The 135626-nt window shown below is 40.8% G+C and overlaps 1 protein-coding gene across 1 annotated transcript; it reads right to left on the bottom strand.

Annotated features, from left to right (window-relative positions):
• Window positions 1-33768: 33768 nt before the first annotated feature.
• Window positions 33769-121711, bottom strand: vapal (VAMP (vesicle-associated membrane protein)-associated protein A, like). Its single transcript, XM_060824482.1, has 6 exons — window positions 121552-121711; window positions 80951-81103; window positions 59819-59922; window positions 51572-51652; window positions 43712-43891; window positions 33769-34534 (listed from the first exon to the last, which is right to left on the bottom strand). Exons 1-6 carry the CDS (start codon window positions 121607-121609, stop codon window positions 34373-34375), a joined length of 738 nt encoding a protein of 245 aa, XP_060680465.1. The 5' UTR covers window positions 121610-121711; the 3' UTR covers window positions 33769-34372.
• Between the last annotated feature and the right edge of the window lie 13915 nt (window positions 121712-135626).

Below are 135626 nucleotides of genomic sequence, written 5' to 3'. Positions count from 1 at the left end.
TTGAGTACAGGCCTAACCTACTCAACCTTTCATCGGAAGACAGTTCCTCTCTACCTGGTATCAGCCTCATGAACCTCCCTCAGACTGCCTCCAATGCCAGCATATCTCACCTGAGGTAAGGGGGCTCCGAACTGTTCACAGTATTCTCGGTATGGCCTGACCAGCGCCTTGTATAGTCTGAGCAAAACTTCCCAACTTTTCCATTTCATTCCCTTTGAATTGGAAGCCAACATTCCAATTGCTTTCCCTATTACCCTCTGAATTTGGATACTAGCTTTTTGTGATTCAGGTACAACAAGGCTACTCAAATCCGCCTGTTCCATAACTTTCTGGAATCTATCTCAATTTAAATAATATTTAGCTTCTCTATAATTCCTGCTGAAATACGTAACTTCACATTCCCCATGTTACTTTGAGATTGCGTTACTATCCATTGTGATCATATCTTGTCTTACCCTACAGCTTCCTGCAATATCCTAAATCCCCATTCACTCAATCTCAAAACGTCTTCATATTTTCAATGACAAAATATGATAGAAATTCACAGTTGTCATTTTAAAACTAAATGGCCAACTCTTTATTCCAAGATTATGATCCTTGATTCTTGACGCCGGAGTGAGGGAATCATCCTCTCAGAATTTACCCTGCCAAGCTCCTTAAGAATTTTGTGTGTCTTAATTTTTTTGATCCCTATTCCGCAGAAGGCAATCCCCTCAATGTCCTCATCCATTTCTCTAGTAAAGCCTTACTTTACCTCAAATCCCTGGAGGGTTATCCCCAGCACTGCCTTGACAAACTCCTGAAAATCCTATGGCACCAGTACAAGCATTCTCTTCCCCAGGCCGATATCCCCAATACTGAAGTACTAGTCATATATAACTAACGACAGTGGGCAGACCACATTGTCCATGTGTCCAATAAGCAAGGCTCCCTAAGCAAGTGGCCAACTCAGAGCTCCACAGAAGTAAGTGATTTCTTGGAGAGATGAGAAAATGCTACAAGGACACCCTGAAAACCTCCCTAAGCAAGATGACATCCCCATCAATCTAGACATAGAATCCCTACATTGTGGGAGCAGGCTATTCAGTCAATCAAATTCACACCATCCTCTGAAAAGCATTTCATCCAGAACCCCTTCATCTCCCATCGCTAATTTAGCTAGCCTGCACATCCCTGAACATTATGGGTAATTTAGCATGGCCAATCCACCTAAGCTGCACATCTTTGGATTGTGGGAGGAAATCGGAGAACCCAGCAGAAACCCACGCAGACACGGGGAGAACGTGCAAACTCCACACAGACAGGCCCCTCGAGGCTAGATTTGAAACGGGGTACCTGACGCTGAGGCAGCAGTGCTAACCACTGAGCCACCGTGCGGCCACACATGGGAATTGCTTGCTGTACAACACACAAATTGAAGAAGCATCAGCAAAGATACCAACCACTTGAGCTTCACTGAGTGGAGTACGTGAAGGCCAAATGCAAGTGACAGAAAGAGCGCGCACAATCCAAGGCATCCTACACAGCCACCTCAAACACTACCTTTCCCAGAGGTGGCAGAGTCTGTTACTCCAGGATTACACTGTTCAGCCACCACAGAACCAAGCTCCTGAATTTGAATTGAATTTGAATTCGAATTAGCCTTTATTGTTACATATACCAGAAAGTTTGTATTGTCGCCACTTTGGCGCCATCTTAGGTACAGGGTACCTAGGTACAGAATACTTAAGTATGTGTTGCAGACTTGAATGAATTACTAATAAAAGTTCAGCATAAGAATAAAGAATAAAAAAGTTCTCTTTTTATAAAGGACTCAATTTTTAATCTTTTCACTAAGTCCATGCCAGCCTTCAGACCACCGGGGCCAAGTCTATAAACCACGCTGCCTTCAAACCCTCTAGGCCTCACTTCCAGTCCCCAAGAGCCTGGCCTCTGGACTTTGCTGCCTCCATGCTGGCCTGGCCTGGGATTCGCTTGGACTTGCCAACCCAAATGCTAGAAGTAGAAGCACATCACCATCACTAAGGGACTGCCGAAGAAGACTTAAGATACTGCAAATCATTTGAAAATCTTTTTTTAAAATCTTTTCAGTACAAAATTACAACACAACATGTTTGATTAATTCTTGCATCAGCTTTCAATATTTGAATGTAATTGCCAACTTGCGAAGCTGCATTAACGGTTTCAGCATTATCCCATCATAGTACCAACTCATCCATCAAAAGCCGAAAATGCTGAAAACACTCAGCAGGTCTGGCAGCCTTTGTGAAGGGAGACTCAGGGTTAATGTTTCAGTTCAAGGAGACATTAGAGATGTGTGATAGGTTTTAATCGAGTGGAAGAAGGTGAAGGATGTTGCCGGGACTCAAGGGACTGAGTTATAGGGAGAGGTTGAACAAACTGAGACTTTTCTCTTTAAAGCATAGGAGACTGAGGGGGGATCTTACAGAGTCTCAGCCAGTCACAGAGCTTCTGTTTTACCCTCACTTTTAGCACAGACACAAAGCCAGGAAGCTTGTCTTGGTTGTTAGAAGATGAACATGTTGATGTACAGCACAGCGTTGTGGTTATCTCAGCCTCAGCACCATGTGCCAGCAGTCTATGTAACAACAGCCTTTGTATATGCTTCAACCACACGGCCAGCTCACAAAAACAAAAGTGAGCAGAGCGTGATCAAGTCAAGATACCCTTCAGTTTGAGGCTGTCAGATCAGCAGAGGTAACCTGGATGTGAGGTACTGGAGAAATATTGGTGACAATTACCCTGACAGTGCCGGAAAGGTGATTGACCCCCTTCCTATAGTGCTGGGCGTTCCTCCAGATGGCTGAGACCACACCAGGGTGGTAACCTCAGGCAAGCTCCTGTGCTGGCCCTGGGAAGAACGGTAACCACCTTCTGGACCACCCAGGTCCCTGTCTGTAAAGTGGCGTGCCAGTTTTCCCTTCTCCACATGCCTAGGGCAAATATCAGGAACCGTGTCGGTAAGCTGTGGACGGGCAGTGATTGACCAGGTGCACAAAGACCTTTTAAAGATGGTGCCAATGCCAAGGAGCTGGCCCATCCCAGCTGTGCAAGTGGGAGAATCCAGCTGGATTCAGAGAGAGCCAGGTTGGTAGTCAATGAGGTCAGTGTGACGTGAGAAAACTCATCAGGTCTGACCTTTCCTGACAGCCTTTCTTAAGTAACGGCGCCACATTAACCAACCTCCAGTCTTCTGGCACCTCACCCATGGCTGTCATGGCAAAATGCAGGAATTGGCAAGTCATATTGCAGCTTTATAGAATTTTACTTGGGCTACATTTGGCATTGTGTGTACAGTTCTGGTGATCACACTACCAGAAGGATGTGGAGGCTTTGGGGAGGGTACAGAAATGGTTTACCAAGATGTTTTCAGGTCTGGAAGGCATTAGATATGAAGAGAGATTGGACAAATATGGTTTATTTTCACTTGAACGCCAGAGGCTGAGAGGCTACTTATTGGAAGTTTACAAAACAATGAGAGGCATGGATAGAATGGATAGTCAGAGTCTTTATCCCAGGGTAGAAATGTCGATTACTTAGGGACATAGGTTTAAGGTAAAAGGGAAAAGGTTTAAAGGAGATATGAGAGCAAGTTCTTTTTTACACAGAGGCTGGTAAGTGCCTGGAATGCACTGCCAACAGTGGTGATGAAAGTGGATACAATAACAACACTTAAGAAGCATCTTTAGTGGTGTACGAACAGGCAGGGAATAGAGGGATACAGACTGTGCAGAGGCAGAAGGCTTTTAGTTTCGCAAAGCATCATGAGTCAGCACAGCCTTGATGGGCCGAAGGGCCTGTTCCTTTGCTGTACTGTTCTTTGTTTTTTATTCTAAAATTACGAGGGGCATGGATTGGGTAAATAGTCATTTGACGGTGAAAATGTCAAATACAAGCAGAATAGGTCGAAAGGAAATGTGCAAGGCAAGTTTATTTTGACGCAGAGGGTGGTAAGTGCTTGGGGGTTGGTAGAAGCAGAAACAACAGCAAAGTTTGACTGAATTCACACAGACACACGAACAGGCAGAGATTAAAGGTTTGCATACATGTTCTTATGCTGCTCCATTCTATCTTACAGAAACTTGTGCAAATCCAGGGAATTTCGGAAAATTCAAACATAAACTCAACCATCTCACTTTTTAAAGCCACTTTGTGAAGTCCTGAGGATGAAATCCATTAGAACCTTGGATCTTGACAGTCTACAGTGCCAATGATTTGTTCAGTATTAGTCTCAGAACCTACACACCCTCCCTTTCCTTCACTCTAGCTGGATGTAAAATTTAATCATTTTATGATCACTGATACCGAGGGTACCTTTGCTATGTAGTCATTAATGAAACCCTACTGCAAGGGAAGTAATCCAGAAGCGAAGGCTAGTGTTTTCTGGATCTGGGTTTGAATCCCACAATAGTAGACTGTGAAATTGGAATTTACTAGAAATCTGGAATAGAAAGATGTAATCCTTACCTGGTCTGGCTTCCATGTGACTTCAGGCCCACAGCAATATGGTTGACTCTTGACTATCGTCTGGGCAGTTAGTGATGGTCAGTAAATCCTCGCCTAACCCAGATCTAGTCTTTTTTTCAGAATGCACCTCCAGAAACTGTTCTAAAAACATTTGCTAAACTCTTTATTTGGACTCTCTTTGCCCTTCATGTTTTTTCCCAGGTAAGGAAGACTGCACTTTCCAAATAAATGCAACCGAGACCAAAAATCTGAGGAATGAAATATAGCCCTTACAGGAAGCAGAATCTGAGGAGTGTCATCAAGGTACAAAGAACAAAGACCAAAGAAAATTTACAGCCCAGGAACAGGCTCTTTGGCCCTCCAAGCCTGAGCCAATCCAAATCCACTGTCTAAACATGTCACCCAATTCCTAAGCATCTATATCCCTCTGCTCCTCACCTACTCATGCATCTGTCCAGACCCATCTTAACTGAATCTACTGTGCCTGCCTCTGTTGACAATACATTCTAGGCATCTACTACCCTTTCTGTAAAGTACTTTCCACATGTACCTCCCTTAAACTTTTCACCTCTCACCTTGAACATGCAACCTCTTGTTACTGAATCCCTCACCCTGGGAAAAAGCTTGTCTCTATCTACCCTATCTTTACCCTTCATGATTTTGTAAACCTCAATCAGGTTCCCCCTCAATCTCCTTTTTTCTAATGAAAACAATCCTAACCTACTCAACCTCTCATCATAGATAGCAGACTTATGGCGAAGATTAATTGATTGCTTATACCTCATCCACCACCACCATCCCTCCCCACCCACCCCAAAAAAAATAGTGACAGAAAAGTCAAGGAATACTTTGGAAGAACTGGAGATACATTCTGTGAAGTCAAGAAGTTTGAAAGGAAAATCCATGATATTGTCCAGCTCACAATGAGAGTAGGAAAAGGCAGTAATACAGATGAAGAGATGAGGGAGGGAACTTGGACTCTATCTTTTTTTCTTTCCTTCAGGCTTTTGTTTAAATCAACCTGTGCAGAGATATTATTACACACCTCGGGAGCAGGTGGGAAATGAAACTAGGCCTCCCAGTTCTGGGGTACGGACACTACATTGCATCACAAGAAAGCCCTTCCTTGCATCTTATTCAAGGAAAGAATATCCAGGGCCTAGGTGCTACCCAATATGGCGATACCTTTTCTTTGGGAGAAGACATATACTTTCCCCTCAGCTTTCTCAGTCTTTAGAAATAACACAAGCTGATATAGCTTCCTTTGAGTTACCCTGAATGAATCTGACTTTGTAAGATCACAGCCTGCCTTCATGCTGAAGTGAAGGGAAAACAATCATGTGGTTGAAATGCTGTTAAGATAATAGAATTCCTTTTCTTTGGACTAAAACAAAACAAACAAACTCTGATTACAGTACGGAATTTATGTTTAGAATAAAGCAAAGTACAGATGATGAAGCCTAAGACTATTGTTAAAAATCACACAACACCAGGTTATAGTCCAACAGGTTTATTTGGAAGCACTAGCATTTGGAGCGCTGCTCCTTCATCAGATGGTTCATCACAACTACCTGGTGAAGGAGCAGCGCTCCAAATGCTAGTGCTTCCAAATAAACCTGTTGGACTATAACCTGGTGTTGTGTGATTTTTATAGTCCAACAGGTTTATTTGGAAGCACTAGCATTTGGAGCGCTGCTCCTTCATCAGATGGTTCATCACAACTACCTGGTGAAGGAGCAGCGCTCCAAATGCTAGTGCTTCCAAATAAACCTGTTGGACTATAACCTGGTGTTGTGCGATTTTTAAACTGTGTACACCGCAGTCCAAAACCAGCACCTCCAAATTAAGACTATTGTGGTCTTGGCCCTGTTAACACCGAGGACTGCTACCCTGGAATACAGTTAACAGAACTAAACAATGTTAACTTAATGTTTGGCATTTTATGATCAATTACCTTTATGAAGCAAAAGAAACAACATTGCCTTTCTTCTTGGAATATTGTTTGGAAGCATTGCATAGTATCAGATCTTGTGGGTGGGAGAGCATTTTGGAGATAGTGACCACAACTGCCTCACATTCTTCATAGCTATGGAGAAGGAGAGGATTAGGCAAAATGGGAGGATATTTAATTGGAGAAGAGGAAACTATGATGCGATTAGACATGAGTTAGGAAGCAGGGATTGGGAGCAATTGTTCCATGGCAAAGGCACTATAGATATGTGGAGACTGTTTAAGGAACAGTTGTTGCAAGTGATGAATAAATATGTCCCTCTGAGACAAGCAAAAAGTGGTTAGATAAAGGAACCTTGGATGACGAGAGCGGTGGAACTTTTCGTCAAAAGGAAAAAGGTAGCGTACATAAGGTGGAGGAAGCTAGGGTCAAGCTCAGGTCTGGAGGATTACAGGCAGGCGAGGAAGGAGCTCAAAATGGTCTGAGGAGAGCCAGGAGGGGGCACGAGAAAGGCTTGGCAGAACGGATTAGGGAGAACACAAAGGCATTTTACACTTATGTGAGGAATAAGAGAATGGTCAAAGAAAGAGTAGGGCTGATCAGGGATAGCAGAGGGAATTTGTGTGTGGAGTCTGAGGAGGTAGAGGAAGCCCTAGATGAGGTTTTTGCTTCTGTCTTTACGAAAAAAAACAAACTTTGTAGTGAATGAAACCTTTGAAGAGTAGGTGTGCATGCTGGAATGGATAGAGATAGAGGAAGCTGATGTGCTGAAAATTTTGTCAAACATTAAGATTGACAAGTCGCCAGGCCCGGACCAGATTTGTCCTCGGCTACTTTGGGAAACGAGAAACGCAATTGCTTCGCCACTTGCAAATATCTTTGCATCCTTGCTCTCCACTGGAGTCGTACCGGAGGACCAGAGAGAGGCAAATATAATTCCTCTCTTAAAGAAAGGAAATAGGGAAATCCCCGGCAATTACAGACCAGTAAGTCTCACGCCTGTCGTCTGCAAGGTGTTAGAAAGGATCCTGAGGGATAGGATTTATGACCATCTGGAAGAGCATGGCTTGATTAAATGCAGTCAACACGGCTTTGTGAGGGACAGGTTATGCCTCACAAACCTTATCGAGTTCTTTGAGGATGTGACTAGAAAAGTTGATGAGGGTCCAGCTGTGGATGTGGTGTATATGGACTTCAGCAAGGCATTTGATAAGGTTCAAGGAAAAAGTTAGGTCTGCAGATGCTGGAGATCAGAGCTGAAAATGTGTTGCTGGAAAAGCACAGCAGGTCAGGCAGCATCCAAGGAACAGGAAATTCGACGTTTCGGGCATAAGCCCTTCATCAGGAATGAGGAAAGTGTGTCCATCAGGCTAAGATAAAAGGTAGGGAGGAGGGACTTGGGAGAGGGGCGATGGAGATGTGATAGGTGGAAGGAGGTCAAGGTGAGGGTGATAGGCTGGAGTGGGGTGGGGGCGGAGAGGTCAGGAAGAAGATTGCAGGTTAGGAGGGCAGTGCTGAGTTCGAGGGAATCGACTACATGCAGGTCCTTGGACTCCTCCATCGCCAGAACATAACAACACGATGGTTGGAGGAAGAGCGCCTCATCTTCCGCCTGGGAACCCTCCAACCAAAAGGGATGAACTCAGATTTCTCCAGTTTCCTCATTTCCCCTCCCCCCACCTTGTCTCAGTCGATTCCCTCGAACTCAGCACTGCCCTCCTAACCTGCAATCTTCTTCCTGACCTCTCCGCCCCACCCCACTCTGGCCTATCACCCTCACCTTGACCTCCTTCCACCTATCACATCTCCATCGCCCCTCCCCCAAGTCCCTCCTCCCTACCTTTTATCTTAGCCTGATGGACACACTTTCCTCATTCCTGATGAAGGGCTTATGCCTGAAACGTCGAATTTCCGGTTCCTTGGATGCTGCCTGACCTGCTGAGCTTTTCCAGCAACACATTTGATAAGGTTCCCCATGGTAGGCTCATTCAGAAGGTCAGGAGGAATGGGAGTCGGGGAACATAGCTGTCTGGATCCAGAATTGGCTGGCAAACAGAAGACAGCGAGTGGTAGTGGAAGGAAAATATTCTGCCTGGAAGTCTGTGGTGAGTGGTGTTCCTTGGGCCTCTACTGTTTGTAATTTTTATTAATGACTTGGATGAGGGGATTGAAGGGTGGGTCAGCAAGTATGCAGACGACACAAAGGTTGGAGGTGTCGTTGACAATATAGAGGGCTGTTGTAGGCTGCAGCAGGACATTGACAGGATGCAGAGATGGGCTGAGAGGTGGCAGATGGAGTTCAACCTGGATAAATGCGAGGCGATGCATTTTGGAAGGTCGAATTTGAAAGCTGAGTACAGGATTAAGGATAGGATTCTTGGCAGTGTGGTGGAACAGAGGGATCTCGGTGTGCAGGTACATAGATCCTTTAAAATGGCCACCCAAGTGAACAGGGTTGTTAATGAAAGCCAAAACACCATGTGCTTTCTTAACAGGGGGATTGAGTTTAAGAGTCGTGAACATCTTGTTGCAGCTCTATAAAACTTTGGTTAGACTGCACTTGGAATACTGCGTCCAGTTCTGGTCGCCCTATTATAGAAAAGATGTGGATGTTTTGGAGAGGGTTCAGAGGAGGTTTACCAGGATGCTGCCTGGACTGGAGGGCTTATCTTATGAAGAGTGGTTGACTGAGCTCGGACTCTTTTTATTGGAGAAAAGGAGGAGGAGAGGGGACCTAATTGAGGTATACAAGATAATGAGAGGCATAGATAGAGTCGATAGCCAGAGACTATTTCCCAGGGCAGAAATGACTAACACGAGGGGTCATAGTTTTAAGCTGGTTGGACGCAAGTATAGAGGGGATGTCAGAGGCGGGTTCTTTACACAGAGTTGTGAGAGCATGGAATGTATTGCCAGCAGCGGTTGTGGAAGCAGGGTCATTGACGATATTTAAGAGACGACTGGACATGCATATGGTCACAGAAATTTGAGGATCAGTGGTCAGCAACATCATGGGATGACGGGCCTGTTCTGTGCTGTACTGTTCTATGTTCTAGTGGTTTGAAGAAAACTGGGACAGTGGAAAAGATAAATATTTACAAAAAATATCATGTATGTCCATGTAAACTGCCCCACCCCACACATACGGTGGATTGACCAATATATCCTAGTTAATTTTCACCATCTGCACAAAACAGGGGGGGGGTAACTTTGTGAGGTAGTGTAAAATAGGGGAAACAAATATACTTGACATCTGTCCTGACTTTTATTTCTGTTAACTATAATGCAAATAAAAGTTGGAAACATATAGCAAGTCTAGCTGGTCACTATTGTCCATTTTTCACAAGCTCATCAGAGGAGCATCAAGCAGACAGGGGGCTAACTGATCTGTGATGAGCAAACTCAATCCCATCCCCACTTTGTGTCCATACAGGATATCTTTACATTTGTATTAATAGTCAGATTAATAATTCTGATAGAAACTGCTAATGTAATGTCAGATCACATCCTCCTGTGCAGTTCAGAAGACAAGGAACAATCCAATTAAAAACAAAGAACTTTTAATTATATAACACCTTTTATGACTGAGAAAATCTCAAAGCACTTTGAAGATGGTGAATTACTTTTGCAGTGCAGTCACTGTTATAGTAAAATTAGTTAGCAAATTGTAAGCAGCAAACTGCTCTGGTCAGATAATCTATGATGATATTGTTGGTGGAATCGTAAATATTGACCAAGAAACAAGGAGACCAAGACACTCTTGTTCCAAAACAATGCTACAGAACCTTTACAACCATCCAAGAGGGAAGGTGAAACTTTGGTTTTCAGTCGTAATTGACAGGCAGCACCTCTGTCAGTGCAATACTCCCCTCGAACTGCAGTGAGGTGATCAAGTACAGGAAGCGGGGCTTGACTCAGGTGAAAGTCTCACTTTTGAACAAAAACTGATAAAGTCAATCTTCTTAGGCTGTGTTTAAGTTAACAGTCTCCACTTCAAATCAGGTCACAGGAGTTTATACTGGAAAAATGTAACAAGAGATGTACATAGAGCTAAGATTGATTAATTAAAGTAATCACAATCACCTACAGCATGGATCAAGAGCAAGTGCAGTCTCTGGGTTTCAGAGGCCAGAGAACACTTAGACTAGACACAATCCAGCTCCTATTTTAAAGTCATTCATTTGCACTTACCTTTACATTTTCATTGTAAATTCTTCGCGTGAAGATTTTTAATGGAAAAATGCCCATGAAAACATATTACACTGTAATTATACTTGTCTGGCAGTTTAATTGCATCATTTAGCTACATTTTAGAATTATTCGTTAGTGGTTTGAGGGGGACTAAGGAAAAGCATTGAGCAAAGGCAGTAACAGATGGGGAATAAATGAGCAGGATATCAAAGCAGGGTGGTGCTGTAAACTTGCTGGTTTTCTGACAGTTCCATGATGGATCAAACAGGTTAGTCCGGAAAGCTCTAAGACAAGGTACGTTGGGATACAAAATCAGACTGAAAGTTCAAATAATCACATCTATTAAAAAATCATGATGCCCCCACCCCCACCAATTGCTTCCAATAAGAATTTCATTTCTGACAGAATGAGACAGGAATGATTTCAATTTTAACTAATTTCAAAATAAGTAACATTAGCCTTACAGCCTTTCATAATACAAGTCAAACAAATTACTTATTTTAAAAACTTCTCTAGGGTATACATCATCAGTAGAGGCACAGTGAGTCACATTATAAAGTTGTAGCAGTCAACATAATAAAGTATAATGCAGTTAGGTAGACATCCATGCATCACCAAGAAAAATTACAAACAAACTAACTTGCAATATGAACATTCTTGAATTGCTATTTATTTTCAACTGGAACAATCCACTCTCAGTATAAACCTGCTAAAGTATATCAGACTGAGAACCAGAGCCCACATGGGTAACAAAACTCGCCTGCAATTTGTCTTGTGTAGCGAGCATCTGTTAAAAATGTTCACCCATTCCCAGGTCTCCCACTCTCCTGACTTGGTAATTTATCACCGTTCATTCATTGTCACTGGATCAAACACCTGGAGCTCTGTCCCTAATGTCATTGTGGGCCTGCCCATAGCACAGGACCTGCAGAAATTCAAGATGATTGCTCACCACCACTTTCACAAGAGGAACTCAGGATAGCCAATAAATGCTGCTCTAAGCAGGGGGGAAGATTCCTTTTGCCATTTAAAAATTCAGTAGACAGCACTGATCAATCACCTTTCACACAAGATTTGTTTCCTTATTTGAGCTAATTTTGCAGTAAATCCACAATTAAAACAGTCACTGGAATGGCAATCACTGATTATCCAGCCAGTGACACCCACATCCCATGAGTGGATTTAAAAAAAAGGTCAGAGGTCAATGATGCTCCTGGAACCCAATAACCAGCTGGAATGTAAATTAGAATCTAGACTTCAGCCTATTAGCTTCTCCCTGTCTACACACCAAAAAGGGTAGAGGAGGGGATGATGGTGGTGTAGGGGTAATATCACTGAGATAGTAATCCAGAAACCTAGGTTAATCTTCTGGGGAATGAGGTTCAAGTCCCACCATGACAGCTACTGGAACACAAATATAATTAATAAAATTGTGTATTAGGCTTATCTCATTAATGGTCTAACATCAATTGCCATAAAGGGAAAACCTACGTGTTTCATTCAAGTCCTTTAGGGAAAGAAATCCAGTCTGGCCTGCATGTGACTCCAGGTGCACAATAGTGATTAACTCTGAACTAACTTCTGAAATGACTTTAAAAGCCTTTCAGTTCAGGGGCAATTAGAGATGGGAAGAAAATGCTGGCTTTGCCAGGAAACCCATATCCCATGAAGGTTTAAGACAAAAATAACCTGGTTCTTTGAAAAGAATCACATTCTTCATTTATTTTAAATATCCCCTTCCTCTGCCCTCCATCCCAAATCCTTCATTTCCCTACCCTTCTCCTGATGTCCTGGGGCCCTTAAACTCAGTACCAGAATAAAGCTTCGCATGGGAGGTAGCCATTTGACATCCACTGCCTGTGGTAGCTCACTAGTAGACCTATCCAATTAAACTCTGGTCCTTCCCCATCACCCTGTTCTGTTAACAAACAAAACGGGTATTGTCTTCTGGAAATATTTTTCAGACCCTCTGACCCCTTCTACCTGAAGAGATCAAAATTCAACACAATATTCTCGACACTGTCAAAACAAAGCCTAACACAATGAGGAAATGTACTTTCAGTTTTACCTAATTCTCCCGTTCCACACCTCATTCACTGCAGTGTCATGACAGCTGGTTATGAAATGCTAGTGGCTTATGAGCAAGCACTTGAGTTCTTTTGGCCACTCGGAAGACTGACACCACAAACTGTGGACATCTAGAATGGGTTCAACCCAGTTCCATGTTTTCTGTAAGGCTTCTTTTACTGAACTGGCTACAAGATGGCAGTCACCCAATCATAGAGTCATACAGCACGGAAACAGACCCTTCAGTTTAGGATACCTGATTTACACAGACGAATTGGACTGATCTAGTCCCAATGGCTATCATTTAGCCCATATCCGTCTAAACCCTTCTTACTCATATACTCATTCAGATAGCTTTTTTAAATGTTATGATGTACAGGTGCTGGTGTTGGAGTAGGGTGTACACAGTTAAAAATCACACAACACCAGGTTGTAGTCCAACAGGTTTATTTGGAAGTACTAGCTCTTGGATCGCTGCTCCTTCAATAGGTGGTTGATGAAGAACCACCTGATGAGGGAGCAGCGATCCAAAAGCTAGTGATTCCAAATAAACCTGTTGGACAATAACCTGGTGTTGTGAGATTTTAACTTTTAAATGTTGTAATTGTACCAGTCTCCATCATTTCCTTTGGTAACTCTTTCCATACACACACCACCATCTGTGTGATAAAATTGTCCCTCAGGTCCTTTTTAAACCTTTCCCCTCTCGCCTTAAACCTATGCCCTCTAGTTTTGGACTCCCCCACCCTGAGAAAAAGATCTTGCCTATTTACCTTATTTGTGCATCTCATGATTTTATAAACCTCTGAAAAGGTCACCCCCTCAGCTTCTGATGCCCTGGGGAAGAAAAAGTCCCAGCTTAATCTGACCTCCCTATACCTCAAACCCTCCAATCAAAGTAGACGGCCTGTGTGTGTTGATGCTGCTCCTTTAACAAGGTTATGTTGTCCTTGCTTTTTTTTTCAGGAGAGCGTAAAAACACAGGTTCCATGAAGTCTTGGGTTGGATGGGTTTTACTTTGATTACTTACTTAGTGTGGAAACAGGCCGTTCGGCCCAACAAGTCCACACCGACCCTCCGAAGAGCAACCCACCCATACCCATTCCCCTACATTTACCCCTTTACCTAACACTATGGGCAATTTAGCATGGCCAATTCACCTAATTTGCACATTTTTTGCACTGTGGGAGGAAACCCATGCAGATACGGGGAGAATGTGCAGACTCCACATGGACAGTTGCCTGAGGCAGGAATTGAACCCAGGTGTCTGGCTCCGTGAGGCAGCAGTGCCACCCACTGTTTTAGGGCCAGTTGGATTATAGCTAACAAATGCTGCCTCAGACAATAGGCTTTCAAGTTTAAAAAAATTTGTTCAATGAAAGGAGAGAGGTGAGCACCCCAGCTCAACTTTTCTCTTGTTTGGTTTGTTTTTTGACAATCTGGCCGTTCACTGAAAGTAGTCAAGCAGTTTTGAGGCTGCTGATCAAAGAAACAGCTACATGGAAGAGGATAGTCCATGCTGCCTTCTCTCTCCTGTAAAACCCTATGTTTGAGTTTATCTTTTTTTGCCAAGGGGTGCTAATGGGGGGGTTGGTGCAGGAATTTGGCTCAGCATCATTAGGTTGGGATAATCTGTTGGGTTTTTGGATAGTTTGTTATTCGGTATTCTGTTCTCTTTTGTCCGTGTTTCATTCGTTAATCTTGTAAGTAAATTCTGTTTTGTTTGAAACTAAGTGGTTTGACCAGCTGTATCTCTCCTAGAATATCCACCTAATGCCTGCTTAAAACAACTAGCAAAATTAGACTCTGGGCTACTTTATTGAAATGTTTTGAGGGGGTCTGGCCTGGTCCAAATCACGTGACTATGCCAAGCCTCCAACATGGCAGACAGGTTGCCATGGTTTCCCAGTCAGGAAATTAGTCACCTTTCTCAGCCACCAGTTAATAGGGAGTTGCTGAGTTAAGGCCCTCAAATGACCATTAATGGACTACGATAGGGTCTTCCTGCTGACAAGTCCGCAACGTACCTATTCCCCCATTAGCACTTACGTGCTGGGCTGGTGAGGAGAACAGTTTCACTCCCCCCATTATTACCCCTTCTCACCATCTCCAGGATAGGACAAATCATGCCCACAAAGCAGTTCATTGTACACATTGCTGGTGAGGCACTGTATAAACAGTTAGCTAGTTTTCAAGCTCACTGCTGAGTCACTCTCACAACAAACCATTGAGTTGGAAAAACAATCAATAAGTAATTTAACCATGAATAATTAATAGTGTAACCATTTTTTTTAAATTTTTAATGCCATAAAAACTAAGTAAGATACAACTTCAAAAAATTTTAATTTGAACTTTAATTTTTCAGAATTTTATTTGATGTTTTCAGAGGTCAGTGCATACATTTGATTTCTCGTCTTCACTGTTTTACTCTTAGTTATTCACTTCGAATTGTTTGAGGAATGTTAGGTAAATTACCACGTCTCATTTCAAGTTTTAGGAATCCATTATTTTATGTGTGTGTCTCTCTCTCCTCCTACTGCCTCCCTCTACAATCAGCAATCTAACCGAGGCAGATCCTATTAGACTAATAGAAGATTACAGCCACTTTCATGTGAAAGTCCAAGTAGATACTGTCAAATAAATCCAGGCCTCTGAGCTACAGAGATCTGTAATTCTTATCTTAATTAAATCATTCTCATCATCTTCATTTCTGCTGTTAATAGTATTTCAAGCTTGGACCATGGGTTATTAAATGGCAATGGTTTAAAAAAAAGAGAGAGCTGGATTCCTTAGTGATGAAGTCATGGTGCAGATTCGGAAAATTGCTATAGTTATCAGCTAAGACAGTTATAGAGCAGTGTTGGTAATCTGTAATGAATATAAAACTGACTCGGATGGTCGAGATTTGTTACTTTTGTGCAAATGGCTATTGCCATTAGGTCAATTTATTTATTTTGGTCACATGTACCAAGATACAGTGAAAAATGTTGTTTTGCATACTCTACAGACAGATCGCACCATGCAAGGTGCGTCAGAATAACAGAACACAATACAGCATTACAGCTACAGAGAAGATGCGGAGACAGAGAGAAATGAGAGTTAGCATTTGAGAGGTCCATTCTAAAGTCTGATAACAGCAGGGATGAGGCAAGTCTGGAATCTGTTCATATGCGTATTCAAATTTTTATATCTTCTGCCCAACAGAAGAGGATGGAAAAGAGTATAAGCAGGGTGGGAGGGGTCTTTGATTATGTTGGCTATTTTCCCAAGGCAGTGGGAAGTATAGATGGAGTCAATGGATGGAAGACTGGGTTGCGTTATGGACTGGGCTGTGTTCATGACTCTGTAGTTTCTTGCTGTCTTTGGCAGAGCAGTTGCCATACCACGCTGTGATGCATCCCAATAGGATGTTTTCTAGGGTAGCTGTAAAAATTCCTAAGAGTCCTTATGGATGTGCTAAATTTCCTTAGCCTGCTGCAGACGTAGAGCTGCAGAGTGAAGTTGTCCTTTCTTGACCATCGCATCGATGTGTGTGGACCATGACAAATTGTTGGTGATCATCACTCCCAGGAACTTGACACTCTAGACCATCTCCAGCTCAGCCCGAGTGATGCAGACAGGGGTATGGCCTCCACTCCACTTCCTGAAGTTAATGACCAGCTCCTTCGATTTGCTGAGGTCAAGAGAAAGATTTTTGTCTTTACACCATGCTGCTAAGTACTCAATCTCTTTCCTGTATTCTATCTCATCATTGAGATCTGCCCTACAGTGGCAGTGCCATCAGCAAATCTGTAACTGGAGTTGGGATGGAATTTGGCCACGCATTTATGAGTGTATAAGGAGTGTAGTGGGAGGCTGAGTACACAGGCTTATGAGGCACCGGTGCTGAAAATGTGTTGCTGGTTAAAGCACAGCAGGTTAAGCAGCATCCAAGGAACAGGAAATTTGACGTTTCGGGCCAGAGCCCTTCATCTGGTGAATTAAGGTAATGGGAGATATTGTTACTTATTCTTACTGAGTCTATGAGTCAGCAGGTCAGGGATCCAGTTACAGAGGGGGAGCTGAAACCTGGATATGAGTTTAGCGATAAGTATTGAAGGCAGAATGTCGTCAATAACATGGAAGAACTGAAACCAACATGGTCATTCTAAAAGACAAGACACTTAACAAATAATCCAGGTCTTTTTCAATATATAAATTTCAGTTACATCACACTGTAAACTTTTGCTATAAATTCTGTGTCTTACGATCTTATACTCCATAACCACCTGATGAAGGAGCAGTGCTCCAAAAGCTAGTGCTTCCAAATAAACCTGTTGGACTATAACCTGGCGGTGTGTGCTTTTTAACTTTGTAGTCAATAAGCAGGAGTCTGCCATGGTATCCTTATTATCCAGATGTTCCAAGGAGGAGTGTAATGCCAGAGAGATAGCATCTACTGTGGACCTGGTGCACTGTTTGGCGAATTGCAAAGGATCAACACAATTTGGGAGACTGGAGTTAATGTGAGCCATGACTAACATCTCGAGTATACTTCCAAATAAACCTGTTGGACTATAATCTGGTATTGTGAGATTTTTAACTAACTTCTCAAAGGTCAAGGAACATTAGGTCAGAGTCACTAGTGGTAGTCACTGAAGCAGGGTACATGATTTTCTTTGGTACTAGGATGATGGTAGTTTTCTTAAAGCAGGTGGGACTTCAGATCTTCGTAGAGAGGTTAAAGATGTGAGTGAATACTCCCACCAGCTGATCCACACAGGATCTGAGTGCACAGCTGGGGTCTCCATCCGGGCTGGTCACTTTCTCAAGAAGCTAATCTGACACTGCAGCAGTAACCGTGAGTACAGGTGCAACCGAGGCTGTTGGGATAGGTGACATCATTTCACTGACCTTCTGCTCAAAGTGAGTGTAGAATACATTCAGCTCATTGGGTCAAGATGTCCTGTTGCCCGCAATTCAGGTTGACTTAGCTTTGTCGCTCATTATTTTGTGTAAGACTTGCCACAAACAAAAGGTGTCTGTGTGGTTGGTCTGAGTCTCAAGCTTAGTTTGGTATTGCGTCTTGGCATCTCTGATGGCATTTTAAAGATCATACCTGGATTTCCTGTATAGGTCAGGGTTAACTGACTTGTACGTCTCAGACCTGGACACCAGTAGGAAGTGGATCTCCCCGTTCATCCATGGGTAATTTTAATTGCTAATTTTAAGCCTGACATTGCTGGATTTTTGTTAACCAAACAGGTGAAATAATAAGACCACAGATCAAACATCTTCAGGAAAGTCTTGAGGGGCTAAATTGCATTAATTAATATACCCATTCTTTGCTGTCAATGTTTTTAGATCAGCCAATACCCAATTTTACCCCTCATTGTCACCAATTCTTTAGATTTAGAAATGTTAATTTGTTAATTGCTTCAGCTAAATGATGAATATTTGGAAGATTTTATCATTTTAACCGAGGGAGCCAAATCAATGTTTAGGAAAACTACAATACTGTGTTGTCATGCATAAACAATTGGGAAATATTCATGAGAAGCAAGGAACTTATCAGTGCATCAAAAGATCGCTCAGAAAAGACCAGAACCAGTAAGACAACCTTTATACTTTTCATGTCACGTCACTTCAGGTCAGCTCTGACGAAGTCATTTAGACTCAAAACATTTGCTTGTTCTCTCTCCGTGGTTGCTGCCTGACCTACTGACATTTCCAGCATTTGTTGTTTTCAGCACAGATTCCAGCATTGGTAGTAATTGGCTCCTAAACCTTTGTACTCACAGTTTGTGCCATTTTGCTTCCCATGACCACACATTGGAATTTCTTTCTTGAATATAAAAGTATCAACTGAATAATATATTACTCAGGAATGTGTAATTCCTAACTACAAACATTTAGTCATTTAAGAAAAACATGTGATTAACTATTGAAAATTTTTCAAGTATGCCAAAGTATTTACTTTAATTAAAAAATGGCAAAACTAGTCTCACTAGTTCACCAACAATGAATCAAACACCATTTAATTTAGTCTTAAGCATATAATGTGCTGAATTAAGCATAATTTTGGTGCAAAGGATTAGCTGTTTACAGTTTATTATTACACTCAATAATTTTGGACAGGAAAGATAAATTATTTGTGTTAATCTTCTCAATAATTTGCCATCACTGTAAACCAATGAGATAGGAAATAAAGCAAAGAGCTGCAAATGCTAGAAATCTGGGCAAAAAAAAATCAGAAATTGTTAGAGAAACTCTAGGTCAGGTAGCATCTATGGAGAGAAAGCAGAGTTAACATCAAGTTCAGAGATTCTTCATCAGACAAAAAAAGACAGAAAGAGCATGTCACGCGGTTTCTGAACTGGCCACAAGATGGCACCTAAGAGCAAATCAGCTTGTGACTGGGACTTCCCTGTCTCTGAGCAGCACCTTTAGATATGTTTGAACCTCTAGCTTGGTGCAAGAACTAAAACTGCTGCAGTTTGCTACGTACACATCAGCATCTCAGATTTGAAATTATGTCTTAGCGCAGAGTGAAAATTGCTGTTGTAAATCTTTTCATGCACCTAAGTAATCTCACAAGATCACCAAGGCTGAGTACAGGAGAGTAGTTATTCACCGTAACTATCATTATGGCAATTGGCAAACCTAAATTCTTTGAACATATAAAAATTGGGACTAAAAAGGTTGTTCCCATACAAAAGAATCGGATTGTTCGGAAAACTCACTTTGTTCACAGAAGTCCTTTAGCTGCAGAAACCTACTGACCCGATTTTCCAGTCCAGCCTTGACTGTTCCTGAAATGACTTGAGTCTGTGGTACTGGAAAAGCACAGCAGGTCAGGCAATATCCGAGGAGCAGGAGAATCGATGGTTCGGGCATAAGCTCTTCATCAGGAATGAAGCCCTGAAATGACCCAGTTCTATCAAATTACAACCCAGCCAACAGGCAGTTGTTTGTAATCTTCGTTTTCTTAGGAGCAACTAGGGATGGGTGATAAATAATAACTTTGACTGTACCTCCAACATCTTGAGAATGACAGCAAAGATATGGGTTGGAGATTGTTGGAAGTGAGCATGATCCTAACAGGTACAATCAGAGCAGACTGGGTTGTCAATAGATTAATCTTGCAATATTATATACTCTCCCAAATTTAAACTGCTGCTCTCCAATTCAGATACATAAGTTTGAGACCGAGTAAATCTTCCTACCATCTGGAAAACAATTCAACAATTTTCTGGGAAGACCAAATGTCATCAGTAAATAGCTTGTGGATGCAGATGTTATTCAACTGTGTTGTTATAGGCAAATTTGAAAAAGAAAACACAGAAGAATTACTACCTGCAAATTGCAACCCAATTCATACCTTCATAGCATTGCAAATAAATGTGGAGTGGGGTCTTACTGGGGTATGTGGGTAATCTGGTTTGTTTATTCTATTTTGGAAGTACATTTCAAAGAGTCTTATATCTAGATGCTTTCTCCAGGTCCTGCAAGATTTTGGTCTTTTTAATCACCTTAACATTTTTAGACAAATTCTACAGGACTGAAGCAAGGAAACATAAGACGGTTACCTCAAACATACTAATTGTAAGTTCACATTTTTAATCCATCAAGAGCTTTCCCAAATTATGTAACATAGAACTTTGGCACCAATCAGGCCATTCAGCCCGATCCACCACTCATGATGATCATGGCTGCTCTACTTGTCACATTTTCTTTTCCACCTATCCACTCCACCACCCCCTCCCCTCTGACCTATCACCTTCATCCCCTCCCCCACTCACCTATTGCACTTTCTTCCCACCCCCACCCTCCTCTCATTTATCTCTCCACTCTTCAGGCTCTCTGCCTGTATTCTTGATGAAGGGCATTTGCCTGAAACATTCACTTCCCTGCTCCTCGGATGCTGCCTGAACTGCTGTGCTTTTCCAGCACCACTCTAATCCAGAATCTGGTTTCCAGCATCTGCAGTCATTGTTTTCACGTAGCTCTTCTTGTGACGTCAAGTCCACTTTCCCATCTTTCGCCATGGCTCTCAACTCACTTGTCAACCAAAAATCTAACTCAGCCTTGAACAGATACAAAGACCCTGCTTCTATATAATTCCACATACTGAAAAACCACTCACAAAAGACAAACTCCGGAGACGTCTTGTTGAGAAACAGTGTCCCACCAGAGGAAACACCTTCCCAATGTCTGCCTGATTAAGTTCCCTCAGGATCCTTTAAATTTCAATAAAATCAATTCTCATTCTTCTCAGTTGAAACTCGTATACCTATAATTTGTTCAACTTTGCTTCAGAAAATAAACCCTTCATGGATAGCACTGTGGCTCAGTGGTTAGCACTGCTGCCTCTCAGCCCCAGGGACCTGGATTCAATTCCTGCCTCGGGCAACTATCTGTGGAGTTTGCATATTCTCCCCGTGACTGCATGGGTTTCCTCCCACAACCCAAAGATATGCAGGTCAGGTGAATTGGCCATGCTAAATTGTCCCATAGGTGCTAGGTGCATTAGTCAGGGGTAAGTGTAGGTTAAGGGAATGGGTCTAGGTGGGTTACTCTTCGGAGGGTCAGTGTGGACCTGATGAGCCAAAGGGCCTGCTCACATACTGTATGTAATTCCAGGAATGAATTGAGTGACCCTCACTCTGAACTGTTCCCAATTAGAATCAGAAACTGTTTTTGATTCCTGATGAAGGGTTCCTGCCCAAAATGTTGATTTTCCTGCTCCTCGGATGCTGCCTGACCTGCTATGCTTTTCCAGCACCACTCTAATCTTGACTGTTTCTAATTATTGTCTGCCTTACTAGCCAGATTCCAGTGAATTGTGGTCACTTGCCTGGGAGGCAGAACCTTTATTTTTCAGTAGGAATGATGATGATTCCAGAGTTACCAATAAAAACCACCCAGCACAAAGGATTTTAATGTGTTGTGGCAGTAACAATACCATTTTATTTACAATATAGTCAAGAATGGCAGCCTCAATTTCAGCTGAATGGCATCTCCTCACCTTCTAAAACATCCAGCTACCTCTAAATACAGCAATTAGGTAAGAGGTTAGTAAGGCAATTCTAGACTTATACTCTCATGAAATGGTTATGATCACTCCTGTACATATTTTGTCTATTCCTGGATTTTATTAAACCTATGCGTTATATTCAGTTCAGAATTATGAGAATTTGATAAAAGCCATATTATGAAAAATAATAAATGACCTGTGTAATTGAGTAAAAAAAAATCAAAATTTCAATCATATAAAGGCCATGTCAATAATATGCAATCAGGCTACACTGAAGAGTAAGAGATTTGTAACATTTAATCTGCAAATAATCCAAAAATTGCCACTGAAATAGCTCAGATGACTCTTGAAAATAGGGTTTGAATAGTTGAGAGATTATTTTTGACTGGCACAGACTCGATGGGCCGACTGGCCTTTTAACCACTCTATGACTATTGTCTTACTAGAAAAAAATAGACAAACATGCTCCATTCATTTGCTAAAATGGACAACATTGTTATGACCCTCCCTAAAGTTGGCACATTTTATCCACATCTTACCACATCCTTGCTGAGGATGAGGGCAGTATCATGTCCAAATGCAGTGGCAAAGAAAAAGGTGATGCGAGCACATTGACTAGTAACCAGTTGTGGAGGATATGTTTCCAGGAGCTCAACAGTAGACCAACTGAAGAGATATTACCAGAACACTCCACTCCCTGAGGAAACTTAATTGAATAAAGTCCTTGCAGAATAAAAAAAATCAATACGATGTGCATTTATATTTGAACTTACAACCTTTTTTAAGTTTGAGAGAAAAAAAATGTTTTTGCACTGTTCAGTAACTTGTTATACGGTAGACCCTGAGGTGAATGCTGCAATGATTGTGGAACAATCAAACTCCAATATTTCTGGCTACAACACTAGAGCTTTGGTTCTCAATTTCTATGGACCATATATCAATTACAGGAGCATCTGTTGCCTCATTTACTGCTGCTATTTTTTCCACACTGATTGGGCTCGAAGCCAAGATTTGTGCCTCTACACTGATAAGGTTTACACTGCATTAACAATAAAACACTGCAATGCTCTCTTTTAATCTAAAGAAGCATTCCGTTAAGACTATTCAAAATTTATTGGTAATTTAATATAAAAATGGTATTCAGTGCAATATTACAAATTGATGAGGATCAAATGCAAGGTATTTATATATTCTCTTAGAATTTGGACTTTCATGCCACTTGATATGATAACTTGACAGAGTAGACGATGAAAGGATATTTCCTCTTGGGAGAGAGAGACACGAAATGGGGGGAGAGAGTTTTTTTTAAAAAGGGGCCATTTAAGATGGAGATAGATATTTGTTCTCTCTCAGAAGGGTTGTGTGTTTGTGGAACTCTTCATCCAAGAGCAATGGAAGGTAAGTCATTGAATACTTTATAAGTCCAAGGTAGATAGACTCCCTTGTTCACTAAGAAGCTAAGGTTATCAGTGCGAGGTGGGAGTATGAAGTTGGGGCCACAGTCAGATCAGCCACTGAATGGTGGAGCAAGCTCAAGCAGCTAAATTGCTGCTCCTGCTCTTCATTTGTATGTTCATGCTTAAGCTCATGTAAAACAGCCAATAATAATTGTGTAAGTCTGCAAAGAGGTATCTAAAAACTAGAACAATTATTTTAAAAACACATACAATACAATTTTTGCTTTTCTTAACAAAAAAGGAAACTCAGTCTCCACAACTATATGGTTGAAAATGTGTTGCTGGTTAAAGCACAGCAGGTTAGGCAGCATCCAAGGAATAGGAAATTCGACGTTTCGGGCATAAGCCCTTCATCAGGAATGAGGAGAGTGTGCCAAGCAGGCTGAGATAAATGGTAGGGAGGAGGGACTTGGGGGAGGGGCAATGGAGATGTGATAGGTGGAAGGAGGTCAAGGTGAGGGTGATAGGCTGGAGTGGGGTGGGGGCGGAGAGGTCAGGAAGAAGATTGCAGAGAACACCTCAGGGACGCCCGGACCAACCAACCCAACCACACCGTGGCTCAACACTTTAACTCTCCCTCCCACTCCACCGAGGACATGCAGGTCCTTGGACTCCTCCACCGGCAAAACATAACAACACGATGGTTGGAGGAAGAACGCCTCATCTTCCGCCTGGGAACCCTCCAACCACAAGGGATGAACTCAGATTTCTCCAGTTTCCTCATTTCCCCTCCCCCCACCTTGTCTCAGTCGGTTCCCTCAACTCAGCACCGCCCTCCTAACCTGCAATCTTCTTCCTGACCTCTCCGCCCCCACCCCACTCCAGCCTATCACCCTCACCTTGACCTCCTTCCACCTATCACATCTCCATCGCCCCTCCCCCAAGTCCCTCCTCCCTACCATTTATCTTAGCCTGCTTGGCACACTCTCCTCATTCCTGATGAAGGGCTTATGCCCGAAACGTCGAATTTCCTATTCCTTGGATGCTGCCTAACCTGCTGTGCTTTAACCAGCAACACATTTTCAACTGTGATCTCCAGCATCTGCAGACCTCACTTTTTACTCCACAACTATATATATTGCCTTCACTTCTGTGGTCACTGCATCTTTAAGAAACTTTGTGGACGAACATATAAATTAGCTCCTAAAGTCTACTCCAACATTCAAATAAAATGATGGCTGATCAGATGGCTGCACAGTCCCACTTACAGCTTTAACCTCCTTGCTTCTCAAGTATCTATCTACAACCTACTTAAAAATAGTCAAAAACCCTTCTCCAACAATCTTTGAAGACGTGACTTTTCTGATGCAATTAGATGTCTTTTCCTTTACAATTTACAAACCAGAATCAAAGAACAGCTAAAACACAGGAGGAAGCCATTCAGCTCATTGTAACTACAATTGTCCCTTGTTGGAGTGACATGCACTCACTAACCCTTTCTTTGTAACTCTGCACCCATCTGGTCCTTCCAATGTAAGGTGGTGAAGTAACAAGGCTACATACAGGAATTTGTCTGGGCCCATCTGCTCCCATCTACTTTCCTCCTTTGTTTCACTTTTGCTTCTACTCTTCCCTTTTGCTTCATTTTCCTTTCCTTTTGGCCTTTTTTTTCTTCTTTTCTGTGGTGGGTTGGTTGGCAGCACAGGGGCAGCAGCAACAGCAGCCACATGCAGAGTGACTGATGTAGTTTTTCCCACCGATAGGAGGCCAGCAGCAGTGAGGTCACTCTCCCACCATTCGGGGCCTTTGGCAGTGAGGTCACTCTCCCAGCATTCAGCGCCATTAGCAGTGAGGTCATTCTCCCGGGTTAGGGTTAGAAACTGAACTGGACTTATCATAAATATTGTGGCTACAAAAGCAGGTTGAGAGACTGGGAATTCTGTGGCAAGTAACTCACCTTCCATCTTTCCAAAACAGTCTTCATCTGCAAAGTCAGAGTTGTAATGGAATACTCCTCACTCGCCTGGATAGATGCAGTTCCAACCACACAAGCAGCTTGACACCATCCACAGCAATGTGGTTGACTCTTAACTGTTTTCTGAAAAGGACTAACATATCATTGAATTCAAGGGCAGTTAGGGGTGGAAAACATAGGACCATAAAGATACAGGAGCAGAACTAGGCCATTCAGTCCATCACATCTGTTCCACCATCTGATCATGGCTGATATGTTTCTCAATCCCATTCTCTGGCCTCCTCCCTCCAGCCTTTTCCTCCCCCTACCAATCAAGAACCATCCACCTCTGTCTTCAATCCAGACAACAATTTGTCCTCCGCAGTTTTCTTTGGCAATGAGTTCAATAGCTTCACCATCCTCTGACTAGCAATGCCCACATCCCACAAAACAATTCTTTAAAAAAAAAAGCCCAACGAGCCTACAACTTCCAAATGTGCTTTTTTTAAAAATATATATATTTGAGTAATTCCAAAGCAGGTTAAGAAACCTTGCTTCTTTAATATACCGAATCACAAAGTACAGAAGCCGAGAGTGCTCTCTAGTTCACCAGACTGATTGAAGACATTCATCAGAATGGATTTCCTATTGTAACCTCACTTGGCCCAGGTATCTTCCTGCCATACATAGGAAATGTCCAGAGAGAGTATTTTGAATAGTGTTCGAACTGCCTCAGGAACCAATTTATCTTTCAGCAGTGCTTCCCAACATATCTTTCAATACGACCCCAGTCTAAAACTTGAAAATTAATGCAAATCCATAGCAACAAAAACAAATAAAGCAACACTGTAACATTCAGCATATAATTAGAATTTACATATTATAGATCAACATATACCTCAAATCTGAAAATCCCAGGCTCCAAGAAAGCTTTGACATACTGACAAAGCTTCATTACACCAAAACACACCTGATCAGAGTCACCACAGCCAAAGTGTATAACAGTGGGATTCCTTGTCACCTGTCTCACAGAGTACCCAGACCATGGCAATACTAGGGGGCAGGAGAGTAAAAGGATTTCATTTTTTGTTCAACCCACAGTTGGGAACAGCTCCCTTACAAATATCTGACACACGGCTGCAATAGATACTTTGCTACTACCTTTGTGGAACATTACAATCAGTAATTATTCTCCAACGATATCTACATATTCAAGCACACACAAGAAAAGGAAACCCATCAGTTTCCCACCAAGAAACAGGTTAAAATTGAAGGTGATTGCATTCAGATGGTCATTCATCAGTAAGACACCTGGTCAGAGCTAAACTGCACCTCCATGGTTCCTGTGGGTTAAAAATCATCATGAGAGTCCATACACACGAGACTACCTCCTGCTTGCATTGAGGATCAGCTGTCATCCTCTCTCTTCTCTGCACTTCCCATTGTACCCATACAGTTTAAAATCACTCTCCATTATGGACTCTTTCTTGGCCTAGATACGCAGTCAACTTTGTCCTTCAGCTAGCTGCTTTCATTTACGAAAATTTCCTAAAATGAATATTTATGGGCAAGGGGAAGAAAGCTGAAGAAACGTCACAATTTATGTGTTTGTAACTATAGGAGACATTCAGAAACGGGTATACCCTTGACAAAAAATTAGTTTTACAAAGAATCAAATTTAAATGATTAAATTCACTCTTTAATGAGATGTGAGCACTGCAATCCCTAGATTGTCCTTTAACAGAACACCTTGCTAGACCATTTCAGAGGGCAGTTAAAAGTCAAACTTACGACTGTGAATGTGGAGTCACACAGGCCAGACCAGGTAAGGATGGCAGATTTCCTGCACTAAATGGTGACTGAACAATTATTTTGTTTTAAAATGATAAGTGGCAATAGCTTCATCGCCTCGAGATAAGCTTTCAAATCCAGAATTTATTTTTTAATTGAAAGGAAGGAGGCAGAGTGACAATGTCACAGGACTAGCTATCCAGTTGTCCAGGCTAATGCACTGGGACAATGGAAAGAACTGTGGATGCTGTAAATCAGAAACAAAAGCAGAAATTGTCGGAAATGCTCCGCAGGTCTGGCAGCATCTGTGAACAGAAATCAAGAGTTAATGTTTCCAGTCCGGTGACCCCTCCTCAGAACTCAGAGGTGTTCTGAGAAAGGGTCACTGGACCCTAAACATTAACTCTGATTTCTCTTCATAGATGCTGCTGATCTTTTCCAGCAATTTCTGTTTTTATTTCTAATACTCTGGGAACATGGGTTCAAATCCCTCCACAGCAAGTGGTGAAATTTGAATTAAAATCAATGAAACTGGAATATAAACCAGATTGTAATGCACACTACTAATCTGTAACTATGGCTTAGCAGTATTTTCTGTTACCAACATACAAGTAAATGAATGGGTTTTCATTTAAATTAAAATTAATTAATTTGATTGCAGTTGGCTATAAGGGTACTAAAAAACACAAAATCCTACCTAATTTTATAAATTGTTGACTACAAAACTAATAAAACTCTAATGATACATGGAGATTACTTGGTTTTAAATCTTATCTCCGGCTTCAATAGCTTGAGATTTAAAACTCAAAACTAGAGTAATATGATATTACCAGCAAATGCAATATTAATTGCCCATCTCTCATCAGAAATTGTCATAATTTCACATTCATGGCATAAATGCCACTTGTCAATTCAAACATGGATGCCATCTGGGCGTGAGCAGCTATGCACTGCTTACATGTCTCAGGAGATTCAAAAGGAACTGAACATTTTGCAATCACTACCAAAATCCCCACTCCTCATTTATTGTGGAGGGATAGTCATTGATGATGCAGCTGAAGATGGCAGGACAAGGGTAGCGCCCTGAGAAAGGTGAGAGAGTAAAGATTTAAAAGGGACCTTACAGCAACTTTTTTTCACAGAGGGTGGAGTGCATTTGGAACAAGCTGCCAGAGGAAGAAGAGGAGGTCGGTACAATCACAACGTTTAAAAGACATTGACAAGTACATGGATAGGAAAGGTTTAGAGTATTATGGGCCAAACGTAGAAAAATGAGATTAATTCAGTTTAGGAAACCTGGTCAGCATGGACACATTGGGCTGAAGTGTCTGTTTCTGTGCTGTACAAATTTAAAGTACTACATTTAAGCCCTAGGTCTGAGATGATGGACTTCCATCAACAAGCAACCATATTTATTCATTTAAAAATCACACAACACCAGGTTAGAGTCCAACAGGTTTAATTGGAAGCAGTAGCTTTCGGAGCGACGCTTCCAATGACTTCAGTCTTAAAAGGATTCTGGGATGCCACAATCCGCCAAGTGTTAATTTGATATCAACAACAATAATGACAGAGACGACCATAGCAAAACAGAAGTAATTTCAAAACTAGAAAGGGAATTTCTGCAAATAAAACAGGAGCCAGTGTTCAACTAAAGTTCAGTTGCAATGCCAGCTCTCTGCCACATGATATATATGGCTACACCGAAAATTTTAAATAGCAAACACTAAAGTCTCAGTGATAACATATACAGGGTAGTTAACATACTGGAATGTCAAAAGACTGTCATGAATCTGTAAAAAGCCTGGATACAATATAGCTCTGCTATTGGAAATTATGTCAACCAACACATTTCACAGACTACCACAAATTTATAAGAACAGGAACAGAATTTTTCATGCTTCTGGTGGGCGAAGTTCTTTTAAAGCTCAATACAAATGGGTTGGTTTATAAAATTCTTCATGCAAACAATTGAATATTTTCTAGTGTTAAATAGGGTGGCAACATTCTGAAGAATTGGTTGTATACAGATTCAAATATGGTCATTTTTGCTTAAATACAAGGGAAAATTGATATTAAAGTACCAAATTGAGAAAAATCTATCATGTAAATACACATCAAGAAATTGTTTTGTGCACTTTTTGCAAGCATCTCCTTGAATGCTGGTTTACACACACTGTAGCTTGAATATAGTAAATTTCTTCTGAACAAATTATGACACATTGAAATTTAAACCATTGCGCATGATCTAAATTAGTGTTCAATAATATTGAACAGAAGCTGTCAAAATATCTTTCAGATTACAGGCAGTAATCAATATTCCCCATCTCGCACTGTATGGCATAAAACTGTATGCTTGTATCACTCACGTATTAGAATGTCACCTAACACCAAATACTCGAATAAACTGCTTGCTTTCTGCAAATGGATACAATGTATAAACGTTAGAATGAAAAAATGCTGAATTTGGGTCATGTTGACTTTTTATTGGTGTCTTTAAAGTCAAACTTAAACCACAAACCTTTTAAAATAATTAACTACTTCTGAATGTGTAGTACATGTAATTGCCTGCAACTGGACAGCAGCTGGTTACTGCTGGAGGTTACATAGTAATAACAAGAAACTAATACATAACAAGTTTACTATACTTACATGGGCAAAATTTAATGAAACACAAAGCAACTACAATTTTGTGTCTTAAATGTACAGAGGCCGAAACAGAATAAATCAAATTTATGGGACATTTTATAGTATATCACTCAAACACATCAATTATTGCACATGAAAAGTTGATTTAGCAACACGAAAATCAAAGTTATTACTGTCTTACAACAAAGTAAAAACAGTACCACACAATATACTGTATGCATTGGAACTTAAAAATAGCATTTAGTTGGTTCCAAGCACATTTTGAATTATTCAGTAACTGAGTTTTACTTTAGAAGCTAGCAAAACATTCAAGACGTGATTGATTATAGAATAGGAACTAGACTACCCAAAGTTGAAGTAGTTACTGTTAGATGATGTTATATTCCACATAATATATATATAATAGTTTATGAAACATAGAACATTCAACATCATGTTATCACCTACCATTTCTAGATCACTTTCTGGAAGTAAATCTAATCCAATGTCATTTCCTCTTAAAAGTCAGCAAAACTGTGCAAAGGTCTGATCACTGAGGCTGAAGCACAGCTTTCAACTTTCTTTTCAAATAAGTTTTCACTTCTTCCGTCGTTGATCTCCATGCAGTTGACTACAGTCTGACAATATCTGATCTTCACCAGTGTGAGCGCCCAAGTGTGTGTGTGGGGGGGCTTAAACTTCCAATTATTGAATATGTGAACTTGTAAAGCACTGCTCTAAAGATCACTACTATTCAAGAGAATGACTAGTCCTTACCTACAGCAAATCAAATTCAAATCATCACTCAAATTTCTTCACTTTAGATGGTCTCTGAAGTGACTGATTAGGTAATCATCTTGATTGCCAGTTAGGGAGTCAATAACAACCACTTCATTTTGTTTCAGAAAAGTAATGCTCTCAAGAGGTTTTCATCTTCATTTTTAATAAGGTAATGAAGGGTTATGGAGAAGACAGGAAAATGGAGTTAATGATAATCATATCATCCATGATTTCATTGAATGGTAGAGCAGACTTGATGGGCTGAATGACCTACTTCTGCTCCTTAGCCTGACACTTAATAACCCCTCCTGAACATTTTTCTAAGAATTACACTTCTACATATTTATTCAAAAACCATCAATAGAGAGAAAAAAACATTAGAAAGGGACTATCTGACTCTGTCCTCATCTGATTCAACTCTTGATAACAGGCATATAAAGATAGCTAGAACCCTGCTGGACTTTTCAGTCTGAAGGAGAGGTTTATCAGTCTCCTACTGTTGCCTTGCCCACCAGCTATATAGACAAAAGATCAAATGTCAAATGGCTTTTATGTGGATGATGCAAGCGGTAAGATGATAAACCGTTAGCCATTTAATGATGTATTGTGTCATACAAATTAAAAGTTAGTACAGTCCACTTCTGACGTGCATTGAGTTTGCTGAGCTGTAACTGCAGTTGGTACAATTAGCCCCAATGTGAGCACGATGGGGAAAAAGGGGAAGAGAGAGAAAACATAAGCCAAAATTTCTGCTCCCAATTAGTGTCCAGTAGTCTCCGTGGTAAAGTGTATGTGCAACCAAAGAACAGGACTGGACTCAACTGCGACGCCAGTTAAATACCATGCTAAGCCTATATCTGAACTCTCAAAATTGTTACTTGCTCCAGGTAGCAAAGGGATACTGGCAGCCAGAGTACCAAGGATAGAATTGGAAAGGAGAGAGAGAAGTTTTGAACAAGAAAAGCAAACACATTTATGGCAGCTCTACCAGTGATCCATAAATTATCTCTGTAACTGCACAGTTAGGATATATGCCCAGAGCCGATAGTGAATTCAATCGAAAGGGAGAGAAGAATCTCTTACTTCTGCACCCAAAATTAGTTGGACTATCAGTCACGTTGTCGGAGACTATTCAAGTAAATGAAACCAGAGAATGTCCAAACTCCCAAATGCTTATGTAGTCATACTAGTCACAACATGACAGAAATCATCCTAGAATCATACAGGACAGACTTCAGGCTTTTGAATCCACTGAGTCAATTGAACCCACCGTGCAATGTATGGATTTCCTCCAGGTGCTCTGGTTTACTCCTCAAGATGTACAGGTTATGTGAATTGGCTACGCTAAATTGCCTATACTGTCCAGGGATTTGTAGGTTAGGTGCATTAGTCAGGGGTAGGGGGCAATGGGTCAGGATAGGTTACTCTTCTGAGAGTTGGTTCTACTTGTTGGGCCAAAGGGCTTGTGGGGATTTTATAATTCAGGAGAGATTCTAAATTATAGCTAAACTTTAGGAATAAATGTGACTGTCATTTCAGAAAAGCAGCATCAGACACAGCAGTAATAATGTACCTGAGCAGCCAGGATAATATAGCTGGAATAGATACAACAAAATGCAAAAGTTTCAATATTAAATGGCTGCTAAAATTGCATAGCAAAAGGTTAAAAACTTGTCCAGAAATCACCAGAAACTGAGTTTGTAACCTTAATTTCTCAATGACATGTTTATGTTAATTTTTACATTTGTGAATCTTGCAAGGCATGGCACAGTTTCTTCAATTTATGTTCAAAGTACAGAATTTTTAAAAATATGGTAAGAAAGAGAGCCAGATTAGATACCTGGCTATTAAATGTTTGCAAAAGATCTTGTGGCTCAGTATCATAAATAAAATTTAACCAAATGGTCTTGGGAGTATAATAGTGGGGTGAGGGTGGCACAGTGGCTCAGTGGTTAGCACTGCTGCCTCTCAGCACCGGGGTCCCAGGTTCAATTCCAGCCTCGGCTGACTGTCTGTGTGGAGTTTGCACATTCTCCTGGTGTCTGCATGGGTTTCCTCTGGTTTCCTACATCCATGTATCACCTTCCAAGGAAATTTCCCCCACCCTCACCCCACTATTCATGTGGGTGGCACAGTGGTTAGCACTGCTGCCTCACAGCGCCCGAGACCCGGGTTCAACTCCCGCCTCAGGCGATCGACTGTGTGGAGTTTGCACGTTCTCCCCGTGTCTGCGTGGGTTTCCTCCGGGTGCTCCGGTTTCCTCCCACAGTCACAAAGATGTGCGGGTCAGATGAATTGGCTATGCTAAATTGCCCGTAGTGTTAGGTAAGGGGTAAATGTAGGGGTATGGGTGGGTTGCGCTTCGGCGGGGTGGACTTGTTAGGCTGAAGGGCCTGTTTCCACACTAAGTAATCTAATCTAATCTAATCTAAACAAAATGAAAATATAACCTTCAGCAGTCCTGGGAGATTTCAGAGTTGAATGGGCAGGGAAGAAATATCACTATGGTCTCAGTGCTGAAACATGATTATGGACGATAGGAAAGCGTTCAGTAGTGCAGGAAGAGAGGGACACAGAAACAGAAATGAGGTGAAGACCTGGATTTGGTGTAACTGGCTCATAGATTTGAGGATGTGAGACTGTTGCAAAGGGCAATGATTGCACACAGTATATCAGCATGGGGAGTTTCCAAATCAACAGGATGGTGTCAAACAGCAGTGTGGGAGTCAGGCAGCAAATCATAATTGTTTTCGTTATGCCAGCAACATCCTTCACAAATGCCAGCAATATCCCTTCACAATTTGCCACAGCTGTATTCTTAGTACCCTTCCTTCACGTTGTTCGACATATTATACCACAACTCTTGCTTGTTCAAGGGCAATAGGCACTTTATTGAGTGCATTCTGTTTGCTATATAGTAACTGTACATGAATAGGAGATGTACCACAATGGTTATCCAAATTTAACATGACAGATGATGATGAAAATATAAAACTTAATTTACAGACAAGTAGAATTATCAAATAATAATTCTACAATCTACATCATAAAACATAATTATTTCAAAAAAAGAAAACCACTGTCTTATACATTATAAGTCAGTACCAGACTTTGTGAACACAAGTGTTTGAAAGGATGGCAATGGCCTTAATTTGGATTATGTCATGTGGTACAACACAGACTCTTCCCAATACAGTGGAACATAATTTCTCTGGGAGAGACAAAGAAATATAACTACAGGGCAAGTCAACTCATGCCACTTGGGCCAGCTGATCAAACAGCAGCACCAGTAGCAGGTCACCTTTTACTAGGAATAGTTTACGGAATAAAGACTTGCCAGGGAGTGGAGAGAGAGCGAGCGAGCGAGCGAGAACGAGAGAGAGAGAGCGAGAATAACAACAAAGCAACATCTTAAAGTATTTAAATCCATAAATTCCACATACTCAATGACAAGAAACTGAGGTACACTTGCCGAAATAAGAGAGACAGAAAAAATACACAATAGTTTAACGTGTTAAAGATTTTATTTTTGTTAAATACCATGGGACAGGATTGGTAAGAATGGAGATCTTTCAATCAACATTTGCCTCACAGGGGGGATGTTTCTGTAGCTAGGGATAAACTTTGCATTTTTAAACTCGTCAGCCTTCAGCAGCAAGGAATGGAGGGGGGGAGGGGCATTGTAATTTACAAGGAGGCACCTTTTCTTCAGCACATCTTTCATCACTGGTAAACAAGTGGCATGAGCAACCTGACTATAAAATGAATTTCAAGAGGTAATCCAGCAACAGGTAACAAAATTTAAAAGGATTAAAATAACATTTACAAGACACTTAACATTTCATTCAACTCTTATTAAACCACAGAGAGAACAACTCATTATTTCCAAGGACCTTTATGTAAAACTTTGAGACAGCTGCTATTGATGTATTTGACAATGTACAACTCCAATTATCCAAGAACTGAAAGTAATTTGTGTTCTAACCGTGAGATCATTAAAGGCAAGGCCTGTAAGATGCTGTACACAAACATGGTCACTGTGAGCCATACTACCAATGATATGGCAGATCAACAGAACATTTCAGGCCTCAATAACTCGCATGCTTCCTCTACAAGACGAATTTTCCTAGAAAGAATCCAATGAAAATGGCTGCAATTACAACAAGGAGGGAGGGAAGAGCAGTGGAACCGTTGTCTCTGAGTGTAACACTAGATGTGGAAGACACTGGGTTGCCTGACTGAGCTGCCTTCCTCAGCCTCAGTCCATCATCCTAAAGAGAACAAAATAAGAGAATTACAATAGAAAAATCACAGCAATAATCAGCACTTCAAACTGTTATAATTAGTGCAATTATTGATAATTTAATTTTACCTTAATAGCCATTTAGATGTTAGCACTAAGTTGTGGCCCACTAATTTACAACTGCAAAAGTACAGTAAACCTTATTTTTATTCTTTTAAAATAAGTGTTATACATTTCATTAAAGCCATCCTCCAAGCTGGTCAACTACAAACATTAATTGGAAGCTGTGTACTTCTCTATGTAAGAGGCTATCACTGACCTGTCTGTGCACCAAGTAACCAGGTCTTAAGTACATTTGACAATTAAAAAAATCAGATGTGCTTTTGGCCATGGAATGACACATGATTTCAAAAGGCCAGGCAGTAGAGATTAAGACTACAGTCCAAAAAAATTAAGCACACGCATATTAGGACAAAGATTTGAATTGTCTAATTATAAAGGCTGATGAGTCATTTATTGGTCAAATCCTTTCCAATATTTTCATTCCTTAAGTTTGAGCAGCAGTGGGGTAACCAAAGATGTCTAAGTGTAAGCTCAGGGAAAGCACACTCCAATGATACGATTCAGTCCCCTTTTAATCATTAGTTCAACTGGAACACAAACTGAACAAGTAGGGATCAGTTAATCTTTGAGGAGTTCCCAAGTTAAAGTTTTCCCATAATGAAAAGGGAAAACTATCATAATTGAATATTCTAGTTAAAAAAACCTTTTTGACCATGCTATGCATCCAACAAATACAAAACAATGCAACATGAACATGTAAGGCTTAGCCTAAGTGCGAGCTACTTTGAATTCTTCGGTAGTAACTAATTTTAAAAACAACTCATGGAATGACAAAATTTATTATTTCATTTAAACCTAGATGTGGAAACGGAAAACAATGATTCAAATTAGAAAATTTTGTGTTTCAGCTGAGAACAGTAACAAATGAAAGAACAGATCTTAATATGAAGGAAACACCACTCTATTAGTTCATGCAAGGAATATTTATTTCATCCTAAGAGATCTGGATCCATCAGACAGATTTTAGTTGTTGATAAACAGAAGGTAACATTTGCTGAACTGCAAAGTAGGTAATGTTAACAAAAATTATGAACTTGAACTGAAAAACCATTAGGCCACAACTACTCACCTCTTACAATGACCAGTCAATATGAAACCAAACAAAGCGTTAATTCAGGATATTTGAATAATTGAGCACTGAATGGAGATACAATTGTAATGTACTATTTTTATAAACTAAGCTGTATTTTATTTTCTGTATTTCAGAAAATTACAAAAATTACACAAAACACAGAAGCACAACTTTAACTAAATAGGCAAACATGCAAATTTAAACAAAAAAATTTTGATAAGAAACTTGGTAATTTGGAAGTCAAAATAAAGCCCAAATAACAAAAACATAGACTGTCTTCGTACTAACAAAGGACAGGAAAGAGAAAAGCATAAATCTAATCTTTAGATTAGAAGGGATGAGAACAATTATACCAGAGCTCCACACAGTAGAAAATATATTGGTCCATGCTTTCAGGAAAAAAAACTGAAGTATTTTCAAGGTCAGTTTTCAAATCAAGATTAACAGCTGTTGACTTTTGTTTTGGCACAGGTTAGAGAAAATTGATGACTAGATTTAAATTCTAATCACAATGCGCTACATCATGCCAACAAAACCAAACAGGAATTCTCGATAACTTTCAGTAAAAAGAATACCGTTGACAATGACATTTAAGGTATAAAAAAAGGACAAAGCTTTCGAATTTTCATGGTAAACAGCAGGGATACGATTAAATCAAGTCATCCATTAATCCAGATTCTGTTGGTTCAGTAAGGTTTGTTTGAAATCAAAACTTGGAGACAGTGAGATCTGCAGATGCTGGAGATCAGAACTGAGAGTGTGTTGCTGGAAAAGCATAGCAGGTCAGGCAACATCAGAGGAGCAGGAAAATTGATGTTTTGGGCCAGAGCCCCTCATCAAGAATCCTGATGAAAGGCTCTGGCCTGAAACGTTGATTTTCCTGCTCCTCGGATGCTGCCTGACCTGCTGGGCTTTTCCAGCAACACACACAATGAAACCAAAGCTTGTTGAGTGCGGCCTTGGACCTGATGGACATATGAACCCCCAAAAGAAAATCGAAACTAGGAATTAGGAGATGGAAGGAAACATCTCTATTAATTCGTAGGGCACCATAGAATACACTGCCACAGAAGATTACGAAAATTGGGTCACTGAATATATTCAAGTAAAAGACTGATAAATTGAGATATTATTTGTACCAAAGGGTATGGCGAGAAAGCCGGAATATGGCACTGGGAGAGGATCAGACTGAATGGCACAGACTCAAAGGGCCAAACATCCAATTCCTGCCTCTAATTTCTGTATTTTTAACAAATATTTTGACATTCAGATTTAAGCAAAGAACTTGTGACTTATATGAAAAAACATTTTGAATGCAAGATCATTCCAAGTCAAAAGCAATTAAAAGTTTAAGAACATAAAGTTTAAAGTTTGTGAGAATATTTGTAGCTCAGGTTGTTGTGGTTCTGTTCGCCGAGCTGGGAGTTTTTGTTGCATACGTTTCATTCCCTTTCCAGGTGACATCTTCAGTGCTTCGGAGCCTCCTGTGAAGCGCTTATGTACTCATTCCTCCAGCATTTATAGTGGTTTGTCTCTGCCGCTTCTGGTTGTCAGTTGCCGTCCGCTGCAGTGGCCTATTGGGTCTAGGTCGATGTGTTTGTTGATCGAATTTGTGGATGAGTGCCATGCCTCTAGGAATTCCCTGGCTGTTCTCTGTTTGGCTTGCCCTATAATAGTGGTGTTGTCCCAATCGAATTCATGTTGTTTGTCATCTGAGTGTGTGGCTACTAAGGATAGCTGGTCGTGTTGTTTCATGGCTAGTTAGTGTTCATGGATGCGGGTTGTTAGCTGTCTTCCTGTTTGTCCTATGTAGTGTTTTGTGCAGCCCTTGCATGGGATTTTGTACATTACGTTGGTTTTGCTCATGCTGGGTATTGGGTCCTTTGTCCTGGTGAGTTGTTGTCTGAGCGTGGCTGTTGGTTTGTGTGCTGTTATGAGTCCTAGTGGTCGCAGTAGTCTGGCTGTCAGTTCAGAAATGCTCCTGATGTATGGGAGTGTGGCCAGTCCTTTGGGTTGCGGCATGTCCTCGTTCCGTTGTCTTTCCCTTAGACATCCGTTGATGAAATTGCGCGGGTATCAGTTTTAGGTGAATACGTTGTGGAAGTGTTCTTCTTCCTCTTTTTGTAGTTCTGGTATGCTGCAGTGCATTGTGGCCCTTTTGAATAATGTCCTGATGTAACTTCGTTTGTGTGTGTTGGGGTGGTTGTTTTCATAGTTCAGGACTTGGTCTGTGTGTGTGTGTGGCTTTCCTGTATACCTTCATGTTGAATTCTCCGTTCAGGGTTCTCTGTACCATCACGTCTAGGAATGGGAGCTGGTTGTCCTTTTCTTCCTCTCTTGTGAATCGGATTCCTGTGAGTGTGGCGTTGATGCTCGGTGTGTGTTCTCTATTTGTGTTTTTAATGATTACAAAGGTGTCGTCCACGTATCTGACCCAGAGTTTGGGTTGTATTTGCGGTAAGACTGTTTGTTCTAACCTTTGCATTACTGCTTCCACTATGAGTCCAGAGATCGGTGAGCCCATGGGTGTTCCGTTGGTTTGTTCATATATCTGGTTGTTGAATGTGAAGTGTGTTGTGAGGCACAGGTCCAGTACTTTAAGTATGCCGTCTTTGTTAATAGGTTCAACGTCCTGTTGTCTGTTATGTATGTCCAGCAGGTTGGATATTGTTTCTCTGGCTAGGGTTTTGTCAATAGAATTCCTGTCAATTCACAGGAATACGACACGACCAGCTAACCTTAGTAGCCACACATTCAGATGACAAACAACATGAATTCAATTGGGGCAACACACTGTTATAGGGCAAGTCAAACAGAGAACAGCCAGGGAATTTGCGTGGCACTCATCCACAGATTCTGTCAACAAACACATCGACCTAGACCCAATATACTAGCCACTGCAGCGGACAGCAACTGACAACCGGAAGCGGCAGACACACCACTATTAATGCCGGAGGAATCAGCACAGAAGCGCTTCACAGGAGGCTCCCAAGCACTGAGGATGTCACCTAGAAAGGGGACGAAACGTTTGCAACAAAAACTCCCAGCTCGGCGAACAGAACCACAACAACATAAAGTTTAAATTACAAAGAAAATTGCAATCATTCTGGCATTATGCAACATTGTTACTTAACAATTTGCATCGTACAAACATGCCACTCAGCCCAACATACATAACATGAATTAGGTGAAGTAGGTCCTCCTACCCTTTCAGCCAGCTCTGCCATTCCAAATCACAGTTAAAAAGCACACAACACCAGGTTATAGTCCAACAGGTTTATTTGGAAGCACCAGCTTTCACAGCACTGCTCCAAATCATAGCTAACCTGTTTGTATTTTGAATTCCACATTCCCTTCTATCCCAATAAACCTCAATCTCCTTGCTGTCAAGAATACATCACCATCTTAAAAAAAATTAAATGATCCCACTTCTACCATCATGAGGCAGAATTCCAAAATTGCACAACTCTCAAACAAAAACTCTTGTTGGTCCTAAAGGGAGGTCTCTAATTTTTGAACAGTACCCCCAAGTTCCAACCAATCTCAAGAATATTTACACTCCGCTCAACATTTCTCACATTATTTCCCCACTTAAATCTAAAGGTGAACAATCTTCTGCCTTGTATATTGGCTAGCTCCTCTTCAATGAGTTTCTTATTCATTGCTTCAACCATCCCAGTGATGGGTTTCACATCATCACCACTTTTTGCGTAAAGAAAAAATATTTTGGACTCCTTATTAGATTTCTTACATTGACTGCCTTTGGTTATGCTCTTTTGCATGAGTGCAGCTCCGCATCTATTCAAGCAAAATCTTCTGTAATTTACCAAACTTTTATTTAGTCACCCCCTGCCTTTTTCAAAAGATTCTAGCCTCTCAAAGCGTTACCTATGTGCATGTTTACACATTTTTGGTACCATCTTTATAAATCTACTCTACATCTGCACGTGTACACTTTTCTTCCCAAAATATGACAATGAAAAACGAACCAAGGTTTTGTTAACTTACCTACTTTTCAATTCTAATCCTCTAAGTAAAGCCTACTGCATGACCTTACCAACTTCTGACATAACCTTTAGTGATCGACATATTTAAACTCAAACATTCTTTGTTCTCTATTCCACCTGGACTAGCACCCTCCAAGTAACAGACAACCTCCCTGTTCTTCCGACCAAAATGCACGAACAACATTTATCAATGCTGAGCTTCATTTCAATTACTTGACCATTCTGCAAGTTTATTAATGAACTTCTGTTATTTGTTGTAGCCCTTGCTCAAAACTGGCAATGACCACCCATTTCCCAACCTCAATTTACAGACAGATGCAAATTTAAACTTTGCTGCTTTGTTTCCAATATCATTTGAACAGAAATCATCCCAGCACCGATCCTTAAGAATTACCACTTCCCATCCACCTATCACTCTGAATAACATTTTTTTATTCACATTTGCCACTCGGTCTTGAAGTCAGCTAGCAATATATTCTTAGAAGTTTAAACAAGATTCATACTGGGTTCAAAACACGAACTCTGTTTTTCCTCTCTCCACAAATGATCCACGGGGTTTCTCCAACATTTTATGTTTGCTTCAGATTTTCAGCTTCTGTCATAATTTGCTTTTATCATAGCACTATATTCTGTCACTAATTCTCTGACCTTATTCATCAATCTATTATGCAGTGCTGGAAAAGCACAGCAGGTCAGACAGCATCCAAGGAGCAGGAGAATCGACATATCAGGCATAGGCCTGATGAAAGGTTCATGCCTAAACGTTGATTTGCCTGCTCCTCAGATGCTGCCTGACCTGCTGTTATTTTCCAGCACTGCACTCTTCGACTCTGATCTCCAGCATCTGCAGTCCTCACTTTCTCCTATTATACTGTATCTATTTTAGATTATCAAAAACCTTTGTAAATCTGGACAAATCACATCTACTGCATCACAACAGTCTCCTTTCCCTGTTATCTCCAAAAAATTCAATAAGGCACTTTAAGCAAGATGCAGAATAAAAAGGAATCATAATTTGTCAGATAAGGCTTGCAAACTGGTCAGTAGCATGTATCTCGCAATTGTTAAGTTCAGTGTCAAATAAATTTCAAAAAATATATTTCAGAAAACATCACACTGTCAGATCAATATAAAGTATTACTGCATCAAAGCAATATTCCACTAGAAGGTTTACTTGCAAATAGTTTCACTCCAGATAGAGATTGAAGGTGCATTTCCTACTGTAAAATTGATGATAAAGGTCATGTGTAGAAATGGTACATTTTCAATCACATGTATTCTCATCCTCTTCACACTGCGAGCAATTTGATGGTGGAGTAGCAGATAGCGAATGGGGCTTTGAGAGAATATAGATAAATTGGAAAGCTGGGTGGAGAAATGGCAGATAGATTTCAATCTAGACAAATGCGAGCTGATGCATTTTGGAAGATCCAATTCAAGAGTGAACTATACAAGAAATGGAAAAGCCCTGGGGAAAATTGATATACAAAGAGATCTGGGTGTTCAGGTCCATTGTTCCCTGAAGGTAGCAACACAGGTCAGTAAAGTGGTCAAGGAGGCATGCTTTCCTTCAATGGACAGGGTATTGAGTACAAGAGTTGGCAGGTCATGTTACAGATGCATTTGGAATGATGCGCACAGTTCTGGTTGCCACAAAAGGATGCTGTGGAGAGGATGCAGATGAGGTTCACTAGGATGGTGCCTGGTATGGAGGGTGCTAGCTATGAGGAGAGTTTCAGTATATTTGGACTATTTTCATTGGAAAGACAGAGCTTGATGGGAGACCTGATTGAGGGCTACAAAATCATGACGGGTGTAGACAGGGTGGATAGCAAAAGCAACCCCCCCACCACCGCCAACCACCAAAGAATGGAGGACTAAATTACTAGGAGTCACGAGTTCAAAGTGAGAGGGGAAAAGTTTAGGGGATATATGCATAGAAAGTTTTTCATGCAGAGGCTGGTGGGTGCCTGGACCACATTGCCAGAGGAGGTGGGAGGGGTGAGAACGATAGAGTCATTTAAGATTTATTTAGACAGATACATAAATGGGCAGAGAGCAAAGGAATACAGAACCTTAGAAAATAGGCAGCAGGTTTAGATAGAGGATCTGGATCGGTGCAGGCTTGGAGAGCCGAAGGGCCTGTTCCTGTGCTGGAATTTTCTTTGTTCTTTGTTGTTTTCAAGCTCATTAAATCAGAGGGGCTTTACCTCTGCTTTGTTTTAAAAGTGAACAGAATCCCATGTCACAGCTTAGCATTGATATTCATATCAAGCTAAGCTCTGCTCTAATGACATCAAATAGCTTCATTCACTTACTTTGTGAAAACAATGGTTTGTTCCTTGATTTATAGCATTATACTGCTTTGATTTGAATATAAATGTCTTTTACATTATTTTTCACTGAATGGATTTCAAATGTTTGTTAAAATGCTCGTATTGATTAACACATGACTCCCTCCTTCTCCAGTGTCAATTATAAACATATGAATGAAATACTGCAAAAGAAAACTTGCAAAGAAAGCACGTCAAAGTACTTGGTTTCGCACAAATGAATTGACAGATCAATTTTTTTCTTCCCCAAATTGCAGTGCCTGATCCAACACAAATCTTCGTTTCTCACCCTGCTGCATGGCAAAGGCGCTTTTAGATGCACAGATACAAGCACATTTCCAAGAAAACATAAGCAGTTAAATCTGCTATGTATATCTAAGGGGACCCAATTAACACTAGTGAAAATTTTATCATTTATTGACTATCACAATGCTTCATGTTACCAGCTTTAATCTCTAAGACCATTTTCCTACAATAGTATACACAGCTCAATGACTAACTTTCTGCATTGCAAGTCTAAATTAAATCAATTAAAGCAAGTGCATGTTCTTAATCCTATGCTTACAGAATATCAAAATAATCAGGTAAACTCTGCTAAACCGGATCATAAAAATGTAAAATATAGCAGTTGAATTTGTTGACTGACATTAGGTTGTAACAAAAATGTTAACCATTGGCAGTGCAAATGAAAAGGAAACAGCAAGAATATCTGCTCCTGGCATTACTCAATAACTTCTGAAAGTGCACGCGTGGACCTAAATTGACAAAAAAAATTTGAGCTCAGCTGAAAGGAATCCCATTCTAATAAACCTGCAGGCACTCAACCAAGGTCATGAATATTTGTTTCACTGAAGTGCTGGAGCATGACCATAAAGTCAAAGCCATGACAAGGAGAATGCACAGCATCTTAGAAAAAAAGCAAAGCTCATTATTAAGCAGAATTAGAACAACCCTCTAACGTTAACCCAATTCTGTATTATAATGCATATTGTGTATAGTCTTCACTAAATAATATTTCTATACTTTGTCTGAGGGTATAGTCATGATGAATCAACAAATTAACATGCTGGTGCAGTGTGACAGTAGAAGACAAGCTCACACTTGTAATTGCGTGGCATACTACGTTGGTATATCAACTTACTCAACCGGCTTTGTACACGTCCTAATAATATACCCAAGTTCCATAATCACCCAGATCAGCCGATTACACGGATTCTTGGGTTAGGAGAGGAAAATGCATGCATTACAATCATGCACCCTTCAGCTAATGAATTTTGTGCAGCAATGGAAGCAAGTGATCTATTTGTCAGACGAATATGCACTGGAAATGTAAAACACAACAGGAAACAAAAGCAAGGGACGAAACTGAATTTTTAAAGAAAACATTACTCCACAATATGCTTGATGACATCAGTCCATTCTGTATATAGAGAAGAAGCCACTCTTTGATCAGTCTGAAATGGGGTACATTAGCACGATGCAGAAGGAATCCTTTCCCTTTCAACCTCCGATCACCTCATACATTGCATCAGCCGTTTAAATGGTTCCAGTATTTGGTGTTAACTGCTCAGATTAAGAGCAACATCCTTCTGCCAACATATCTTGACATACCTTCAAGAATGAATGTGTTATACCGTGCAAAGCTTTTTGTATGGTTCATAAAAACTTACTTTCAGTTGTCGATTCTCATCTGTCATTTTTGCCAACTCAACTTGAAGCCTCTTGCATTCTTCAACTAGTTTCCGCACTTCAGTGTCATCCATTGAAATACTGGCAGATTTTGGCATTGCCGGTCCATCAGATTTAGGTGCATTCGTTACTGTAGCAGCTTTATTCACTTCAATATCATTCTGCAAACATTTTTAAAAGGGGGTATTATTCATACTTAAAAGTATTTTTAAAAACTTGTTTAGACATAAATGAAGTACAGCAGTGTAAAGCATAACAAATATCTTAGAACATAGAACATAGAACAATACAGCACAGAACAGGCCCTTCGGCCCACGATGTTGTGCCGAACATCTATCCTAGATTAAGCACCCATCCACGTACCTATCCAATTGCCGCTTAAAGGTCACCAATGATTCTGACTCTACCACTGCCACGGGCAGCGCATTCCATGCCCCCACCACTCTCTGGGTAAAGAACCCACCCCTGACATCTCCCCTATACCTTCCACCCTTCACCTTAAATTTATGTCCCCTTGTAATACTCTGTTGTACCCGGGGAAAAAGTTTCTGACTGTCTACTCTATCTATTCCTCTGATCATCTTATAAACCTCTATCAAGTCACCCCTCATCCTTCGCCATTCCAACGAGAAAAGGCCGAGAACTCTCAACCTGTCCGCGTACAACCTATTCTCTATTCCAGGCAACATCCTGGTAAATCTTCTCTGCACCCTCTCCAAAGCTTCCACATCTTTCCTAAAGTGAGGTGACCAGAACTGCACACAGTACTCCAAATGTGGCCTAACCAAAGTCCTGTACAGCTGCAACATCACTTCACGACTCTTGAATTCAATCCCTCTGCTAATGAACGCTAATACACCATAGGCCTTCTTACAAGCTCTATCCACCTGAGTGGCAACTTTCAAAGATCTATGTACATAGACCCCAAGATCCCTCTGTTCCTCCACCTGACTAAGAACTCTACCGTTAACCCTGTATTCTGCATTCTTATTTGTTCTTCCAAAATGGACAACCTCACACTTGGCAGGGTTGAACTCCATCTGCCACTCCTCAGCCCAGCTCTGCATCATATCCAAGTCCCTTTGCAGCCGACAACAGCCCTCCTCACTGTCCACAACTCCACCAATCTTCGTATCATCTTCAAATTTACTGACCCACCCTTCGACTCCCTCATCCAAGTCATTAATAAAAATTACAAACAGCAGAGGACCCAGAACTGATCCCTGCGGAACTCCACTTGTAACTGGGCTCCAGGCTGAATATAATACAATACTCCAGACATTTACAAGAGAGAACATGGGCGTAGGCTGATCGACCCTTTCAGCTGCTCTGTCATTCAATATGATCACAGCTGATCAGCCAACTCAATATCCTCTTCCCGCTTTCTCCTCATAATCTTGGATATCTATTGCCCTACGCACTATATTTAACCTCTTATTGAAACCATTCAGTGTTTCAGCCTCACTTGCCTTTGCAGCAGAGAATTCCACGGGCTGTCCTCATCTCAGTCCTAAGTGGCGTACTCCTTTATCCTTAAACTCTGACCCTGATTTTTGGACCCCTGGTCATCAGGAACATCCTTCCTACATTCATCTTGTTTAGTCCTGTTACAATTTTATACATTTCTAAGATATTCTACCCCTGACATCTTCTAAACTCTACTGTAAATAGCCCTAACCAATCTAGTCTCTCTTCATTTGCCAGTCCTCCTGTACCAAGAATCATCCTGACCCCTTAAATAAGGAAACCAAAACTGCACACAGTACTCAAGGTGCGGTCTCACCAAGGTCCTGTACAATTGCAACAAGATATACCTACATCTATACTCCAATAATCTTGCTATAAAGGCCAACATATTATTTGTTTTGTTCAAGAGGCACTACACTCACATGTTTACTTTCAATAACTAATGTACAAGGATACCCAGGAGAAAGTGAGGACTGCAGATGCTGGAGATCAGAGTCAAAAAGTGTGGCAGTGGAACAGCACAGCCAGTCAGGCAGCATCTGAGGAGCAGGACAGTGGACATTTTGAGCATAAGTTCTTCATACAACAATACCCAATCTCGTAGCACCTCTCCTTTTCCAATCTATCGTAATTTAGATGACCCATGTTCATGTTTTTGCAAAAATGGATAACCTTACATTTATTCATATTACATTTCATTTGCCATGCATTTGCCCACTTACCCAACTTGTCCAGATCACATCGAAGTATCTTTGCATCCTCCTCATAGTTCACCCTCCTACCCAGCTTTGTGTTGGCTACAAACTGCCTCAGCTAAATCATTAACATATATTGCAAATATCAGGGTCTGGAACTGATCCCTGCAGTACCATACTAGTCACTGCTTCCCATTTGAAAATGACTACCTGCCGATCAGTTCTCTATCCATGTCAGTCGAGAAACCCCAGTCCCATGCACTTTAATTTTACATGTTAATCTATTTTAGACCTTACTGAAGGCCTTCAGAAAGTCCAAATAAACCACATCCGCTGTCTCCCCCTTACCAACTCTACTACCAACACCTTTAAAAAAGTTCGAGTGGATTTGTCAAATATGTCTTCCCTTTCATAAACCTTTGTCGACTATCTGATCCTGTCACTGTTTTCTCAGTGCTTTATTACTAAACATTTTATCATGGACTGCAGCATTTTCCCCACAACCAATGTCAAGCTATTCAGTCTATAATTTCCTGTTTTCTCTACACCTTTTTATTTCCAGTAGTATCAGAGTCATACAGCATGGAAACAGACCCTTCGGTCCAACCAGTCCATGCAGAATACAATCCCAAAGTAAACTAATCCAACCTGCCTATTCTTTGCCCATATCCCTCCAAACCCTTCTTATTCATGTATCTATCCAAATGTCTTTTAAATGTTGTAATCATACCCGCATGCAGCACTTCCTCAGGAAGTTCATTCCACAAGCGAACCACCCTTTGTATCTTTTTTAAAATCCCTCTTCTCTGACTAAAAATATGCCTACTAGTCTTGAAATCTTCCTTCCTAGAGTTAATGGTAGGTGTCTTTTCCCTTATCTATACCTCTCATTATTTTATGAACTTCTATAAGGTTGCCTCTAAACCTCCTATGCTCCACTGAAAAAAGTCCTAGCTTATCCTGCCTTTCTTTATAACTCAAACCTTCCATATCCAGCAACATCTTAGTAAATCTCTTCTGAACTCTCTCCAGCTTGATAATATGCAACCTAAAACTGGACGACCAGAAGTGCACACAATATTCCAGAACAGGCCTCACCAATGTCCCTTACAACCTCAACCTGACATCCTAACTCCTATGCTCTAAGGACTGAGCAATAAAAGCAAACATGTCATACACCCTTTTAACCACCCTGTCTATATGTGACACCAACTTCAAAGAATTACGTACCTGCACCCCAAGTTCCCTCCGTTCCATAACACTATAGCTTTTTTTGTTGATAAATACTTTGCATTTATCCTTATTGAACGCCATCTGCCATTCTTCAGCCCATTGACCCATTTAATCAAGATCCCTTTGTAATATTAGAAGACCTTCTTCACTGTCTACTATGCCACCAATATCCACAAACTTACTAACCTTACCTTCGCTATTCTCATCCAAATCATTTATATAAATGACAAACAATAGAGAACCCAGAACCAAACACACTAGTCACAGGTCTCGAGACCAAAAAGCAACCCTCCACCATTACTGTCTCATGTCGTTAAGCCAATTATGCATCCAGGAGCAAGCTCACCCTGAATTCCATGTGGCCTAACTTTACTAACTGAGTAAAAACAAGGACTGCAGATGCTGGAAACCAGAGTCTAGATTAGAGGGGTGCTGGAAAAGCACAGGTCAGGCAGCATCCGAGGAGCAGGAAAATCAACGTTTCAGGCAAAAGCCCTTCATCGGAAATCTTTATTCCTGATGAAGGGCTTTTGCCCGAAACATCGATTTTCCTGCTCCTCGGATGCTGCCTGACCTGCTGTGTTTTTCCAGCACCACTCTAACCCTAACTTTACTAATTGGTCCACCACATGGAACCTTGTCAAAGGCTTGAGATTAGATTGCCTACCCTCCAATTCACACAAACTGTTCTAGAGTCCAAATAATTTTGAACGATAGCCATTGCGTCAAACTATTTCTAGGGTCACTTCATTAACTACTCTAAGATGACTCAGGATTATGCATATTTAATTTAGTCCCATCAATCTCTCAATCGCTATTTCCCCACTAATACTGGTTTTCTTCTGTTTCTTCCTCTCATTAGACCCTGTATTTCTCATTAAAGATTGTTTGTATCCTCATTTGTGAAGACAGAACTAAAGTATGTACTTAATTTGTCTGCCATCTCTTTGCTCCCCATTGTTACTTACCCTGTTTCTGGTTGTAAGGAACCTACAACTGTCTTCAGTAACCTTCTCTTCATATATGCACAATAGTTTTTACAATCAATTTTTATGCTCCCCTCTAACCTGCTCAAGTACTCTATTTTCCTCCTCTTAGTCAATCCCTGCGTCTTCCTTTGCTGAAACCTAAAAATTGTTCCAATGCTCAGATTTTTTTTGTGGCTAATATCCCTCGTTTGGATCTAAGCCTCTCTCTAATTTCTCTTGTTGGTAATTCTAAGGCCAATTTTCCCATTTTATTTTGTGCCAGACATCAATGAACAATTGGTGCAGTTCCTCCACGCACTCTAAATGTTTATCATTGCCTATCCACCCATCATCCCTTGAACTAACATTCCTCAATCATAACCAACTCAACCCTCACACCATTTTGGTTTCCATTATTTAGATTCAGGACCCTAGTCTAAGAAACAACATTGTCATCCTCCATCTTAGTGAAGAATTCATTACTTCACTGCACTGTTACAAGATACTCTCCCTAGAACCTTTAGATCAGCTATTTTAACATGACTCCCAGGGTACAGAGTAGGCACTTTAAATATTTTGACTATTTTGGCTCACACATTACAACTTAAAGAAAAACCTATTCCCAAAGATCAATATTGTATTTACAGTTCATACACATGCTCTCCCATATCAAATTGACTTAGCTATAGTTATTTAATTAACTTTGAATTTTTTTCATCACTGCAATATTTAAATAGTGATTAAAATAAATTGACTGCTACATCTTTCTCAGCTAGCATACTATGAATTATTTTAGTTTTTTATTAAGAGAAATATAGCAATGTTTGGAAATACCAAATAATTGTTAAATATTTGGATTATAAATATTCCCTTGTTATTACTTAAAACCGTAAGAGTAGAATTGTCCAACAAGACATTGCACCTCTAAATGCTGTTTAACATTTTCTGCTGAACACTGTTCAACTGTAAATGTGCAGGTTCAAACGATAAAATAGAAACTTCACATTAAATATATATTATTTAATTTTATTTAACCATTAATACATACCTACAGGCCTATGATTCAGAATTTGTAAAACCCTATCACCTTCTGCAAAAATGTCAAAAATATATGCAAACAGAAGAACAGTGGACTCCTCTTATTGTCTTTGCCAATTTTCAAAATGGTCAATTCAATGTTTGTCACACCAGTCAGATGAGTGCTCACTGCTCCCTTAAAATGGGAGAAGAAAATAATATGCCTTTTGTACTGCAGCAGCAGCCATCTGAGAAAAGGCCGTCTCATTTTAATTAGATTGCAGATTGATTAAACTCGAACTGTTTCCTCCAAAGAAACTACATACAGAGCGAGCATCATTTTATCCTCATTAGTCGCAAACGTGACAACAGGAATCCACTGTACGATTCTTGCTGCAATACTTGCATTAATCCTAAACTGAACTAGTTGCTAACTAGAACAGACCTGGACCTTTTGTACTCTGGTGTCACTGGCTGGGGCAGATACAAATCCCTGCAGGTCACTTCTATGGCTACCACTGATTGGAGTCTGACGAATGCCACCACGGATTGGAGTGTGAAACCTGAGACCATTTCCTGATGTGGGTACAGCACGTGGAGGCAGTCGGCCACTGTCATAATAGTGCACAAAGCTATGCAGATCCATCTTTGCTGTACCTAACGGGGTGTCTAAACCACTGTCTAATGGGTCGCATTCTACAATCTCGTTCTGCTATATAGAAAACAAAAACTTCAGGTAGATACATGCAATAATAACTAACTTCTCTTATGACTCTTATAAGCAGAGCTTGCATTTCTTTCTTTGTGAGGCCTTTTAATATTTTATTTTATGAGATGAATTGCACACTCCTCTGCTGGTCTTGATTAAAATAATCCAATAAGTTGACATAAGTTTTGTCCACTGTTACCAATGGCATATTTACAGAAGGGGAGGGAAAAGATTTTAAACAAATATAAACAATCACATTTGCCCAATATAATAAAATGCATGCCCTCCTTATAAGCCAAGTTATTCATTAATCTTGAAAGCTTCATATCTGCACTCGTTGAATCAATTATATAAAAGTTTTTGTTTTAGTAATGTGATCAGGATTTCAATAAAGCACAATGGTGATCAAATGAAAGTTTAATACAGTGCCCATTTAAAGTGGTATAAAATCAAAAGGTACCACAATTATCTTTTCGCTCTCCCACATTTGGGATTCCAACTTGCACTAAGATAAACCGAGAAACAGTACTGGATTAATGAGGTATATGAGGTAATAGACTCAATCTTCAATGTAGTATGCTTGCATGCGCTAGCAGCAATTCTGTTAAATAAATCATAGGAAATACCTGCTTTACCTCAAAGTAATCTGAAAAAGCTAGTACTAGTACGTAAGACATGAGTATATCAGCTAATTTAGGATAGCACAGGAAATAATGAAATTAATAATGATTGGAAAATGTGGTCCTTCGCTGTTTGAGATCTATTCTTTATCAACAAAAGTCTGGTGCAAAAATGGTGAAGTCTGCAAAATTTGTATTACTAATTATTTCTGAATCAAATATTTTAAGGGTATATAATAACAACAGTAATTCAAAGCTATACACATCAAAAAGTGAACACTTTGAAAAACTGAATATTTCTTTAAAGTAGTTGACTGGACACATTATTAACTGGTAGAACAGTAGAAAATAACTCAAGAATGATTTCAATCACATTTGAATGTTTTATCAATTCAAAGAAATAAAGGAGTTGGAAGTCCTAACGCTGAATAGTCACTTCAGCTTCAAACCAGGCAATAGAAATGTGCAGGATATTCCCAACCAGACATTTTGGAACCAATGCTACTTTAATACGAAAAAAATACAAGAACAGGAAATGCAACAGTTGAAAAATTAACTAGTTTTTAAAATACACTATGCACATGCAACTACTTGAAAGAAATATGCACATTCAATAATTGACCAATTTCTCAAAAGCAACATTTTCAGATTATTCAGGGAGCAAAAGCAAAACATGATCTGGAGTTATTTACATTTGTGTTAAACAAAATACTAGAGGGCATAGGTTTAAATTGAAAGAGGGGAAGTTTAAAGGAAATGTGCAAGGGAACGTTGTTTTACACAGATGTTGTCAGGTGCCTGGAACAGGTTGCCAGGGGAGGTGGTAGAATCAAATACAATAGCAATGTCAAAGAGACTGTTACATAGAAACATGAACAGGCAGGGAATGGAGGGATATGGACCACGTGTAGACACAAGGATTTAGTTCAGAATAGTATAGACCACGGTGGGCAGATGGAACTAGCTCCTGTGCGACACTGTTTGACGTTCTTTGTAAAGCAACTAGAACTCGACAGTCACATGTTTTGTGCTGTGCACAAAAGTTTACATCAATTCAACATGGAAAATAAATGAAAAGTAATCTTGCAAAATCAAGTTGAAAATAGGTTTTGACTCTCAAATTTCTTCTTACCGATTTCTCATTCTCTGCAGGCAACTCAAAGACACATCTGAGTTTAGAATCCATAAGATCTTCAGGTTTTGCATCTTTCCACTAAAGAAAACAAATAAGTCTATGTAAATAATACTTGGGCACAGGCATCATTATGTGAAATGTATTACCACAGATTGTATTACTGAAAGTGAGGGTCTCTGACCAAACTATTTAACTGTGCACTCCCAAGACCACTTGGCGTATATCTTAATGGTGTTTCAATAGTGTATTGCATGAGCTTTTAATTTAAAAAAAAGCAACTCTAAAGTTAATGTGGAAATTTGCCAAAGATCTGAAGAACCTCACCCCAAAAGTACTACATTGAATGTAAAATGGCAGACTTACCGGTGAATTAAAAGTTTTAAGTTTTTAATTAAAAGATAAAAGCTGCCTCATCAGTCACATTCTTTCTATTTCAACTTCAGAAGTAGAGCGTTTTGCTGATGACTGCCCAATATTTAGTACCATTCATGACTGACTCCTTTCCTAATGAAGCAGTCCATTTCCAAATGCAGCAAAGCTTGAACAACAATCAGGATAGACTGATGGTAAGTAACATGTACCTCAGACAAGCACGAGGAAGTGACCATCCCCAACAAGGGAAATGTTCTAACAGTAAAACCACAATAAAATGCCCCACCATCAACAACCTGGGGTTTACCACTGACCAGAAACAAGTGCAGCTACAGGGGAAAGTTAGAGGCTGAGAATACTGCAGGAAGTAACTCATTACCAGACTCACCAAAGTCTGACAATTATCAACATAGCACAAGTCAAGAGCGTGATAGAGTACTTGGCGGGATGAGTGCAGCTCCAATAACACAAACAGCTCAACATCATCCAGGAGTAAAAGCACCCCATTCACCATCTTAAAATGTTCACTCCTTCCATCTACTATAATAGTATCAACAAAATGCACTGCAGTGATGTACAAAGATTGCTTTGACAGCAGTTTCCAAATCAGTGACCTCTACTGTCTGAAAAAACAAGGGCAGTTGGCACATGAAAGCACCACCACTTCCAAGTAACTCTCAAACTTTGATCATCCTGTTCTGGAAATGTATCAGTCCTTCACTGTTGCTCATAAAAATCCTTAACCACCTTATGTTGTGGAGTTGATTTTGGACACTAGGTTACAATCCAACAGTTTTATTTGAAATCACAAGCTTTCAGAGTTCCGCCTCTTCACCAAGTGAAGAATTCAAAATCTCATGATTTTAAAGAAACCTGTTGGACAATAATCCTCCTTATCTAACAGTACAGTTGATGAGCCTAAACTGCAAAGATTACAGCAGGTCAAGGTGACTCACCAACACCCTCAAGAGCAATTAAGGAATGAACAATAAATGCTGGTATAGGCCGCGCTCACATCTCATAAATGAGTCAACTAAGGCCTGCTGTGTTTTTATTCACTGTTATAGAGTCATAGAGACATACAGCACGGAAACACACCCTTCGGCCCAACCCGTTATCCCAACCCATTCTGGTCCCACCTGCCAGCACTTCACCCATATCCCTCCAAACCCTTCCTATTCATATACCCATCCAAATGCCTCTTAAATGTTGCAATTGTACCAGCCTCCACCACTTCCTCTGGCAGCTCATTCCATACACATACTACCCCCTGTGTGAAAAAGTTGCCCCTTAGGCCCTTTTTACATCTTTGCCCTCTTACCCTAAGCCTATACCCACTAGTTCTGGATTCCCCGATCCCAGGGAAAAGACTTTGTCTATTTATCCTATCCATGCCCCTCATAATTTTGTAAACCTCTACAAGGTCACCCCTCAGCCTTCAACGCTGCAGGGAAAACAGCCCCAGCCTGTTCAGCCTCTCCCTATAGCTCAAAACCGCCAACCCTGGCAACATCCTTGTATATCTTTTCTGAACCCATTCAAGTTTCACAACATCTTTCTGATAGGAAGACGACCAGAACTGCATGCAATATTCCACAGTGGCCTAACCAATATCTTGTACAGCCGCAACATGACATCCTAACTCCTGTACTCAATACTCTGACCAATAAAGGAAAGCATACCAAACGCCTTCTTCACTATCCTATCTACCTGCGACTCCACTTTCAAGGAGCTATGAACCTGATCTCCAAGGTTTCTTTGTTCAGTAACACTTCCTAGAACCTTACTGCTAAGATTTGCTTTCCCAAAATGCAGCACATCACATTTATCTGAATTAAACTCCATCTGTCACTTCTCAGCCCATTGACCCATCTGATAAAGATCCTGTTGTAATCTGAGGTAACCTTCTTCGCTGTCCACTACACCTCCACTTTTGGTGTCTACTGCAAACTTACTAACGCTACCTCTTACGCTCACCTCCAAATCATTTATATAAATGATGAAAAGTAGAGGACCCAGCACCGATCCTTGTGGCACTCCACTGGTCACAGGCCTCCAGTCTGAAAAAAACAACCCTCCACCACCACCCTTGGTCTTCTACATTTGAGCTAGTTCTGTATCCAATTGCCTAGTTCTCCCTGTATTCCATGAGATTTAACCTTGCTAACCCATGGGGAACCTTGTCAAATGTCTTACTGAAGACCTTTGTTACTTCTTCAGAAAATTCAATCAAGTTTGAGAGACATAATTTCCCACACACAAAGCCAGGTTGGCTATCCCTAATCAGTCCTTGCCTTTCTAAATACATGTACATCCTGTCCCTCAGGATTTCCTCCAACAATGTGCTCACCACCGACATCAGGCTCACTGGTCTATAGTTCCCTGGCTTGTCCTTACCACCCTTCTTAAACAGTGGCACCACGTTAGCCAATCTCCAGTCTTCTGGCACCTCATCTGTGACTATAAATGATACAAATATCTCAGCAAGAGACCCAGCAATCACTTCCCGAGCTTCCCACAGAGTTCGAGGGTACACTTGATCAGGTCCTGGGGATTTATCCACCAATATCCGTTTGAGACATCCAGCACTTCCTCCTCTGTAATATGGACATTTTTCAAGGTGTCACCATCTATTTCCTTACATTCTACATCTTCAATATACTTTTCCCCACAGTAAATACTGATGCAAAATACTCGTTTAGTATCTCTCCCATCTTCTGCGGTTCCATACAAAGGCCGCCTTGCTAATCTTTGAGGGGCCCTATTCTCTCCCTGGTTATCCTTTTGTCCTTAATATATTTGTAAAAATCCTTTGGCTTCTCCTTAATTGTATCTGCCAAAGCTATCTCACGTCTCCTTTTTGCCCTCCTGATTTCCCTCTTAAGTATACTCCTACTGCCTTTATTCTGTTCTCAGGATTCACTTGATCTATCCTGTCTTTACCTGACATATGCTTCCTTCTTTTTATTAAACAAACCCTCAATTTCTTTAGTCATCCAGCATTGCCTATACCTACCAGCCTTTCCTTTCACACTCAGAGGAATATACTTTCTCTGGATTCTCGTTATTTCATTTCTGAAGGCTTCCCATTTTCTAGCCGTCCCTTTACCTCCAAACAGCTGCCTCCAATCAGCTTTTGAAAGTTCTTGCCTAATACTGTCAAAATTGGCCTTTCTCCAATTTAGAACTTCAACTTTTAGATCTGGTCGATCCTTTTCCATCACTATTTTAAATCTAATAGAGTTATGGTCACTGGTGCCAAAGTGCTCCCCCACTGACACCTCAGTCACCTGCCCTGCCTTATTTCCCAAGAGTAGTCAATTTTTGCACCTTCTCTAGTAGGTACATCTACATACCGAATTAGAAAATTTTCTCGTACACACTTAAGAAATTCCTCTCCATCTAAACCCTTAACACTATGGCTGTCCCAGTATGTTTGAAAAGTTAAAATCCCCGACCATAACCACCCTATTATTCTTACAGATAGCTGAGATCTCCTTACACATTTGTTTCTCAATTTCCCTCTGGCTATTCGAGGGCCTATTTTACAATCCCAATAAAGTGATCATTCCTTTCTTATTTCTCAGTTCCACTTAACTAACTTCCCTGGATGTATTTCCAGGTATATCCTCCCTAGGTATAGCTGAAATGCTATCCCTTATCAAAAACCATACTCCCCCCTCTCTTGCCTCCCTTCTATCCTTCTAAACTATCGTTTAGAAGAATGAGAGGAGACCTCATTGAAACATTTAAAAGTTTGACACAGCTGGGCAGACTGGATGCAGGGGTGATGTTTCCTCTGGTTAGGGTGCCCGGTACAAGTCACAGTTTCAGGATATTGAGTAGGCCATTTAGAACAAGACGAGCAGAAATTTCTTCACTCAAGGATAATGAACCTATGAAATTCACTAGCACAAAAGGCCGAGGAAGTCAAATCACTGAGCATGTTAAAGAAATTTCTCAAGGCTATTCATAAGGGGAGACAGTTGGAATATGGAGTTGGGATAGATGATCAACCAGGATCATGTTGAATAACAGCAGTTTAATGGGTCAAGTGACTGACTCCTGCTCCTGCTCCTATTTTCTATATTTCCAAACCAAAAGCAGTATACACACAGAGAAGTGAAAACTCTTGTCAAAATTGTTCCTGGGTACAGCATCTTATAAATCTCAGATGAGTATTCATTCTTTATCATTCTCAGGACAACTGCTACAACCCTAACCTTAAATGTCCAATGTCATGGTGATATGTGGCGTATCCACGAAACAAAGTTATACTTTTCACTTATTTCATAGCCTCACATGGCCATTTATGACTTTGGAAACAGAGTAAATACTTCACTGAAACATGCTCAGACTTTAACACAACAGATGAATGAAATAGCAAATTGAAAAGTACACAGAAGCATAACAATCAAGATTTACAGACCATACTGGTTAACTATTCATTTTCAGGATTTCCTTACTTAACCTTATTTGTAGAGTAAAGCTGGGCCTTTTTTCACACCAGCAGAGAAGGTTGAGGGGTGGCCTTAGAGTTTTGTAAAATCATGAGAAGCATAGATAAGGTGTGAAGCAAATGGTTTCTTTCCTCAGATTTGGGGGAGGGTCCAAAAACTAAGGGAATTTGAGATGAGAAAGTTTTAATAAGGACATAATAATAAGGGGCAACCTTTTCACAGAGGGTAGTTCAAACATGGAATGAACTGCCAGAGGTAGTAGTAGATGCAGGTGCAGTTACAGTTACATCATTCAAGACATTTGAATTGGTACATGAATAGGAAAGGTTTAGAGGGATATGGGTCAAACGCAGGCAAGACTAATTTACTATGGAAAACCTGGTCAGCATGGATGAGTTGGACTGAAGGGTCTGCTTCTGTGATATATGACTTGTTAGCATCGGGAAGTATTAGTTACAATTTCCATAACCACATGGCTTCAGCAAAGTCCTGAGCAACTGTTCGTCTGGCTCTGACTGACTTCCTCCACAAACGTGAGATCGTTTGCACCAACTTCAATCAGAACAGACACCATTGCAATGTGCCAAAACCCACTTAAAATAGCCCCCAACAAAAACTGAAGGAACTGCAGATGCTGTAAATCAAACAAAAACAGATATTACTGGAGAAGCTCAGCGGATCTGGCAACATCTGTAGAGAGAAAGCAAAGTTAATGTTTTGGGTCAAGTTTTGAGGAAGGGTCACTCAACCCCAAACATTAAATCTGATTCTATCCATAGACGCTGGCAGAGCTACTAAGCTTTTCTAAATATTTATTTTTGTTTAGAATATTCTGTGTTACATTCCAAGCACATCCATGATTGTGCATTATCCTATTTCCCTCATGCTGAATTCTTGTCTGCACTTTAAATTGGCCCACATTTGATTAACATTATCTCACAGTACAGAGGTCATATACACAACTGAAATTTGCCAATAATTCCACTGAGAGTATCCACAACCTATTAGATGGTTAAATTAGAATTATTTCACCAATGTCATTTAATGACAGCAGTGTAGTTTTGCTATCAATTAGTTTCCTGGAAAGGACCAGAGCTAATCAGAAGTAAAAGGAAAAGTTCAGTATTTTATGCTCACAGTCCCTCAACACCATCCACTGAAGAAGTGATTTGAGTGTAGCAGACAAAACAAACCTTTCAGTCATAATCATGTTGATGTATTGGCAATGTATTGAAAATTACAAGGGGACAAACACACAAGGCCAGGAAAACATACAAAAGTGACTCATTAGAAGATTGGACAGTAGGTATCATCAATAGAAATCTAAAATTCATCCTAGCCATGGAGATGCTAGTAAACAAATGTGCATAGTAACATTTTTCCGAGACTAAGCAATTCTCTTAAAAACATTTTTTAAATCAGTTTTCATGTGAAGAAATGTACTAAAGCTCTTAGCATCTTCCTTTGGTTCAGGCATTTATGACATTTACAAAATAAATGCTGCACTTTACATGCGTAAGAACCTTAAAATTCAAATCTTTGTAGAGCACCTAAACAAAATTGAAGAAAACTATTACATAAATAACAAAGTTATGATTTATATTTTGCGGCCATAATATATTCCTATCCAAAGATAGGAATATTGTACTTGCGGTCTTTCACCTTAAAAAGGGATGACCTCACATTTCAAATTGATAAGCCCAAATATCCAATTTGCGAAAACATTTGCACTTTGTCATATTCAGGAATGCTATCAACTAAAATTCAAAAAGTGAAGATCTCAGTAAGAATATGAATCTATTCGAATTAGTCAAGCTACCTGAAATTAATTGATAATTATCAAGTTAATTGGATTTTCAGAAGCTTCTACAAAAATATTACCACTGTCTTTTTAAACCCCTTACCCGGCAAAGACGAGTTCACTTGTCTTCACCCAATTTGTCTTTTTCAGAGTGTGACGAGTAAACTTGTCCAAAACATATAATTTCAAAAACAGGCACAGACGAGTTTATACGTCAATTCTCAGCATTTCTGGGCCCTTCTCAGCTAGAGACGAGTATACTCGGTGACTCATACATCTGGTAGCTGTGTCTCTTCCGCCTCAGGCATTGCAAGAAGCATCGACACACCACTTTTGGGCACACACCGTCATTCGGACTTTTGGGTACACACTGTCATTCGGTGTTTTTTTTTGACAAATTACGTCCAGAAGTCGAGCTCAGAAGATGACAATAAGTATGAACCTTCTATTAGAAGCTTGGATACATCAGATGAGTGCAAGCTCGTCTGATAATGGCTATTCTCTCTCAAGCGAGGAGGAGGAGGATGGACGAATTTGGTGTTGACATGTGGTTTTGGTAGGATGCATGCTTCCTCCACCACCACACTTCCTGTTCACTGGAAATCCTGGAATATCAATTGATCAAGACACAGCTGATATGACTCCTTTGGATTTTTTTTTAAGTCTTTTATATGACAACAGAATTATTGATTGAGTTAGTGGACGAAACTAATCGCTTTGCTGAACAAACTGGAGAAAGAGATTGTATGTGGCGCCCTATAACAAAGGCAGAAATTTGTGTTTTTTGCCTTGAAAATGCTTGGGGGTATTGTGAAAATGCCAGATCAAGAAATGAACTGGTCGAAAGATGAACTACTTGAAAGACCAATTTTTTTTGCCGAAAATGGTATCTCCAAAATAAAATTTCAGTTAAATATTGGAAATAGATAAAAACAAAAGTTATTTCCATAATCAGCATTAAAAATACTATTAAAAAAGCAATTAAAAAATTCATCTGAAAATGAAATGTTTTCTCCAAAAAAAAGTCGCCAGGGAAGGGGTTAAAAGAACTTAAACCTGATGATAAATTAATTAGCTGGATTGAAAAGTAGCTGATCAATAGAAGCAAATAAAAGATCTTCTGAAAAATAACTATCGTAGCTATAAACAGCTCCAACTTTCTCTATTCTTGAGGGAAGGTTAATTCTAATGTGTTACAAGGAGTCATCAATTATTAGGTTTTTAGCATTCAAAGTGATATTGACAAATTAAATTAGACATGCTAATTAAATTAGGAATGACAAATTTGAATAAGAATACAAATAAGATAATTATGCTGAAACACTCTTCATCTGGGAATTTGGGAAGGACATAGGCATCGTTTTTTTTTTAAAATACTCTAGAAGACATCAAAAACTTTGAGGTCTATGACTTACATTTAGGAATTGGGAAGAATTTGTAAATTTAAAATAAATCAAAATGTAGTCATTAAAACTTTATGAAGCACGCAGAAATAGCTATTTTTAGATGAAACAGCTTTTATAAATTACAGAATTACAAAGTACTGACTGTTAGTGATTACAGTCAATATTTGTCCCTTTTAAGTTCTTTTCAATAAAATGTAATACTTACTACTGCTTCCATGTCTGTGATGCCAGGAGGAGCATAGACTGTCTGTACCATGAATTTGTGCTTGCTTTTCTCATTGGGATCATAGTCAAATGGCTGTAACATTACTGGGGAGGGAAAACAGAAAAGTGTTAGTTTTGAGAAAGTGCAGGGTTGGTTCTTAAATTCAACATTTAAAAATCATAACTGCATGGAGTGCACTCCTACCCAGTTACTTGAAAATATTATTCAGGATAATTTCATGATAACTAAACCAGCTGCTGGTCCCAATGCTGCCAGGAAGTCACCAGTCCGATTCTTGTATTGATTTCCTAAGTGTATTCAAAAATGTGCCTCCATTAGTGCTGAGTCCACAATTAGCAAGCAGTCGGCATGAACTGAAGCTTTGTGGACAACTATAACCACTCATAGCTTGAATTCTCATTTTTCTGACTTGCATTAGATCATAGGGCCACAACATGTAAGTCATTCAGCCCATCAAGTTTGTTCCATTACTCAACAAGATCATGACAGATCTGACAATCCTCAGCTCCAAATCTTTGTCTTTATCCCCACTATCCTAGAGTTCCTGCCCAATTAAAAATCTAGCTCAGCCTTCAACACACACTTCTCTCATTACACTTCGAGAGAAAAAATTCCTCCTCATCTCAATGTTAAATGTGCAACCCCTGAGTTAATGCCCTCTGGTCCTAGACTCTTCCCACAATGGGAAACAATCTCTCCACATCTATCTTGTCAAGTCCCCTACGAATCTTATACATTTTAATAAAGTCACCTCTTACTCTTCTAAATTCCATTGAGATCAGGCCAACCTACTCAAGCTCTGCTCATAAAGCAGTTCCTCCATATCTGGTGTCAGCCTTGTGAACCTTCAGTGCATTGCTTCCAATGCATCTTTCCATTAATAAAGGGCCCAAAGTTGTTCACAGTATTGCAGCTGTGGTCTGACTACAGCCTTATATTGCTGTAGCAAAATCTCCTTATGTTTACACCCCATTCCTCTGAAATGAAGATCAACATTCTATTGGTCTTCCCCATTACCTGAATTTGAACTTTGTTATTCATGCATGAATGAGAACTCCTAAATTTCTTTGCTGCAGCTTTTTCCAATTAAATATATTCTACCCTTTGTTTCCTGACAAAGTGCATAATGTCATATTTACCAACATTTCCAACAATCAATTGGCCAAGTATTTGTCCATTTGCTTAATTGTCTATATCTTTATGCAGACACTGTGTACTGTAATCAAGTAAACATTTGGAACTGGCACTGAAATTCAGTATTCGGGCTGGTTACACAGTGCCATCCAGTGGCAAGAATCAACTTTAAGACTAAAATATACATGAAATGGTAAATATCGTAAAACATATATAGATGAGAAGGTCAGGTGAAGGTTTGCATATATACACAGATTATTTGGGTGAGTAACTGAAAATTTTGAATAGACATCAAATCTCTTAGCAACTCTAATTGAAAAAGGCACATTTATCCAGATGTGCCTTTGGTAGTAGCAAATAGAAAATAATGAAATCTGCCATTTCTCCATAAATTCCAGCATTTTTCAGTTTCACTTAAGATTTTCACTTTCTTGCCATCAAGCTAGTAACTGCTACTTTCTCTATCACACATTTAGTGCTAGGAAAGTTTAATTACAATTCTGCATTCAGAAAGAACAATTTTATCAAGATAGAAGACTTGATAGTCACACAAAAATTAAAAGCAAACTAATCCTAATATTCCAAGTATTGGAGAAGTGAGAGTTTAAATTAGCAAACCAAAAGATTGGCCACAAAATATGAGGGCTGTTCAGTATAAGTATCGTATGGACAAAATTTCAACTTGAGTTAATACCAATGAGAGGATGGAGAAAGAGGGGAATTCTGGAAGTTCACATGCTCCTTTACAGATCTAAAGGAGATTATAAAATCACATGATCATAAACCATCAAATAACTGTACTTGTCTTGCAAACATTGCTTTGAAGAGTGCTATCTAAAAGCCTTCAGATATCATAAAAGCTTCGGCAGTGTCTATTGCTACGACCAATGTTTGTTATAATAATGATAGTTTAAAGTGTAAACCAGCAGAGTTTGTGAGAATGGATCACAAGAATACTTGGATCATATTCAGAAAGCTAACAAGTGAGAAAATAATGCTTTTTGTATTGTGACATTGAGACAGTGTTTATGTTAAATCACACTGATTCAATAACATTCACTGGAAAAAGTGGTCTTTGGCACAGAGCATAGGGCAAATATCTATGGAAATCAGACTGTTTTATGAAAATAACTAAAGACCACAATAATAATAAAACTATTTTACTGATGGTGGTCTGCTATAATCTGCATGGATTGTGCTATGAAATAAGAAAGTTTTTAATAAAATGGTAAGCACTTTACAGACCAATAAAAACAGGGGTGTTTGGGGATGACATCTGTTCCTAATTTAGGGCAATACACAATGTTTAATCAGGGCTTTGACTATTACAAAATAGATTGAGATAACAAAGTTTTGTAGCCAACAAAAGAATGAAAGACAAGGTATGTTTTAGGATAGCTTCCAGGAAATTAAAGAAATATGAAAATACGAGAAAAGTTGTGAAATAATTTCCACACATTAATTACATTCAGACTAAAAAAAATCAAATGAAAGATAAAGGTGTCAGAATGTAAATAAGGAAATAAGTAAACAAAGAAAATGGGACAAATTACATGACTCAGAATGACAACACAGAAGCACAAACCACAAGAGACCAACAAAAAGGGTGCAGACTAGTAAATATTACTCCCACAAGAAGAAATATAGTTAGGAAATTACTTTCACTGTGACTAAATGTCTGGATCCCCCTACATTTGAGTGTCAAAGTACTAGCATTATTTTATTGCTGCTTATCAGATTCACACCATAGCGTCATACAGCATAAGACAGACCCTTCGGCCCAACCAGTCTATATCAAACATAATCCCTGCCTGCTCCTGCTCCTATCTCTCCAAATCTTTCCTACTCGAGTATTTATCCAAATGTCTTATAAATGTTGCAAGTGAACAGGCATCCACCACTTCCTCAAGAAGTTCATTCCATACACGAACCAACCTCTGAAAAAATAGATTTAGCCTTCACATCTTTTCTAATCTGTCTCTTCTCACCTTAAACATGTCTCCCCTCATCTTGAAATTACCCATGAGAGAAAAAAAACAACTACCATTAACTCTATCTATACCCCTTATTTTATAAACTACTATAAAGTCACCTCTCAACCTCCTGTGCTCCAGTTGTGAACCTCAGAAAAAAAAAGTGAAAAACGTCCCTGCCCACCCAACTTTTCTTGATAACTTTCCATACCCAGCATCACATCCTGATAAATCTCTTCTGAACCCTCTCCAGCTTAACTTTTATAGAACTTTAACCTGCCTGAAAGTAGAATGCATTAATTTCACCATTATTGCTTCCATTCATAAGCTGCTGTATTTCACAACTAATAATCCATATGGAGTATGGTGAAAGCAGAAATCCCTCAAACTTCTGATTATGGATCTCTCACATTTAAACAACAAACGAATTCCACACCAACTTGCTGATTGCTTTTACTTGAATTAAAAATATGAACAATCCAGAGCACGACTTTCTCCATTCAGCCTGTTTTATGGCTGACTCCTTCACATAGCTATTCAAATGCCTAGTTTTTGAGTGTTCACATTACTTCAAAATCACCAGAAAACTCAGATCACAAAAGTACTGTGAACATTAAAACATGAAATTTAGACTAAGTAACCAGACTTGAATGACAAACAATTTATTTCATCAATGCACAACAATTGCCATTATCACCCAGATAGTATCACTGGATGAAGAATGTTGTAGGCCTATGTTGCAGTTACACATGCACTTTCCAGATTAATCTGCCACCTGTCCTCTTGCTATGCAGACACATCTGTATAATTTTAACATGGGCTTAGAGCATTTAGTGATCAATTTCAGGTTATAGTCCTGGATGATGTGTCAGCTCAGCATTTCTCTGGCCTCAACTTGATACAGCTTTGACTTCCATTAAGTTATAGACAAAGAGTCCCCATTTCTACGTCATTCCTATTCTTTCCTTCCTCAAGTTCACTTTCTCAACTGGAAGTTCCACATTTCTTCAGCTGAAACCGTTTTACCTTGTTTTCCACCACAAAATATGCCAATTCAGTAGCTACTTATTCTGATTTGAATTGAGTGTTGTGCATAGTTTTACCAAGACCTATTTTTATAGTCTTTGAAATAAAGGTCAACATTTTGGTTGCCATTCCCACAAGCTGCTGAACTCATTTGTGCGATTTTCGTAATTGATGCGCAAGAACTCTCAAATCACTGTGCTCAAATAAATAGACCTAGGGATACGGGTGCATAGTTCCTTGAAAGCGGAGTCGCTGCTAGAAAGGGTGGTGAAGACAGCATTTGGCACACTTACCTTCATTGGTTAGAGCATTGAGAATAAAAGTTGAGATGCATCATGTTGAGACTGCACAGAAAATGGGTGAATCCACTTTTAGAATACTCTATGCAATTCTGATCATCCTTTTATAGGAAGGACGTTGTTAAATTTGAGAGGGTGCCCAAAGGATTTACAAGGATGTTGCCGGGACTAAACAGTTTGAGTTATAAAGGGCAACTGAAAAGGCTGGGGCTTTTTTCCCTGGAGCAGAGGCTGCAGCATGACCTTATCGAGGCTTATAAAATCAGAAGGGCATGGATAAGGTGAATAGCCGTACTCTTTTTTCAGAGGTTGGGGGGAGTGCAAAACTAGAGGGCATAGGTTTAAGGTCTTAGAGGAAAGATTTGATAAGGACCTGAGGGGTAACTTTTCTGTGCAGAGGATGGTGCGTATATGGAACGAGTTCATAGAGAAAGTGGAGAAGGTGGGTACAATTACAACATTTGAATGGCATCTAAATGGGTATATGAATAGGAAGGAGAGATGTGGGCCAAATGCTGGCATTTGGAATTGGGACATATGGTCAGCGTGGACGAGTTGGACCGGAGGGTCTGTTTCTATGCTATAGGAGTCTGAGTCATTGTGCAAGCTCTCAATTTGAGCAACATTCAGCTGCTGTGTTCTTTTCCTAAGTATATAATCTCACATTTTCCCTCAATATACTCCATCTGCCAAATTTCTGCCCAATCCCTTAATCTGTCTATATCACTCTTAAGACTCAACATCATCGTCACCACTTGCCTTCCCACCTATTTTTGTTACCTGCAAATTTGGTAAAAATATATTCACTTTCTATATCCAAGTTCTTAATACATATTGTAATCAATTGTAGCCCCAGCACTCCACCAGTTACAGTTTGCCAACTTAAGTTCACCTTTTATGCCAACTCACTCTGTCTTCTATTACTTAATGAATCCTGCATCCATGCTAATACACCACCTCAAAATCATGGATTCAATTCGGTTCAATGGAGTCAAAGACAAATGCGTTAACATTAAAATGCTAAATGTCTCCTAAATGATCACAAATTAACAGAAAGATCAACCCCTGGTGCCTTGCAGAACGCACCATCCTCTAATCACCTCTCATGTCTTTTGAAGGTTAACCCAACATGAGACTGGTGAGAAAATTATTCGTTTCCAGTCAAGGAACTGCCCAAAATACAAATATACATCTTAAGTGTGATCACAGTCTCTCTCATGGGAAAACAATGCCTCAAGGCCAAATAAAGAATGAGAGAGATTGGGGTTATTGATATTGATAGGAATGTTGCTACAGTAGGTTTGCTGCATTTGTACTTGCAAAAGACACTTGACAAAGAAGTTAAATTGGAAGATAAGAAACAATGCTGTGGGAGGTAGTATATCAGCACAGGTACAGAATTGGCTAATGAACAGCAAACAGCAAGTGGGGCTTAGGGGTTGTTTTCGAGTTGGTGACCTGTGCCAGTGGGGTCCCACAGGGATCAGTGCTGGGTCTGCAACTGTTTTGAATATTTATTCATGCCTTGGAGAAAGGAAGCACATGTAGCCAAATTTGCAGATGACTCAATAATAGTTTACAAAAGGATACTGATAGATTAAGCAACTAGGAGAAAAGTTGACAAAAATGGAGCATAACGTGGAAAGATGTCAAGCTGCTCATTTTGGAAGGGAGAACAAAAGAACAGAGTATTATTTAAATGGAGAAAAACTGAAGAAAACTGCAACAGAAGGGACATGCTGGCACACAGCAGGTAATCAGGAATGCTACTGGAATATTGGCCCTTGTTTCAAGGCAGTTGAAGTATAAAAATATCAGTCTTACTGCAACACTGATGAGACACGTCTGGAGTACTATGAGCAGTCTGGCTCCCTTTATTTGAGGAAAGGTATCATTTCATGGACGTAATTCAGAGAAGGTTCAATAGGTTGATCCTTGGTACATGCAAAAGTCAAACAAAGGTTACAAGCAATGCTTAAACATGTTAGAATTTAGAAGAATGAGAGAGAATCTCATTGAAACATATGGGATTCTTAAACAGCTTGACAGCTTAATTGCTTAAAGGATGTTTCCGCTCAAGGGAGAGCCTAGGGTGTAGTCTCAGAATGAAGAGAAGCTAATTTAAGAGTGAGAAGATGAATTTCTTCTCTGAGTGTTACGTGTCTTTGGAACTCCTTGCCACAGAGAGCTGTGGGATAGAATCCTTGTGCATATTTAAGCCTGAGATAGATATATTCTTGATTAGTAGGGGAATCTAGAGTTACGAGGAAAGGACAGAAAAGTGAACATGAGGACTGCTGGATCAGCCATTGTCACATTGACTAGTGGAGCAAGAACAAACAGCCAAATGGCTCACTCCTGTTTCTAGTTCCTATGGCCCTATGAATTGATACTCGGCACAGTACTAATAAATAGATGTGTGGCAGCTGTCGAGATTCCCAAGATAACTACATCCAAAAGTATCCTCCAGATTCCCTAAACACAGCAACAATTTCCAATTCTTTTAGCCATCCACTCGATCCAAGGATTCTTATTTGACATCATAAGCTAGGGAAGTTATTGTTGGGCCTCTTGCTGAGATATTTGTATCATCGATAATCAAGGTGAGGTGCCTGAAGACTGGAGGTTGGCTAATGTGGTGCCACTATTTAAAAAAAGGTAGCAAGGATATAGATCTCGACCCCCAGGAGAGGTGTCTCAGTTCCGCGATCTGTCAAATAATCAAAAGGAAAGCAAGGTTTACAGTTTATTTCGACGCCGGCACAGATCTGTCCAGCAACACAGAGGTTAACAGCTAGTGTTCCTTGGAGAAACTGCACGATTTCACTTAAAATATAGACAATTTTTAAAATATGTTTCTTAAGAAACAGCCTTAATTACAGAATAAATCCAATAAAATGTAATGAATGATATAATGGGCAGCAAGTTAACCCAATGATATTTTCTGAAAAATAAAGTTGTTTACTACACATTTATCTGTTGCCACCTGCACTTCAAGGTTAACTAAAAGAGTTAGTAATGTCCTATCTAGCTTATTTAATCCATGCTGTTAAGGGTCCATTGTTCTACTTTATCTTTAATTCAGGCTCAGCAATGCAGAAATGAAGCCTGAAGCCATTTTGTGATGTTACTTTATACTAAGAAGCCGTTTTGTGGTTAATAAAAGCATGCATTAAGTGGTTGCTCCTGACAATAGCCTAAATCCAGGTTTTAGATCCTCAAGGACAAGCCAGGGAACTATAGACCATTGAGCCTGACATCAGTGGTGGGCATGTTTTGGAGGGAATCCTGAGGGACAGGATGTACATGTATTTGGAAAGGCAAAGACCGATTAGGGATAGTCAACATGGCTTTGTCCGTGGGAAATCATGCCTCACAAACTTGATTGAGATTTTTTGAAGTAGTAACAAAGAGGACTGATGAGAGCAGAGCAGTGATGTGATCTATATGAACTTCAGTAAGGCGTTTGACAAGGTTCCCATGGGAAACTGGTTAGCAAGGTTAGACCTCACTGAATACAGGGAGAACTAGCCATTTGAATACAGAACTGGCTCAAAGGTAGAAGGCAGAGGATGGTGGTGGAGGGTTGTTTTTCAGCCTGGAGGCCTGTGACCAGTGGAGTGCCACAAGGATCGATGCTGGGTTCACTACTTTTCGTCATTTATATAAATGATTTGGATATGAACTTAAGAGGTATAGTTAGTAAGTTTGTAGACGATACCCAAAATTGGAGGTGTAGCGGACAGCGAAAAGGTTACCTCACAGTTTTCAACGGGGTCTTGATCAGATGGGCCAATGGGCTGAGGAATGGCAGATAGAATTTAATTTAGATAAATGTGAGGTGCTGCATTTTGGGAAAGCAAATCTTGACAGGACTTATATAGTTAATGGTAAAGTCCTAGGGAGTGGTCACTGAATAAAGTAACCTTGGAGTGCAGGTTCATAGCTCCTTGAGAGAGGAGTCGCAGGGAGTGAAGGCAGTGTTTGGTATGCTTCCTTAATTGGTCAGAGCATGGAGTACAGGAGTTGGGAGGTTATGTTGCAGTAGTACAAGACATTGGTAGGCCACTGTTGGAATACTGCGCGCAATTCTGATCTCTTTTCTATCGGAAAGATGTTGTGAAACTTGAAAGGGTTCAGAAAAGATTTATAAGGATGTTGCCAGGGTTGGAGGATTTGAGCTACAGGGAGAGGTTGAATAGGCTGGGACTGTTTTCCATGGAGATTCAGAGGTTGACGGGTGACCTTATAGAGGTTTATAAGATCATGAGGGACATGGATAGGATAAATAGACAAAGTCTCTTCCCTAGGGTGGAAGAGTCCGGAACTAGAGGGCATAGGTTTAGGGTGAGAGGGGAAAGATATGAAAGAGACCCAAGGAGCAATTTTTTTTCATGCAGGTGGTACGTGTATGGAACGAGCTGCCAGAGGAAGTGGTGAACGCTAGTACTATTTCAACATTTAAAAGGCATCTGGATGAGCATATGAATAGGAAGGGTTTGGAGGGATATGGGCCACATGCTGGTAGGTGGGACTAGATTGGGTTGGGCTATCTGGTCAGCATGGACGAGTTGGACCGAGGGGTCTGATGCCGTGCTGTATGACTGTACCATGTTGATAAGCTGAAACAGTAATTATCTGCTTTTGCTCATAATTTGCATTAGTGATCAGCCTCAACCCACTTCGGATTACTTCTATTTCTTAAATTAAACATTTGTTTCTTGGCAATAAGAAACAATACATGACCAAAGTTTGGTTACTGCCACCTCTAATTTGTTACAGTGGAGACTTTCAGCATTCTCTGCTTTACTCAACATCACACTTTTTTTATAGCAATTCTGCCAACAGAAATGTAAGTCACAAATATAGGACAGGTAATACAGCTCCAGAATCTGAAATACTCCAAATCTTTTCCTTTATTATTTAATGGGATGCAGACATTGCTAGCTCAACTCGTGAGTATTACCCATCACTCATAACCTCAGGAAGTGGTGGCACCTCCTCAAATGTTGTAGGTAGACCCACAATGCTCTTAAAGAGGGGAAATGCAGAAATTTGACCCATTATCAAAATCCAACATCAGTCCAAGTCTGGATTGGAGGGCTTTCAGCAGGTTTGCCCACACTTTTGCTGCCCTTGTCCTTATAGGTGATAGAGATCAGAGTTTGGATAGAACTGTTGCAGAAGCCTTGGTGAGTTTCAGCAGTGCATTTTGTTGATGGTGCATACTGCTTCTACTGTTTGCCAAAAGTGGAAGGAGTGAATGTTAAATTAGGAGTGCTAATTTAAACAGCCTACATAGCCTGGATGGTTTGAGCTCAAGTGTTGCTGATTTGCACGCATCTAAACAAATGCAGAATGTTCCACCATACTCTTACCTTGTAAATCATTAAAAGTCTGGAATAAAAAGCTAACTTACTGGTGACCAGTTGCCATAAAAACCCTTTCAGGTTCACTGAGGTCCTTTTGAGATAGAAATCAAGTCTGGCCTTAATGTGACTCCAGCACCACTGCAATGTATTTGATAGCCATATCCCATGGAAGAAAAAAAATACAGAATCCGCCTCAAGAATATCATACTAAGGATTATAAATTGCAACATCAACATTGCTGGTGTTTGAGACAGGGTGCTACCACCTATCTTTCTATCTACCCTGAGAGATAATGGATCTCACAGCTCCTGGAGTAGTGTAACAAAACAAAATCAAGAGGTCAACAAAAACTTATTAAAATATCAATACCAGAGATGACGCACCCCAGCATAAAGCTTTGCAGTTATTTTAATCAACTTGCTCCAACATGCAATGACACATCTTCCAGCAGGTGGGATTTGAACCCAAGCCTCCTTGCTTAAAAGGTGGGGACATTACTGTTATACCACAAGAACATCCAGAACCCTCCTTTGTATATTAAGTATAATAGCCTACTTAAATAGAACGGATGAGGAGAAACCACTATTGATTCGGAAAGACAACAGGGCACTTGCCTTATCAACATAATGTAAGTTATTACATGATAGCAATATGTACAAGTTATCAAAGTTTTCACTGAGATCTGTGCAGGTTGATTGTTTTGCTGCGCACAGCATCTGCTTCCAGGAACATGAAAAACACAAATCTGCATTTTCATATAGGTGGATGCCTTTTGGGGCGGCACAGTGGCTAACAATGATGTGCCTCACAGCACCAGGGTTCCAGGTTCAATTCTAGCCACGGACAACTGTCTGTGTGGAGTTTGCACTCCCAGTGTCTGTGTGGGTTTCTTCCTGGTGCTCCGGTTTCCTCCTACAGTCCAAAGATGTGCAGGTCAGGTGAATTGGAACTGCCCATGGTGTTAGGTACATTAGTCAGAGGGAAATAGGTCTGGGTGGGTTACTGTTTGGAGGGTCGGTGTGGACTTGTTGGGCCAAAGGGCCTGTTTGCACACCATAGGAAATCTAATCTAATCTTCCAGAAGTTGCTGCTGCACACAGATCTAGAGGTTCATAGAACATCAGGAAAAATTAGTCATGGAGTCATACAGCTCAGAAACAGACCAGTTGGTCCCACATATCCATGCCGACCAAACATCCCAATCTGATCTAGTTCCACTTGCCACTTGTCTCATACTCCTCTAAATCCTTCCTATTCATATATCCATCCAAATGCCTTCCAAATGTTGTAAATGTCCCCACCTCCACCACCACTTCTAGCAGCTTGTTCCATACTCTGCGTGATAAAGTAAGTGCTCAGGTATTTTTCAACATTTCTGTCTCACCTTCAACCTCTGGTTTTGGGATCCCCCACCCGAGGTAAAGAGACAAGTTCTCGTTCCCTGTCCATGTTCCTCATGATTTTATAAACCTGTGTAAGGTCACAGTTCAGCCTCTGTGGCTCCATGGAATAAAACCCCTGCCTATTCTGCCTCTTCTTATAATTCTCTAGTCCTGACAACATCCTCGTAATCTTTTCTGCACCCTTTTAAGTTAAACAACATCTTTCCGATACAATAGCAATCAGAATTGTATGCAGTATTCTAAAAGAGATCTCACCCATGCCCTGTACAGCCTCAACATAACATGCCAAATCCTATACTCAACATTCCAAGAATGTTGATAACAATGACTATATAGGTATAACTACATAAAGTTGATGATAGGCTTGCCTCCACTGAGACATCATGCTCAAGTTGTCTTCCATGCACAGGCTGTGCAATACCATTCTATGTCCAGATATGAATGAGCTTAATGCACTTTCAAAAATAAATTTTACAGAACCATTATCTTATTGTACAATAGTGAATTGTCCTTGGGTGAGCTAAAGTTGGGGGTTCATGCTGGGGCTAAGAGGAAGGTCCAAAAACAAACTTGGAGTCATATCATGCTGAAATATTTCCAAAGTCTCAATTATAATGTTATCAAAAAAAATGTTGCAGCTGTTTAGGAACTAGCACTAAGTTCACTTGCTGATGATTACTTCCCTAAAAGAAATTATAAATCATATTCCAGGGCACAATTAAGTGAATTTTCAGTTTATTAGGAGCATTCTAACTACTTCAATTAGGTCTTGTTGCATGTTACTTTCATGTAAAGCTGTCAATATACACAGAATAAACAAACACCTGACTCATTCATATCTTTCTGTAGCTTTGCAAATCTGCATGCAAGATTACTTTCACACACCCAGCTGAAATGATGGGCTATGGATTTCCTGAGTAAGCCTTAATCATAACAGCCAATCCCAAGAGATTTTATGTATCAGTCATCTCTAAGAGACTGTGTCCAGTTGAAGTAATCTCACTCATCTGTAGTAACCACATTAGTTTTAAGTATTTATCATATGATTACATCTGCCAGCTAATGCAAAAAACCAAAGTAACTGCACCAAATTAACCAGTTCAATCCCAGAGGTCCATTCTTTCTGCAGTATTAGGTTCTATACACTGTGGCTAAATGTACAAGTCTCATTTGCTTCAGCATTCTATACAAGTCGTTCTGCTCAAGTGTGTTTTGTTAATGCGAATTCACTATAATGCAATTGACGAATTGGGACACGGTTTCTAAAGAGCGAACTTCAAAAGTGTGTATGGATTATAATGCGATCTCAGCCCCAGTAGTTTTAATGGTGCTGCTATTGCATCATTTTCTGAAAACATGGGATTGCATGAGAACAGAACCTCTGCATTATAGCAGAACCAACTGTATCTTCAATAGTCCAATACACAAAATGAGATAAAAGAAAACCACAAATCTAAGATTACCAGAAGGATGGATGAAACTCAGATAGAACAAAATAGTGTGTGGGAGACGAGGTGAGAGTTACAAAAGATTTAAACTTCCATCAGCGATGCCACAGTAAATCAATTTATTTACAATAAACTAACAGAAAACACAAGCCTAAGGGAAGTGTTGGAGACTAGCAGGCTGCAAATGTATGGGTTCCAAGGAAAACATTGCCAAGACTCTTAGGTATAAAGCAAGGACCCGCTGTGAGACAGACAGAACTGATCAGAGAGCCACAGGTTTAAAAAAAAGCTAATTCACAGAAAAGAGAAAAAGTGTTGGGAAAACCAATACACGCAAAAAAGAATAACCAAGTGACCTCACAGGCCAGCAAGTTATTTAGTAGAGCCAAGGTAGGGAATGAGTTGCTGATGAGGTTTGGGGAGAGAGCAACAGAGCCAGCGTGAACCTTAGGGAGCAAGATGAAAACAAAGCACCATTGGTCCAAACAAAGATAAGTAAATTACCAAGAACAATATTAGCACAGAGGTTCAAAAGCATTAACTCGAATTAAAAGTTTAAATTTAATTACGGCTTTGATGAAAATAAGGGCCTAGAGATTTTCTTTAGCTCGTGAACTGGCAGTTCAGACCTACTATTTGTATTTCCTATATCACGTGGTAACCTCAGGGTACCAAACGTCTCTGGGAACTCCACAAGTGGAAAGTTTCTCTTGCTCCAGCTCAGGAATTTTGAGCTCAAGGTTTATTCAAGTCATTGTGCTTCAGGGAGGATGCATCCTTTGATGGTATTCCAAGAGGCAGGCAGCCACCTCTCAGACTGCGAGATGAATGGCACTCCAAAAAGTAGAAAGAAGAAAGCACAGTCTTCAGAGTGTGGACGACTCTCAGACAGACATTCAGCATTGACGATTTCCTTTTAAATTTGTTTGTGGAACGTGACTGTCACTGGCTAGCCAGCATTTAAGGTAAATCCCTGACTGTCTGGGAGACAGCGATGGTGAGCTACATTTGAGGGAAGGGCACCCACAATGCTGCTAAAGAAGGGTATTACAGGATTGTCGTGCATGTCAACACCTTCAAGGGTTGCAACCTGTACTATGGTACCAATGAGCAAGGAAAGAACAGCAGTCGGGCAGACAGACAAATAAAAACCGAAAGAATGCAGATGCTGTAAAATCAGAAACAAAAACAGAAAGTCCTGGAAAGTCTGAGCAGGTCTGACAGCATCTGTGAAGAGAAATCAGAGTTAACGGTTCAGTGACCCTTCCTTAGAACTCAAAATAGGCAGATATTTCTGTAACCACCTCAGAGTATCTCACAATGTGTTGTCACCCTGGTGCTAGGCAAAGAACATCACAGAGAGGCTCCATAATATTCAGCAGGGGAAAGGGAGTGGATCAGAAGTTACAGCACAAGGTTGAGGGCAAGCATTTAAGTAATAGTAACAATTGCGAAGGGACAAACTCCACACTCTACTCTCCCATCCACACCATGTGGACCAAAATATCTGTGGGAAAAGACGAGAGTGATCATTGCAAGAAGGTTTAGGCTAGCAATAGAGAACATTTAATATATAGCTGAAAATTGGAAGGTGAACTTGAATGGGAGAGAGGGTACCTAGCTAGAGTAAACTGATACCAGACACTGACAGGAAAAATTAAACAGAAGAATGAAAGATCTTTGAAAAAGGCACAGATGAGATACATTCCAATAAGAGTGAAATGGAACCAAAGCCAGAGCTCCAAAGACGACATGCAGAAATAGAGACTATGGTGAAATGAAAATAAAGACTTTGTAAGATGCATGTTGGGTAAATTCTTCAAGTGAGAGTCAGGCCAAATACAATGTGGGGAGAAATAGAAGTGGAAAATAAGACTGGCAAAGATTGAAAATAAGAACAGTTTGGCAGGAAACCCAACAAAGTATTGTTAGGGAGACAGTTGGGCTTATGAACAAAAAAGGTGATATATGCTTCACTGCAGAGCAGGGTTATTATACTTGATTAATAATTTTTAATATTGTTTAGAAAGGAAGAGGATGCTGACAAAATCTCTCAAGTGGGAATACTAAGATCATGGATGGAGTGCAAATCAATAGGTGGGACAGAATGGACCTTAAGAGTAAATTGATACAGGCTTAAGAGAAACTATTCTTATTTGGGGAGATGGTGCAGTAAACTATTACTGTAGGTATACAGTTGCAAATTTCAGGAAGGCAACTGGTGGAATTTAAATTTGGTTAATTAAAAATCTGGAATTGAAAGCAAGTGGCAGCACAGTGGCTCAATGGTTAGCACTGCTTGCAAAAGCACCAGGGTCCCAGGTTTGATTCCAGCCCTTGGGTGACTGCCTGTGTGGAATTTGCACATTCTCCTCATGTGGGTTTCCTCCGGGTACTCCAGTTTCCTCCCACAGTCCAAAGATGTGCAGGTCAGGTGAATTGGCCATGCTAAATTGACCAGTGTTAGGTGCATCTTTGAGAGGGAAATGGGTCTGGATGGGTTACTCTTCGGACGGTCAGTGTGGACTGGGTGGGCCGAAGGGCCTGCTTCCACACTGTAGGGAATCGAATCTAATCAAGTCTCAGTAACGCTCACCATGAAAATATCAATTATCATAAAATCTACTTTTGTCTTTCAGGCAGCAAATCTGCCATACTTGCTTGGTCTGGCTATACAGCAATATAACTGACACTTAAACAGTCTCTGAAATAGTTTAGCAAGGCACTCCGTTCAAGAGCAATTAAAAATGGGAAAAATTTGATTATAAACACCCATATCCCACAAAAGGGCGAGGAGATACAGTATTATTCCTTTGGGGCATATGCTGGAGAGGATATGAGGAATAATGACATAGGAAATGAAAATGACCTGCAAGGCACAGCCTTCAAAGGTGATGGAAGTGACACCCTGTTTCCCTCCTCTGTCGAAGTAAAACACTCAGAGACACAGTAGTGCTTTACCTCCTTCACCTTTATTCTGTGCCCTGGAGGGAGAGACGATTGCCCATGTGCACAGAGACAGGAGTTCACTGTCTTCTCTGGAACAGTGGTTTCTTCATGAATTATATAGTCATTTTACAGGGAGGAGCATCCAGAGAAGACAACATACATACCAAGCAAAGACTACGACAACGGATGAATGGGCACCGCACAACAATCAACAGACAGGAGGGTTCCCTCCCAGTTGGGGAACACTTCAGTGGTCTAGGACATTCAGCCTCGGACCTTCGGGTGACCATCTTCCAAGGTGGACTTCGGAACAGGCAGCAGAGAAAAGTGGCCGAGCAGAGGCTGATAGCCAAGTTTGGTACCCATAGGGAGGGCCTCAACCGGGACCTTGGGTTCATGTCACATTACAGGTGATCACCATTGCACTACACACACACACACACCTATTCCTACACACACCCACACACACACACACACGGACACAGGTACACACAGACACGCACACAGACGCCCACACACACACCCTTATAGACACACACACCCTCTCGCAGACTTAAGACACTCTGCACCCACTACACACACATTCTCACACTCACAACCCCCACCTCACACAGACAAAAATCCACATGCACACATATATTTTGTGTGGTGAATTTGTATTGCAGAGTTACATTGCACTTTGCTCAAAAACTGCATATATTCATGTAGAACTCTGAGCTCATAAACTGGAGCAATTTATGTTAAACACTGTTATCTCACTTATTAGATTAGAATCAATCTGAACATCAGGTCATAGACAGAGAACACAGGGGGCTAACACCTTCAACATATTGTCTAGCTATCACCATTGTTAGCAGCTAACCCAAGAATGCAACTTTAAAAAGAAGGGTTTTGTGATTTACACATGAAAGAAATGAAACTATCACTGCATTCTAACAGATGAAAGGCTTAACAGACAACTAATTTTTCAATGTATAATTTCAGTTACATCACACTGCAAATTTCTGCTATACATTCTGTGTTACGATCGAGCCCTCCACTATCACCTGATGAAGGAGCGTCGCTCCGAAAGCTAGTGTGCTTCCTGTTGGACTATAACCTGGTGTTGCATGATTTTTAACTTTGTGCATATTGATTGGTTGATTGTAACAATCAGCAAGCGTCAATAGTAAAGATTAAGCCATCTGCTGTTACACAATGAATACTTGTTAAACTGACCTCATATTGTTAAATAGCTCTACATAATGACTACTTTTCTACCTTGTTAACCCATTCCCCTTGCCTCGACCACCCCATTGTTAACTGCAAATCCTTATCTGATCTGAGTCATGCTCAGCTGAACCTCCTGGTGCACAAAACTCAGAAATTAACTCTTTCCCTGCTTGTTTATATCCTACACACATTCTCAGAAGCAGAATGATTGATTTCACAAGGAAACTAGATGGATATTTGAGGAAAATAATCCAAAGGTGACAAGAATTGAGAGAGGCTATGGAACTGATGCTCTTAAGAACGAATGCCACAATGACCTCTGACTCTAATGCTGGATCATTTCACTTGAATTGCCAAACCTCCCATTATGAAAATCTTCAGTTCTTAAATTTTGTCGTATGGAAGTTAAGAATTTCAAGCTGGATGGCATGAAAACTTTCATCACAAACTTGCGATTTCAGCAAGAAACCTGAATAACTAAAATTTATCACCTGGTTGATTTTAGCACAGTTAAATTAACTTTTATCTCTGTCAGACAGCAAAATATTTTAATATAAATCTAAAGAGCCACCAATTTTATTAAGTAAATGAAAATGAAGTCAAAAGATAACCTTCCTGTGAACAAAGAAACATGGGAAAAGGTACAGACAATCCTCAATTGAATGGTGGGACAGGCTTGATCAACATTCTAACACCATCCAGATGTCTTGGTTTCATACTTCAATGATTGAAACAAAAATGTAGCAATCTCAGTTTTGACATGTCTGATAAAAGATCACTGACACAGGAACTCTGTCTTTCTCTGATATAAATGATCAGATATGCTGAGTACTTGCAGCAATTTTAGTTCTTCTATTAGATATTTAGTGCTTTCTACTATTAAACTCTTAGTGACAGTACTCCGTTTTCATGCATATTTCAATTCAAATTATGGTAAAAGCAACAGTTATCATTCCAAGTGCACACTTTTGAAAAACTCAAAGGCAAACGGAATGTGTTTTTCCATCAATGGGATGTGGGCACCTGTCACAGGCTGGGCCAACATTTATAATGTATTGCTACTGACGCTCAAGAGGTGGTGGTGAGAAATCTCTTGAACTGATGGCATTCATGTGCAAGAGGTTCTCCTATGGAGCTGCTAAAGAAAGATTTCCTAGAAACTGACAGGGTGATGAATGCAGTTCAGATAGTCAGGATGGTATACAACTTGCAGGGGAATTGTAGGAGTGCTATTCCCATGCATCTGTCACCATTGATCTTCTGAAGTACAAGGTTTAGAAGAAGCTTTTACAAAATGGTGCAGGCAAACTGTAGGTAACCCATACATAGCTAGGGTACAGCAATGGTAGAGGGAGCCCATGTTTAAAATAGTGGATGGGTACCAATCAAGTGGGCTGCTTCGCCCTGCATGGAGCTTAACGTCAATGTTGCTGGAACCAAAAGCATATGGACCAATGGCGAGAAATCCACAATTCTCCTGACTTATGCCTTGCAGATGGAGAACAGGTATTGATAAATACTGAAAGTTTCCAACTGCAGAACATTCAGCCTCTGTCCTCTATTTACAGCCACAGTTTCTCTGACTGAAACCAGATAAGTTTGCTCCAAATGAATTATTCTTCAGGCAATGTGTGGGAACTATTCCCACAACTGCTCAGGACAGATTGCCATATCACGATGGTACACAACTTGGAGGTGAACTTCCCAGTGGTGTGTTAGTCGTTTGAAGTAAATCAAGAATGCACTAAAAACAGTGGTATCTGCTTGTTTAAAATGTTTAAGCATAATGATTATGCAACAGGAATGCATTGGTAGTGATGTTACCAATTTTTAAAAGTGGTGTTGAGTTATATGTCAATTATTTTGAAAAGCCTGTACTAATTTGAATACGGTGACATTAAGGAAAGTTTTGCATTTATTCTGTTGAAGGATGTTACGGACTAAGCCAGACCCCTCGAAATATTAAGTAGGTAGCCCAGACTATAACTATAGGTGTATAGTGGATATTCTTTGAATAAATTAGCTGGGTCAACTGCCAAGTTTTAAACAAACAAAACAGCTTAGTCCTGTTTCTTGTTTCTTATGGTCTTACCATTGTGATTGACTGCTAACTGCATTCTGAAATGGGTGAACAAGTCACTCAGTTGGACAAAATGTTAGAAAGGGGAAAAAGGAATTAAAATAGATGTAGTGGTTCTGTTCGCCGAGCTGGAAGTTTTAGTTGCAAACGTTTCGTCCCCTGGTTAGGAGACATCATCAGTGCTGTGGAGCCTCCTGCGAAGCGCTTCTTTGATGTTTCTTCCGGTATTTATTGTGGTCTGTCCTTGCCGCTTCCGGGTGTCAGTTTCAGCTGTCCGCTGTAGTGGTTGGTATATTGGGTCCAGGTCGATGTGTTTGTTGATGGAGTTTGTGGATGAATGCCATGCCTCTAGGAATTCCCTGGCTGTTCTCTGTCTGGCTTGCCCTATGATAGTAGTGTTTTCCCAGTCGAATTCATGTTGCTTGTTGTCTGAGTGTGTGGCTACTAGGGATAGCTGGTCGTGTCGTTTCGTGGCTAGTTGGTGTTCATGTATGCGGATTGTTAGCTGTCTTCCTGTTTGTCCTATATAGTGTTTTGTGCAGTCCTTGCATGGTATTTTATAAACTACATTAGTTTTGCTCATGTTGGGTATTGGCTCCTTTGTTCTAGTAAGTTGTTGTCTGAGCGTGGCTGTTGGTTTGTGTGCCGTTATGAGTCCTAAGGGTCGCAGTAGTCTGGCTGTCAGTTCTGAAACGCTTCTGATGTATGGTAGTGTGGCTAGTCCTTTTGGTTGTGGCATGTCCTCGTTCCATGGTCTATCTCTTAGGCATCTGTTGATAAAGTTGCGCGGGTATCCGTTTTTGGCGAATACCTTGTATAGGTGTTCCTCTTCCTCTTTTCGCAGTTCTGGTGTACTGCAGTGTGTTGTAGCTCTTTTGAATAGTGTCCTGATGCAGCTTCGTTTGTGTGTGTTGGGGTGGTTACTTTCATAGTTTAGGACTTGGTCTGTGTGTGTTATTTTCCTGTGTACCCTTGTGGTGAATTCTCCGTTCGGTGTTCTCTGTACTATCACATCTAGGAATGGGAGTTGGCTATCCTTTTCTACTTCTCTCGTGAATCGGATTCCTGAGAGTGTGGCGTTGATGATCCGGTGTGTTTTTTCTATTTCCGTGTTTTTGATGATTACGAACGTGTCATCGACATATCTGACCCAGAGTTTGGGTTGAATTTGTGGTAGGGCTGTTTGTTCTAACCTAACTACCTCTGCTATGAGTCCCGAGATTGGTGATCCCGTGGGTGTTCCGTTGATTTGTTCGTATATCTGATTGTTGAATGTAAAGTGTGTAGAGAGGCACAAGTCCAGTAGTTTAAGTATGCCTGGTACACACTTTACATTCAACAATGGTTGGAGACTCTGGATACTGCAAAGGCTATGGGCCCTGACAACATTTCAGCAATAGTACTGAAGGACTTGCGCTCAGAACTTATTATACCCCTATGAGAAGCTGTTCCAGTACAAATGCTTGGCAACGACCATCTCCAATAAAAGACGATTGAATCATTACCTTTGACATTCAGTAATAATGCCATCACTAGATCTCCCACTAATTACATGTCAGGATTACTATCTACCCATGTAAATATTGTGGCTATGATAGCAGGTCATAGGCTAGAAATCCTGCAGAAAATAACTCACCTCCTGACTCCTCTGTCCATTAGCAATAAGGCACAAACCAGGAATGTAATGGAATACTCACTTGCCTGGACGAGTTCAATTTCAACACCACTCAATAAGTTTGACATTATCTAACACAAAATGATTGGCACCACATCCACTCCCTCTAGTGCAACATATACTTGGGTACATGACTAAGGCTGAAATTACTTAGAGTCACATTAAAAATATCCAAGTTGAACCCCTTGCAAAAAGTTAGATGATCTCCAGTAACTCTGCCTGCAAAATTATTAAAAGCCAGATACTTCCTATTTTAGTACAGTACTCATTACTATTTACAGTTTAAGTCATGGGAACATAATCATACATTTATGAACACTGCCATACTCAGCACATAGATATGAATCTCAAGTTACAAGCACTTGGTTGCATGCATGCAATATTAATCAACAAATGCACTCATTGTATTGTGTACACTAAACCAACAACACATTTCCAACTAATTCTAATAAGAAATAGTTTTCAGTGAAACATTTGTTAAAACTAATAATTTGATCTTAGATTTAGTTGAATCCCACCTAACTTTCCCATTATTCTTACCAGAAACGGTAACCGTTGTTCCAGGATCAATAATCCCACTGTTAGGTCGTACACAGTACCGGCGTGGTGCTGTGGTCTTCACTTTGAAGCATACTTTCCTATCTGCTGGATTTTTCAATTTGAGGTTTGTAGTCACGACATCTGTAAATGGACCTGCAGAGAGAGATTTTTAAAAGTCCATTTAAAAAGGACAAACTTGTCTATTCAAACGTTGTAAACAAGCAATTTCAATTCTGTATAACTACGGATACGCCTTCAACAAATTCACACTTTCAACTCAAGCCAATTTATCAGAAAGACAGGGCAGAGTTTTAATTTTAGAATTGGAGAATCTCAGAATCGTGCCATTGGTACAGCTTAAGACTCAGCCATTTTGCTCATCCTGGAGGAGCAATTGCCTTCTCTCAATGCTTCTTCCCTTCCTTTACAGATAAGAATCCAATTGCTTCTTAATGCCTTAACTGAATATGTCCCAACTGCACTCAGGCTATGCAATCCAGATCCCAACCACCCACTGCATTGAAAAAGATTTGTCAGGTCTCCGTTGCTTCTTGTGTCAAATATCTTAAATCATAGACCTTCGACATGTAGACTTGTATCATTTCTGAAAAGAAGCATGTTCATGAAGCTTTCCATCTTGCACTATCAGACAAACCCAAGAATGGTAAATTTCAAATGATAACAATCTAAACTACAGGAGATGGTGCCGATTGGTTTGCAAATTGACTGTAATTGGCCAAGACATTGCCATGGATTAAGCAATAGGGAATTATTGACTCTCAAACTCTTAGCAATTCAGAAGAAGTACACAGTTTTGAATATATCTCTTTGGTTTGCAGAGAACAGGCGTCTGTGAATGAATGTATGCCACTACAATCGATGTAACTAAGTCACCACATGCTCAACAGACAAATTAGTGTTACTGAGACTGTTAGTGCACAGCATTTTTCAGTAAGTGCTATTTAATTACATAAATCAGATCTAACACCAGATATTTAAAAAAATTCCAGGCACATGTGCATTGCTGGATAGGTCAGCAGTTTGTGCCCATCCCAATTGCACTGGAGATGACTACTGTGAGCTGCTATCGTAAATTGCTGCAGTGCTTGGGGTATAGGGTCTCCTTCAGTACAGTCCAATGCTACCATTACAACCAACCAAAGGAAGATGCTACTCAATTCAATAAGATAATCATTGCAACACAAGACTTAACTAGCTAGCATTGTACCAACACCAACATTTGTAGACATTATTCAATTATGTGGTAAATTGACTTATACCGGGGGAATATGCTACTGGTGGAAAATACCACTCACAAAGCCAAATGCCTAGCTGCATCACAAAACATCCTACTTCACCTGATTTTGAGACAGTTTTTGCTATTCCACAAGAACTAGGGTTTGACCAAACACTTTTCAAAAATAGGAGCCTCAGGCCCATGTGAGAATTTGCACAACAGACAACCAACAATGATATGATCAAGATAGTTTTTTTCCTTACAATATAGCCATGTCACTTAAGGATCAAATATAGAATTACTGTTGTTAGGAGCAATGCAAGTTGATAATTTAAATAAATGTAGATAACACATCAGCTCAAGATGAAAATCAAGTTAATTTCCATGAAGTGTACAGATGGTAATAAGAATAGGAGGGATCAACATTTTAATTATTGATTAGTTGGTAACTAGAATTTAGCACCTGGTTTATCAGAATCTAGATTTAAAATAGCTGGGTAAAAATCTGAAATTGAACCACAACCATCATAAAGATGCATGTATTGGTCAACTACTGAGGTCAGACTGGGTGATAATGGGCAATTTTCCCCATCATTGTATGAAACAAAAACCCTAAATTACACTAGTACAAGTAGCTGGAAATATTCAACAGGTCTGGCAGCGTCTGTGGAAAGAAAGCAGAATTAATATTTCAGGTCCAATGACACTTCAGAACTATTCATCCTAAATTACACTACTTAAATACCGTACTATATAATTTCCATTTTCCAGCAAACATTGAATTATCAGCAGATTTATGTCACTAACAGATTTTACTAACAGATGGAGGAAAGATTAAGAAGGAACAGAGATCTCCAAATGCAAAAACAATTGAGAAGCTGCAGCTCCTGCATGCCAACCAAACATACATTCAATAATTCGATGATTTTACTCTGTTACATGAATTCAAGAACATGAGCTCTTCTCTTAATTTGGGAATATGAACTACAGTGTTCTAAATAAACTTTCCTTTCACATAATAAAACATCCTAAGGCTCTTCTCAAGAGCATTAAAATTTGAAACCAAAATATCCAACAAAGGAGTACAGCAGATGACCAAAATCTTAGACAACAGGATCAGTTTTAAGATATATTTGCAAGGAGAAAAGATAGGTTGAGAGCCAGACAGCTTTCAGGAGTAAATGCCAAAGCATATGACCCCTCTATGACAACTGAAGAGCAGGAACGGTTTTGTTCAGAATGGAGGTCTAACTGTCAAACTTCCACAGTGGCCACTGTTGAATCATAGCTCACAAATGCACGTTGAGCTCTAATCGCAACCCTGGGAAGCCCTGTTGTAATGTGAGAGGAAGAATTTGAAGGGATTTAAAAACAAAGTTAAGAATTTGAAAATCCAGCCATTGCTCAAATGGGAATAAACATAGGTCAGTGGGAATAGGGATAATAAGTGAATTTGACTTAGAAGTCAAGTTTCAAGAGGAGTGGTCAAGTGTGTCAGTGTCAAATTTATGGATAGAGCAAGGTAGGAGTCCAGTTGGGAGTGTGCAGGAATATTCAACCCCAGAGGTAGCAGCATGGACGAGAACTTGAGCAGACCAGCAAAAGTAGGTTATATTTAGGCAATGTGAAGTATAGTCTGAATGTGGCACAAATGTGGCAGAAGCTCAGAGACACAGAAACAAGGAGCAGGAATAGGGATTACAGTGGTGCTGGAAAGGCAAAGCAGATCAGGCAGCATCCAAGGAGAAGGAAAATAGATGTTTCAGGCAAAAGCTCTTGATCAGGAACGAGTGAATTCCTGATGAAGAGCTTTTGCCTGAAACATCGATTTCCCAGCTCCCTGGTTGCTGCCTGACCTGCTGTGCTTTTCCAGTACCACTCTAATCTTGACTCTGATCTCCAGCATCTGCTGTCCTCACTTTTGCCAAGGTTTGTGCGAAGATTTGTAGCTCGGGTGCTTGTTGTAGTGGTTCTGTTCGCCGAGCTGGAAGTTTTTGTTGCAAACGTTTCGTCCCCTGGCTAGGAGACATCATCAGTGCTGTGGAGCCTCCTGCGAAGGCTTCTTTGATGTTTCTTCCGGTATTTATAGTGGTCTGTCCTTGCCGCTTCCGGGTGTCAGTTTCAGCTGTCCGCTGTAGTGATTGGTATATTGGGTCCAGGTCGATGTGTCTGTTGATGGAGTTTGTGGATGAATGCCATGCCTCTAGGAATTCCCTGGCTGTTCTCTGTCTGGCTTGCCCTATGATAGCAGTGTTTTCCCAGTCAAATTCATGTTGCTTGTTGTCTGAGTGTGTGGCTACTAGGGATAGCTGGTCGTGTCGTTTCGTGGCTAGTTGGTGTTCATGTATGCAGATTGTTAGCTGTCTTCCTGTTTGTCCTATATAGTGTTTTGTGCAGTCCTTGCATGGTATTTTATAAACTACATTAGTTTTGCTCATGTTGGGTATTGGCTCCTTTGTTCTAGTAGGTTGTTGTCTGAGCGTGGCTGTTGGTTTGTGTGCCGTTATGAGTCCTAGGGGTCGCAGTAGTCTGGCTGTCAGTTCTGAAACGCTCCTGATGTATGGTAGTGTGGCTAGTCCTTTTGGTTGTGGCATGTCCTCGTTCCATGGTCTATCTCTTAGGCATCTGTTGATAAAGTTGCGCGGGTATCCGTTTTTGGCGAATACCTTGTATAGGTATTCCTCTTCCTCTTTTTGCAGTTCTGGTGTACTGCAGTGTGTTGTAGCTCTTTTGAATAGTGTCCTGATGCAGCTTCGTTTGTGTGTGTTGGGGTGGTTACTTTCATAGTTTAGGACTTGGTCTGTGTGTGTTATTTTCCTGTGTACCCTTGTGGTGAATTCTCCGTTCGGTGTTCTTTGTACTATCACGTCTAGGAATGGGAGTTGGCTATCCTTTTCTACTTCTCTCGTGAATCGGATGCCTGTGAGTGTGGCGTTGATGATCCGGTGTGTTTTTTCTATTTCCGTGTTTTTGATGATTACGAAAGTGTCATCGACATATCTGACCCAGAGTTTGGGTTGAATTTGTGGTAGGGCTGTTTGTTCTAACCTGTGCATAACTGCCTCTGCTATGAGTCCCGAGATTGGTGATCCCATGGGTGTTCCGTTGATTTGTTCATTTATCTGATTGTTGAATGTAAAGTGTGTAGGGAGGCATAAGTCCAGTAGTTTAAGTATGCCGTCTTTGTTGATAGGTTCCGCCTCCTGGTTTCTGTTATGTACGTCCAGTAGGTTGGCTATTGTTTCTCTGGCTAGGGTTTTGTCAATCGAAGTGAACAGTGCCGTCACGTCGAATGAGATCATGGTTTCTTCTTTGTCTATGTGTGTATTCCTGATGGTGTCCAAGAATTCCTGTGTTGATTGTATGGAGTGTTTGGATCCGCTGCCCAGGTGTTTCAGTTTCTGTTGTAGTTCTTTGGCCAGTTTGTATGCTGGTGTCCCTGGTAGTGATACTATGGGTCTGAGTGGGATGTCTGGTTTGTGTACTTTGGGTAGTCCGTAGAATCTGGGGGTGTTGTTGCTTTCCGGTTTCATTCTTCGTAGGTCCGCTTTGGTTATCTGTCCGTTTTTTTGTAGATTTCTTAGAGCAAGGAGCAGGAGGAGGCCGTTTAGCCATCCCAATGAAACATAACATACATGCAGCTCAAATTTGCAATAATCCAGTGAACAGAAACAAAGACATAAGCAGAAATGTACTATTTTGGAGTTTGCACAGCACACTTGAAAAAAACCTGCATCTCTATTATGGCACTAAGGTAAATTTTTATAGTCTCCGAGAACCAGAGGGCTGCTTTCTGATTAGAAAAAGATGAATGGTGATGAGTTTAACCAGAGGGTCGCCAAGCCTCAGGCAAGGGGAATGTTGAGAAGATGGGACCTTTCATGATAACCTAAGACAGTGCATGCATTGAATCCTTAATATCAGCATCATTCTGCATTACAAACATCACCCAGCTAACTAAGGGGACCTATACAAAAGCAGTTAAAAATTCAATCTGGGAGTAACATATTTATACTTGCTTCACACCTCTCATACACCCACCCCAACCCATCAGCCTCCCAGCCAAAAATAACTTAAAAAATTCAAACTTACCTTTTAGGTGGTAGCCTCAAGCAGTCTAAAGTTGTGCAGGTCAGGTGAATTGACCATGCTAAATTATCCATAGTGTTAGGTGCATTAGTCAGAGGGAAATGGGTCTGGGTGGGTTGCTCTTCAGAGGGTCGGTGTGGACTGGGTGGTCTAATCTAATCTAGTCAGTTTAAGGGTAATTTGTTTAAATATTTAAAATCAGAAGTAATTGGCTATCGCTTATCCTGTGAATTCCAAAGGGTCTTATGATACAGTTGTGATGTCCCTGCCTCTGGGACAAGAAAGCCCAGGTTCAAGAGCCACCTGCTCCAGGAGTCTCAAACATTCCTGGGCAGCTTGATCAAGAATACCTATAACGTTAATTCAATGGAATTCAATTTACAATGCAATCCCACGAATCATGGGGCACAAGAAGCCACTTAGCTTCTCATGGCCCGGCCAGCTCCTTGAAAAAGCTATCCAAATAGTCCCACTCCACTTATCTTTACCCATAGCCAAGCAATTTGTTATTTTACAAATATATATAATTCACTGTTTGAAGATACTACTGAATATGCTTTCATCAGCATTTCATACAGTACACTTCAAATCAGAACCAAGTGTCAAATAAATTCTCACCAGCTCCCTCTTTATTTTATATCAATTATCTAAACCTGTACTATGTTACAGAATTAGAGACATCCAGGCTCCACATTCAGCACTATTAAATCTCTCCGTGACCTTGTAAACATCCAAACAGCTCGGTCACCTCGGCACTGTTGTAATCCATCTCATTTTTACCTAAGGTCTTTACTTCCCCACACAGGTGTGCTGCCAAGAATTGGTTACAATTCTACAATTAAAGCAATTAAAAATTTAAATATATAACACTTTTCATGTCAACAGTCATCAAAGCATTTTACAGCCACGTACGTGTAGTCACTGTTATAATGCAGGAAACACAACAACTAATTTGCACTCAGCAAACTTCCACAAATGTGATAAGTCATATCATCTGTTTGCTGGCCCCGTTGATTGAGAGATATTGGCCAAGACACCACGAATAATGCAGTTGCTCTTTTTCGAAGTAGTGCTTGTGATCTTTTACACCCATGCACGCAGACTCCTGCCCTAACAGAACTACAGATGTACCTCCACCAAATGGGCTCCTGCATTTCAACAGGGCAGCTCACCTCTCCTTTCACGGGCAATTAGGATTAGGCAATGAATGCTGTCTCAATCAGTAACCCACGTCCCCTTATAAACTTGGTCCAAAAACTGGTATTTCTGAGAGTGAAATGCTTCCTCAATACGACACTGGTGTCAGCCCTAAACATTATGTTCAAGCCCTAGAATCAGATTTGAACCTAGAACCCTTTCATTCAAAGCCAAAGCTTTTCATTCAGCTGGAACACAACTGACAAGTGATTTATGAGGGTTTACAAAATCTTTACTGTTGTATTTACATATTAGGTTGTGCATCAAAGATTCCATCAATTTATTAGGCAATATCCTAACTTGAGCAATAACATTTTACATGTCACCATACTTAATGACTTCGGGAAATTCAACTGTGCTATAAACTACCAGATACTTTTCTCTCATCTCTGCTTGTTACCAAATAAATTAGACAAACAGGATTTTCCTTGCATCAGTTGATTGTGTTCAGCTCTTCTAAACGTCCTGTTATCTCTTCCTTAATAATATCCTGTAGCTAATGTTAGGCTAACTGGATTCCTGCGTTCTGCATCCCGATCCACTGGAATCCTTCATAAATCCAATAACTCCTGAGCTATTTTGATCAACGCCTCCACGAACTCTGCATCCACTTTCTTCAAAATCCTTGGAAGCCGACCAACTAGTCCAGCTGATTTGCCTGCCTTCAGTCCCAACAGTTTGCCAAATACTGTGTGCCTCGTGGTAAAGCATGTTTCAAGATTTTCTCTCTCATTATCACCTGTATAAAACTCTAGTTAGGCCACAACTGGAACAATACGCAGTTCTGGTTGCCACACGAGAGATATGACTGCACAGGAGACACTACAGACAGGATTCACCAGTACGTGGTCTGGGTTGAAACATTATAACTATGAAGAGAATTTGGAGACTCAGTTGTTTTCTTTACAGTTGATAAGGCTGAGGGAGGGACCTGAACGAGGTGTACAAGATGTTGAGGTCATGGTCAGGGTAGATAGGGAACAACTGTTCCCTTTAATTGTCTATAAAATTAGGTCTTACAATTTTAAGATGAAAGGCAGGGGGTTTAAGAGTGGCCATGAAGAAAACATTTTTCACCCAAAGGATAATGGGACTGACTTGTGCTGGTAAATGAAAATGAGGTTAATGAGGAACATTGTACTCAAAGGATGAAGTGGGATTGCCAGTTGCTTGTTGGGTTCAGCAGTAACTATCACTTCATACTGCACAAATGCCAGGTTACAACTATCTCTATGAAGAGGTGATCTAACCACACACCTTGACATTCAATGGCATTACACTACAGAATTCTCCACTACCAACATCCTGGGGATTACTATTGACCAGAAATTCTACTGGACATGCCATATAATACTGTGGTTACAGTAGCAGGTCAGACATACGACAAATAACTCCTTTCCTGATTCCCATTAGCTGAAAGGCATAAGTCAGGAATATTACAGAATACTCCCCACTTGCTTGGATGAGTGCAGCTCCAACACTCAAAGCCTGACACCAATCTTAGCCAAAGCTGCCTGCTAATTGGCACCACCTGCACAAACATTGTCCCCTCCATTGCGTCCTAGCTCCTGGGAATGATCAAAAGGCCTCACACAGCAGTCACAATGAAGGAAACGCGCTAGAAATATTGGGTGCTTGTGGTAAAGGAATGCCAATAATCTTTTTAATTTTAACTTATTTTTAAACTGAAGACACGTCTTATTGCAATGAGAACACAGAACATTACAGTGCAGTACAGTCCCTTCGGCCTCAATGTTGCGCCAATCTGTAGAACCAATATGAAGCCCAGCTAACCTACACTATTTCATTCTCATCCATATACCAATTCAATGATCATTTAAATGCCTTAAAGTTGGCAAGTCTACTACTGTAAGTAAAAAATGAGGTCTGCAGACGCTGGAGATCACAGCTGCAAATGTGTTGCTGGTCAAAGCACAGCAGGCCAGGCAGCATCCAAGGAATGGAGAATTCGACGTTTCGAGCATAAGCCCTTCATCAGGAATAAGAGAGAGCAGCCAAGCAGGCTAAGATAAAAGGTAGGGAGGAGGGACTAGGGGGAGAGGCGATGGAGGTGGGATAGGTGGAAGGAGGTCAAGGTGAGGGTGATAGGCCGGAGTGGGGTGGGGGCGGAGAGGTCAGGAAGAGGATTGCAGGTTAGGAGGGCGGTGCTGAGTTGAGGGAACCGACTGAGACAAGGTGGGGGGAGGGGAAATGAGGAAACTGGAGAAATCTGAATTCATACCTTGTGGTTGGAGGGTTCCCAGGCGGAAGATGAGGTGCTCCTCCTCCAGCTGTCGTGTTGTTATGTTCTGCCGGTGGAGGAGTCCAAGGACCTGCATGACCTCGGTGGAGTGGGAGGGAGAGTTAAAGTGTTGAGCCACGGGGTGATTGGGTTGGTTGGTTCGGGCGGCCCGGAGGTGTTCTCTGAAGCGTTCCGCAAGTAAGCGGCCTGTCTCACCAATATAGAGGAGGCCACATCGGGTGCAGCGGATGCAATAGATGATGTGTGTGGAGGTACCCAATCACCCCGTGGCTCAACACTTTAACTCTCCCTCCCACTCCACCGAGGACATGCAGGTCCTTGGACTCCTCCACCGGCAGAACATAACAACACGACGGCTGGAGGAGGAGCGCCTCATCTTCCGCCTGGGAACCCTCCAACCACAAGGTATGAATTCAGATTTCTCCAGTTTCCTCATTTCCCCTCCCCCCACCTTGTCTCAGTCGGTTCCCTCAACTCAGCACCGCCCTCCTAACCTGCAATCCTCTTCCTGACCTCTCCGTCCCCACCCCACTCCGGCCTATCACCCTCACCTTGACCTCCTTCCACCTATCCCACCTCCATCGCCCCTCCCCCTAGTCCCTCCTCCCTACCTTTTATCTTAGCCTGCTTGGCTGCTCTCTCTTATTCCTGATGAAGGGCTTATGCTCGAAACGTTGAATTCTCCATTCCTGAGATGCTGCCTGGCCTGCTGTGCTTTGACCAGCAACACATTTGCAGCAAGTCTACTACTGTTGCAGGCAGTGCGTTCCAGGTCCATACTACTCTCTGAATAAAGAAACTACCTCTGACATCTGTCCTTTATCTATCACCACTCAATTTAAAGCTATGTGCCCTCATGCTAGCCCTCATCCTCAGAAAAAGGCTCTCACTGTCTAACTTATCTAACCTTCTAATTATCTTGTATGTCTCAACTAAGTCGCCTCTCAACCTTCCCCTCCCGAATGAAAACAGTCTCAAGTCCCTTAGACTTTTCTCATAAGACCTTCTCTCCATACCAGGCAACATCCTAGTAAATCTCCTCCGAACCCTTTTCAAAACTTCCTCATCCTTCGGATAATGCAGTGACCAGAAATGTACGCAATACTCCAAATGTGGCTGCACCACAGTTTTGTACAGCTGCAGCATGATCTCATGGTTACGATCTCAATCCCTCTACCAATTAAAGCTAACACACTGTATTCCTTCTCAACAACCCTATTAATCTGGGTGGCAACCTTCAAGGATCTATGTAGCTGGACACAGAGATCTCTCTGCTCATCTATACTACCGAGAATCTTACAAAGAGCCCATTACTCTGCATTTTTGTTACTCTTTCCAAAGTGAATCATCTCACACTTTTCCATATTAAACTCCAATTATTAGTCTAATTCAGGAATCTAAAGAATGCTTGAGATAGTTTCTTAGAGCAGCACATTCTGGAAGCGACCAAGGAACAATCTATACCAGATTTATTATGTCATATGACAGGATTAGTGAATGGTTTCAAAGTAAAGATACCTGCTTGGGAGCAGTAACTTCAGTTGGTTCTGCTATAACGCGGTACTTCCGTTCTCATGCAATCCCGTGTACAATAGCAGCACCGTTTAAACTAATGGGGCCAGAACATGTTATGACCAATACATGCTTTAAAAGTTTGCACTTTACGAACAGTGTCTCCAATTCACCAATCGCATTATAGCAAATTTGCCTTAACGAAATGCGAGTTATAGCAGAACATGTACAATTAAAATTTATGTCCAGTTTGAAAGAGACGAGTAAGTTTCAAAGCAAACCTAAATAAGGGCAACTATGCAGAAAAACTGTGTAAGATAACGTGAACTGAGGCATTAGGATACGTGATAAATCATTAGAGCAGCAGGCACTTAAAGAGAGTGTTGCAAATACTCAAAATACACTCCTAGTATATCTAGGAATATACTAGATAAAAATTCTATCCAGTTAACTAAAGTAGTTTATGAAAGTCTCAACTATCGGGAAAAAGCACACAGTTGAGCAAAAATGAATAGGATGTCAGATGACTGGTCAGAATATAAAGAACACCATACAATGACAAATATGTTAATTAAGATCACTAAATTAGAGAGAAAGTTGGCAGAAAGACACAAATGACAGCAAGCATTTCTCTAGTATTCTAAAACGTAAAACACAAGTAAAGTGAGCACTGATCTGCAAGAGAGAGAGAATGGAGAGTTGACAATAAATAAATTGAGGATGAAATTTATAAATATTTTGATTCAGTATTCATTGTAAATAATGCAAATAAAATATGCCTGTCACATATTTATGAGATTGAAATTATACTGATAAGGGTAATAGTTCTGAGCAAACTGGCTGAACTGCAGGCTTGTAAAGCTCCTGGTGAAGGGATTATGCCCGAAACATCGATTTTCCTGCTTCTCTGATGCTGCCTGTGTGATTGTGCTTTTCCAGCACCACACTTTCCAGCATCTGCGGTCCTCACTTTTGCCTAGTAAGGCTCCCAGTCCTAACTAATTTACCGTAAGGACTTAAGAGATAGCTAATGATGCAGTACATGAACAGATGTTAATTTTCCAAAGTTCATTTAGTTATGGAAAGGTTCAATCTGATGGGCAAGTAGCAAGTAGCTAAATGCAAACCCTCAATCCAAGAAGGGAGGGTGGCAGAATACAGAAAATGACAGATCAATTCGCTTGATGCCTATTATGGAGAAAGTATTAAAATTGATCATCATGGAGATAATAACTGAGCACTTGGAAAATCAAGGAAATCTGGAAGCTTTAGCCTGGTTTTGCGAAAGGGAAATTGTGTTTAACCCAATTTAATGCAATTCTTCAAAGGTATAATGTTAAGTTCTTTTATTCTTGAGATTCTTACACACTTGATGCAATTGCAACACACCAACTTCTGTGAACATGCGACCAAATTTATTAATTAGGAGAAAGTGAGGACTGCAGATGCTGGAGATCAGAGCTTAAAAATGTGTTGCTGGAAAAGCGCAGCAGATTATGCAGCATCAAAAGGAACAGGAGAATTGACGTTTTGGGCATAAGCCCTTCTGCAGGAATGAGGAGGGTGTGCCAAGCAGTTAAAGTGTTCAGCCACGGGGCAGTCTCCCCAATGTATAGGAGGCCACAAGAAATGCAAAACGTGCGCCCACATCTCTACCCCCCTCCCCCCCACCCACCCCCCTCACTTCCCTCCAAGGCCCCAAGGGATCCTTCCATATCCATCACAAATTCACCTGCACTTCCACACACATCATTTACTGCACCCGATGTGGCCTCTCTACATTGGGGAGGCAGGCCGCCTACTTGCAGAACGTTTCAGAGAACACCTCTGGGACACCCGCACCAACCAACCCAACCACCCTGTGGCTGAACACTTTAACTCGCCCTCCCACTCCGCCAAGGACATGCAGATCCTTGGCCTCCTCCATCGCCAGACCATGGCAACACGACGCCTGGTGGAAGAGCGCCTTATCTTCCGCCTAGGAACCCTCCAACCACAAGGGATGAAGGCTGATTTCCCCAGCTTTCTCATTTTCCCTCCCCCCAACCTTTTCTCAGTCCCAACCCTCAGACTCAGCACCGCCTTCTGGACCTGAAATCTTCTTCACGACCTCTAAGCCCCCACCCCTTCTCCGGCCTATCACCCTCACTTTCACCTCCTTCCACCTATCGTATTCCCAACGCCCTTCCCCCAAGACCCTCCTCCCTATCTTTTATCTTAGTCTGCCTGGCACACCCTCCTCATTCCTGAAGAAGGGCTTATGCCCAAAACATCGATTCTTCTGTTCCTTTGATGCTGCTTGACCTGCTGCACTTTTCCAGTAACACATTTTTAAGCACCAAATTTATTAAGCACAGTACAGTACAAGCTTTCTGGAGAAACCTTTAACACACATCTTGCAGAGTTTACGGGGTCGTGGCAAAAACTCTCAATGAACAAAGGAAACAGTCTTTCCTTTATACAAAACTCTCAACATCACAGTTTGTACTGGCCACAAGACAACCCTCAGCCATCCCCTCAGTCACATGCCACCCAAGATACAATGCAGTGATCACCCCACCTCCAGAAACAATGTAATGCCAATCATCCCTTAATGGTCAAATCTGTTGCAAACCGTTTTTTGTATCTATCAGGTAGTAGTCAAATTCCAACTATATTGCTCTTATTGAGTTCTGGATGAAAACATAAATCATCCATGAATGGCAAGGAAATGGCCATGTAAACCTATCACATTCCACCTACAAGACAAAGACACATCACCTTGCCCCTGGCGCATTCAATTTTTTGCACATCAGTAGAGCAATTTAACTCTTTAATATCTCAGTAACATGCACTACAGACAAATGGAAACCTGTTGATGCACTATCGAGAAGGCATTTGACAAAGGATCCTCATAAAAGTTAACTCTAAAACACCGAGGTTCATGGCATAGAGTTAACATACTGGGATGCTTACAAGAGTGGCTAGTATAAAACAGAAAATGCATAAATGGGTCTTTTTCAGATTGATGGAATGCAAATTGAGGGATCCTGCTGGCTCTGTGCTGGGCCCTCAGCTTTCTGCAATTTAAATCAACAAAGACCTGATGGGTTTTGGAGAGAACACCAAGACATATATGAAGGTATGCTGAGATGATGATACAGGCAAGCTGCAGATGGATATAGATCATTCGAGGTGGGTACAAATTTGGCAAGTAGAGTACAACACCATAAGATATAGCACCAGAATTAGGACACTCAGCCAATCCGGTCTGCTCTGTCAGTCAACCATGGCTGATAAAATAATATGGAAATATAATTTGTAAGAAATGTAAAGTTGTTTATTTTGGGAGGAAGAATTTTAAAAAAGCCTAGCAGCATTATGGAGAGAGACAGAGACAGAGACAGACAGACAGAGAGAGTTGGCGGGGGGGGGGTAGGAGGAGAGAGACAGAGAGAGGGGGAGAGACAGAGACAGAGCGTGTTCATGTTTCAATGAACATGGAACAGTACAGCACAGTACACTGGCCCTCGATGTTGTGTTGAACTCTTTTCCTTCTCTCAAAGTTCAAACTAACCTACATACCCTTCATTTTACTATCATCCACGTGCTTATCCAAGAGTTGTTTAAAATGTCCCTAATGTATCATGCAGAGGAGATTTACCAGAATGCTGCCTGGACTAGAGGGCATGTCTTATGACGTAAGATTGAGGGGTCCAAGGTTTGTCTCGTTGGAGAAAAGAAGAATGAAAGATGATTTGATGGAGGGGTTTTGAGTTCAGATCAAAACATTAAGTCTGTTTCTTTCTCCATAAAAGCCATCAGACCTGATGAGCTTCTCCAGTATTTTCTATTTCAGATTTTCTCCATCCACCATATCTTGCTTTTAAAAGAAAAAGCAGAGTATTGCTTTAAAGAACAACTGCGAAATTCTGAAGTGCAATTTAAGTATTTCAATTCATGAATCAGACAGCATTAGCAGGCACGTACAGCATTCAATATAGTGAAAGCGAGTTAGTCAGGGCATTGATGAGACCACATCTCAAATACTGTGTCCAGGTTCAGTCTCCTAACTTAAGGAAGGATCTCAAATACTGTGTCCAGGTTCAGTCTCCTAATTTAAGGAAGGATGCTGAGATATTAAAGGGTTAATTTGTTCTGCTGACCTGCAGGAAATTGGATGCCCTGAGGCTAGGGTGGGACATCCCCACCTTACAGGTACAATGTAAGGAATTTACATTCCCATCCCACGACCATTTCCTAGTTATTCAGAATAAAAGAATTACATTATCACCCGCTATTCAGAAGACACTGCAGTTGGAATTCTGATCACACCCTGTCGCTAAGAAAAATTATTATCGACAAACCTGGCCATTAAGGGATAATTTACATTACATTGTTTCTGGAGATTATCAGGTCACTGCATTGCATCTTGAGTTGCATGTGACCGGGAGGGAGTGGGTGAAGGTTGTCTTGTGGGCATTACTGACTGTGATGTAAAGATTCTGCACAAAGGAAGGACTGTTTCCTTTGTTCAGGGAGATCTTTGACATGGTTTTGCGAGCATTGCAAAGTGTTAAAGGTTCCTCCGCAGCTTGTACTTGCTTAATAAATTTTGGCTGGTCACTTTAGTTGGCATATTGTAGTTGCATCAGGTGTATAAGAATCTTAGGGGAAAAAAAAAGAACCTAACAACATAAATGCACTAGAGATGGTTCAGAAGTTTATTCAGTTGTGATCTAGAATGAATGCCTGCCTTATGAGGATAACTTGGACAGGCTAGGCCTCGTTCCACTGGGGTTTCAAAGAATGAGAGGTGATTTGATTGAAGTCGAAAAGATGTTGACAACATGAATGTGGAAAGAATGTTTTGTAGATGAGTCCAGAAGTAGGGGAAATTGTTTTAAAATTAGGAGTCATCTTTTTTGACAAAAATAAAGGGATACTTTTCCATAAGATAAAAGTGCGACTTTGGAATTCTGCCTCAAAACTTGATGGAGCCTGGAACTGAATATTATTCAGGTGCAAGTGGATAGATTTTTGTTCAAAAAGGAAACCAGGAAGGTAATAAAAATGCGGAATTCAGAACACAAACTCATTAGCCACAGCTAAAGTTCTTTGTTTGGGAGCAGGTAAGACACTACTGTGATGTGTAAATCTGAGGGGCATTGATTGAGGAGACAGGAAGGAGGTTTTCCCAATAATGGAGGGATCAATGTATAAGGAGCATAAATTTAAGGCAAGGCGTAAGAGGTTTATAGGGATTGTAAAGAAAAAAAAATTCACCCAGAAGGTAATGTCTACCAAGAATTCACTGCCTGTAATAGTGGCAGATGCAGAAATATAATGTTAAAAGATTAAATTGGAATACCTCTCTGGACATCAATGTAACATTCAAGAGTTAAACTACACAGAGTGACATTCTGAAAGTGGGTGGGGTCGACATTCATGCAAGAATGCAAATCACCCACATCCCAATTAGACAGTAATTTGCTACTACTCCCCTTACTATTATCAAATTAAACTATCAGTCAATCTCTTCCATTCAGAAATGCTTGAGCCATGCCCCCAAAACTAAGACACCTCACACCTGCATCGTCTTGGGGAATCACGGAGTCAGGAAATCATCTGTGTAACGATTCCCCAGGATTAGGACATTAGCATTATCTCAGAGAATGATCTTATCCTACCATTGTACCTGGGGTAACATGTGACAGAGAGACTGAGGGTTGTCTTCAGTGGGATGTGACTGTGGGGGGAGTGGCCAGAGGATCTATAAGCATTGCCAATTGACCTGTATAAAAGGGATGTGTTTTCTTTATTCAGAGCCTCACTATGACTCAACTTTGCATGCCTGCAAAGGAGATCACCTAGTTTGTACAAGTTTAATAAACTTCAACCATTTGTAGAAGTTGGTGTGTGCGAAATCTCAGGAAAAGAACCTAACAGAAACACTCAACATTTAAGATGTATTTAGCTATTCACTTGCAAAGTCAGGGCAGGTGGCTATTTTTGTGTTCTCAAATTCTGGTGGCTGTTTTTGACCATGACCGACTCAATGGGCCAAAGAGTCCTTTCTTATGTTGTAGATCTCTATGATCTCATGGAATGAGGGATGCCAGAGCAGCGTAAAGGGTCAGTTTAACAGCTTTTATGTGCTCAACCAATCTGTTCTCCACAAACACAATTAATATGCTCTAGCTTTTTGCCCTTTCTAAGGCATCTAAGAGCTTGCAGAGGCATGTTATGCCCAGTTCCATGGACATGGCATAGCCAGAGTCAACTTGCCACATGGAAAAGGACATCGAAGATACAAAATGTAGGGAAATAGATGGTGTTATCTTGAAAAATGTCCATATTACAGAGGAGGAAGTGCTGGATGACTTGAAACGCATAAAGATGGATAAATCCCCAGGACCTGATCAGGCGTACCCTAAAACTCTGTGGGAAGCTCGAGAAGTGATTGCTGAGCCTCTTGCTAAGATATTTGTATCATCGATAGTCACAGGTGAGGAGCCGGAAAACTGGAGGTTGGCTAACGTGGTGCCACTGCTTAAGAAAGGTGGTAAGAACAAGCCAAGGAACAATAGACTAGTGAGCCTGACATCAGTGGTGGAGGGAATCCTGAGGGACAGGATGCACATGTATTTCGAAAGGCAAGGACTAATTAGGGATAGTCAACTTGGCTTAGTGTGTGGGAAATCTTGTCTCACAAACTTGATTGAGTTTTTTTAAAAAGTCACAAAGAGGATTGATGAGGGCAAGCGATAGATATGATCTATATGGACTTCAGTAAGGCGTTCGACAAGGTTCTTCATGGGAGACTGATTAGCAAGGTTAGATCTCACAGAATACAGGGAGAACTAGCCATTTGGATAAGGAACTGGCTCAAAGGAAGAAGACAGAGGTGGGTGTTGGAGGGTTGTTTTTCAGACTGGAGGCCTGTGACCAGTGGAGTGCCACAAGGATCAGTGCTGGGTCCACTACTTTTGCCATTTACCATCAATGATTTGAAATCATGATGATCATCTGAAAAGCTATGGCAACATGTCTCCCTTTGCAGACATGTTGAAATTTTGCTGTCCAACTCTCTTGTCAGAACTCTACTCTGCAATTCTGGACTCTGATCATTTGATGCACTTTGATGCACTTGTTTAATAAAAACTTGTTTCAGACTTTAATAATTGATTTGCACTAATTGCCACTTTAGGAAGCTCCAAGTCATAGAGATGTACAAGCATGGAAACAGACCCTTCAATCTAATGCTCTCTCATTCTGCAGCCCCACACCCCAAGGAAAAGACCTTGCCCATTTACCCTATCCATGCCCCTCATGATTTTATAAACCTCGATAAGGTCACCACTCAGCCTCCAATGGTCCAGGGAACACAGCCCAAAAGAAAAGTGTCCTTCGGCTATTCAAGGTTCCTCTGTATTGCTTAAAATTATACTTAGTTAACTATTAGACCGGCCTGTGTGCTTGCAATCGTTAGTCAACAATAGCAAAACTGAATCACATTGTCTTCTGGCTAAAGATTTGCCAAGAAAGTTACTTTCAGTGCATCAATGCTCAATGGCCAAAAGTGGTCATAGATTGCCAAGAATTGGATTCAGAAGCACTGCAAGCAACAAAATTTTAAGTCACTTATTGCAATATCAAAACAGGTAAATTATGACAAATTGAGGTTTTGGATGAAGGGAGAAGTACAACTCTGATGATTTATTGCCAAAGTTTCCTGAAGCATGACCGAGATTCAGGGATAAGATTTTGGATGAACATTGATTTTCAAAAAGTAGGTGAATTATAGTAAATAGTCATAAACAACTTAAAAATGAAAAGGCAAATGTTTCGGATGCAAGTTACAAAGATTGTCATTGATAAATATTGGATTTAATATTAACATAATATTTGAACAGGTCGACATTTCTTTCGTGATATCTAAAGGAGAGACTGTAGTATAATAGTAATATCACTGGATTAGTAATCCAGAGGTCTAGGTTAGTGCTCTGGGGACACTGACTGAAATCACACTCTGGCAGCTGGTGAATTTAAAATTCTGCTGCAATCTCGCAAAACCCTTGTTAGACCCCACTCAGAACCTGTGAAGAGATCTAGGCAGCACTTCTTCGGAAGGATGTTTTGGCCCTGGTAGAATTTAGTGGAGGTTTACAAGGTTGATACCTGGACTTCAGGGATTACATTATGAGGAGAGCTTAGATAAATTAAGCCTTTACTCTACAGAATTTAGAGTGTTAATGTTGATCCAATCAAGATTTTCAGGATATTAACAGGAAAGATAGGGTAGATACAAATTAAGTATTTCTATTGGTTAAAAAAAATCTAGAAACTGGGTATATTTTAAGAATAGGCCCGGGCCATCCAGGAGAGATGTTAGAATGCACTGAAATACCAGAACTAGAGGGCAGAGATTTAGGGTGAGAGGGGAAAGATATAAAAGAGACCAAAGGGGCAACTTTTTCAGAGGATGGTGCGTGTACGGAATGGGCTGCCAGAAGTACTGGTGGAGACTAGTACAATTGCATCATTTAAAAGGCATCTGGTTGGGTACATGAATAGGAAGGATTTGGAGGGGTAATGGGCTGGGTGCTGGCAGGTGGGACAACATTGGGTTGAGATCTCTGGTCAGCATGGATAAGTTGAACCGAAGGATCTGTTTCCATGCTGTACGTTTCTATGACTCTATGACACAGGCGGGAGTATTTCGTTCGGTTAATCGAATCCTGGGTAACATAGTTAGCTAAGCTTTGTGACCTTGCGATTTTGTTCGGATAATCCGAAATTCAGTTAGTCGAATGCCAGATAATCGAGATTCCTCTGTATATATTTTATCAATGTCAACCAAACCCTGATTACTAAACAGTAGAAGTTAAATTGATATAAAGTTCCCATTTCTCTAAATTAGGTTATACAGAAGGTTATACAGCAGATTGCTTTTAGCAGTATTGCAATTGATTTCACCATTTGTGTTCTCAAGTTAGTCATCTAGAAAAGTGCCCAGCATCTAAAGTCTGTGCTAACCAGAGCTAAATTATTGAACATACATGAAAACTTTTCCACCTCGGATTTTGTTTTGATATAGCCTATCAGTGGCATAGAAATAATGGTACCAAACTGGTAACCCAGATGACCAAACTAATGCTCTGGGTACAAGGGTCAAATCCCACTGTAACAACTGATAACATTATGCTGAGGGGAGGAAACCATCCTATCAATGCTGACTTATAAGCAACTACTGATTTTTAGTAATCTGTCTTAAACAGGCCAAGCAAAGACAACAAATGCTGACTTTGCCAGCAATACCCATATTGCACGAAAAAGAAAAAAGTATGGCAACCAGAACCCCACACCCTATACTCTTAAATTTGGACTTACATGGTCCAATAAACTTTGGCATTACTTCCTTATACTTAATTTCCACTCATATAGAATTATGGTTGAGTGCTTGTTTGGTTTTTGTTAAAAATTGTCTTATTAACTTGCAACATTACTTTTAGAGATTTCTGTTTTTGCTGAGTCTCTTCCATTCTTGATTCAATTAATTTTATCATGTGATTTTCTTTCTTTTTAGCAAAAGTTAATATCTCACACTGACATTACATACTCAATCAACAAATTAGTAATACCTTCTGGTAAATATCCAATCATTATCTAATGTGGCATCAAATTTATGCAGTTTCTTTTTACAAATGATTAACATAAATGCCAAATAACTGTGGTATCAGCACTGAACATTTTTGGGACCCTACTTTGCTACTTCTGTCATTTTGAAGAGCTAGTCTTTAAACACACTTTCAGCTCTCCATTCTGCTACATGTCGAAGCTGATCATTGTTATATTTTTACTTCCTGGACGTTTTTCTGCTTTACCCTTCAGTCAGAATTCCATTACTTTTCCCACATCAATATCGAACTGACAATATTCTACAGTTCTCTGGACACATTTTATCACTTTTTCTCAAGTTACAGATGTCATATGTTAACCAGTCATCTGGAACATCTTTCTATCCAATGGGATGGATTACAGAATATCTATAATAGTGTCTGTAATCTCTTCCTTCAATTATTTTAAAATACATCAGGACACAGCATTTATCCTCTGGTCAGATTACTTGATCATTGCTTCATATTTTAATTGGATTTATACAATTTAAAATCTAACCTTCTAATATCATGTCTACCTAATACATCTACCTAAACATAGAATTATTTCATTTTCCTATGAATTCACTATTGCTGTCTATTGTTTTATTTTCTCCAACCTTCGAGGTCCATTTTTTTTTAGAATTCTACAATGTGGAAACAGACCCTTTGGCCCAACAATAAAACACAGACCCTCTAAAGAATAATTTTAAATCTAAGATCGATAAAGAAAATTATTAAGCAAAGATATGCATAGAGAATTGGGCCACAGATCAGCCATGGTGGAGTGTGCTCGAAGGGGTGAATGGGCTACTCCTGTTGTTATATAGAAGAGGCCGAAATTAAAACTAGTTGTAGTTTGTCTCAAACACTAATACCATTAGTGCCTCGATACACCCAATACTAGGTTAATATACAAAAAAAATTCTTCAACGATCATGGGAACAGAAGCTCCAGAATTAAAATGGAGCTTAGACGAAGAGTACAAGCAGAGGACTGGGTATGACGCAATATCATAACTAGGAGAAAGTGAGGACTGCAGATGCAGGAGATCAGAGTCGAAGAGTGTGGTGCTGAAAAAGCACAGCCGGTCAGGCAGCATCTGAGGAGCAGGAGGGTCAGCGTCCCGAGCACAAGCTCTTCACCAGGAATGAGGGGCTTCTTAAAGGAGGCTAGTGACAAACGGGAAGGGAAGTAGCTGGGAATGTGATAGGTAAATGAAGGCAGGGCCAAAGGTGATTGGATCGAGCAGATAGATGGGAAGGAAGACGGACAGTCAGGACAGCGTTGAACCAGAAGGCTGGACCCAGGACCAGGTGGGGGGAGGGGAAATAGGAAACTTGAAATTCACATTGAGCCAGTGTGGCCCGAAGGCGGAAGATAAGGCCCTCCTCCTCCAGGCACTAGGCGGCCAGAGCCCCGCGCAGAGTCTAAATTTCTTTTTTTATTTATGAGCCTGCAGAATATTGTACTTTTTGTATTACATACCTCAACAACTTAATCTAAATCTCCTCACCAGGTTTTATTTTAAATCATTGTGAACATAAGAAATAGTCTCAACAGTAAACTATACAGCCATCAAGCCTGCACCACTATTGAACATAATCATGCATAATCTTGGGTTTCAATTCACTTTCTCATGTGTCTCTAAATCCTTTTATTCAGAGGCAGCTATCTCAGCTTTAAATATACTGAATGGTGGAGTTGCACAAGCCTCTGGGCTAAGCTCACAATTCAGGGTGAAGACATTTCTCATCTTAGTCCAAAATGATATTCCCATCATCCTAAGATGGTGCTCCCATGTTCTAAATTGTCGCCAAGGGAACAACCAGTTAAGTCCCTTAAAACCAACTTTGTTGCTTTGTACTGCCATTCAGCCATCTTAAATGACTGCACATCCTCTTTTGCTCCACAATTTAAATCTATTCTACCATGAAATTTTTAATTCCCCGTTGATTCTTAATGACATATCATCAATGTCTCCTGTTTTACAGCATATTATGCATTATAACACAAAGTTTAACTTATTTTTCATAGTAGTCCCTCTCACTTTTTAACCATAACGTTCAGTGCCATTCTATAATTATCCTATTTACCCCTGGCTATTACATTGTTTTCATTCAGTCTAGCGGTGCTTTCCTCCTTTGATTAATGAATATTTAAGGCTTGTGTTTCGCTCTCTCTGCCCCAACCCTTCCCAAACCCCAGAAAATGTGTAGATGGATGGCAAACAAGCAATGAAACATTCAAAACTCAATGGTAAACTGTGGCAAATATACTCCACAGGTGCTAAAAATTCAAGTATAATTTCAAAATTTGTCAACTTAAGGGAAGATACAAACTGTTGCTCTCTTCACAGATGCTGCCAGACCTGCTAGGCGTCTGCATCACTTTGCACTTAAAACAAAATTGAGAGTGTGTAGTACTCAAAACAGAGGACTGCAAAAAAGTAATTTAAAACATGAAACCATTTGAAGTATCCATTTATAATGAAGTTTATGTAATTAAACTTCATCCTCATCATACACATGTACTTGCTAGGTTGTCCTGAGGCACCATCTTATATTGCCAGGTCCACACAGAACACACAGTGCTTCTGGGTCCATCAGGATAGATTGGGAATTGCATTCTAGCACTATTCAAAGTTTCGTGTTAACCAAGAATGACCTGTGTCACCTTCCTTCCACAGATAATGAAGCCTAGGTGTGGTTATTTGATAGAAGAGAACTTAACCACTGCTGAAAAATAAAGTCATAATTGTCAAAGTCTTTCACCTTGCACGCAAAGGAACTATTTCCAAGAATACAACTTAAAGGGGAAACTGATAATTTTGGTCAGAACTCCACAGTAGGGATGTAATTACATTGTAGAGGAGGTTCACCATGATGCTCCCTGATATGGAGAACTTCAGCTATGAAAAGTGGCTGGATAAATTCACATTTAACCTTCTTTGATGCAAAGAAAACAAACAGGACTGGACAGAGGTGCATAAGATTATGGGAGGCACGGATAGGGTGAATGGAAAGCAGCTTTTTCCCTTCATCATAAAATCACAGAATCCCTAAAGTGCCAGAGCTGTCCATCGAGTCCACACTAACTCTCCAAAGTGCATTCCACCCAGACTCTACCCCTGTAAACTTGCTTTTCCCATGTCTGCACATGCCCGGACACTATGGGCAATTTATCATGGTCAATCCACCTGACCTGCACATCTTTAGACTGTGGGAGGAAATCTGAGCACCTGGAGGAAACATGGTTAAAAGGGTGAAGAACAATGGGCAAACTTTTAAGGTGAAAGGGGATTTGAGGAAATAAGTTTTCACCCAAAAAGTGGTGGGGGTCTGAAATGCAGAGCGGGAGTTCAGGCAGGTAACTTCAACCTTTAAAATGAGCACTTCAAGTATTTAATATTCAAAGCTATGGACCATGTCCAGAAACATAGGACTACTGTAGATAGCAATGCATTTTGGAGATTCAATGAGCCAAAGAGCCTCTTTTGTACCATACTTAATATGTTATGTACTCTGTATGAGAGGACAACACTAATAGAATGTTAAGTGGATTTTGATTGTAGAAGTGTTACTATTGAGAATGTAGCAGTTATTGACTAATCACTGCATTGCATCGAGAAATTAACCAGCAAACAGCTGCTAGCTACTTTGAGTTTGATACTTGTATCAATATTACATGAGCTGCCCCAAGTTGAGCAACAATCAAACAATCTCATTCACCAAATCTTACTCAACAGTTGAAGTCCAAAACCTCTCCATCACTATCAATGAGGACCCTGTCCCAATCGGCAGAACGGACAACAGAAGTATCACAGTAGTGATAAATGTGACTTGGGAATGATCAACTTCGGTCACCATGAAATCTGAACAAATATGCACAAGTAACGTTTGGTGAATGAGATTGTTTGATTGGGGGAGCTCATGTAATATTGATACAAGTATCAAATTCAAAGTAGCTAGCAGCTGTTTGCTGGTTAATTTCTCGATGCAATGCAGTGATTAGTCAATAACTGCTACATTCTCAGTGATCACTAGTTACTACCGTCCTGCAGATGATGAGTCAGTACACATCCATGTTGAACATTACTTGGAAGAAACAATGAGGGTGGCAAGGCAAAGAGGGGAATCTTCAATGTTAAACAACTGTAATTTGGTAACATCACAAATGACTAAATTAGCTACATCTTTAAGATTGCAATTGCCAGACTGGCCTGACAGAGATCATATGTGAATTATGGTGTTCTAAGTAATCATGTCTCAGCCCTTTTAGAGCCAAACTTTTATGTCTGCAGTGATATATTCCTCACTGTATTGTGTGGCACCATGTTAAGAAAGATTCATTCAACATGAACTAGCAGCTCTAAACAAGGCATTCATGAAGTGCTGTGAATTAACAACTGTAACATAATTTACAACCCTGTAGCCTGGCACATCATCAATCCAAACATTCAAACATAGTACAAGGAGCATAAAAGAACATGCCCAGAGCAATTAAAACCGAGACATTAACCTTATGACAAAATATGACTGTTTTTCCATACTGAACAGCAGAAGCAGCATTCTATACACAATATTAAGTGAAGCGCAGCAGGTCAGGCAGCATCCAAGGATCAGGAGAATCGACGTTTCGGGCATAAGCCTTTCTTCAGGAATGAGGAAGGTGTGCCAAGCAGGCTAAGATAAAAGGTAAGGAGAAGGAACTTGGGGGAGGGGCATTGGGAATGCGATAGGTGGAAGGAGGTTAAGGTGAGGATGATAGGCTGGAGAGGGGTGGGGGCAGAGAGATTGGGAAGAAGATTGCAGGTCAAGAAGGCGGTGCTGAGAGCGAGGGTTGGGACTGAGATAAAGCGGGGACAGGGGAAATGAGGAAGCTGGAGAAATCTACATTCATCCCTTGTGGTTGGAGGGTTCCTAGGCGGAAGACGAGGCGCTCTTCCTCCAGTCATCGTGTTGCCATGGTCTGGCGATGGAGGCAGACAAGGACCTGCATGTCCTTGGCGGAGTGGGAGGGCGAGTTAAAGTGTTCAGCCACAGGGTGGTTGGGTTGGTTGGTGCGGGCGTCCCAGAGGTGTTCTCTGAAACGTTCCGCAAGTAGACGGCCCATCTCCCCAATGTAGAGGAGGCCACATCAGGTGCAGCAGATGCAGTAAATAGTGTGTACAGGTGCATTTGTGACGGATATGGAAGGATCCCTTGGGGCCTTGGAGGGAAGTGATGGGGGAGGTGTGGACGCAAGTTTTGCATTTCTTCAGTTGCAGGGGAAGGTGCCAGGAGTGAAGGTTGGGTTGGTATGGGGGGGTGGGGGTGGGGGGTAGATAACCACATAAATATTGTGGTTACACTGTATCAATTGTATCATCCTTCGTCATTTCCGCCACCTCCAGACACACCTCACCACCAAGGATACCTTTCCCTCCCCTCCCCTGTCAGCGTTCCAGAAAGACCACTCCCACCGCGACTCCCTTGTCAGGTCCACACCCCCCACCAACCCAACTTCCACTCCAGGCACCTTCCCCTGCAACCGCAAGAAATGCAAAACTTGTGCCCACACCTCCCCCCCACCCCCAACTTCTCTCCAAGGCTCCAAGGGATCCTTCCATATCCGTCACAAATTCACCTGTACCTCCACACACACCATTTACTGCAGCTGCTGCACCCAATGTGGCCTCCTCTACATTGGGGAGACAGGCCGCCTACATGCAGGTCCTTGGCCTCTTCCATCGTTAGAGCATGGCAACACAACACCTGGAGGAAGAGCGCCTCATCTTCCACCTAGGAACCCTCCAGCCACAAGGGATGAATGCAGATTTCTCCAGCTTCCTCATTTCTCTTCCCCCCGCCTTATTTCAGTCCCAACGCTCGGACTCAGCACCGCTTTCTTGACCTGCAATCTTCTTCCCAACCTCTCCGCCCCCACCCCCTCTCCAGCCTATCACCCTCACCTTAACCTCCTTCCACCTATCGCATTCCCAATGCCCCTCCCCCAAGTCCCTCCTCCCTACCTTTTATCTTAGCCTGCTTGGCACACCTTTCTCATTCCTGAAGAAGGGCTTATGCCTGAAACGTTGATTCTCCTGCTCCTTGGATGCTGCCTGACCTGCTGCGCTTTTCCAGCAACACATTCTTCAACTCTGATCTCCAGCATCTGCAGTCCTCACTTTCTCCACAATATTAAGTGATCCAACAATCAATAACTTAAATCAAAGTGAACCAACAAACAATGGCTCAGATCAAAGCTATCTGTCCTGTTACACCTAGTCAAAACAGGCTGTGAAAAATTAAACACTAATTAGGAGGCTTAACAATGGTAAAGGACATTGAAAAAGCCTCAAGTATTTGAAACTATATTCACCCAATAACAGTCAAGGTAATCTTTCTCTTCCTGTTCCTGTCGTCCCCACCAGATGCCAGACCTCAGCCATTTCGATTCACTGAGAGATTAAGAAGCAGCTGAATGTATAGGATAAAATAAAGATTATTATAGGCCTCAACAACATTCTGTTGTTGTCAAGATGTTTAACAGTACGCTTATGCAAACTGCTTCAGTTCAACTACTGTTGTAGTTGCAATGGTATCTACCTAATAAGTGGAAAAGTGTCCAGGTATAACCTTTCACTAAAAGCAGGAAGTGTTCAAATGCTATGAAATAGTCAACTCCATCAGAGGTATTTTGAAACATCGTATCTCGGTATACATGGCATTACAAATGAGAGGAGCATTGGTCACCAACGATCAGACACTTAACCAGACCAGTCACATAATATTGTGGTTACATGAAAGCTGATTCACCAAAAGACTTGCAATTATTTGCAAGGAAGAAGCCAGGAGTGCAACGTAATATCTTCTAATCCCCTGGACAACTGTAGCTCCAACAATGCTTAAGGGACTGAGAACCATCTGGAACCAAGTATCCTTCTGGACACAGCACCCTATTAATCATTAACCTTGTTTAAACCCTGGCACAGTGCAGAAACTTGCCCAGTCTCTCAGGTTCAAGTTCAGCTGTACCAGAGTTGCATAATAACATCCCTGAACAGATTGATTAGAAAACAGATTCAACAGCAAATCCAAAAATAGTGATTTACTGTCAACATGACAAAGAAAAAACTTTGGGGTGTTGATGTTCCACCTGGTCATCAGACGCCCATACATCACAAATTGTTTAGCTATGCGATATTTAGCATAGTTTTTCACCCACTGCCATGTTTACTCAACCACAGTTTTGCAGGACTAAACATGTGCATTATGCAGAGACTGCATATTGCACATGCACAGATGCCCATTTTCACGTTGACAAAACTCAGCAACTGCAATACTTTCCATGAATGCATCCTCATGAATGAACTTTATTGCACCACTCAAGATCTATCATATAACAAGTTCAGCATACAGATTTAAAAACAATTTTTCATGTTATTCCTCTTTATTGGGTTTCCTCAATGTGTCCAATGCAGTTTATCATTTGGGGCCACTGAAACTTGTGATTATGTTTTTTTTAATTCACTCATGGATTTAGATGATTCCTGATGAAGGGCTCTGGCCCGAAACGTCAAATTTCCTGTTCCTTGGATGCTGCCTGACCTGCTGTGCTTTAACCAGCAACACATTTTCAGCTCTGATCTCCAGCATCTGCAGACCTCACCTTTTAGTTTAGGTGTCACTGGCTAGATCAGAATTTATTGCCCATTCCTAACTTACCAGAATGCAGTGAAGTCAACCTCACTATTATGGATTTACAATAATGACAAGATCTTCTTTCCTGATGCACACTGGTGAACCAGTTGGTTTTTGTAACAATCAACAGTGATTACATTGCCACTATTAGGCTCACTTCTTAGGACATTAACATTTTTATTGAATTCAAATTTCACTTTGGTGGGATTCAAACCCAGGTCCACTGACTATTAGCCTGGAGCTCTTGATCAAAACAATACCACCTCCCCTCTCAAATCACTCAACTATTCAAATGATGCACATAGAACAGTGCAGCCAGTATCCATCATCAAAAAGGAATCAGCACAAAGATGCACTCACAGCATAAATGAGAAAGCAACCCATACAATGAAAGATGATAACAACTTGGAACTTGCTGTTTATCAATTCTCTCACTTCACTTTGACAAACTATGATGCAAGTTGAATGCAACATTTCTATATTTTTCAATCAGCATGTGTTCTTTGTGAAATGATACATTGGCTCCTAAAACTAAACAGTTGATTGTCCTTATAACTCCACGCAAGCAATATCACAATCACTGGTATTGAAATTTTCAAGTCCTTACAAACATGTTGGAAAAGATAATTCCAACCATAATCACAAAACATCACATAAATACTCCGATGCTGTTTTCCAAGCAGCTAGGTTAGAAGCTAAAAATATTTATATGCCCAAAGACGTTAAACTGACTAGTTATGAAGAAAGAATGTACCAATAGAAAAGTAAAACATCACTAAATATATACTACCTCATGAGAAATTACTTCTTGGGCATTGCAACCTCAAAATGCAAATTTTCCACTTAAGTATCAGTTGAAAATGATTGCATTCCTAGTTGCGAATCCACAAAACTTTTTAATGCATTGTCACATTCAGCCACTAAAATAACTCTTGTATTCTTAATCCTTGCCAGTAGATTTAATCATATCTCATTCATGCAGAAAATCACCTCAAAGATTTTGGCCCCTATGTTCCGGAACAGAGCTGATAAAACAAATTAACCATCTGCTGATTAAGTCAACAGCCATTTTTTTCTGGCCATTTTCCACACTGCCACAGCAACTGCTAACACTTCTATCCTAATTATGCTGTCTCTGACAAAAAAGGTAAGTCACCTGTTCAGGATTGTTGTTATCAAATTATGGGACATAGGTATTGCTGGCTGGCCAGCATTTACTGTCCACCTTAATTGCCCTTGAGAAGGTGGTACTGAGCTGCCTTCTTGAACTTTAGTTTCACCCACAATGCCCTCTAGAAGGGAATTCCAGGATTTTGAAACAGTGGCAGTGAAGGAACGGAAATATACTTCCAAATTAGGATGATGTGTGGCCTGGAAGGGAAGTGGTATTGCAATATTGATCAAAGAGTCAATTAGCGTCCTAAGTACAGATGGTATCTTCTGGATCAGTGGTGCTGGAAGAGCGCAGCATCCAACGAGAAGCAAAATCGACATGTCAGGCAAAAGCCCTTCATCAGGATCTTGACAGGTTTCTCAAGTGAGGCAATATGGACACAACTTCAACCTTCAAAAAAAAAGACCATCACGTTTTGAAGATGCAATATAGAGTCCCTAATAGTCAGTGAGAGATAGGAAGGAAAATCTCAGAACTACAAAAATAAGGGATAATAAGAATAGGGATTTCAACTTGGAGTCAGAGTCATACAGCATTGAAACAGACCTTTTGATCCAATTCATCCATGCTGTCCAGACATCCCATCTGACCTAGATCCATTTGCCAGCATTTGGCCATACTCCTCTAAACCTTTCCTTTCATAGACCCAGCTGATGCTTTTTACATGTTGCAGCTGTACCCCTCTGGCAGCTCGTTCCTGATACGCACTACCATCTGCGTAAAATATGCCACTTGGATCCTAGTTAAATCTTTGCCCCCCTCACCTTCAACCTATGTCCGCTAGTTTTGGAATCTCCCACCCATGCCCCTCATGATTTTATTAAACCTCTGTAAAGACACCCCTCAGTCTAAACTCCAGGGAAAAAAGCCCCAGCCTATTCAGCCTGTCCCTATTATTCAAACCTTTCATTCCCAGCAACATCTTTTTAAGTCTTTTTTGCCCCTCTCAAGTTTAACACTATCCTCCCTATAGAAGGGTGACCAAAGATACATACAGTATTCCAAAAGTGGCCTTGTCAATGCAGTGTACAGCCACAGCATGACAATACTACTCCAATACTCAATGTTCTGATCAATGAAAGTATGCCAAAAGTCTTCTTCATCAGCCTGTCTACCTGTGACTCCACTTCCAAGGAATTATGCACCTGCATCCCCAAGTTGGTCCAAAGGGTCAGTTTCCATGCTGTACATCTCTATGACTCTAGGTCTCTTTGTTTGGCAATATTCCCCAGGGCACTACCATTAAGTGTGTAGATCCTGTCTTGGTTTGCTTTGCCAAAATGCAACACCTCACATTTATCCAAATTAAATTCTATCTGACACTCTCCAGTCCACTGGTTCATCTGATCAAAGTCCCATTGTACTGAGATAACCTTTTTCCACTGTCCATTACTCTTCTTTTGGTGTCAGCTGCAAATCTATTAACTGTGCATTCTAAATTTACATCCAAATCATTTATGTAAATGACAAAAAGCAGTGGAATCAACAGATTCTTGTGGGACACAACTGGTCACAGGCCTTCAGTTCAAAAAGCAATCCTCTATCATCACCTTCTGCCTCCCACCTTCAAGCCAATTTAGTACTGAATGAGCTACTTTCATAGACAAAGTGTAAAATACTTCAAGAGGGTGAAATTCTTAAAATGTGACCATGAGAGCTTCCTAAGCCAGCATGCATAAAGTCCTTCAAGGGAAGGTGCAGTGGCAAACCTAATTTTATACGCTCACCATCTGCAATAAGCTTCCAGAAGCCTGGCAAATGGGAGATATGTCAGTGGGGAAGCATTTTGGTCTTAGTTGAATCAGATTAAGGTAACATCGACTTTCCTCCCACAGTTCAAAGATCTGTAGGTTATGTTGATTGGCCATACTAAATTGCTGATAGTGTCCATGGATGTACAGGCTAAGTGGATTAGCCACGTGAAATTCAGGGATGAGGGGCAGGAGTCTGGATGCGACGCTGTTTGGAGAATCAGTGTGGACTTGTTGGGTGAATGACCTGTTTCCACACTGTCAGGATTCTATAGATCTATGGACAAAATCAGACCAGTAATAAAAATTCTGAATGGGGGGCTGATTTTGACGATTTTCAGGATCTGGCCAACATGGTCTCAGAACAGATATGAGAAGGAAAATCCATCTCAGAGCAGTGGGAATCACTCAAGAGGGTAAGAGTGAAAGTGCAGTCCCAACATAACCCTGTAGAGGTGAAAGATAGATCAACTAAATCAGAGAACCCTGGATGTCATAGGGCATAGACGACTTGATAAGGAACAGGAGGAAGCTTATGGCAGATACCAAGGGCTAAAAATTGGTTGTCATAGAGGAGTACAGAAAGTGCAAGGTTTCCTTAAAATATTGTTTCAAGGTCTTTCTGCTGTTGGCCTGCTGCATGGGATTGTAATTGTCTGGTTTCATTTTGATCTATCCTGTCACAGCAGAGAATTCCCCAAAATGGATTTTACGCTCACTCGCGTATCATTACTTCCAGTGGTACCAAATATCTATCATGTTACCTCCATTACACCATCTGCATGCTTCCCTTCATCATCATCCACAAACACAGCATCAGTTTCCATATGTATGTTGATAATCAGCAGCTCTATTGCTCTTCCACCTCAGTCTCAACATTGCTTGCCTAACAGTGTTGTATAAACAGTCAGATAAACAGTTTCTCCAATATTGGGCAGGCAGAAAGCTATTAGCTCTGCTCTTCATCCCAAACATCACTTTCTTGCCACCAACTTGTCCTCTCTTCCTGGCAACTGTCTGTCTCCAAATTCTGGAATTCTCTTTCGAAATATTTCCATTTCCCTTTCCTCCTTTAAGACTTTTTGTAAGCACTCTCTTCGACAAAATTCACAGTTGTCAATCCTAATATTACCATGTGTCCTGTTGTATCGAATTTTGTTTAATAATACTCCTGCAACAGTCAAGAAACAGAGTAGGAAGAAACAGGTCTTTTTCAGAGTGTAAGCAGCAACAAATGGGGTGCAGCAAGGATGTGGCTGGATCCCAACTATTCACTATGTAACAATTTTGATGAGGGAATCAAATGCAACATTTCCAGGTTTGCTGATTACAAAAAGATAGGTGCAGTGAAGAAGAGGATGTCAGATTGAGTGGGCAAGTGCATGGCATATGCAGAATAACATGGCAAATATCAAGTCACACACTTCAAACAGGAAAAAACAACAAAACATTAGTTAAATGATGACAGATCAAAAAATATTGAAACCTGGATGTTCATGTACACCAGTTACTGAAAGCAAGCGTACAGCTACGGTAAACAGTTTGAAAGGCAAATAGTACGTTGACCTTCACTGTAACAGGGTTTGAGTATAGGATTAAAGTAGTACAAGATTTTGTTGAGACTTACCCAAGTGCACATATAGTTGCTACAGAGGGAATGCCATAAAGGATCACCAGATGAAGTTCAGGAATGACTGGTTTCTTACATAGGAGAGAATGGATCGACTAGGGCAATATTCACTGGCATTTAAAAGAATGAGAAGGGATCTCATTGAAACCAAGAATTCTGACAGGGTTGTACAGAATACATACAGGAATGATATTTCCTCTGAACATTGGGTGGGGAACGAGAACAGTGTAAACTTCTGGAATGCCCTTCCAGAATACTGTGGAGTCCAACTCATGAATATGTTTAAAGAAAACAATATAATTTCTAGAGGCCAAAAGTATCATTGCGTATGGAGTGTATGGGCAGAGCATGGACATATGGTGTTGCAAAAGAGGATCAGTTATGATTATGTTGAGCTGGGCAATTTCCTACAATTGCTCTTATTTGCTGTTTAATTATGAATGCAACGAGCAGTTACAAATTATTGCATGATGTAATTAACGGTAGAATTGGTTTGAAGTGCTGAATGGCTTTTTCCTGTTCCTATGTTATCACAAAAGAACTTTTAAGCCTGATAGGCTTTTCTTAATGAGTACAAAGACAAGCGTCCCTTGAGAAATGCTGTCCACAGAAAAAGATAGCTTTATTTCTTGAAACTTGTTCTTACAGGAAACCAACAGGATCAAAACACACAACTGATGTAATATTTGACCAATTAGTTCTTTGGAAAAAAGGAAAAACATAAGAGAATTTCTATGACCAGTTGGAGACTAACTCAAGTTGCTCAGGAAATTAACAAATATTAACACAGTAATAGCAACGATAAAGAATAACTGATATGCAGTTCCTCCCTTCGGCCTTGATGTATGCAAATTGGCTACTGTATTTCCAATATCACAAATACTTACTACGCTTTAATTAAAACAGTGTCTATAAAGTGCTTTAGGTCACATCGACATTATGTGACAGCTCAAATAAATAAGTCTTATTTTTCAACCTGCTTGAACATGTTCCATGGTTGGACAAATCCCTGAAGCAGGTTGACTTGAACCTGGACCTTCTGGAGGGCACTGCCAGTGTTCTACCAGAATCCAAAGTCTGACAACAGTGGAACCGGAATCCATTGCGCAGACTGACACCTAAAGCTGCACCTCTGAGCACACAAATGACGCTGCAAGCCAACCATCATACAAATTCTGTACTCGATCTTATGTGGCATTGTTTTGGCAAAAGTATAATGTTTCAAAGTAAAGATACAGTATGCTTTATGTAGCGTATCAGGTCTCATATTATGTGATCAAGTCAAATTTCATTTATTAAATGGCACTTTGTGATTAAACTGTATTTTTCTGAAAATTCAACTCATTTTATATTGTCATTTCACTGAAGCATGCCTCAATTCCTTCTCTCAAAAAAAGAGCAAAGGATGCTTGCATAGCAAGATGAAATCAACACACAATTCCCTGCAGCTGACAAAAAACACTTGAGTCTGAACTTTAAAAGCATATTAAGCTCTCCTATTGAGAAATGAACGAAACTTTCAAAACACAAGTCAATTTTAAAAGCAAAGTTATAAGCATTTTATCTGAAACACAATCCTTCATGCTTTTAACCTGAAGTCAGCAGCCACAAGGAGAAAAAAAATGGAAATCTGATTGATGTATCAGACATAGAAGTGTACCTGACAGTCACGCCAAGAGTATAGAGCTATACATATTTATTAACAAGGATCACAAAGCGTCTGCTCTACGTATTTATGACCTGCTCATGTCTAACATATGTTTGCAAGATTCTGGTTTTGATTTTTATGTTCCAGTGTTTAGCGATAGCTTCAGATTATTTGACAGCGAAGATTAAACCAAGTCAGGGTCTAAATCTGTCTAAAGTTTATTTATTTCTTCACGTCCAAGAACACAGATAGCTTTAAAAAAAAGCTAAGTAAAGATGCAATAACCAAATTATTACCATGTAAGCTGGATTTAAAAATCACAATCAGGGGCTGAAAACTAATTTCAGAACAAAAGAGGCTGTCCAACCAGTCTATTTCAGTTTTGAATGGAATACACATACTCTACCCAATCATATTATATCAAAACATCTACCATTCCATTGCTATCTCCCTCACATGCTTTTCAAATTTCTCTTTTTTAAAATTCATTCACAGGATGTGACATTGCTGGCTAGGCCAACATTCATTGCCCATCCATAATTACCCAGAGGACGGATGAGAGTTAACCACATTGCTGTGGGTCTGGAATCAGATGTAGGCCAATCAGGTAAGCATGTCGGGTTTCCTTCCCTTTGGAGAACCAGGTGGATTTTTAATCAATCAATAATGCCTTCATGGTCACAGTAGGTTCTTAATTCCAGATTTTTTTTATTGAATTCAAATTCCAACATCTGCCAAAGCAGAATTTGAACCCGGGTCAGCAAAATACTAGTTCAGTGTCTGGATTAATACTCTACCAATAATACTACAAGGCCACTGTTTTCCCAAGGAATCTATAAATCTGTAGTATTTGCTTCAACCAATCCTGCAGCAGAGAGTTTATGATGAGTTTAAATAAATACTGATCTTTATAATCAATTTTTAAGTTATATTTCATGCAAAAACTACTTCCATAACTAAGTTTCTGGCACTTCCAGAGTATCATAATACCTTTAGGGGTATGGGTGGGTTGCGCTTCGGCGGGTCGGTGTGAACTTGTTGGGCCGAAGGGCCTGTTTCCACACTGTAAGTAATCTAATCTAATCTAATCTCTTAATAAAAGAACAAGTTACATTCTATGCGACTACGACCAATCATCATATTTTACCATCTGTCTGAAGCCCTTTGATACAATTTACCACATCAAAATCCTGCAATGCTTCTCAACTTGATCAGCTAGTTGGGTTTGCCGTTCTGGCTTAAATAATTATAGTATATTACTTATAATAGCTTTTCGTCCACATTCCATGCCATTATCTCTGGGATACTCCAAGAATCTAACCTTGGTCCTCTGCTATTCATCATCTCTGTAGTAACTCTTGATAACATCATTCAAAAGTGAAGCACTGGTTTTCATATGCATACAGACAATACCCAGCTCCTCTCAACTCTCACACTGTCACTAAATTGGACAGTTTATCAAACATCCATTATTGTCTAAATTTTCTTCAATTAATATGAAGATTGAAGTATTATTTTCAATCCCACTCTAAACTCTGCTCCCCATTGCTGATGAAGGGCTCATGCCCGAAACATTGATTCTTCTATTCTTCAGATGCTGCCTGACCTGCTGTGGTTTTCCAGCACCACACCCTCGACCTTGATCTCTAGTCCTCACTTTCTCCTCAGCAATTAACTCAGTTGGCTAGATTTCTGGTTTAAAATGCAGAGTGATGTCATCAGAATGAGTTCAATCTCCAAATCAGGTCAAGTTAACATGAAGGATTTTTCTTCTCAACTTCTCCCCTCACCTGAGGTGTGGTGACCCTCTGGTTAAACGAGCACCAATCATCTCTCTCTCTCTCTATTGAGAGAGCAATTCTATGGTTTGGTAGGAAGCTATTTGAATTTGGATTGAATTATACCTTGAATTCTAACACACTCCTCACTAGTTTCCTCCTAGCCTTCCGCCCAGTCCACAATCCTCCAAGATATTTGCGTTGATCTAATTCCGGCAATTCTTAAGCATCCCCACCTCAAATAGTTCTCCTCACTGCTTGTAGTGCTTTTAATTGCCTAGTACCTAAACAATGACATTTCTATGACCCCACTTCTGACCTTATGGTAGAAAATCATTTTTTAAGATTTAATTCATAGGATGTGGACACTGCTGGCTAGGCCAGCATTTATTGCCCATCTCTAATTGCTAAGAGGGCTGTTGAGGGCCAACCACTTCAAGTGACCATAGGCTGATAAAGATGGCAGCTTTTCTTCCCAAAAGGATATGGTCAATCAAATGGGTCTTTACATTTTTGGATAGATGGTCACAATTAAGCTAAAGGTAAAAATCACACAATACCAGATTGTAGTCCAACAGGTTTATTTGGAAGCACTAGCTTTTGGAGTGCTGCTCCTTCAACCACCTGATGAAGGAGCAGCACTCCAAAAGCTAGCACTTCCAAATAAACCTGTTGGATTATAATCTGGCATTGTGAGATTTTTAATTTTGTACACCCCAGTCTAACACCGGCATCGCCAAATCACGATTCGGCTAGCCATTAAAATCTAGATTTTTTTTACTGAATGTAAATGTCACCATTAGGTTGAAACCCAGCATAACTAATGTCCCAAAACATGAGCCTGAGGTTATGGATTACTACTTTAGTGACATTATAACTATGCCACCACCTCTCCAGAAGCATTTGAAAATGGTTGGACCTGGACAACACCATGTAATGTCTTTAACACAATGAAATGTCTTGAGGACTTCACCAGACTTGCAAAACAAAATGTACAACGTCACCTACGGCCTTCACTCATCCTGGGGAGAGGGAGTATTTAATGACTAGAAACTGTGCTAGGAATGCAGCAATAACTGACCTCCTGACTCCCCAAAGCCTGTACACTATCTACAATAAACTAGTCAGCAGTGTGACGGAACGCTCCCGACTTGCCAGATCTAACAAAACAAGCTGCTTAACACCACCCAGACAAAGTAGCCCACTTGATCACTATATCCACAAATATTCATTTCTTCACATAAATGCACAGTAGCACCCCTGTGTTCCAACAAAAGATGCACTGTAGAATTCAAAAAGATCTTTCAGACAGCATCGTTCAAATCCATGATCATGATCATCTAAAAGGTCAAGGTCAGCAGACACAAGGGAACGTCACTTCAAAGTTCCTCTCAAAGCTAATATCATCCTGAGTTGGAAGTATATTGCCTTTCTTTTGTTGTCATTGGGTGAAAGTTGTACAACTCACTCCATAATGGCATCATGGGTATATTTATATTGATTAAATCAATTACAGCAGTTTAAGGCACAACTCACTGACAGCTTCTCAAGGGCAACAATGGATGGGAAATAAATCCTGGCCCTGCCAAAGTCCACATCATCTCAAAGAATTTTATTAGAAATCAGCTACTTTCTGTTTGGACCATGACTACAAGGAATTTTGAAGTTGAAACACATTTGGAGCAACTTAAACTAAACACAATTATATTATTGCTGGAAGTGCTTCCTGATAGGACTGCTAACAGCATCTACCATTACTTAGTTGGCAATTGAGCTAGGAAGTTATTGGCTGAGTTGAATGAGTGTGGACAGGGAATCTCAGTGCAATGAAACATTATCAGATAAACACCAGTGCTTGGGAAAATAGATTGGCTGGAGGGCATGTCTAGCTTTGGAATGCAGGCCATCGGCACAATACTGCTAGGGTTCTATATTGCTATTTCTTTATACCACTGGTTAATAACTGGAATTTTATCTTCAACAGCACCATGAGTTTACCTACATCACGGACTGCGAACATTCAAGAAAGTGGCTAATCAACATGTTCTCAAAGGTAATTAGGAAGGGGCAACAAATGCTGACCATGCCAGAAATATTCACATCCTATGGACAAATAAAAAACAATCCATAACTTTTGCTGCACTTCATTAGTTCAATTGTTATTATAAGGAATTGACCAGAAGACTAAAGATGTTAAAATGGGAACACAGGAGGACACTAAGATGGATCACCCGTTCAGCACTTCTGACTGATAATCCTTACAAATCCTACATCCTGGTCTACTGCACTGACATCCTAGGTTCTACCATCGATGAGGGTGGGGATACTTGTGGAGCCTGTTGTATCATGTTTAACATGGTCAAAGTGCCAGACAGATGATGGAAAAGATATTCAAAAACCACAGGATTTCATTTCCACACAACGTCTGTCATTTCTCTCCGTGCTGTCAGAGACAAATGCATCGTGACAGAAACGTGTGAGGATGAGTTCTTTCTAGTCACTTGTTGGGTTTCCATAGATTGCCTATCAGAGTCTTAGCACAGCATTCATGTCCTTAAGAGCTCAGACAGTAGCAGAGCTACCAAGCTCAAATGGTCACTGAATTTGACCACCAAGAGAACACTTGGTGCCCTTCATATCCTCAACATTACTTCCAGCTAGTATTCAACATGAAGTACAGATTTTTCAGGGGAGGAAGAACAGAAGGTGGAAATTCAAAGATGCCCTTGCCTGAGCTGAACCTGATATCATGAGACTTCGCTGTGGCTACAGTCAATAGAGGACTTCCTCAAGTAGATTTTTTTACTTACGAAAATTGAGTTGAAGTCATATCACTAGCTCATCCATTCAGTAGCATTATCACCACATTAATGTCCCTTTAGACAGACTATGATCAAAGACAGCAAGGTTTAAAATCAAAGGAATTGCCAAACACCAATAAGAAGCTCCAATGCTAATGGTGACAAGGAGAGATGTGAAAAAGTACCCAGGAGCTTATCATGTTCCAGACCCTAAGGTCAAATAAAAGTTAAAAATCCACACTTTTCATAGAGAGGTACAATTCTTTTGATTTCACTCAGTGTAATAAGATTTAATTACAATTAAGTTCCTTTGTTTAAAACTGTTTTTTCCTCAATTTATTTAAAATCAGAAATAAAAATCCCAAACCATGGTAAGCTGAATACAACTTCAACATGATCACACAAACTTCAAAAAAACATGCAATAATCCCACCAATGAAGAGGATAAAACATTTCAAAATCATTTTAGCTCTTAACAGAACATTTGGAAAGACAAATGAAGTTTGTCACATCCCTTTTAGCCTTTACCCATCATCTTTATTGATAATGACCTTTTCTCCTTATTCAAAATTTGACACATTCAGCAATTTATTTATGACAAAATATTATCTTGCTTTCCAGCAACAGTATATTGGTCTGAAAATTAGTAACAATTTTAAAAGTTCAAACTTAAATGTCATCTGGAATCAGCAATAAGGTAAAGAGCATAAATTACTTATTCGATCTGTTCTTTGGAATGAAGCCGAGCCAAAGAAAGCGCAAGATCATGTCATACTAGCGATCTTAAGAAACATAATCTACTTGGTGTCAAAGGGCAGAGATTGCAGCTCAGTCATGTCTCCAACAGCCTCGTTGGCACTTTGGGTGGAGCTAGTTAGCTCTATGATAAGAGACTAGCAAGGCAATATCACACTAAGTTAAACAAACAGATCACAGCATATTGAGGTTCTTCTTAGTCAGCTGTGGTGCAACTTTGGCATCAGGAATTGAAATTAAATTTGAGTGAAACTATTTTTATCTCAGCATCACAAAATCTTCAGAATCTAACACAAAAGTATCTAGCTATCCTTAACTTAATTATAGTACTTAAACCTTAAGTTTTCTTTTTGTCTGAACACATTCCTTAAAACGTAAAAGAATGAGAAATAGAAATATTTAAAACCAGTATCTCAAATGTCTTGTACTTCCGCCATAATTCAGCTAACTATATCTATAAAAACACACACGAAGCAAAGCTATTCCATTACATAGGGAAAGGATTTAATGTATCAATGTAGCAATTTAGAAGGCTAGCTCTTAGTAAGAAATATGTATTTACTAAACCATTCGGCAATTTTACAAGTATTACCTAATCCTTGTCATCTATGTTTGTATGAGATTTCAATAAACTGTTTTCCACTATGACAAACGGCAATTTTATGTACGTTTTTGAAATAAGGGTGGATGTCTGTGCACATAGAAATGTTGCTGAAAATAGATCACGGCTACTACACGCCTGGAGGATGCAACTTGGGTGAAAAAAATAATCTTGAGTCTCTGAATCCCATGTGCTGTGAGGTGAACACAGGCACCTTTTCCCTACTCGAAAGAACCGGTTCCCGATTCCAGTGTGTCCCAAAGGGCCAGCAAACAAAAAGCTCAGAAAAAAGACCGGGGGACGTGGGGCTCACTCTGCATAAACTGATTGATTTCCGCCCCCGCCCTCTAACAGGCCTCGGAGCAAAGCTTCGAGAAGAGTGATCCTCCCCCGGGAATCCCGGCACACTCAGTCACACCGAGCCCGGTAGCCGCCGCCACCGCCACCACGAAGAAGCCGAGGCTTCAGGCGCGGCCTGGTTCGCGTTACCAAAATGGCGGCTGCGGCTAGCGACCTGCCGGGGGGGGGGGGGGAAATTGGAGTGGAGCCGGCCGGGGATCCCCCGAAACCCCCGGAGTGGGGATCGGTGGGTGGGAGAGAAGAGAGATGCTGAGGGCCCGGGGGTGGGGGTCAGCCCACCCCGCCTCCAACCCCAAACCACCCAAAGCGGGGAGAGGCAAATAACGGCGGCGGGGCCACAGCCGCACACCGGTGGAGGATGTGAAGAAAACGGAAGAAGAGTGTGAACGTGTAACAGGAGCTCACCCGGTCCGTGTAATGCAGAGTAATATTAATTAATTAATAAATAAATAAATAACATGTCGGTGCGAGCGTCAGTCACCTTTGAATTTGAGCTCGACGGGCGGATCAAGGATCAGTACTTGCTCCAGTCTGGCCATTGTCGTGGGGGGAGGGGGGGGGAAGGGCTGACACTCAGAGACTTTGCTGCCTGATGGCGCTTATCCGATCCTCTCCTGGAGGAGCGGGGGGGGAGGGGTAAAAGGGGCTGATTTTTTTTCTCTCTCGCTCCCTCCGCCTCACTCGGGCACTGCAGGACGTCGACGCGCTCGCGGCCGGCTGCGTGCGTGCGCGCACGCGCTCTCAAGCGGCGACGCCGTGAGCCCGCCTGAGGCGCACGCGCTCTCAAGCAGCGACGCCGTGAGCCCGCCTGAGCCGCACGCGCGCGCGTGCGCTGTGCCGTTGGCCGCGTGGCTGCTGGAAGGCGAAAGTTCATCGACCGCTGGTGTGGCGCTGCGGTAGCGATCGCCTCCTCTGAGCCAGGAGGTCCACCCCTCCCCCCTTCCCCAGGTTCAAGACTCATCCGCTTCAGTGCCCTCTCGTAACAATTGTGAGCACGGCGAAGGAGGGAGCGTTTCCTGCACGGTTTGCAGTCTCTGCCGGGGCTCATATACCAGCATAATCAAAACCGAGGGTTAGGCCTTGAGTTATACAACACCCATCAGGTCAGCACGGACAAACTCCCCTCCGTGCTAATCCCACTTGGCCCATTGTTTTAAATGTTGTTGTATTTGACATTTCAAATGCTCACCAACATGATCATGAGGTTACTCATTCCAGATTCCCACGACCTTTTGAGTGGAAAAAACTATCAAATCCCCTCCAACTCTCCTGCCCTTCATCTGAAAGTTATACTTCCTCATTATTGAGCCTTTGTGAATGGGCTTTTCACGGCTAGGAGAGTGTGGTGCTGGAAAAGCACAGCAAGTCAGGCGGCCTCCGAGGAATCATGATGATGGACTAATCCCCAAACCGTCGATTCTCCTGCTCCTTAGATGCTGCCTGACCTGCTGTGGATTCCCAGCATCAGACCCTTGACTCTGATCTCCAGCACCTGCAGTCCCACTTTCTCTTTTCCCAGGTAGGCAAGACATAACAAATAGCGTTAGGCCTTGAGTTATACAATACCCATCAGGTCAGCTCAGATAAACTCACTTCTGTGCTAATCCCACTTTCCACCACTTGGCCCGTTGTTTTAAATGTTGTTGAAATTGACATTTCAAGTGCTCACCAACGTGATCACGATATTACTCATTCTAAACTTCCACGACTCTTTGAGTGGAAAAAAACTATCAAATCCCCTCCAACTCTCCTGCCCTTCATCTGAAAGTTATACTTCCTCATTATTGAGTCTTTGTGAATGGGCTTTTCTCAGCTAGGAGAGTGTGGTGCTGGAATAGCACAGCAGGTCAGGCGGCCTCCGAGGAATCATGATGATGGACTAATCCCCAAAACATCGATTCTACTGCTCCTTAAATGCTGCCTGACCTGCTGTGGATTTTCAGCATCAGACTTTGACTCTGATCTCCAGCACCTGCAGTCCCACTTTCTCTTTTCTCAGGTAGGCAAGATGTAACAAATAGAATGCCCCCATCCTCTCCCTCAGATCAACGCTGGAGGGCCCGACTTCTATTTTTGGTCCCCATCAATGACTTGGTTGAAGGGGCCAAATGCCCTGCAGCTAAATTTGCTTAATATATAGACAGGTAGGAAAGTACATTGTGCCAAAGTCTGCAAAGGAATTTAGGTAGGTTAGCTGAATAGGCAAATTAGTATAATGTGGGAAAGTGGACTTGTTCACTTTGGCAGGAAAAGCAGTATATTCATTAATGGAGAGAGAGTGCAAAGGGATCCAGGTGTCCTGGCATATAATTTATTTTTGCAAAGAGACGTTTTATTTGAAAAAGGTATGGTGAAATCACATCTACAGTACAGTTTTGGGCTCAATACTTATTTAGGAATGGATACAATTGCATCAAAAACTAGAAGGCATAGATGTGCAAAAGAGTGAGGAAAAGCTTCTCACACATTGAGTAGTTGAGATAAAGAATGCAATGCCTGGAAATGTGATGTAAGCAGGTTCTATTCAGGCATTCAAGGATATTGGGTAGTTATTTACATAGAAATAGTAGGCAAGGGCATGAGAAACAAAGCAAGAGGTTGCCACTAAGTAATGAAGATTTTTGAACTTAAAGAGCATGCGCATGTATGATGGGTCAAATGATGTCCTTGTGATCATAACAATTCTGTGATGAGAATAGCTGAAGGATGGGATGAGGGTATTACAAGAAAAATCAGTCTTTAAGCATTACAGTTTAGAAGAATGAGAGGTGATCTTACTGAAGCATCTAAGATCCTCAGAGGACTTGATAGTGCAGAGGCAGAAAGGATGTTTCCCCTTGTGGATGACACTAAAGCTAGGGGATACAGTTTAAAAATAAAGGATTTACCAATAAGATGAAAATTCAGAGAAATTATTTCCGTCAGAGGGTAGTGTGTCTGTCAAACTCTCCTTCCCTGATAGCAGTTGTAACAGGATCATTGAATATTTTTAAAGCAGAGGTGGATCAATCTTGACAAACAAGGGGTAGACAGGAAAATAGGGTTGAGGTTACAATCAGATCTGCTTTGCTTCTTATTGAATGATAACAGAGACTCACATAGCCAAAGGCTTACCCCTCCTCTTAGTCTGTAAGTATAGTTAGTATAAGGAAGTGTCAGCTGCTTACATGAAATTAATTCCTAAATTGGTTTGACAGAGGCTAACAATAAAGATCAAAGTTAAAAATCATCCAACACCAGTTTATAGTCCAACAGGTTTAATTGAAATAAAAATCAAGTTTATGCATTTTTAATCTGTTCAAATTTATCAAATCATGGACCAGGCTGAAAAGACAAAATGGCATAATTCTAATTCAGATATTTGTATTAACTAACAGCAAGTTCTTGTATCACATCAACCTGTCATTTATTAATAGTTCCCTCTGTAAATAACTAGGAAGTACAGACTGACAATTAGGGCTAGACCATTTAAGAGAGGAATGAGGAAGCATTTTTAAACTAACTCTGCAGGGGCATGGGAACCTGGACTGTAGCTTTAAGGTACAGGACCTTGAGTGTAGGGAGGTTAGGAACAAGGCATCGATCTCGAAGGAGGGTGCCTGTAAACAGGAAGGTGGCTTGAAGTGTGTATACTTCAATGCCAGAAGTATAAGAAATAAGGTAGGTGAACTTGCAGCGTGGGTTGGTACCTGGGACTTCGATGTTGTGGCCATTACAGAGACGTGGGTAGAACAGGGGCAGGAATGGCTGTTGCAGGTTCCAGGGTTTAAATGTTTTAGCAGGGTCAGAGATGGGGGTAAAAGAGGGGGTGGTGTGGCATTGCTTGTCAAGGATAGTATTACAGCGGTGGAAAGGACGATGGAGGAAGACTTGCCATGTGAGGTAGTTTGGGCTGAGGTTAGAAATAGGAAAGGTGAGGTCACCCTGTTAGGAGTTTTCTGCAGGCCTCCCAATAGTCCGAGAGAAGTAGAGGAAAGTATTGCGAGGATGATTCTGGAGAAGAGTGAAAGTAGCAGGGTGGTTGTTATGGGGGACTTTAACTTCCCAGATATAGACTGGGAAAGCTATAGCTCGAGTTCGTTAGATGGGTCGGTGTTTGTCCAATGTGTGCAGGAGGGTTTCTTGACACAATATGTAGACAGGCCAACAAGAGGTGAGGCTATACTGGATTTGGTTCTAGGTAATGAACCAGGCCAGGTGTTAGACTTGGACGTAGGTGAGCACTTCGGGGACAGTGACCACAACTCGGTGACTTTTACTTTAGTGATGGAGAGGGATAAGTGTGCACTGCAGGGCAAGAGGTGTAGCTGGGGGCAGGGAAATTATGATGCGGTGAGGCATGACGTAGGATGCGTGGATTGGAAAAATAGGCTTCAAGGGAAGAACACCAATGATATGTGGAGATTGTTCAAGGAACAGCTATTGGGTGTCCTTGATAAGTATGTACCAGTCAGGCAGGGAGTAAAGGGTCTTGTGAGGGAGCCGTGGTTTAATAAGGAATTGGAATCCCTTGTGAAAGGGAAGAGGGAGGCCTATGTAAAGATGAGGCGTGAAGGTTCAGTTGGGGCGATTGAGAGTTATAAGGTAGCCAGGAAGGATCTAAAGAGAGAGCTAAGAGCAGCGAGAAGGGGACATGAAAAGTCTTTAGTTGGTAGGATTAGGGAAAACCCAAAGGCTTTCTATAGGTATGTCAGGAATAAAAGGATGACTAGGGTAGGTATCGGTCCAGTCAAGGATAGTAGTGGGAAGTTGTGCGTGGAGGCGGAGGAGATTGGAGAGACACTAAATCAATACTTTTAGTCAGTATTCACTCAGGAACAGGACACTATTGCTGATGTGAATATTAAGTCACAAGTGATTAGAATGGATGGCCTTGAGGTATGTAGGGAAGAGGTCTGGGGAATACTAGAAAGGATGAAAATAGATAAGTCCCCTGGGCCTGATGGCATTTATCCTAGGATTCTCTGGGAAGCTAGGGAGGAGATTGCAGAGCCATTGGCCTTGATTTTTATGTCGTCATTGTCTACGGGAATAGTGCCAGAAGACTGGAGGATAGCGAATGTGGTCCCCTTGTTCAAGAAGGGGAGTAGGGATCGCCCGAGTAACTATAGGCCAGTGAGCCTCACTTCTGTTGTGGGCAAAGTCTTAGAGAGAATTGTAAGGGATAGGATCTATGAACATCTGGGTAGGAATAATGTGATCAAGGATAGTCAGCATGGTTTTGTGAAGGGCAGGTCATGCCTCACAAACCTTATTGAATTCTTTGAGAAGGTGACTAAGGAGGTGGACGAGGGTAAAGCAGTAGATGTGGTGTATATGGATTTTAGCAAGGCGTTCGATAAGGTACCCCATGGTAGGCTAATGCAAAAACTACGGAGGTATGGCATTGAGGGTGCATTAGAGGTTTGGATTAGGAATTGGCTGGCTGGAAGGAGACAGAGGCTAGTAGTTGATGGAATAGGTTCATCTTGGAGTGCAGTTACTAGCGGTGTTCCACAAGGATCTGTTTTGGGACCATTGCTGTTTGTCATCTTTATAAATGATCTAGAGGAGGGGCTTGAAAGCTGGGTGAGCAAGTTTGCGGATGACATGAAAGTCGGTGGAGTTGTGGACAGCGAAGAAGGATGTGGCAGGTTACAGCGGGATATAGATAAGTTGCAGAGCTGGGCAGAACGGTGGCAAATGGAGTTCAATGTAGCTAAGTGTGAAGTCATTCACTTTGGTAGGAGTAACAAGAAGATGGATTACTGGGCTAATGGTAGGCTACTTGCTAGTGTGGATGAGCAGAGGGATCTTGGTGTCCATGTACACAGATCTCTGAAAGTTGCCACCCAGGTAAATAGTGCTGTGAAGAAGGCATATGGTGTACTGGGCTTTATTGGTAGAGGAATTGAGTTCCAGAGTCCTGAGGTCATGTTGCAGTTGTATAAGACTCTGGTGCAGTCTCATCTGGAGTATTGTGTGCAGTTTTGGTCGCCATACTATAGGAAGGATGTGGAGGCATTGGAACGAGTGCAGAGGAGGTTTACCAGGATGTTGCCTGGCATGGTAGGAAGATCGTATGAGGAAAGGCTGAGGCACTTGGGGCTGTTCTCATTGGAGAAAAGAAGGTTTAGGGGAGATTTGATAGAGGTGTACAAGATGATTAGGGGTTTAGATAGGGTTGACAGTGAGAACCTTTTTCCGCTAATGGAGTCAGCTGTTACTAGGGGACACAGTTTTAAATTAAGGGGTGGTAGGTCTAGGACAGATGTTAGGGGTAGATTCTATACTCAGAGGGTTGTGAGTTCATGGAATGCCCTGCCAGTAGCAGTGGTGAACTCTCCCTCTTTATGGTCATTTAAGCGGGCATTGGATAAGCATATGGAGGTTATTGGGCTAGACAGAGTGACACCAGCATTGTGAGTTGATTTTCTGGATCAGTTCAGGTTACTATACCTTCTGAATCTCTCCCCTTGTTTGAGATGTGAAGAATCTCACGCAAAACCGCCATCAGTTGTCGCCTTCTTGTAAGAGAGCAGCCTATGGTCCTCTAAAACTATGGTGCTTCTACTCAATTTAATTATAAATGCTAAAGATATATAATCATGAGATTTCAGTAAATTAGATTCCTAATATCCAATAAACTCAGGAGAATTGGTTGTCATGTTTAGTTTACGGATACTGAGTGTGTGCATCTTTTATGACAATGAATAGTACCAAGAAATGAAAAAGGCTGAGTTAGGTCATCATCTCTTTCTTACCAAAGTGCTGTATATCACCATAAAAAAAAATTGGTTTTGTGTAGGACCTTTCATGAGATTCCAAAGCACTTTAATCAATGATGTACTTTTTGAAAACTGCTGGATATAGCCAACTGGAGGGGTGACATCTGTGGAGAAGAACAGAGATAATATTTCAAGTCAGTGATAATTAGAACATATTGTATATTCATTTGCCATATATGGCTTTAGTATGTATACCTTTTGAAATGTCAGTGTTGGAAGTTTGGATACATGGCAGCCAATTTGCACACAGCTAACTCCCATCAGCAACATTGTGCTAATGACCAGGTAATCAATTTTAATGATGTTGATTGAGTATTAAATGTTTGCCAAGTTAGGACATGGGTGATGTGTTGGCTCAGCAGTTAGCACCGCTGCCTCACAGCGCCAGGGACCTAGGCTTGATTCCAGCCTCGGGCGACTGTCAGTGTGGAGTTTGCGCATTCTCTGCATGGGTTTCCTCTGGGTGCTCCAGTTTCCTCCCACAATCCAAACATGTGTAGGTTAGGTGAATTGGCCATGCTAAATTGCCCATAGTGTTCAAGGATGTGTAGTTTAGGTGCATTAGTCAGAGGTAAATATAGGGAAAGTGGTCTGGGTGGGTTACTCTGCGAAGGGTCGGTGTGGACTTGTTGGGCTGAAGGGCCTGTTTCCACTCTGGAGGGATTCTAATTCTGCGTCTGAGTGTCCCTGGAAACGGAAGCATGTGCAAGTAGTATGTGCTTGGGGCTTTCTATAATCAGCAGTTGTTAATGAATCTGGAATGTCTTCTTGGTGAGGGGAATAAAAATTATAATTTCATAAGTTCTTTCTGTTAGTTTATTATAATGTGAATGTTTTGTTTGCGCTTATTTAAAAGGGGACATTTGTGATTTAAACTGATGTTTAGATAACAAAGTTTTAGCTATCACTTGGAGAAGTTGAGGTGACCAGCGTTGAAAGAGTAACAAAATAATTGTCTGAGTGAGGAAGGAGAAGAACGATGTGTGATTGAGTTAGATAAAGATGTGAAACTACTTTTCATGACAACAGTGGCACAGTGATAACACCACTGAATTAATCATCCAGAGGCCTAAGATCATACCGTAGGAATCCACAGAAGCTGATGGAACTTAAATGCCACCAATAAAATCTAAAATTAAAAGCTGAGTGTAAAAACTCATTGATTCACTAATATTCTTTCTTTACGGAAGTAACTCTTGTGTCCTTAATTGGTTTGGCCTAGGTGTGACTCCAGATACACAGGAATGCGGTTAACTCTTCACTGCCATCTGAGGTGGCTGAGGAAGTTCAGTCAGCATTGATCAGCAAATGCTGACCTTTCTGGAAGCTTTGCCCACATTCCATGAAAGAATATAAGATAGGGTGCTTTTTTTGCAGAGTCACTGATTCTCACCTACTCCTAAATAAAAATCAAAAAAACTGTGGATGTTATAAATCAGAAACAAAAACAGGAAATCCTGGAAAAATTCAACAGATCTGGCAGCGTCTGTGGAGAGAAATCAAAGTCAACATTTTGGGTTGAGTGACCCTTTCTTAAAGCTGAGTATTTCTAGAATTTTTTATTTTTATTTCTCGCCTACTCCTTGGCCTATTATCACATTATATGGAGTGTTTTCAGTATAGCTGACCATTCTCTCCTACCATTCTCTCCTACTCGTAGCTCTTATTATCACTTATTCAGCCATTCTTCTGTCCAGCCTGCTATCCATAATCTCCTTGTTTACCTATCCTTTTCATATCGCTCTCTCTCTGGGCTCCATCATCCAATCACATCTCGATCCATCACTCCCACCCTAAACTCAACATTGTTTTCAGCATTATTACCAGTTTTTCCAAGCTTCTAACAATTCTGATGAAGAGTTACTGATCTCAAAACATTAACTCAGCTTTCTTCCCACAAGTCATGCCAGACAACTTCCGTTATTTTTGCTGGAATACTGTGAACAGTTTCAGGCTCCTTATCTATAAGCTAGCACTGGAGAAAGTTCACTAGCAAGTTTTGAGAAGATTTGTAGCTCAGGATGAGGTTCTGGATGCAGGTTTGCTCGCTGAGCTGGTAGGTTCGTTTTCAGATGTTTCGTCACCATACTAGGTAACATCATCACTGAGCCTCTGGATGAAGCACTGGTGGCATGGCCCAGTTTCTGTTTATGTGTTTAGGTCTCCCTCGGGTCAGAGATGTCATTTCCTGTGATGATGTCATTTCCTGTTCTTTTTCTCAGGGGGTGGTAAATGGGAATCCCAGTCAGTGTGCTTGTTGATGGAGTTCTGGTTGGAATGCCATACTTCTAGGAATTCTCATGCGTGTCTCTATTTGGCTTGTCCGAGGATGGATGTGTTGAACCAGCTGAAGTGGTATCCTTCCTCATCTGTACTAGTGAGAGTGGGTCATGTCTTCTTGTGGCTAGCTGATGTTCATGTACCTGGTGGTTAGTTTTCTGCCTATTTGTCCAATGTAGTGTTTGTTATAGTTCTTATAAGGTGCTTTGTGAATGACATTAGTTTTGTTTGTTGTCTGTATAGGGTCTTTCAAGTTCATTAGCTGCTGTTTTAGTGGGTTTGTGGACTACCATGATGCTAAGAGGTCTGGGTAGTCTGGCAGTCATTTCTGAGATGTCTTTGATATAGGGAAGTGTGGCTAGGGTTTCTCGATGTGTTTTGTCTGCTTGTTTGCGTTTGTTGCTGAGAAATTGGCGGACTGTGTTCATTGGGTACACGTTCTTTTTGAATACACTATATGGGTGATTTTCCTCCACTCTGTGGAATTCCTCGGTGCTGCAGTGTGTGATGGTTCATTGAAATAATGTTCTAATGCAGCTTAGTTTGTAGGTGTTGGGTTGATTGCTTCTGTAGTTCAGTATTTGGTCAATGTGTTGTTTTCCTGTAGACGCTGGTTTGAAGTTCCCCATTGGCTGTTTGCTCTACTGCAACATCTAGGAATGGGTTTTGTTGTTGTTTTCCTCCTCTTTAGTGAATTTTATGCTAGTAAGGGTATTATTGATGATCTTGAAAGTTTCCTCTAATTTATTTCATTTAGTGATGACCAAGATGTCATCCATGTAGCGGACTCAAACTTTGGTTTAGTCTCTGCATTACTGCCTCTGCTAAGAACCCTGATATCAGAGATCCCATGGGTGTTCCGTTGGTTTGTCTGTAGGTTTTGTTGTTGAAGGTGAAGTGTGTGGTAAGGCATAGGTCCACTAGCTTGACGATATTGTCCTTGCTGATGAAGTTGGTGGTATTTGGTGTATGTGTCTTTGGTTCTTCTAATAGTGTAGTCAGTGTTTCCTTGGCCAGGTTGATGTTGATGGATATGTACAGGGCTGTTACGTCCATTATTCCATCCTCTTCTATCTTGCTGTCTTTGATGGTCTTCAGAAATTCTTAGGTGGAGTGGATGGGGTGGTGTGAGTCTTTTACTCGGTGTTTTAGTCTTTGATGTAGCTCCTTGGCCAGTCTGTAAGTTGGTGTTCCAGGTAGCGAGACTATGGGTCTGAGGGGGGCTCCTGGTTTGTGAATTTTGGGTAATCCATAGAAGCGTGGTGCGTTGGATCAATTTGATTCCTTTTTTTGGAGGTCAGTCTTATTTATTTCTCCAGATGTCTGAAGTTTTTTGAGTAAGGTTGTGATTCAGTTCTCCAGTTATGGGGTCCAGTCTATCGCCACTTGTTGCTAAGGTTCACTTGGCTGATATCAGGTATAGAGGAACTGTATGATGGAGAGCGGTTGAGTAGGTTGGGTCTGAACTCATTCACTTGAATTTAGAAGAATGAGAGGAGACCTTATTGAAACATACACGATTCTTGGGGATTTAATGAACCTGCATGAGGAAAGGCTTTTCCTTTTGGTAGTGTTTAGGATCAGAATGTATTATCTCGTAAAGAGAAGTCACCCTTTTAAGAAGGGGATGAGGAGAAATTTCTTTTCTCAGAAGGTAGTGGATCCATGGAATTCTTTACAAAAGAGGGCTGTCAAGATTAAGTTATTAAGTATATTAAAGACTGAGATAGACAGGTATTTTAATCATTGAGGGAGCCAAGGGTTACAGTGAATGAGTAAAGGTAAGAGAATGAGTGGCAGAACATCTGATCAGCCTTGGTCTCATTAAGTTGCAGGACAAACTCGATGGGCTGAAGAGCCTACTTCTGCTCCTCCATCTTATGATCTGATTAGATTACATTGCTTACAGTGTGGAAACAGGCCCTTCAGCCCAACAAGTCCACACCGACCCTCCGAAGAGCTACCCACCCAGACCCATTCCACTACATTTACCCCTTCATCTAACACTAGGACAATTTAGCACGGCCAATTCACCTAACCTACACATTTTTGGACTGTGGGAGGGAACCGGAGCACCCGGAGGAAACCCACGCAGACACGGGGAGAATGTGCAAACTCCACACAGACAGTTGCATGAGGCAAGAATTGAACCCAGGTCTCTGGCGCTGTGAGGCAGCAATGCTAATCACTGTGCCACCGTGCCTTACCTGAGATGCTACATAACCTGCTAATTATTTGCAAACCTCGTCTGTTTTTGTTTAGTCCTTTTTCAACTTTATGCCGTTGTCAGATTTTACGAATTGACTCGAATAACAATAATTTGCATTCATATAGTGACTTTAACATGATTAAAATATCCCAGATTGTTCCACAGAAAATGTAATGAGATAAAACATCAGCACAAGGAGCAAGAAGGGAGAGAGTTAACCAAAAGCTTGAAAACAGTTGGATTTGAGGAGTGTTATAAGGGAGGAGAGACATGTCAAGAAGTAGGGAGATTCGGGGAGATTTTTCTAAAGCCAGCTGATAGAACAGTAACCAATAGTGTGGCAAATGAAATGGAAGTATAAACACCAGAATCATAAGAACCCTGAACTCTTAGAAGATTGCTGGGCTGGAAGAGAATACAGAGATGGGGAGGTGCAAGGCCATGGAGAGATTTTTAAAAAGTAACATTGAGGCATTTTGAGAAATAAAGACATTTTTCAATCTGTACTAAAATAAGACTTTAGATTGCTGTTAAGAAATTGTTATTTAAAAGGAAAATAGAAATGATGCATGAATGTAGAGATTATAAAGTGATTTGCCTAACATCCATTCTGAGGAGAATTTCAAAACCATCATATTTTTATCCGTCTTAATCTCCCAAGATATTTATGCGGATTTGCAGCCAATATCACTTTGTTTCTAATATCCCCTGATGTTGACAGCTCCATATTTTATACATCATTAAACATTTCCTTAAATTTTCTGCAATTTCCCTTCATAAGATCTCTTTAAGATCAGGATGCAGGGTATTTTGCAGATGTTGACATAGATCTATGAAGTGATGTTAACTTTTTGGTTGAAAAAATATCATCAGTTGCTTTGATGTGTTTCAGTCTTGGTAATTTCAAATCTGTAGTTTGCCTTTTCCAGTGGTTCAAAGGAAAATTACATCACTTCAAAAATAAACATGCACTTACATATCCCCTTATCATGCCCAAAGGATGTCCTAAAGCACACTCTATCAATATATGCAATGCTGATCATGTAATTGTTCAGAGAGTACTCAATGCATTGTACCCTGATCACTCACCAATCAACACCTCTATTGACCAGAGCTCTTACTGAGCATTCAAAAGACACTTGCTTCACTCCTAAGTCACACAGCCTGCATGCACAGCCAGCTACTCAGCTATAACTGCTACATCAGGCAAATACATTACACCACGCTCACAGACACAGTTCCCTCTCTCTTGGAGCACAAGACAGCTCATAACCAGAGGCAGCAGGACCTAACTTGTGGAGGTTAGGCCTGGATCCAAGTCTTTCTGTGAATAGTTTTGAGAGGAGTTCCTGCTGAAAAAGAATCAACTGTGAGGCTCTCAATTAAGTGGCAGGAACTCGGGGTGATAACCACAGGATTATTTCTTAAATCATGTCAAATTGGCGTAGGAGCAGACAATTCTCAAGAATTAACAGGTGGCAAGGAAGCTGTAGTAGGAAAGAGAGCTTCCTTTTCATGGGACACTGGCATCAGTTCTGAAATACAAAAGGAAATAAAATGATGGGATGATCCCCCTGAACTGGTTTAGGACTCATGACCTGGCGAGAAAGGGAGGTATACAATTGGCAAAGCTTTTTAACTCGTAAGATGAAAGAGGAAAGATCTACAAGAAAGACAAGTAGCCAGAATGTAAACAGAGCATCCAGGCGTTTGTTCATAAGTGGCAAGTAATGTTTCTATCACACAAGTGCCAGGCAATGACCATTTCCAAAAAGAGATAATCCAACTATCAACCCTTGACATTAAATGGTATTAACATCTCTGAATGCCAAAAGGATTTATCATCGACCAGAAACAGAAATGGAACCAGACATGTCAATGCTGTGGCTAAATGAGCTGGTCAGAGACTGGGCATTTTTATGACATATGACTCACCTCCTGACTCCCTAATGTCTGTCCCATAGCTACAAGACACCAGCCAGGAGCATGAATATTCCTTATTTTTCTGGATAAGTGCACCTCCAAAAACACTCAGCAACTCAGCAGATCCAAGACAAAACAGCCTGCTTCATTGGCACCCCATCCCCAACCTTCAATATTGACTTCCTTCACCACCAAAATACAATGGCAGCATTGTGTACCCTCTACAAGATATACTGTAATAGCTCAGCAAGACAGCTGCAACTGCACCTTCCAAACCCATAGACACATGGGAACACCATCACCTGCAAGTTCCCCTTAATAACAATAATAATTAATATACCATCCTGACTTGAAACTACATCACTGTTCTTCACTGTCGCTGGGTCAAAATCCTGGAACTGGCTTCCTAACAGCTACCAATACATAGGAGACTCTTAGATATCCTTCCAAAAACCAGAGAGGCACTGTTTGTCACCACCTACAGATTGTGTATGAAATCAGTTGGATGGATGTAGCCAACACAACATAATCATTAACACCTTCAGAACCATGACTGTACACAGCAACTACTATAGGAATTGAAGCATATAGATACATTTAAGGGGAAACTAGGCAAGCAAATGACAGCAAAGCAAATAAACTTTTAGTGGTGGTATATTTCGATAGTAAAAGGTAGAAGTAGGCTCAAGTGAGGTTTAACTATTAAAATGAAGCTGAATAGCCTGTTGCTGTGTGGTACGTTCTGCATTTGTAATCCTATGTATGCAATCCAATAATTGTACTTTCATCAAAAGTCTTCCACAAAGAAGAAAATGTACATCTCTCACCATCCCAAAGCATTGAAACAATGTCCTTTGGTGTCTCATTGATGAAGATTGCATTGTGCACAGGTGCCAGTCCTAAATAGCAAACAAGATTGAATAATGTACCTTGGCATTAGCAGATAATGAGGTTTTGTTCAATAGGTCAGAGAAACCTCTAACAGCCTTATTGAAAATTTTGGTTTTGTTCATTTATCTTTCAGAAATTCAATGAATTGTGAAGAGTCCAAGAACAGGATTAGGTCTGTTGCAGAATTGAGTACAAGAAGTGTGAGATATTGTAGAGTTTGAATAGCTCCCAATAAGGATTGTATTGTGGGCCATTAAATAAGTAGCTCTGCTTTGCTCCATCCATTTAATGCTTTCGCTCTCATTATATATTGCCTATCTGCCATTTGAGCGCACAATTTGATATAGTCAACAAACATTATTTAACAAGCAATACCATTTATGTAATATCTGAAAAAACAAGTATAAAGGAAACATTACCGCAGAACATAATCACTGACACCTAACCAGAACTTTATCCATTCAGCAAGAAACAATTTTAATGCAA

The sequence above is a fragment of the Hemiscyllium ocellatum genome, chromosome 4, assembly GCF_020745735.1.
Source record: "Hemiscyllium ocellatum isolate sHemOce1 chromosome 4, sHemOce1.pat.X.cur, whole genome shotgun sequence".
NCBI classification, from domain to species: Eukaryota; Metazoa; Chordata; class Chondrichthyes; order Orectolobiformes; family Hemiscylliidae; genus Hemiscyllium; species Hemiscyllium ocellatum.
This window is presented reverse-complemented; position numbering and strand designations above follow the sequence as displayed.

Excerpts from the sequence above, each read along its gene's own strand:
- vapal (XM_060824482.1), bottom strand. The coding sequence starts at position 121,609 with ATGGCCAGACTGGAGCAAGTACTGATCCTTGATCCGCCCGTCGAGCTC. Across the intron at positions 43,892-51,571 it reads CTGCAGAGAATGAGAAATCG|AATGATATTGAAGTGAATAA; the intron begins GTAAGAAGAAAT and ends AAATGTTTGCAG. Across the intron at positions 34,535-43,711 it reads ATGAGAATCGACAACTGAAA|GATGATGGACTGAGGCTGAG; the intron begins GTAAGTTTTTAT and ends TGTTCTCTTTAG.